Source organism: Geotrypetes seraphini, chromosome 12, assembly GCF_902459505.1.
Source record: "Geotrypetes seraphini chromosome 12, aGeoSer1.1, whole genome shotgun sequence".
NCBI lineage: Eukaryota > Metazoa > Chordata > Amphibia > Gymnophiona > Dermophiidae > Geotrypetes > Geotrypetes seraphini.
Window position 1 is genome coordinate 109,979,273 of NC_047095.1, and position 138,292 is coordinate 110,117,564.

The following is a 138,292-nucleotide window of genomic DNA, read 5'->3' on the forward strand; positions in this document are numbered from 1 at the left end:
AGCAGGGAGGAGAAGAGAAATTAAGCAGATATAATGCTGAAAAACAGTGAAAAGAGCAGAATATGAAATGCTGAGTAACTTAGCTTTTAGAATAATAGCCCGAGAGCTTGTCTCGACGGCGGCTCTAACGCGGAGCTGGAAGGCCTGCGGGGCCGCTTGTCGGGAAAGCAAGGGGGAGGGGGTGTTAAGTAAAGGGCAAGAGAGGAGATAGGGAGGAGGTCATTCCCGACGGGGGGGGGGGGGGTTCCTCCGATAGGTCGGGTCGCTGCTGCAGGGCGGGTAGGCTATAAATAAGAGGGCTCTCGGAGGACCCTAACGGTTTCCGGTCCTCCGAGGCAAATTCAGCGTCGGCTGGTTTGTGGGAACTTGCGCCCTGCCACATGTTCGGCGGTTTCGTTTCCTGGCGGTCCCTGCTTCCCTAGCGTGTTGGCAGTGGGGAGTTATGGCGCGTGCACCCTGTGACCCCCACTGATGCGGCTGAGCTGTCTCTCCTGGCCGGTGATTCCTTGGATGAGGCTGATCTGGAGCGAGTGAGTGCTTCTGCAGTGGGGGGTAGATCTTTGCCTCCTCGGCTCTCGCGTTCGGCCGCCCAAACTGCGATAGCACTGGAGATTGTAGGGGAGGTGCCAGCGGTTCATGGTGGTGCAGGATCGACCCGCAGGAGCCGGAGCATGCAGTCGGTAGTCCGTGGGAGGGGTCATGGCGTGTCCCGGCCTGGAAATGGGTCAGTGGGGTCTTCAGGGGGGCTCATAGTGGGTCAGATGAGTCGTTGGTTGCTGGGGTCCTTCCAGCGGCTGGTGTGCCTGTGGCTGCACTGGGTGTTGGGCAGCTAGTGCTGGGTTGGAGTCTGGCTGGTGGGGAGGGGCAGCTACTCCCTCGGTGGAGTGTGGTGCAGATGGGGGGGTCGTTGGAGATTTCTGTCCAGCCCTCGACATCTGGGATGTGTCGCAGGTTGCCAGCGGGCCCTCCTGGCTGGTGGTCTCCTTAGACGTTGGGGCCTTGGGGGCCTCCTTGGGGATCTGGCCCCTGGGCTGTAGTTCCGCCTCCGTTTCCCGATGTTTTTCCACCGCTGCCTTGGAGCTCGGGCACAGCGGTTGGGGGTGGACCTCGGGGGATTGAAGGGGTAAGGGACCAGCGGGTGGGGGCTTGGCACCTGGGCTAACTTACCCTCATGCTGTGCAGGTTGCTGGCCCCTGTCTGGATTTTTTCCCCCATGATATCGCTGCTGGACGTGAGCGCAGTGCCGGGCCATCTGCTGCGGGAGGATTGTGCGGAGGACGGGATGCAGCCCAGCAGATTGACATTGAGGAGCCAGTGCAGACGGCTTGCGGGAGTCCGGTTATGGTGGTTGCTGCGGAGGGTGCCACTCCTGGAACTGAAGATGCTGGACGCAGGACCAGAAGCGACCGGACTACGGGTACCATGGCCCTAATGACTGGGACTGGTGGAAAGGGTAGAAAGGGAAAGGGGAAGGGGAAGGGTAAGAAAGGCTATCGGAGTAGGGCTTCACCTTCGTCCTCTTTGTCTTCTTTAACCTCTTCTTCCTCTTCGACGTTGTCTTCCTCATCAGGGTCACCTCGACGATGGGAGGGTGAGAGGACGGTGCAGGAGGGCGATGGTCGGGGGCTCCTGCCCTTGTGGCGCTGTCGGAGTTGTGGGAGAAGGTTCCGCGATCGCTTCACCACAAGATTAAGAAGCGTGCGTGTATTGACATTTTTCGGCTTCTGGAGGGCCGGGTGCATGGGCGTAAGAAGAAAAGCAAGAAGGAGAGGGGAAGTCGAAAGTGGCGTTGGTGTCTCGCAATGTCTTGAACTGGACGCGCGCGTTTTTGAGGTTGGCCAGTGTCTGGGGTCGGGAGCATCCCCAGGACTATGGTCTTTTGCTGTCTTATGCGGACTCCATCCTGGATGCGTATCAGCGGTTCGGTGGGTGGGTGTGGCTCAACTATGATGAAGCGTTCCGCGACAAAATGGAGGAGAACGGGCACATGTCCAGGGGTACGCAAGACATCAATCTGTGGTTGACCTATATGGCGAAACTTGGGGGGTCCGATATGGGTGCTTCGGGTAAGTCGGGTTCCTGGTCCTGGGGGGGGTGCGTTCCTTTCGTCCCTCGGGAGGCCCGAGTGCCAGGGGGGCCCAGGTCTCTGCTGGTTGTTTAATAAATCTTCCTGTTCCTTTCCTGACTGTCGGTTCCGTCACGCCTGTTCCTTGTGTGGTCAAGGGCACTCAGCGCTCAAATGCCCCAAGAAGGGAGCTGGGGCGCCTCCCGCCCCAGCCAAGTGAGGTGGAGGTTCAGCGGTTGCCCACTCCGGTCCGGGTGGGTGCCATGCGGCCTTGGTTGGACCAATATAGGGATACGCGGGCGGCTGCGGTTCTGGATAGGGGATTTAGCGAGGGTTTTGTGATTCCATGTTTGCTGCCTCAGACTAATGTGCACGCTTCTAATGCTTCTTCCGTATCCCAGCTGCGAATGGAAGTGAGGCGGAAGTTGCATGAGGAGCTCGACAGGGGGCGGGTTTCAGGTCCCTTTCGGGAGCATCCATTCCCGGTCATGGTGTTGTCTCCTTGGGCGATTATTCCTAAGGAGCCTGGTAAATATCGTTTAATCCATAATTTGTCCAGGCCCGTGAGGCGCTCCGTGAATGATGGCATTCCTCGTGATCTCTGTTCTGTTTGCTATGCTTCCTTTGATAGTGCCTTGCGCCTGGTGCGCATTGCGGGTGTTGGGGCCTTGTTGGCCAAAGTGGACATCGAGTCGGCGTTTCGGTTGTTGCCGGTCCATCCTTCCTCGTATCCGTTGCTTGGATTTCGGTTTCAGGGGGCAATTTATTTTGATAGATGCCTGCCGATGGGTTGTTCGGTCTCCTGTGCGTTTTTCGAATTATTCAGCTCATTTCTCCATTGGGTTACTGTTCGGCGCAAAAGGAGCGAGTCGGTAGTTCACTATCTCAATGATTTTCTTTTCGTAGGGGGGGGGGGGTTCTGGTGAATGTAGCCTGTTGAAGTCTACTTTCGAAAGCATGGCGGCGGAATTTGGAGTGCCGTTATCAGCTGATAAATATGAGGGGCCTACTTCTTGTCTCACCTTCTTGGGTATTGAGATCGACTCGGTCGCTATGGTGACTCGGCTCACACAAGGTAAAGTGTGTCAGTTGTTGTCCTTGATCTCGTTGGTTCGGGGTACCCGGAAACCTACTCTGTGGGTTTTTCAGTCTTTGTTAGGGTCCCTTAACTTTGCTTGTCGGGTACTGCCTATGGGACATGCTTTTTCCCGTCATCTGGCGGTGGCGACATCGGGCATTCATGATCGCCGTCACTTTGTCCGGATTACGGCTGGGATTCGGGCGGATTTGCAGATTGTGGTCGCTGTTCTTATCTCACTTTAATGGGTCGCTCCCGATCCAGCATCCTGATGTCTCTAGTTTGGATCTGGATCTGCAATCGGATGCTGCTGGTGGTGGGCTTCGGCCTTTATTGTCAAGGGGACTGGTGCGCTGCTGAGTGGCCGGAGAATTGGCGGCGGGCTGGTGTTACTCAAAATGTGACCTTACTGGAGCTTTTCCCCTTGCTGGTAGCGTGCGAGTTGTGGCCGGAAAAGTTACGGAATCGGTGAGTCATTTTCTTGTGCGACAACATGAGTGTGGTGGAGGTCATGATCCATCAAGCTGCCAGATGTTTGCAGGTGAATGCGGTGATGTGGGAACTTGTTTTTTGTTGTTTGCGTCTTAATTTATACATTAGGGCTCGCCACATCCCTGGGGTTCAGAACAGGCTTGCTGATGCTCTTTCTCATTCTCAATTCTTGCAGTTTCGGGAGCTGGCGCCAGTGAAGACGAATGGGTTGCCGATGCCAGAGCGTTTGTGGAGCCTGGTGGTGAGCGGATCTGGTGCTTGTTACAGCGGTCTGTAGCTCCTTCCACTTGGACTCGGTACAATCGGGGTTTCTCGACCATGTGCGACTTTCTGCATACGTGGGGATGGGTCCCCGGACTGGTATCGGAGGTCTTGTTGGCTGACTTCTTGGCCGGTTCTCAGCTTGCGGGCTGTTCCCGTAGCGCAGTGGTGGGCCACTTGGCGGGCTTTGTTTCTTTTGTAGGGCCTTTGGTTGGTCTTGCCCGGCGTCGGGATTTTTGCCCCACAGGATGTTGGCAGCCTGGGGCCGGGTAGCTCCACGGCTACCCGATTCCCGGCTGCCGATCACACATGCCTTGTTGTCCTGTCTCATCGGGGTGTTGCCGGTAGTGGCGAGTTCAGACTTTGAAGCTTGTCTGTTCCGAGCGGCCTTTTCCTTGGCCTTCTTTGGGGCTTTGCGGGTGGGCGAGTTGCTTGTGCACCCGTCCGACGTCCAGGGTCTGCGGGGTCTCCTGTGTAACCAGGTTCGTGTGGAGCAGGATTCGGTGCATTTATTCATCGCTTGATCTAAGTCGGACCAGCTGGGCAGGGAGCACATGTTGGTTTCGCACCAAGTGACGGGCTGTGCTTCATGCCCCGTCCACTCCCTGGCTGCCTATATGGCGGTTCGTCCTAGTTCTGACATTGCGTTGTTGCTACAAGCAGATGGTGTTCGGCTCACCCGTTATCAGTTTTTTACGGTCTTGCGGCGGGCCCTGAGTCGGTGCGGCGAGGAGTCGGTGCACTTTGACACGCACTCCTTCCGCATAGGGGCTGCTACTAGTGCCTTTGAGGCTGGGGTGCCTGCTGTGGCTATTCAACGGCTGGGCCGTTGGTCGTCCGGGGCCTATCGTGGTTACATTCGTCCGTCGGGTTCTGGACAGGATGGTTCTCGGTCTGGTGGGCTGGGTTAGAGAGGGTGCCCTTCAGCTGGTAGGGGTTGGGTGGTGTATGTGGGAGGGTGCATTGGGGTGGCTGCGCTGCTTCACTCCATGGCTTTCTTTTACTAACCTCTTGGTTTCGGGGACGTTGGCGGGACTGCTGGGTTTTGCCTTACAGATGCTGTACAGCATGTCCTGCCGGTTTGGATCATTGGACATTCCTTCGTCCATTGGGCTGGGGAGCGTGCAGTTGTCCGACCGTGTGGTCAGCACTTGGGCCTTCGTCATCGCAGAGTCTACGTCTCTTGGTGGGGTCAGCGGGGCATGCGTTGGCATCAGCTACTGCCTCTTCTGGATGATCTTCGGCATCACGTCCGATGCCCAATTCTTTTGCTTCTTTATCTCGGGGGCAATGATGTCGATTCGCTTAGCGGCAAATGTTTAATTGATAGTCATTAGTGATCTCGGGGTGGTTCAGGGTTGGTTTCCTGGTGCCCGGCTTGTTTGGTCTGACATTATACCGCGCCCGAAGTGGCTGGTGTCTCGCAGGTGGACCAGAGGGCTCATTAAGGTAAATTGTCAGGTAGGCCGGTGGGTAGAAGCGCGGGGTGAGATTCAGATTAGGCATGCCTGGGTTGATGTTCCTTGTTCTGGGTTGTTTTCCCGGGATCGGGTGCACCTTTCGGACATTGGGTGGGATCTCTTGCTCGATGATTTTGCTTCTTGTTGTGAGCATGTGTTGGATCCTTAGCCGCAGCTCTGTTCATTCGGGGGGCCTGTAACGAGTTACAGGCCTGTGGCGGTATGCCGAGCTACTGGCGGTTGGGCTTATCATGGGATGAGTGGTGGGCCGGCTGGGATCCGTGCCTGGTGGGTCGGACGACCCTGGACAATGGGGCATGTGGGGACATGCCACCCCTCGGACCCTTGCTTAGATGGCAGGGTCGGGGGCCATTTACATCTAAACTGGTAGCTCGGGATCAGGGTCACAATGGCGATACCATTGTGCTGGTTTAATTGGATAAGCTGTTATTAATGCTGTTTGTATATGTTATTTATAATATGTTAAAAGTTATTTAAAATGTTTATTTTCAATAAACAGGGCTGCGGCCAGGATTTTTCCACACCGGTTTATGTATCTTCTTGGGGTTGTACAGGGGTAAGAAAGAGAGGTATAAATGTAAGTTTAGAAGAAGCGGGCCGCTCCAGGTTCCGCTGTTAGCTTACAGGGCAGCCTTGTTCACAGCACTGTCCCAAAGATAATGTAGTTAACCTTAGTAGTAAATCAGAGCCCCTCCCTTCTCTACCTAATCAGCAGACACAATGGCTAAAAACTAGTAAGTCAGAAATACAGGCTCTATACCACCCTAAAACACAGTATTTTAAACAAAAATGCAAGCTCTATAACAAATCAGTGGCTACCCTAAAACACAGGATTTATAACAGGATTTTACCTACTTCAGTCACCCTGTGCCACAGGCACCAGGATTTAATTAGAGTTAATAAAGTCTTACCCTTATTCCTATGAAGAGGAAATAAGATTTAACAGAGGAATGAGAAGGGTTTATTTTTGTGCTTTTTTGGTTTTTTTAAAGTAAGAAACAGGGAGGAGAAGAGAAATTAAGCAGACATAATGCTGAAAAACAGTGAAAAGAGCAGAATATGAAATACTGAGTAACTTAGCTTTCAGAAGTTCACAGGGCAGCCTTGTTCACAGCAATGTCCCAAAGATATGGTTTCTTCATTGCCACAGTTGGAAGAGCAGGTAATTTTAGGTATACGGTCTGCTTCCCTCTGCTCTGGGGAGCTATCAGCACCTCCCCTCCATTAAGCTTTGTAGGAAGAGTAGAGACACCCTCCAAGGTTGAGGATGTAACCTCCTCCTTACAACTGTCTGACAATTTAGTATGGTGGGAAAAAAAGGTTTGACTCCTGTACAAATGGTTGTGGAGCCAAGCCTGAATATTCTCCCTAAAGATAAAGTAGTCACTGTTAATAGAATTGAGTCTTCATTGCAAAATACAGTTTTGAAATTGTGCCAGTTCTCCTCTGATACAGCAGTTAAAATAAATGACCATGAAACTCGACTAACAGAGCTAGGAAATAAATTGGATAAATTGGATAATTTACAGAGTACTGCCTCTGCTTAAATTAAAGATAGTATAACGGTTCATGCCAAGATGGAAAAAATAGAGAATTATATGAGAGCTAAAAATCTTCGTTTTTTAAAAATTTCCCATCACTCATTACCTATCTCCATTGGAGCTATTACGAATGTATATGAGGGAGATTTTGCAGTACTCTAATGTGGATAAGGTTGAGCCTGATAACCTCTTTTACATTCCAAGGGCTTCTAGGGAGGTGGTAGATCAGGAGGAAATAGATAAATTAGTATCACCAGACAGTTTGGATCCGTCGAAACCTTCAAGATAATGAAGGGAATAGACTTAGTAGATAAAGACAGGTTGTTCACCCTCTCCAAGGTAGGGAGAACGAGAGGGCACTCTCTAAAGTTAAAAGGGGATAGATTCTGTACAAACGTAAGGAAGTTCTTTTTCACCCAGAGTGGTGGAAAACTGGAACGCTCTTCCGGAGGCTGTCATAGGGGAAAACACCATCCAGGGATGCAAGACAAAGTTAGACAAGTTCCTGTGGAACTAGAATGTACGCAGGTAGGGCTGGTCTCGGTTAGGGCGTTGGTCTTTGGCCTGGGGGCCACCACGGGAGAGGACTGCTGGGCACGATGGACCACTGGTCTGACCCAACAGTGGCAGTTCTTATGTCTCATTTTCTTGAGTACTCTAAGGACACAATTTCAAAACGTGCTTCACTCATGGTAACTTTCAAAACAGAACTAGAGAAACAGGTTAGTTGAAGTTGTACAAACAAGCTCTGTATTATGGCCAAGTGTAAATATTTCCTGATGTTTCTAAGCAGACTCAGATAAAGAGGAAGCAGTTTCAATTGCTTAGGCCTAAGGCCTTAGCAGTGGGCACGACTTTCTTCTTAAAATCTCCATATAAATGCCTTATTTCATTTGCAAGTGACAAATATGTGTTTCTGGAACCAGTCCAGTTAGAAGATTTTCTTAGACATAAACGTTTCCAGATAGTTTCTTAAATTATTATTTCTTTGCTGGAGAGTGTAATTGATGATTTAAAGAATGTGCCACATCCCTTAGCCTGCCAAGATGTTAAACTTTTTTACTCTACATTTTTCTTTTAAGCTTTGGCACTCTCGGCCATTTAAGGGGACTTGATCATTGATAAACTATTGCCTTTGACTTTATTTGATGAGCATTTATATGCTATGTTTGAACTAGATATACCTGTGTTTTTGCTATGTAAATGTAACAAATCAATAAATTTTTTAAAAAACTTCAAATTTCACCAAACGACACAGTAAACAACACAAAAACATTTTCTGACCATAAATATTCCAATCCATGGCAAACTATTCTAATATTGCTGCCTTGTAATAATGAGTAATTTATTTTCAGCATTTCACTGCCAACCTAGAACTTTCAGATTGGAGGTAAAGTAATATTTCAAGCTGAACGTCCACATCTTAAGATCTCTCTAACACAGCAGTCTCAAACTCAAACTCTTTGTAATGTAATGTAATGTAATTTATTTCTTATATACCGCTACATCCGTTAGGTTCTAAGCGGTTTACAGAAAATATACATTAAAATTATAAGTAAGAAAGGTACTTAGAAATTCCCTTACTGTCCCGAAGGCTCACAATCTAACTAAAGTACCTAGAGAGTAATAAAGAAGTGAAAAGTAGAGATAGAGGAAAAATAAGAAAATAAACATTCTAACAAGACTGTATTGCAGGGCCACATTTTAGATTTGTAGGTACTTGGAGAGCTGCAGAAAAAATAGTTAATGTCTTATTAAAGAAATGACTACTTTACATGAAGTAAAACTCGTTATAGTTTATAAATCTTTCCTTAATTGCTTCTGATAATTTCAGCTATACACAGCTGAAAGCAGTGCAACATGCAGAAAATGAAGTTTAGTTTTTCACCTTCTGCATGTTGCACTACTTTCAGATGTGTGTAGCTGAAATTATCAGAAGCAATTAAGGAAAGATTTATAAACTATAAAGAGTTTTACCTCATGCAATATTGTGATTTAACTGCAAGAGACAAGATTTTGGTGTAGACTTCTAGGCTTTTTTGTAGAGGGGAGAATCAATACCGAACTTGTGCCTGGAAAACTTGTGCCTTAAGTGTCTGGTGGTCGTGTCCGCAACTGCCTTCAGCTCTCACCTCCTCCAGCACCGGGACACAACCGCCATCTTAAATCAAGCACTCACCACTAGAAGAGGTGCCGAATTTCGTGAGAATTCACAAGTTTATGAACACATGCACAAGCTGCACTGACTCCAATGGTTACCTTATGTTCAGGAACGTTGCTGCTTCACTGCTGTAACCTCATTCAAGTGCTTTCCTGCGTTTGTACTTGATTGTCCTCTCGACTCCACCTCACAATCGCGTACAGATGCAGGAAAGTGATTGTGTGATGTTACAGCAGTGAGGCGAGCAATGTTCCAGAACAATGGTAACATACCGAGGGCCTCAAAATAGGACCTGGTGAGCTGCATGTGGCCCCCGAGTCGTGAGTTTGAGACCACTGCTCTAACATGTGTTTGGTATATCTTCAGGGCAGGAAGTAACCATTTAAGATAAAAGCCAAAAGCATATTTCATATAAGGAGTTAAAGCCATTATGCTACTTACAAGCCAAATCCTTCAAATGAGGGAGGAGTGGTGAAGGAGGCACCGACATGTGGATAAAAATTTGTCACAGTTACAAGTCCCCCAATCACAATGTCCCCATCTCTATGGTATCCTGGTAGAGGTTGTATTGGTGGGTAGTTTCTAAGTGTACACTGACAGTCAGTTGTATAGCACAGGATGTCACAGAGCATCAATAAAGTCAGAACCAGACGAGCTTCCATCTTTAATTAATTAAGGCTGTGAAAGTTTCTTCTGTGATGACGCTGTCTCTTACCACTCCAGTTGTTACACTTGATCATTGAGGCAGGATGATATAGAGTTCTTGATGGTGTTATTAAATTGAATAATTGAATGATGGGAAGAAATGATTAAGTGTTAAACTGGACTGAAGAAGACCTGTGCTTTTACACAGAAGGTGAATGAGGAAAGACCATGATATTGAGGCGATCGCTCTATTTCTAGATTAACAACACCTGTGAGGATACCATGTGGGCTAAGTTGGCTCCTGCCGCCTAGCCTTAAGGGATATCTGCTCCTGACATCTGCATTTCTTTGAAATATAGGTTGTTTCTTTTAAATATAACCTTATGGATCATCTGCATTCATTAAAATAGAATCAAATTGTAATTTACTTGCAATGCTTGTGTGGGATATAGTTTAATAACATGACAGTGTAATATGGTTGATAATAACAGGAAAGTCCATTTGGTCTGCACAGTTATTGTGGCCATTCTGCCTTGGATACTTTCTCAGATTCCAATCAGTGTGATCCATACAAATTATCTCTCCAGAACAGTCTACTGTGACCCTTTCTACATAATCTATCACCCAATATAACAAAACACATGTAATAAAGCCTTTGTACTAGCCTGCAGCCCACCTTCATTATCTCCAACCACTGCTACTTCTAGTATTTATCATTTCTAAAGCGATGAAAGGCATATGCAGTGCTGTATATGTATATTTCACATGTAACCACAACACGTTATAATAAAAAGTAAAATAAATCTGCTTGATATAGAGTTATTTAGTAGATCTAAGCTAAACAGATAAAGTCAGTGAGATTCTATGCCCTAGCCTGGAAGGATAATAGTGTTAACTCTATAGATTAGTTTGACATCAGTGCAGAGTTTTAACTTAATCCAGTTATTATGCTGAATGAATACTGACCTCCTGTAAGTTTTGGAAGACAGAATGTATAACTTATGGGCAGAATGGATGGTCATTTACTATGTTACTATGATGGAACTCTGCCTCCATCAGGTACTTGACCTCTCTGATTCTCCTCCTTTCTCCTTCACTCTCTTTATCACCCTTAATCAATTTCATGTTTCCTCCACTCATTAGCACCTCTTACTACTTCTGTATGCAGGGGCGGATATGTGGTCAGAAGCTGTGTCTGGTTGGCAGTCCAAAGATTTAGTGTTGAAGAGGCATTTCAAGCATGAGGCAATGATTCTTTTCTTTTCCAGCTACTGTAAATGGCTGAAGTAGGCTACAGCACAGGTCCAGCACAGGTCACAATAAGTAAGGCTGTTACAGCCTGTGAGGTGAATCAGGGGAAGCCTGAAATACAGGTTCTGAGGGAGTTTCTGCATGTTTTCCCTGAATCCCTCCAGCTGAAAAATTCTAATTGTGTCATTTTTGTATTTAGTAAGTGTGTTTTATTAGTGTTTATAGGCTCAAATTTCTTGACAGCTTCGACCTCATGATGACAACAAGAAACAAGAAAGCAGACCAATTCTTCAGTCGAAGATTCAAACCTGGAAGTGAAGGTCAAGATGCTTTAGTCCAATCATGGCCCCAAGACCTTCTGTTGTCTGTCTTTCATCCCTGGACCATGATAGATCGAGTCATTCAACGTATTGTGGCTCATCAGGGATGAATCATATAATAATTGTCTCGATATTACACTATCGTACCAAAGGCTAGCTGTTCAATATCTCATATATTTTCTACTTCATCTTCATTATTAATATTTTTCTTTTGCAAGTAATTTTCTTTTACAAATAATTTTTGTATGGACCTTCAGGTAGCAATCAGGCAAACAGAAAATTACTTGCAACGTGGATCTAAACTCGTACGGCCTTAAAAATCTGAGGTCCGTGTCGGTCCGTGTCCCTGCCGCTTTTAGTTTCTATCGCTGACAGACCTTGATGAGATTTTAGCGCTGACGGATCCGTCTCAGCATAGGGAGGGAAAAGTGTTCGAATCCGTCAGCGCTAAAAATCTCTTTGAGGTCTGTCAGAGCCAGAGACTAGTGCTGGAGTTTGGAGACTTCTTTTCCATAACGCAAGAGAGCGGTTTTGGACGTGCATTATGGAGATGGAACAACCCATTGGCAGACAGCGGTCAAAATAAAAAGCACCCTCAAACCGAAAGCCCAGCAATGGATAGGAAGAAGGATGAACCGGCAATAACCGAAAGGCCGACTCAATGTCCACCTTGGCCAACAAAGCCCCACAGCCCACGATTCGCACCAGACGCAAAGCACTGTCGAAGGATGTGTAGCGAACCGAACAGAGATCACGAGGAATACCATCATTCACTGAACGACCCACGGGCCTGGACAAGTTATGAATCAGGCGAAATTTCCCAGGTTCCTTTTTAGGAATAATCGCCAGAGGGGACAACACCATTACCGGGAACAGGCATTCCAGAAAAGGGCCCGCAACCTGAGCAAGAGCAAGTTCCTCACGCAACTTACGCCGCACCTCCCCCCACAACTGAGAAACCGAGGAAGCATTGGAAGCCTGCACAGTAGCCAAGGGAAGTGAACAGGGAATAACAAAACCATCGCTAAATCCACCCGCCAGAATCGCAGCCGACCGCCTATCCCCGTAAAGGTCCAACCAAGGTCTCATGGCACCCACCCGGACCGGAGTGGGCAACCCCATCACCCCGACCTTACTTGGCCTGTGCAAGGGGCGCTCCAGCTCCTTTCTTGGGGCACCTGAGAGCTGAGTGACCCTGGCCACACAAGGAGCAGGCATGACGGAAGCGACAGTCCATAAAGGAACAGGAGGATTTATTGAACTGCCAGCCGAGACTGGGACCCCCCCCGGCCCCCGTACCCCCTATGGGATGAAAGGAACGAACCCCCCAGCAACCAGAAGCCCCGGCTTACCCGCAACACTCGGGCCGGACCCCCCAGGTTTTGCCATATGGGTGAGCCACAGATTAATGTCCTGAGTACCCCAAGACATGTGCCTGTTCTCCTCCATCTTTTCATGGAACGCTTCATCGTAGTTGAGACAGGCCCAACCTCCGAATCGCTGATAACCATCGAGAATGGAATCCGTGTATGCCAACAACAGGCCATAGTCTTGGGGGCACTCCCGTCCCCAAACACTGGCTAAATGCAAAATCGCCCGCGACCAATTTACAACATTGCGGGACACCAGACCCACTTTAGGCTTCCCCCCCTCCTTCTTACTCTTCTTCTTCCGACCCCGCACTCGGCCCTCCAAAAGCCGAAAAATGTCAACACGCGAACGCTTCCTAATCTTGCGTCGAAGAGACCGCAGAACTTTCTCCCACAGCTCCGATAGCGCCACAAGAGCCAGGGCCCCCCGATCAGCCCCTTCCTGCACTGATCTCTCACCCGTCCTCCGCCGAAGTGACCCTGACGAGGAAGACGACGTCGAAGAGGAAGAAGAGGTTAAAGAAGACGAAGAGGACGAAGAAGAATCCCTACTCCGGTGGCCTTTCCTACTTTTTCCCTTACCCTTCCTCCTCCTACTCTTACCAACAACCCCAGCCTCTAAGGCCATGTTACCCGAGGTCAGGTCTCCAGCCGGTCTGTCTCTACCACCTGCCGCTCCAGGAGTGGCGCCCTCCACAGCAACCACCGTAGCAGGACTCCGACGGGCCACCCGTGCGTGCTCCTCAACTCCCATCCGCGGGGCAGCATCCAGTCCTTCGACACACACTCCAGTCGCAGAAGTCCCAGCGACACACTCTCGTCCAGCAGCGGAAGTCTGGGGGAAAATCAAGACAGGGGCCAGCAACCTGCACAGTAGAAGGATAAGTTAGCCCTGAGGGCCAAGTCCCCACCCACTGGTCCTCCATCCCCTCAAACCCCCGAGGGCCACCCTCAATGGAAACGCCCGAGCCCCAAGGCGGCGGCGGGACAGCACCGGGGAATGGAGGCGGAACCACAGTCCATGGATCAGGACCCCAAAGAGTCCCCCTTGGGACCCGGTGCCCAAGGCGCCCACCAGCTGGCCGCGCTTCCAGACAACCCGTGACCCGACCCGGACGTTGAGGGATGTACTGGGATCTCCCCCCAACCCCCCCGCTCACTAGAGGAGGAGACGTCGTCCCACCTCCCTGTCCAAATTCCAACCCTGCACTCACCCCCCTTACACCAGCTGGGTCAGATACAAGCACATCAGCTGCAGGCACAACCCCTGCATCAGATGTCCTAACAGCCCTACCAGGAGCAGCCGCTGAAGGCCCTTCGGATGCACCGTCCACCCGAGGTGAGCCACAACTTCTCCCCCGTCCTCCCTGCAGCCTGATTCTGCCCCTGCGGGCCGACCCCGTGCTGACACCAGCAGCCAGCATCTCCCCTCCCACCTCCAGCGCTATCGCAGTTCGAGCAACCGAACGCGAGCGCCTAGGAGGCAAAGATCTACCCCCCTCACAGCTGAACTCACCGGCTCCGGATCGGCTTCGTCGAAGGAATCGCCGGCAAGGAGGGACAACTCCGCATCCACAGCGGGGATACCGGAGGGGGCACGAGCCATATCCCGACGCAACGCTCTGCACCGAAATGCTCCGGTAAGCATGGACCGCCGGGAATGAAAGAGCAGGACATGTGGCAGGCCGCAAACCCGCAGAACCCCACCGACACCGTCCAAAGTTGTCTCGGAAGACCGGAAACCGTTAAGGTCCTCCGAGTGCCCTTCTTATATGCACCTCCTACCCCACCCTATGGCTGTGACTTTTGCCCTATCAGAGGCCAATCCCCCGGCGGGAAGGCCTCTACCCCCCCGGATTCAAACTTTTCCTTCCTTCCTTAACCCCCCCCTTCCCTAATCCCTACCCGACGGACGGCCCCGCGGGCCTCCCAGCTCTGCGTTAGAGCCGTCCGTCGAGACAAGCTCTCGGACTTTTTATTTCCAGAAATACAAAGATGAGGGAGCATACAACGAAGCTGCTAAGTAGTAAATTTCATACAAATCAGATACAATATTTCTTCAATCAAATTCTTTGCCAGAGGTGGTTAAAGCAGTTAGTTTAGCAGGGTTTAAAAAAGGTTTAATGGAAGGTAAATTTAATATGGGAAGGCATCAAATGTAGCTTTGTGAGAGAAGACAACAAATTTCTAAGCCTGGTTTTCTGCTGTAAATTGCAATAGGTTTTTATCACTTGAATAGGGAAAAGCTTGTTTTATATAATAGTAATTTCCAACAGGAGGACCTCTGTGTATATCAGTGTCCCATACTCTACACTGTAGATAGAGTAAATGGTAATGTAAACTATTTTTTCTATTTTTAAAGGGCACATACTATATTCTACTGGGTTAATGTTTCCAATGAATGCACCTCTTTAATAGGGATAATTGCCAAGTCCATGCTTTATTAAAGCCTAAGAGAATGTGAAAAATTTTGTCCCATTATACTCCTCTTTACAGAGATTCCAATTCCATGTCTACCTCAGTTAAAAACAAAGTTGATATATACAGGGTGGGCCACGGACAAGTAGCCCGCCTCAGGGCGAGATGAACGAGCCATTTCCAAACCAGACTCTGAATACAACGCTTAGCTGGTGGTTTTGTTCCTGGTACATAGCCTTCCATTATCACTATTTGCTGTTCCAGGGAGAACACCATCTTTCTGGCGCCGGTATTGGAGGCGGACTACTTTTCCATGGCTCACCCTGTATAACTTTACCAGTTGAACAAATAGCAGTAAAATAAGCCACAGCACATTAAAGTGTCATTAAACATTTTAACATTTTCTTTCTTATTCTGTGTAAAACTGTCAACATATGCAGACCAGCACAAATTATGGCTTTAAAATATACCCCGCCCCCTTTTTTACAAAACCGTGAAAGTGGAAATAGCGGGAATGTCTTTCCCGCTATCACCTGATACTGGATGAAGAGGGGGGGGTTCTTTCGAGGGGACTCATTGATGCCCCCGATATGGGAGATGTCATATCCAATAAAGTTTGTGGAGGATTATTTGTAGAAAATATCAAATGCCTGTCCATGGGACCAGATAAAGCAGGTGTTGAACTTTTAGGTTTAATCTTTCTTTTCCTCATGACCTGGCAAATTTGTTATACGACCTGAGTTCCTGCTCCTCAACTCCTCAGCTCCTCGTTGCTCCAGGCATCCCAGTAAGGCAAGGTGTCAGCTCCCAAAGAACCGTGACAGCGGTATGCAATTTAAGAAATTAGTGTAGAGACGGACCCAATGACATCAGAGGGTCCGTCTCTCCAAGTGCCTGCCCGACTCTGCCGAGTCAAGTCCAACCGCCGCTGCAGGAGCTTCGGGGCAGCAAGAAAAAGTCTCCTCCAGGCATCCCAGTAAGGCAAAGTGTCAGCTCCCCATTATTCTATTGTTTAACGGTTTCTCATTCCATTCTATTCATATTCCTTCCTTTACCTTTCTTTTTACATTTCTATATTTTATTTAATTCTTAAAATTATATTTTTATTTAATTTAGGTTTTTTTTCCATTATATTATTATTTAGAATGTACATTTTGCTTTAAAAGTGTGGCATTGAGAGTTCAATGTATTCTTGTTAGGATGCTTCATATATCATTTTATTTCCTCTATCTTTATTTACCTCTCTATTATTTGCTAATTTGTTTGTTCTCAGGTACTTTAGTTAGATTGTGAGCCTTTGGGACAGTAAGGGAATTTCAAAGTGCCTATCTTTACCTATCTTATCTTATTGTATCCTTAATGTATATCTTTCTGTAAACCGCTTCGAACCTAACGGATTAGCGGTATATAAGAAATAAAATTACATTACATTACCATTACTAGAACTTTAAATATATATCATTTGACAATCAGCAGCCAGTGGGTAGAACACAATGGCAGGGCGATTGGGTCTCATTTGCGGAGATTCTTTAGGAGTTGGATGGCAGCATTTTGCAATCATTGTAGTTCATGGAGGATTTTGTAGTGAGCCCATTTAGGAGTGCATTGCAGAAGTCCATAAAGGAGAGGATGAAGGCATAGAGTAGCTGAGAGAAGTCAGGTTTTGAGAAGTATCATCTGATATTTTCCATAGCTTGCAGAGGTAGTACAATGAAGCAGATATTATTTGGGAGATATGGTCAGATAGTGAAAGATTGCCATCAAGGATCACCCCTAGGCTACATACTTTGTCCTTGGTCATCAAGGTGGCCAATTTCTAAGAGATTAATGGGCAGATGAGTTTGAAGTTCCTCTCCATATCCAGAGGAACTTATTTTTTTGCCACATTTAGTTGCATCTTGTTTTGGATCATCCAGTCTTTTATTTCTGAGAGGCAGTCATGCAGTTTGGAGACTTGAACATCTTGGTTTGAGACTAGCAATAGGAACAGTTATATGTCAATCGCAATTGAGTGGATCTTTATTTGGTATTTTAAGGTGATGTTTATCATTGGTTTGATATAGAGGTTGAATAGGAGAGGGGAAAGGAGGGTGCTCTGCGGTACTCCATATTTTATTGCTTAGATTGTGATAGAGTATATGTTAGTAGCACACTTTGGGTACTATGGCTCAGGAATGATGAGAACCTTTGGAGTGCTCAATTGTTGATTCCAATATTTGCAAGTCTGGTGAGGGACGTGTAACCCATCATCTCCTTTGTCTAATATGTTTTATCAATAATGTCTGCTAGGAATGTTTCTGTGCTATGGAATTTTTTGAACCCAGCTTGGTAATGGGAGAGGGCATTCTGTCTGTGTTTGCCATTCCTTGTCTTCCATGCTTCCTTTCATTATGCACATTTGCTCTACCATTTTTTCCAAGTTGTATCATACTATATTAGCCATGCTTTGTAATACTGTGTTTACCGTACTATGTTTTGCTGAACTATGCTCACCATGCTGTCTCACCATACCATGTTTTGTCATATTATGTCTCTACCATGCTTTGTAAACTAGGTTTTGCTATTTTGTCAGACAACGTTTTACATACCATGTCTGAAAGTGTGGTGTAGTAGTTGCAGCTTCAGCTTTGGCACCTTGACTTTGTGGGTTCAAACCTACACTGCTCCTTGTGACACTGGATGTGTCACCTGATCCCCCATTGCTTCAGGTACATTAGATAGATTGTGAGCCCACCAGGACAGACAGGGAAAAATGCTTGAGTTCCTGAATAAATTCATGTAAGCCATTCAGAGCTCTCCTGGGAGAACAGTATAGAAAATTGAATAAATAAAATAAAGACAGTACTGGGTGGACTTCTAAAGTCAAATATCATAGAAAAATGCAATTTGATTTAATCATGAATTTATAATGCTTTTAACTAATGGGCAAACTGGATGGACTGTTCAGGTCTTTATCTGCTGTCATTTACAATGTATGAATGCTTTCCAAAGATTGCATATATCTTACACAGTAGGAGTGTGATTAGTTTTGCTAATGATATCCAGTTCATATTTTTAGATTAGTCATGCAAAAACCCATTTTACATAGACCACTGAGATTGCAAGTTAGATATTCAGATCAGGACCTTCTCAATTCTGATGAAGTTTTCTGAAAACCAAAGAAGTAGCAGAATGAGCCTGGTCTTCAATCAAACCACACTTTAATAGCAACCAATGTAGCATATACAGAATGTCATCTAAACATGCAGTGGACTCAACATGGGCTATTAAAGTGTAATTTATATGAAGACCAGGCTCACTCTGCTTCTTCTTTGGATTCCCTGGGACTTTTGATGTAGAATTTCTCTATTGCTTGGTTCAGTTTTTGAAAAAGCAGGAGTGCATATCTATTTGCTGGCCTATGTTAAATCTTCAATAAAGACTGAATATAAGCCTGAAAGTAAATAAAAAGTGCCCAAGATCATGACACATTATAACATGAAATCTCTCACCAGTGTGGATGGAGACTTCTCCCTCTGGACAGGGGATACAGTCATAGCAGCAGATGGGCTCTCCTTCCCTGGATGATTTCCTGAACCCAGGAAGGCAACTCAGGCTACATCTGGACTGTGGCGGTATCTAATGATTGAGAAAAAAAAGTAATACTTGAGACATAAGAATAGCCTTACTGGGTCAGACCAATGGTCCATCAAGCTCATTAGCCCATAATCATGGTGGCCAATCAAGGTCACTAGTACCTATCCAAAACACAAGGTGTAGCAATATTCCATGCTACCAATACAGGGCTTCCCCCATGTCTTTCTCAATAACAGACTATGGACGTTTCCTCCAGGAACTTGTCCAAACCTTTCTTAAAACCAGCAACCCTGAGTTATGACTCTTCAAGTAGAATGTTACTTTTCTGTCTAAAACTGAGTCAGTTTTGCCCAATAAATTTTCTTCTCATTAAAAAGCTACTCAGTAGAATATGGCAGTGAATATGAACTATTTTTGATTTGAAATAAAGATATGATAGAAGTTTGACTTGAAATTAGTCATTCAGGCATATTGGATAATGTCTTGAGTAATGTTCCAATGCAGGTCATCTTTAATAGTTTGAATTGGTTACTGCTCTCCAGACAAGAGGACAGTGATAAGTCGGGTTATGTTGAAGTGGAGACAAAGTTGAAACTGGTTATAGTCTTAGTTATAAATAAATATATACAAGCAGAATATCACGAAGTTATTATATAGCTATCAAAAGATATTCATATATCAAACCCAAAACCCAGAGATTTTGTTAAAGCAAGTTTCCAAATTAATAGAGAAAAAAAGACCTCAGTGTTTCCCAGGAGCATACACGGGAAACTTCTATGACAAGTATATAGTTGCCCTAGAGAAACACGTCCTTGGTCTAAGAAAAACTCCGTTCAAAATTAAATAAGCAACAATACAAAAAACTAATTGGTTCAAATGTACTTGTACAAAATAGGAAACCAGCACTTATCTTTTTAGTATCTTTGTATCCTCTGGTATTGGAAAAATCTCCACAGTTCGAACTAAGTACTCAGTGCTGTTTAACTTAACAATGCACGGGAAAAAAGCTTAGAATTCCTAACAGGCCTGTTTCTCTTTAGTGCTTCATCAGGGGAATTTCTAAAAAACAAAAATATAAAAGAATAGTCTAATACTTCACCAATGAAAACGTTGCATATTGCAAAAAAACAATAATCACATTTCATTTACTTTGAAAAAAAGCTCCGCTTCAAAGATCTTCTTCGAGAAAATGGTGATTCGGCATCTGACTCAGCTTTAAAGAATACATGCTAGCATCATTGATAGCCAATCAGAAAAAAGTAATGGAAAATCAGCCAATCATATTTTACAGCACATCTTGTGGTGGTGATTTAGGATCGCCACTAGTATGTGTCTAGGATTGTGCATCAACTAGCAGATAGGTATCTCTATTCCCCTTTGGAGGAAGCTCTGTTTTCAAAGTAAATAAAATATGATTATTGTTTTTTGCTATAAGCAACGTTTTCATTGGTGAAGTATTAGACTAATCTTTTGTATTTTTGTTTTTTAGAAATTCCCCTGATGATGCACTAAAGCGAAACAGGCCTATTGGGAATTCTAAGCTTATCTCCCATGTATTTTTAAGTTAAACAGCACTGGGTGCCTAGTTCGAACTGCTGTGATTTTTCCAATACCAGAGGATACAAAGATAAAAGATAAGTGCTGGTTTCCTACTTTGTACAAGTACATTTGAAGCAATTAGTTTTTTGTATTGTTGCTTATTTAATTTTGAACGGAGTTTTTCTTAGACCAAGGATGGCAACTATATACTTGTCGTAGAAGTTTTCCGGGTATGCTCCTGGGAAACACTGAGGTCTTTTCTTCGTATTAATATGGAAACCTGCTTTAACAAAATCTCTGGGTTTTGGGTTTATTATATGAATATCTTGTGGTGGCTATATATTTCAGTTCTCAGTTAACTGTATATATATATATATATATCTAGAAGATCAGACTTTTAGTCACCCAATTGACTGTTCACTGGATTGGTAACATCTTTAGAGAAGTCAGCTTGTCTGGCCTTAAAACTGAAGAATTTCCACACATTTGACATTTGTACATTAGTTCTCAAAGATATTCAAGCCCGGATTCTGTATAAGATGCCGTTACCGGGTATCCTATACAGAATCGGGCCTACACCTGCCCATAGTTAACCCGATCCTGTAACCGACATCCATGTTGCAGACGCCGGTTACAGAATTGGGTTTAACATGCCCAACCCCCCTCCCCAGACCACCCCAACAGCCCCCCCATAGATCGCTGGCAGGAGGGTACCCAACTCCTCTTTCCAGACCCCCAACGCACCCCTAAAATCACCAGCAGGAAGGTGCTCAATCCTTCTTGCCGACAGAACCCGCTCCCCCTACGATCGTGGCAGAAGGGTACCCAACCCCTCCTGCCAGACACCCCAATGGCCCTCCTGAAGATTGTGGCAGGAGGGTACCCAACCCCTCCTGCTGACTACCCAATGGCCCTCCTGAAGATCGTGGCAGGAGGGTACCCAAACCCTCCTGCCGGACCCCCCAACAGCCCCCCTAAGATCACCGGCAGGAGGGTGCCCAACCCCTCCTGCCGGTCCCCCAATGAACTCCCCCACTCCGGAACCCCCATTGGGCTTACCTGCAAATTGGATCAGATGGCTCCTCACACGTCCGGCTAGCAGGCCCACCTAAGTCCACCCCCCTGCCCAACCTGCAGGATCCTAGGGCCTGATTGGCTCAAGCGCATAAGGCCCCTCCTATAGCATAGCCATAGACGAGCTTAGGAAGGGCTTGTGGGCCTCTCTAGGCTCCCTGGAGGCACCCTCAATATAGGCGGCCTGCCAAGGGAGCATTTTATTTAGAAAAAGTGCCTCCCGATTGGCTGATTAGAAAGCTGTAGGATGCCTACAGCTGCCTACAATTGGGAGCATTTTGCATAATGAGGGCCTCAGAGTATACTGTATAGTCAGATGAAGAACTGCTAGAACAACAGACAATGATTCCACATTTGTGAAACCCTTCTCTGCAATTGGACAGCACGATGATGAAAATGAAGAGGAAGATGCAAGAGATGAATTAGACCATCACTGCTTCAAATATAAATCATAATGAAAATGATGACGGTGACAGAGATTCCCTTGATCAACATCTGCAAACCCTGTTAAAAGACACCGGTAACATTGCAGCCTGGTCTGATTTGAAGGAACCTTTTACTCAGTTCTTGAACATCTTTTAGCCATCGTGGGTTAATAATGATTCACAAGCACACTAATATGAGTAAAAGTCCTTTACAAAATTTACCCCTCTTTCACTAAGGTGTACTAATCGAATTAGCTAAACGCTAATGCGTCCATAGACTAACATGCAAGTGCTAATGTTTAGCGCATCTAAGTAAAAGAGTGCCATAGTAATTGTCTAATATAATACTTTTTGAGTTAAAAGTAAATGCACTGCAAGTACAATGAATGCAATGTTTTTATCCTAAACTTTTATCACTCTACCATCCATTTTACTTTAGTAAAACTAAGGCCTTCTTTTACTAAGGTGCGCTAACCAATTAGCGTGTGCTAAATGCTAATGGGCGCATATTAGGACCTCTTTTACAAAGGCGCACTAAGCGTTTTAGCGCAGACTTAGTGCGTGCTGAATCAACTTGTGCGCTAACCGCTAACACGCTCATAGGATATCATGCACGAGTTAGTGTTTAGCACATGATTACCACACGTTAATATTTAGTGCGTGCTAAAAAGCTTAGTGCACCTTTGTAACAGAGGGGGTTACCCCCTCTTTTACTAAGGTGCGCTAACCAATTTGATTGCACTAATCGAATTAGCGCGCGCTAAACTCTAACATGTCCGTAGACTAACATGCACGTGTTAGCATTTAGCGCGCGCTAAAAGGTTAGCGCACCTTAGTAAAAGAAGGGGTATGTTTTTACTGTACTTTTATTCAAGCATTAAAAAATACATTTATTTTTACTTTTAAGTATGAGCGTGAATCAGAAATTAAAGGCAATTGTTAATGTGATAACCGGAACAGAGCTATTGAAATGCAACATATGTACTTTCATTTCCTGGGACAAAGCCATGGTGGCAGAACATGTGCTTAGAGCACTTCAAATCTCTAATAGCTAAGTAATCCTGAAATGTAGAGCCTTGATTTTGATTCAAGCATAGAATCTAATCCTTTCGTTTCCCTACTTTCAGCTAGTAACAAAATAATAATGTTTTTTTTTTTCAAATCCTCTCTTCCTTTACTTTCTTGGGAAGTTTGGTTCTTAACTGCTTGATTCTCTGCTGAATTAAGGACTTTAGTCTGATCCACCCTCCTCATACCCTCTCGAAAGTTTTCTACTGATATATAGAAATTAAGAATACTTCACAGCCAATTCCCATATCAACCAAATCAGAATGGCTTTTATTCAGTGCAATCATAGTTGGCCTACAGTTGCAAGGCACACACCATCTGGAGATTTAGGGCCTGCCCCATCTGTCTTCAACTTTCTAATATTAGTGTGGTGCAGTGGTTAGAGCTACAGCTTCAGCACTCTGAGGTTGTGGTTTCAAATTCCGCACTGCTTCTTGTGACCCTAGGCAAGTCACTTAATCCCCTTTGCCCAAGGTACAGAATGGGAGCCCACTGGGAAAGTTAGGGAAAATGCTTGAGTACCTGAATAATTTGTAATCCACATAGAACTATAGGATATGCAGAATATAAATTGTTTACAAAAAAAATTTACTCTCCTACTAGAACAAAGTATTTTGAACAACACTGACAAGGTATCAAAATATGACTTTTAGGTGATGTCATTGTGGCTTAGTTTTCTAATTCCAAAAATGAACATGTGCATGATGGATATGGCATGATGACTCATTTTAATGGAGTCAAATTTCTTTTGCCCTCGCCATTGGTTGCTTACTATATAAGGACTTTTGTTTCTTTCATCATTAAGCTAATACCTTTTCCCTATGAAAATTTCATTCATGTACACTTGGTATTTTTTGGTTAAAACTGCTTGCCTTGCCAAATGAATATATTTTGGCCATTTATGTAATCATCTAATGCAAATTTATCTTGATATCTGAAAGATTCACATGGAACCTAATCAATTAACACTTAATTGGCAATAATTATGAGTTATAGCTGCCCTTATGCCCTATTATATAAAATGGGCCCTTAACTTTTATAATTTGAAACTCAAAAGAAGCCAAATCCATGGGCATGAGTAGATCAGGGCATTCCCAAAATGTAGGCACTACGTTATATAATACTTAAATTTATGCACCTTTATTAGCTGCAAGGATTTGGCACAGGTTTTGGCAGACATAAGTCCTCACACCCAAAATCTTCTCAAAAAACTATTTTATTAAGGGTGCAAATATGCTGGTTTAGGCTGGATCTTTCTAGTGTCTAATGTTGGGAGTCATTTACGGAATCTCTTTCAATGTGTGCATGGTTCAGGGTTTTCCATCTTGATTTTGTATCATTTAAATCTGACCTCGGTGAGTGTGCTCTCCCACATGATCACCTCCTCATAGATCATAAATTCCTTCCCAGGTGGAGCATAAGGGTTATAATTTCCAATAATTTCATTACTCCTTGTACCATCAGGTAGGTAGATTGTGTTTATAATATTATATCCAATGGCAAGATTACCATTCTCATCCAAAAAAATTTCCTCATCTAGAATGTTCTTAAAGTGGAGGGTCTTCAGGTAATAATTAAGCTAATAAAGAAACAATTTTTATAGTGAAGCTAACTGCAGAGTTACATCTCTACCTTCAAAAACACATATGATCTGCTCTGGTTTTAGTAATATGCTTTCATTTTCAATCAGCATTAGTAGGGTGGAGCTTATTTTTGAAGTTTGTAAAGATCACGTTTCAAGTTTATTAAAATATTTGTTTGACCGCTTAATCTAATTTCTAAGCGGTTAACATAATAAAATTACATAAAAACAAGTTAAACAGTTACATTGAGATGTATATTAAAACAGGGAAAACAAGACATACGGCACCAAAAGGACGGATGGGGAAGAACTACAATTGATATAGAACAGGCAGAACATAAATGGCTAAAACAATAGGTTAGGTAAAAAATTATTAAGAAAGATTAAGATTTGATTATAAACTTGGCCCTTAAAAGGGCATTTTAACAAAAAGCATCTCAGAATTAAAATGTCTTTAATCCTGTTTTAAATTGTTTTATATCTGATTCGTTACGAAGATATATATAGGCAATAAATTCCAGAGAGTAGGAGCAGTAACAGCAAAGTTGGTGCGTAAAGTATTAATTGATATTAATGAAGGTATAACTAAAAGATTTTGAAAAGTTGAACGGAGGGATTTTGACGTAACATACGAGATTAAAAGGCTATTAAAATCGGGTTGGTTATTCATTCTGGTTGTAAATGTTAAAAGTAAAATTTTATAATTAATCCTGTGTTCGATTGGCAACCAATGAGCGTTGATTAGAAGGGGGGAGACGTGATCATATTTCTTTGCCCCGCTAATGATCTTAATAGCGGTATTTTGGATGATCTGTAGTCGTTTGATCTCCTTTTTTGTAATGCCCTTATAAAGGGCATTACAGTAATCTAAACAGGAAATTACCAATGAATGAATTAAAGTTTTCAGTGCAGCAGGTTCCAGTAACTTAGAAAGAGAATGAATCATTCTCAATCGATGGAAACATTTCTGGACGACTGCGCTGATATGATGACTTTTTTACCCCATAATTTTGTTTGCATATATGAAAAACATTTCAGGTAAACATCAGTTAAATTGGTGAATATGTACCAGCAGCTCAACAAAACTGAAGGCCTGAAGGCATCAAAAAATCACAAATGATAATGATTTCAAATGTAGATCTATCTTTATGGAACACATTGCCAGAGGTTTTGAGATTGCGCAGAGAGAAAATGTCATTTATAAAACAGTTGAAGCCTCATTTCTCTATTAAAGCTTTTTATTAGTTTTGAAGAAGAATGTAATTTTATAGTTTGTATTGTGCAAACTTTTTATTAGCATTATGCTAGCTTTCATTGTATGTGTTTCAGATTTTGAACAAGATAGGATGTGGTGTAGTCTTATATCATGTCTGAATATGTTTTGACTGTGTTCGTTTTCATTGTAAGGAAAAAAAAGTAGGAGAAAATGATTAAACCATAAAAAAATGAAAGCATACAGAAATAAATATTATTTTTGGTTTTAATGTAAGTTTTGTTTAATTTTGAATTTTCTATAAATACAATTTTATTTTATGGTTTATTATTGTTTTAATATTTTGAATTACAAGTGTAAGGGAGAACCAAAATTAGTTGGTGCTTAGGTCATCTAATGTTGTTAATCTAGCCCTGTGCATGGCCTTGCATTTCTTAGCATTACATTTTAGCTGCCAAAACTCAGACCATTCTTCAAGCTTCGCCAGGTCTTTCTTCATGTTATTCACACCATCCAGCGTGTCTTCTCTATTGCAGATATTAGTATCATCAAATTTCAGCAAATAATAATAAATTACTAATGATTATGACAGGAGTTGCCATTCAGAATATAACTAGAAATTGGAAAGATTATACAAGACTTAACTATACTTTTTGGTGGAATTCTATATGTTATATTTATAAAATGGAACGAATTCTTGCTATGCAAAAAGGAAATTATAACAAGTTTAAAAAAATTTGGGGGCCATTGATTGAATATTCGAATGATTAGACACTTTTTTTTTTTTATAAAATAATAATATGATATGGGATTGGGAGGGTATAATATGTGAGATTCAAATACAATGTTGATATGTGTGGAAGGGAAGGGGGGAGGGGGATAATATAAGATTTAATATTATATGAAGTATACAAGTGAATTGTATGAATATTGAATGATTATTGTATACTTGTTATGAGATATGAAAATGAATAAAGAATTGGAAAAAAAAAAAAAAAAAGAGACAAATCTTACCCGACAGACCTTCAGCAATATCATTTATCATTAATGAGGCTCTTGATATAAAACAAACCAAACAAACTGGAAGCTCAGGCTTCTGATATAAAGAACACAAGGCTTAATATATAGAAATTATAAAAGATTTATTATTTATATGGCATTTTGTAATGGTAGGAGCTTAATCTGCTCTAAATGTCAATGCACAATAATATACAATCACTCCTTTCTGAAAATAACATTCTTCTAACATAGGATATTACCTTCCATGGGAAAAAATCTAAAAATCTCTCACTTTCTCCACCCCACTTGGTGTTATCTGATGTAGAAGTGACCATGTCATGCAGTGCGTGTGCCAGGGCATACACAGCATTGTATACATTATAACTGTCCCCAGATTTTATGACATCACAGTGTATGAGGTAAGTAGATGTTTCATTATTACTGCAGGTTCTTTGGATGCTCTCAGGGCACTGGTCATTACATAGGTCCTTCCACCACATCTCTAAGAAAGAATTAATTGGAAACACAACAGGATTCACCTCACGGACAAATTTGTGAAAACTTGGAATATTCTTTTTTGCCACAGAGAAAGCAAAGGCATTTCTTCTATCATTATGGTATGAGGGAAAGTAAAACAATGGTTCAGTTGCGAAGATCCAGACCTTTCCAGATACTTCCCAAATAATTGTATGTTTTAGAAAATCAGTGAAGTGTCTATTACAATACAAAATAATCACTTTAGCTGAAGATGTATGGATGGTATGGTAAATTTCACTCAAATTTTGATGCACAAAAGAATGTTTGTATGTATCTATGAATTCAATACAACCTCCATTCTTCTCAATCCCTTCTCTCAGGATCTGCACAGCCCTCTGACTGTTTTCATCCATGCATGCAATGATTCCGACCCAGGTCCAGCCAAAATGCTTCAATAATTTGATTATCACAGCACAGAGATGCAGCTCACTGGGGACAGTACGGTAGAAACAAGGAAATTTAACTCTGTCACTCATGACAAGATTTCCTGAAGTGTAACTGATCTGCTGAAAATAACAGGTTGAATTCATCACCACCTTAGTTATGAAAAGATCACAATTCATTCACATACCAAATATTAAGTGCATATTTCTATTGTAAAGAGAAAAACAGAAAAAGCATGAGAGGTTAAAGCCAAATTGCATATGGTAGCAGAACTGTATTGAGATTTCAGGGAAAGAGACCAGAATAAGATGAAACTTTCCCCTTTCCATGTGAAAAATTGAAACATAGAAACATGATGACAGATAAAGACCAAATGGCCCATCCAGTCTGCACATCCACAGCAACCATTATCTCTTCCTCTCTCTAAGAGATCCCACATGTCTATCCCAGACTTTTTTAAATTCAGACACAGTCTCTGTCTCCACCACCTCTTCCGAGAGACTGTTCCACACATCTACCACACTTTCTGTAAAAAAGTATTTCCTTAGATTACTCCTGTCACCTCTTAACTTCATCGTATGCCATCTTATTCCAGAGCTTCCTTTCAAATGAAAAAGACTCGAGTCATGCGCATTTATATCATGTAGGTGTTTAAATGTCTCAATCATATCGCCCCTCTCCTGTCTTTCCTCCAAAGTATACAGATTGAGATCTTTAAGTCTGTCCCCATACGCCTTATCATGAAGACCACACACCATTTTAGTAGTCTTCCTCTGGACTTCATCCTTTTTATATCTTTTTGAAAGTGTAGCCTCCAGAATTGTATACAATATTCTAAATGAGATCTCACCAGTCTTAAAAAGGGGCATCTATACCTCCTTTTTCCTACTGGCCGTACCTCTCCCTAAACATCCTAGCATCCTTCTAGCTTTCGGGTCACCTTTTCAACCTGTTTGGCCAACTTGAGATCATCCCATATAATCACACCCAAAGCCTGCTCTTCTGTCATGCATATAAGTTCTTCACCCCCTAAACTGTACCCTTATTTCAGGATTTTGCAGATCAAATGCTTGATTTTTGTATCATCCCCAAAGAGGCATATCTTACCCGAAAGCCCTTCAGCAATATCGTTTATATAAATGTTAAAAAGAACTGGTCCAAGAACAGAACCTTGAGGCACACCACTGGAAACATCCCTTTTCTCAGAGCGATCTCCATGATCAATATCCTATGTCGCCTTCCACTCAACCAGTTCTTAACCCAGCCCTTCACTCTGGGACCCATCCCGAGGTAACTCAGTTTAATTATTACCCATCTATGTGGAACACTGTCAAAGGCTTTGCTTAAATCTAAATAGACCACATATAGCGCATTCCCTCATAGAAACATAGAAACATAGAAATAGACGGCAGATAAGGGCCACGGCCCATCCAGTCTGCCCACCCTAATGACCCTCCCCTACCTTTACCTTGTGAATAGATCCCACGTGTCGATCCCATTTGGCCTTAAAATCAGGCACGCAGCTGGCCTCAATCACCTGAAGTGGAAGACTATTCCAGCGATCAACTACCCTTTCAGTAAAAAAGAACTTCCTGGTGTCACCTCGCAGTTTCCCGCCTCTGATTTTCCACGGATGCCCTCTTGTTGCCGTGGGACCCTTGAAAAAGAAGATATCTTCCTCTGTCTTGACGCGGCCCGTGAGATATTTGAACGTCTCGATCATGTCTCCCCTCTCTCTGCGCTCCTCGAGCGAGTACAGCTGCAACTTTTCCAACCGTTCCTCGTACGGGAGATCCTTGAGTCCCGAGACCATCCGAGTGGCCATTCTCTGGACCGACTCCAACCTCAGCACGTCCTTGCGATAATGCGGCCTCTAGAATTGCACACAGTACTCCAGGTGGGGCCTCACCATGGATCTATACAATGGCATAATGACCTCCGGCTTACGGCTGACGAAACCCCTGCGTATGCAACCCATGATTTGTCTTGCCTTAGATGAAGCTTTCTCCACTTGATTGGCAGCCTTCATGTCCTCACCGACAATCACCCCTAAGTCCCGCTCTGCTACCGTTCTTGTTAGGATCTCACCATTAAGGGTATAAGTCCTGCATGGGTTTTGGCTACCCAAGTGCATAACTTTGCATTTTTTGGCATTGAAACTGAGTTGCCAGGTCCAAGACCAGCGCTCCAGTAGGAGTAGATCGTGCATCATGTTATCGGGCATTGAGTTTTTGTCCGTTGTGTTTTTGCCCACTACATTGCTTAGCTTGGCGTCATCGGCGAATAATGTTATTTTACCTCGGAGCCCTTCTGTCAAGTCACTTATGAAGATATTGAACAGGATCGGGCCCAAGACCGAGCCTTGGGGCACTCCACTGATCACCTCCGTCATTTCAGAGGGGGTGCCGTTTACCATTACCCTTTGAAGCCTACCTCCAAGCCAGTTCCCAACCCATCTTGTCAATGTCTCGCCCAATCCTATAGAACTCATTTTACTTAGCAACCTGCGGTGTGGTACACTATCGAATGCTTTGCTAAAGTCCAGGTACACGATGTCCAGGGACTCCCCAACATCTAGCTTCCTCGTCACCCAGTCAAAGAAGCCGATCAGGTTGGATTGGCAGGATCTCCCCTTAGTAAATCCATGTTGACGGGGATCCCGCAGGTTCCTCTCATCAAGGATTGTGTCTAATTGGTGTTTGATTAAGGTTTCCATTAGTTTGCTCAATACTGATGTGAGACTCACCGGTCTATAGTTTGCTGCCTCAATTTTTGAGCCTTTCTTGTGAAGTGGAATGACGTTAGCCGTCCTCCAGTCCAATGGGACGCTGCCTGTACTAAGGGAGAGGTTGAAGAGCACGGACAGCGGTTCCGCCAAGACATCACTCAACTCCCTGAGCACCCTGGGGTGTAGGTTGTCAGGCCCCATAGCCTTGTTAACCTTGAGCCTTGACAGTTCATCGTAGACACTGCTGGGTGTAAACTTGAAATTACTAAATGGGTCAGCCGAGCTAACCCTTGTCTGTAGCTGGGGGCCTTGCCCCGGCGCTTCTCGGGTGAAGACTGAGCAGAAATATTCATTTAATAGTTGTGCCTTTTCCGAGTCTTTTTCTACATATTCTCCTCTATCCATTTCTCTGGTCATCCAGTCAAAGAAATTGATCAGATTTGTCGAACAAGACCTACCTGTAGTAAATCCATGTTGCCTTCAGTCCTGTAATCCACAGGATTCTAGAAACTTTACCATTCTCTGACCAAAGATGTTGCTGCCAATGAAATTCTAAAATAAAAGCCCAACACTGGCACTTTTACCAGCCTCTCGAATTCCATAGCCCCTTTATTTAATGATTTCCCCCACAAGACAGGACAATCCTCTTTTAGTTTCTCCTGCAACTTCTGTAACTCAATATTGCCACATAACCTGAGGGTAGTGGTGGTTTTATATACAGTACAATAGGTTGGCTAACTCCTGAGATGTGTATTTTATAAATGGTGCAGTAGGTGGCACATTATAAAAACACACCTATCTCTGTCAATCCTCAATCTATGCCTGAGTAGACAAATAAAAACCTTATACATTTAGGAACACATTTTTTGAATATGCTGAAATTTCCAGTTTCCAGATGTTAATATCTCCCTATGGTTTCTAATGCCTCTCTGAATATAGGAATGTGTGAATCCCTCTAAGAAAGATGATCAGTTGACAGTTTTTCTGGAGGACTCCTAGATTATCATTTCTTCACATGCAACATTGCTACTAACCTTCCTTTCTGATCTGGATAAATTGAAGATCTTGAAATTACATATGTTAAGGCTAAGCAGGAGCTGTTTTGAGGGCATATAATATTTACTTTACCTCACCACGCACTCGGGGGCCCACTGCCCTGTTTGCTGACCCCTATCGCTGGTCTTGGAAGGGAAAGTGGAAGAGATGCCTGGACAGCCTGTTTGCCTTCCCCTAACACCAGTGGGCCCCCCTGATGTTTTCGGGCAGGCAGTCAGGGGCCCAGGAGGAAGAAAAGAATTTGTGTGCTGCCAACAGGTGTATGAGAGGGAGAGGGAAGGGGTGGGGGAGAGAAATGCTGCTGCACCCAATTGGTGAGATAGAGGAAAGGAGGGAGAAGGAAGACCAGGGAAGGGAGTGGAGGAGAAGAGAGATGCCAAGACCATGGGTGGGAGGGAAATGAAGGAAGGAAAGGAGATACCAGATTATGGAGGGGGAGGCAGAGATAGAAGGAGAGGAGAGATGTTAGGGCATGGGGGGACGGAAGGAAAGGAGATAGAGATGCCAGACCAGAAAAATAGAGAGGGGGTAAAGCTGAGATGAATCATATACAAAGGAGAGAAGGGGCATAGGATAGACAGTTTGTTGAAGGGAAATAGAAAAAGGGAAGATGCCATATGGGAGAGAGGGCGGACAATGGATGGAAGTAAGTGAATGATGAGAAAATGAGGAAAGCAGAAACCAGACAAAAAAAGGTAGAAAAATAATTCCATTTGTTTTATTTATTTATTTTTCTCTAGGATAAAGTATTATTGTAGCTAGGTTGATAATCATTTATTAATAGAAAATGGAAATAAGGTGATACTGTTTATTGGACTAATTTTAATACATTTTTTTACTAATTCAAAGACCATAACTCCTTTCCTCAAGTCAAGGCATGGATACTATAACAGTAGTATAAGAACATAAGAACATAAGAACATAAGAAGTTGCCTCCACTGGGTCAGACCAGAGGTCCATCTCGCCCAGCGGTCCGCTCCCGCGGCGGCCCATCAGGTCCGCGACCTGTGAAGTGGTTTCTGACCACTTCTATAACCTACCTCAAGTTCTATCTGTACCCCTCTATCCCCTTTTCCTCCAGGAACCTATCCAAACCCTCCTTGAACCCCTGTACAAATTTCTGGCCTATCACATCCTCCGGAAGCGCGTTCCATGTGTCCACCACCCTCTGGGTAAAAAAGAACTTCCTAGCATTTGTTCTAAACCTGTCCCCCTTCAATTTCTCCGAGTGACCCCTAGTGTTTGTGGCTCCCCTCAGTTTGAAGAATCTGTCCTTATTCACTTTCTCTATGCCCTTTAGGATTTTGAAGGTTTCTATCATGTCCCCTCTAAGTCTTCTTTTCTCCAGGGAGAACAGCCCTAGCATTTTTAACCTGTCAGCGTATGAAAAATTTTCCATACCTTTTATCAGTTTAGTCGCCCTCCTCTGCACTCCCTCTAGTACCGCCATGTCCTTCTTGAGGTACGGCGACCAGTATTGAACACAGTACTCCAGGTGCGGGCGCACCATTGCGCGATACAGCGGCATGATGACTTCTTTCGTCCTGGTTGTGATACCTTTTTTGATGATGCCCAGCATTCTGTTTGCTTTCTTTGAGGCTGTCGCACACTGCGCCGATGGTTTCAGTGATGTGTCGACCATCACCCCCAGGTCCCTCTCAAGATTACTCACCCCTAGCAGTGTTCCCCCCATTTTGTAGCTGAACATCGGGTTCTTTTTCCCTACATGCATGACCTTGCATTTCTCTACGTTAAAACTCATTTGCCACTTTTTTGCCCAGTCTTCCAGTCTCGTTAGGTCCCTTTGCAGGTCTTCACAATCTTCTGTGTTTCTAACCCTGCTGCAGAGTTTGGTGTCATCAGCAAATTTGATAACCTCATATTTTGTCCCCGTCTCCAGATCGTTAATAAATATATTGAACAGTAGAGGTCCCAGCATTGACCCCTGTGGAACTCCGCTCGTGACCCATTGCCAGTCTGAGTATTGGCCCTTTACTCCAACCCTCTGTTTCCTGACCTGAAGAAAGAAGTTTTAACTTCTGAAAGCTAATTGAGAAATGTATTAGTCCAATAAAATGGCAGGCACTAAATTTTCTTCCTGCCATGCCTCATGCCTCCTACCCAAATGCAAAATATAAATTGGTGGGCTTCCCAAAGACCTACCAGCTGAAGATCTCTTCCTCTAGGAAGTAAGGGGGGATTTGGTCAGAGATGTTTGGAGGTTGCACAGAAAAGAAACTGCACTGGCACTGGTATGGTAATCTTTGTTTGTTTTGAATTTTTTAATAAAAGAAATAAAGTAGAAATAAAGAAGTAAAAAAAGGGTAAATAAATGGGGGTAGGGCAGGGGTGTGTGGAAGGGGGCGGGGCATTGTGGGTGGGGTGGGGCAGGGGACTTGTGTGCCTAGGGGACCTTGATGAATTAATCCTGCCCTGCCGAGGACCCATGTTGTTGGGGACTATGGACCCAACACGGTCTGTGTTTTGACAAAAACTGTCTTCCTCAAGGGTCCCTGATGGTCCTAATGCAAAAAACACGTGGGTCAAATACTAAAACCAGTCCTGGACGAAAACTTTGCGCAGGAACCCCTGAGGAAGACAGTTTCCAACAACTTGGGTCCTAGGTATGTTGTCATGTGGATTATCTGACTGAACTTTCAATAAAGCTTGCTTCTTGAACATCACCTTCTCCACAGTGTTTTTGTTTTCGTTAGTCTTTTGATTCTGTGGAACATCAAGGGTCAATATTTTGCTTTTGCAATTATTGCAGAACTACAGTGAACTCATAAGCCTGTCTAGTCCCACCCAAGACATGCCTCTAACACACCCCCTTGAGATTTAGGTGCATTGCAGACAAACAGCAATTTGGAAGGTTTGGTGAGAAAAGCATCTGTCTGCAACTTTGTCACTTTTCGGATGCTTTTCTTTTTTGAAAATGAGCTTCTTAATGGAATAAGATCAAGGCTCAGAAGTTAAGGGGTAGGTTTAGCTCTTAAAATTTATTGTATATTTTCTTAAATTGATGAGTGTTTTCACTTCTCTCCATACTTGGACTTGAGACTTACACCCCCTTTTACAAAGGTGCGCTAAGCTTATTAGTGCACGTTAAACGCTAATGCGTGCATGTTATCCTATGGACGTGTTAGTGGTTAGCGCATGTGTTGATTTAGCGTGTGCTAAATCTGCGCTAAAACCCTAGCGCCTTTGTAAAAGAGGGCCTTAATTTTGACAATAATTTTTTTTTTTTCTTGTTCTGAGTTAGATTACCCTTTGGAATGGTCTTTTCTATGCTGCATTATTTCATGTAAAACTTTTGCTTCTAAATCAGAATCTCAATTCTGCAGTTTCTCATTGTTAAGTGTGAGTGGTTAATAATTTGTTTTGAAGTTGCTGATAACTAATTTCTTTGAGAAGGGGATGTAGAAGAGGATATGGAATAAAATTAAGATCTTCCCTGACCTGTGGGTACTGGTATATCCTGGAAAGACTTGAAAACTCGCTCGAATGCTCAGCTGGAAGACCTTCAATGACAGCAGCCAATGGTCCAGATGTTTTGAAGCTGTAGTTTGGGATCCCGCTTTCTATTCCTGAAAATATATTTACAGCAGCTCTATACATTAATAATAAATTGTTGTAAGGTTCATAAATGTGGAATCCCAGGGTGAGGTTGGGTAAGAGCTCTGAGCTGTTGTTAATCTCTTCCACCGCAGACACAAAAGCCAGGAAGTTGTAATAGTTCAAGGATACAGGACTGTAAGGACAATGAATGACAGATAATATGAAATTAGTATCAATGAATAGAACAAGCGCCCCTCCGAATAGGAGGGTGGCGAAGACAAAAGAGACGAGGCCGTTGCCCAGGGGCGGGAAAGAAAAGGGTGGGAGGGGAAGGGGGAAAATATGAGGCAGAAGGAAACAAGGCCTAGAGGGGCCAATTAGGGATAGGACACACAGGGGGCGGGGGAATAAGGGTGAGGTGACCTGAACTGAAGCAGAAGCTTCAGTCCGGCCCTCACCATAAGAGCATCATGGCATTGTGCTCAGCGCTCTTCCACCTGCCTGGTCTTCCCATGCACTCACCTGTGGATGTTGGCTCCTCAATTGGCGTTAGTTTCGGCCCGAGATGGCTGTAGAGGGATGTGGGGAAGTCCGAGCGGGTAGCGGAGAAGGAGAGGGAGGATTGTGTATGCCGCCGTATTCTGCAGCAGAATGGGAGCACGCTTCCCTGCCAGCCCCTGCTGTCTGACGGGTGCGAGTGTCGGCAGTGATGGGGGAGCCATGCAGTCACCGGAGGAACATGAGGAAGAAATTTGTTCGTGCTATCCAGCAGCCGGTGGTGCGACTACTGCTTCCTTCTGGATGCCAGGAGGGGGGCCGGTTGTGCTGGGGCAGTTGGGCAGCCATAGAAGCGTGCTCGCATTCACCGCAAAGCCTCCCCAAATACCTCCTGTGGCTGGGCCGGAGCAGCATGTAGCCAGAGCATGGATACGCCAGGACACGTCATAGCAGCGCGAATGGTGGGCTGAGGATATATAGGCCCTTACAGGGTCCGTGGGGTCCGGACGGAGTTGTGCCACTTGTCTGTTTGTAGAGGCAGTGGGGACTCCAGCAGCGCTGGCACGGGGGACCTGAAGGAGAGGGAAGCGGGGTTTGGGAAGCCGCTCCGCTCTTCCTTGGAGGGTGCCCCTGTGGGAAGGAAGTGGGATGTAGGTGTGGCAGCCCATCTGAACTATAACCGTGCTGATGGCTCCTGTAGGGCCGCTGTCGCCGAGAGTACAGGCAGCAGTCGTTGAGCAGGCTCAGTGTACGTGTTGGGGCGATGCTGGGATTTTTGCACTAGTTTTGGCGTTAATTGGTTCCCCTTGGGTTGGGTCTTGCTGTCGACCGAGGTGCACATATAGAGAGCCGGTTTCGATGACGCTTGGAAATGGGGCAGGGCCTGCAACGGCCATAAGGCAGAAATCTAACCATTTGCTTCTCTTGTGTTGCCAGCCGGCCATGAAGGGGCCTTGGCAGTGGAGCAGGCATGGCAGGGAGCAAGGTGGTGAAAGGAGCATGGCGGTGCAGCAGGCAACTTCTGTGCATTGTCTTTCCTTGTAACTCCACTAATCAGCCCTTAATTGTTGAGAATTATGAAATAAATAAATTCTATTGGTCGCATGCGGTTTCAGTGCCATTCCTTTGTTAGGATGGTCACATTCAGTTTCGTGGAGGCCCTTTGAGGTTGTTCACTTGGCATTGATCGCTAGGGACATAGATGCATGAGGAAGACCAATTCTGAGGGCACAGAATTTGAAGGAATGGATTGGGTTTATTCCCAGGGTGTGGAGCGCCCGTGGTCCTCTGTTTGGGATCTCGGCCTTAAGGTGTGCAATGTTCACATTACAGTAGAGTATCAAGGCAGCTGTGGAGGTATTTTGGAGATACATAAAGGTTGAAATGGGGTCAGATAAATTGGTCTTGGCATATCTTCCGATGTCATGCATAGCACGGGTTGTTTATGTTGCGATACCAATTTGTACCCAAGTTATCTTCTTCCTACCTTGCTTCGCTGGCTTCATTACATTACATTATATTACATCGATGACTGCTATCCTGCCAATGCCTTTCGGTTCTGGGCGGTTGGCAAAGCCCGGGCATTCCCAGGGAGAATACAGGGTTGATAGCTATAGTATGCATCGGGATTTGGAATGGCACATGCAAGACTGCACATGCAAGGTGAACGGAGGCAACCTTGCTGGATGTGTGAATGGAACATGTAAGATGGCGCCATCCTTGCCGGACGTACAGGCCAAAGTCACACCGCAGAATCATTGCTTTAGCATTTCCTCTTAGCCTTCTCCAAAGGACAACGAGGGTGCAACCAGAGTGTAGTCCACTAACTCCATTGGTCATTTCTTAGGAGTTTACCTCCCTGATGCTCAGCTTGAAAGAGAGCCATCTAGCTGATGGAGTCATTGCAGAAGTATTCCCGGTCCATCCATCACCTTGTTTTAGATCACTTCAACTCCTCAGTCTCAAGCCCTGGCGGGGACTATGGCTTCTGCAAGATGGGGATGATGCAGGTTCCGTGGTGCTTTGTACTACTTTATTTGTTTGCCACAGTGGATGGCATGTTGGCCTGGGCTTTACCAAATCACAGGCTCAGCATTTGGAAGTATCCAACTCCCGGTATGGGGCACATCAGTCCCAAAGAAAGGGACCATTTCTACTTTGTGCCACTTTTCTGATGGACTCTGACCACTCTACAGATGGCCGTTTCATCTATCTTTATATTGCACACCTATGGAGGACCATTTTGGATTTTCTCAAGCTGGAGATAGTCAGAACCATTAGGGTGATGACCACCATGAGTCCTCTCTCCCTCAGACTAGTTCCCTATTACACTTCCAAAACTCATAGCCAGAGGTGGCATGGTCAGGCTCGGTACTCCCCCTGGTGACACAGGTATCATGTTATCATCAACCTCATTATTGGCCTTGTTGTGGGTATGTACATTTTACAGTTGACTTTCCCCCAAACAACCTGACCTATGCATTCCAGTTGTCTATCATTCCAAGGTATTCTGAGTTTATGCGTCATTCCAAACATGATCCTTTTTCATAAGACTTCAAAGGAAATGTGGATAGAAGGAACCTCCCATGTTTGTCATTTTCTTTGTTGTCAAGGTTATTTAATGTCATCCAGGGGTATTCAATGTACAACCTTCCCAGGCGAGTTCAATTTAGCTTGGTCCAGATTGAGACCGTACGAATTCCAACTCTGAGGGATTTTAGTCAGGGGGAGAGTTCGAGGCTCACTCTCATTTTAGAATGCATCCTTGGGTCTTTGGCCTCGCTACAAATCTCAACCATTTTTCATCTGACTCATCTTGCTGGGGTGCGTGCTTTGCTATAGCTATAGGTACTGATTCACCCAATTTCCTTCTTCCATGAACACGAACGTATGAATGGCAACTTCAAGGGCTCCTAGCCTTCGGGTGTGGGGGATTTGAGGCTCACTCTCATCTTGATATAATGCATCTTTGGGTCTTTGGCCTCGCTATGGGTCTCAACCATTTTCTCATATGACTCATCTTGCGGAGTGAACTAATTTGCTCACTTTCCTTCCCCCTTTGTTAACATCAAATGCATTTGTAGGTTGAATGGGTTTAGTTCACCCACAACAGAGTGTGATATGACTACCTGGATTGACAGCTGATGATGGTTGGCCAAGGAATATCACTTGCAGCATACGTCATGTCTTAACTGTTCTTCTTTTGCCTCGAATGGTTTTTATTTCATCATCAGCTACATTGCCATGATACCATCATTTACCACCTGTAGTTGCTTGATACCTGAGACCATTAGACTTGATGCTTGTACCAGCTAACTCTGTTAGTTTCACCCAATAGGAGCCCGAGAAAAAGGTAAGAGGTTGGGTCCATTACTCAGGAGCGTCTAGCATCTCTGAGGTGAGGGGTTCAGGTGATTGGGGATGCCTTTAGATGCCCTCATTTGGAGGCAGTGTGGGGACAAAGGGTAGACACCAAAGGGCATAGATGTGAGTGTGGATATGCTACGGTTCTCTGTGTGGTGGGGCTGCAGCCGTATGCCTGGTGGGGACCCGCGATAAGCAAGGTTTCGCTATCTCGGGTTGTAGCGGAAAAAATGCATAGGGGGTCATAGGCACAGCATACAAATAAGAAAGAAAACTGCGTTACAGTAGTTGATAGCAAAACATGTGGCGACATATATGTGGCGACATATATGTGGCGACATATAGCCTTGCAGAAGCAAGTGAGGTAAGCACTCAGAGGCTTGCTTGTCTCCCTGCTTGGATGGTAGGGAGGCCGTGTGGCATGACTTCATCAACCGACAGGAGGATGGCCCCTCCTTGAACAGGATGGGGAGAAGGCGGGACAGCTTGAATGGATCTCCCACGAGATCAGCGGTGGCCCAGCCAGAGACGCTGGGTAGGACACGATCAGCTGATGGTTGTAAGAACTGAGATGCAGCAATATGACATGCCTATGGTATAGCGAATATGATGATATGCATTGGTATCTAAATTGTGCATGGTGAAAGTTTGGGTATGTTGGTATTTGCAATTTTGTAGATGAGGTTTGTAGTAGGGCATTTACGGCTGCGGCCATTAATAAATCCACATATTGTCTAAGAACAGCGTATCTGTTTAGTACTTACAGGGTATTAAGAGTGGTGTGGGGGGCAACAAGTGCCAAGTGCCAATTTTGAAGATACAGAAAAGATAGAATAAGATAGAGAAAAGTGAAATAGGATTAGGATAAGGGTTAGAAATAATATTAGTCACAAGCTTTATACTTGTTTGATATATGATAGAAAAGTGTGTGTCAGATTTCTTTAACCTCCTATTCCACCATGGATTTTTTTTCTAATCTTCAGCTCATACCTGCCATATTCTCAGGCCATAGCAGGTAAATGCATATCCTACCCATATAGCATTTATCATAGCATATAGCATATCATATAGCATATAGCATATCATATAGCATATAGCATATAGCATATCATAGCATATCCTACCCATATAGCATTTATCATAGTTGAAAATGCATCTCAGACAATAAGAAGACAGAAAAGGCAAAAAGGGAGCAGAAAGAAGAGGAGAAGAAGGCAGAGAGGAGAAAAAAAGAAGAGATAAAAAAGAGAAGTGAGAACAAAAGAATCAATGAGGGGGTGTGGTAGGAGAAAAGAAGGAAATTAAAGAGTAGGAGAAGGGAGAAAGTAAAGAGGAAAAGTTAGAAAATGAGGTTGGAGAAGAGAGGGGAGTTAGTACCAGAAGTGGGAGAAGAGGAAAGGGAATAAGAGAGAAAGAAAGCAGAAAGGGATAGACTGGCAGCCCTAAACGCATTTGCAGTAGTCCCCCTAAATATCACTCCTTCCTTTACTCACATTACTCCATATTCAGTTTTCTCACAGAAGGATTAGCATCCAAAAATTTACAACTACAGAACCATCAGCATTTTTGACCTTAGTAAACTTTTGCAAATACATTCATAAAAGTTAGCCAGCCTCTGCAGAAAGCTTTGCATTCTCTACCTCAACTGAAAGGTGATTTAAATTCAGAATTAATTATGTGATGCAGAAAGTTAGAAAATGGAATTTTCTTTGTCTGTCCCATCTAGAAAAATAACAACTGAGAGAAAAGGAGACATACACTCCTGATGATACAATCGGTAGTGTAGACTGTTTTTCTTTCATTGCACACTTTTAATACAATTGTAGTTTTCATACCATTAATTTATGGCATGGGAAGTTCTTTTCTATTCATGCACTAGCTGATGACTCGGCGTTGCACGGGTATTTAATTATAGCAATAACACAGTAAATGGATTCAAATAAAGATACTTTATAGTGGTGAACGAAATTATAAAAAGTACAATAACCAAATTATAATGCGAAATATTTGACAAAATGAATACAATACAACAAACACAAAACTTGATTATAAACAGCATTTTTAGTTTCACCTCCATGAGCAAGAACATATAAATTCTTGGGTGAAGAGACCCCCAGAACATATCACCCCAGGTCGTGAGGGATCTGCATACCAAGTTTCGTTCAAATCAGTCCCACAGCTTTTTACATTTTTTCCATTGACTTGAATGGGTGAAATCTGATTTTATGTTTGTAGCTCCGCCCACGTGTGCAGGTGGGTTGCGAGACCCCCAGAACGTATCACCCCAGGTAGTGAGGGATCAGCATACCAAGTTTCGTTCAAATCGGTCAAGCCGTTTTTGCGTGATCGCGGCACATACACACATACACACATACATACCTCCGATTTTATATATATAGATTTATGAACCAATCCACATATATGCAAACTAGTATATATTTGTAAGCTTAGAAAAAAGCTTGCCTTCTTTATGTTATAATGAGCCATTTTTCCACATTTTCCAAATGCGCTCTGTTATCAGAAATTAACAGCATAAACAGAAAAAAAAACCCAGTATAAAACTTAAATTCCATCAAACAACACAGTAAACAACACAAAAATAATTTCTGAGCATAAATATTCCAATCCATGGCAAACTATTGCTGCCTTGTAATAACGATTAATTTATTTGCAGCATTTCACTGCCAACCTAGAACTGTTAAATTGTGATTCACTTCATAGTTTCTCATATTATACAGTGGTTGGAGGTAAACTAATATTTCAAGCTGAACGTCCACATCTTAAGATCCCTCTAACACAGCAGTCTCAAACTCAAACTCAAACTCTGCAGGGCCACATTTTAGATTTGCAGGTACTTGGAGAGCTGCAGAAAAAATAGTTAATGTCTTATTAAAGAAATGGGGTCTTTTCCAGATAAGCCCCGCCACTAATGCAAAAAGTGCACGGGCGAAAATTTAAGCCACGCCACCTTATAAATTATTAAACTATTGATGCCCTCCGAGGAATTTATTCACATGATTTGAATAACGACTCGGGGGGCTCAAGGGGGGGCTCCGCCCCCCCTTGTATATCACTTTCCCCAAGTATTCACTTAGCATGGTGTTAGCTAAAACTGTGGCGGGGGTTAACTTTTTGGCGGGGCTTATCTGGAAAAGATCCAAGAAATGATAACTTTGCATGAAGTAAAACTCGTTATAGTTTATAAATCTTTCCTTAATTACTTTTGATAATTTCACAGCTGAAAGCACTGCATCATGCAGAAAGTGAAGTTTAATTTTTCACCTTCTGCATGTTGCACTACTTTCAGCTGTGAATAGCTAAAATTATCAGAAGCAATTAAGGAAAGATTTATAAACTATAAAGAGTTTTACCTCATGCAATATTGTGATTTAACTGCAAGAGACAAGATTTTGGTGTAGACTTCTAGGCTTTTTTGTAGAGGGGAGAATCAATATCAAACTTGTGCCTGGAAAACTTGTGCCTTAAGTGTCCGGTGGTCGTGTCCGCAACTGCCTTCAGCTCTCACCTCCTCCAGCACCGGGACACAACCGCCATCTTACATCAAGCACTCACCACTAGAAGAAGTGCCGAATTTCGTGAGAGTTCACAAGATTACATACACATGCACAAGCTGCACTGACTCCAGTGGTTACCTCACGTTCTGGAACATTGCTGCCTCACTGCTGTAACCTCACACAAACACTTTCCTGCATCTGTACGTGAGTGTCCTCTCCACTCCACCTCACAATCACGTATAGATGCAGAAAAGTGTTTGTGTGAGGTTATAGCAGTGAGGCGAGCAATGTTCCAGAACAATGGTAACAAACCAAGGGCCTCAAAATAGGACCTGGTGAGCTGCATGTGAACCCCGAGTCGTGAGTTTGAGACCACTGCTCTAACATGTGTTTGTTATATCTGCAGGTCAGGAAGTAACCATCTAATGTAAAAGCCCAAAGCATATCTCAGATAAGGAGTTAAGCCATGATGCTACTTACAAGCCAGTTCCTTCAAATGAGGGAGGAGTGGTGAAGGAGGCACCAACATCTGGATAAAAATTTGTCACAGTTACAAGTCCCCCAATCATGATGTCCCCATCTCTAATGTATCCTGGTAGAGGTTGTATTGGTGGGTAGTTTCTAAGTGTACACTGACAGTCAATTGTATAGCACAGGATGTCACAGAGCATCAATAAAGTCAGAACCAGATGAGCTTCCATCATTAATTAATTAAAGCTGTGAAAGTTTCTTCTGTGATAAAGTTGTCTCTTACCACTCCAGTTGTTTCACGTGATCATTGAGGCAGGATGTTGTAGAGTTCTTGATGGTGCTATCGAATTGAATATTTGAATGATAGGAAGAAATGATTACCTGTTAAACAGGACTGAAGAAGACCTGTGCTTTTACACAGAAGGTGAATAAAGAAAGACCATGATATTGAGGTGATCGCTCTATTTCTAGATTATCAACACCTGTGAGGATACCATATGGTCTCTGTTGGTTCCTGCTGCTCTGCCTTAAGGGATACCTGCTCCTGGCATCTGCATTTCTTTGAAATATAGGTTGTTTCTTTTAAATATAACCTTGGGGATCATGTATATTCATTAAAAAGAATCAAATTTTAATTTACTTGCAATGCTTGTGTGGGATAACATCTATAATAATAAAACGCTAAGCGCGCATGCGCACTCTTAACTGTAGTTCCGTGGCCGGCAGAGTGCGCATGCGTGCTTACCACGTATCTCTCTGTCTCACAGCGGGCCAGACAAAGTTCAGTTTTTTGTTCAAAGCCCCCGCCGTGGCTCCTCTTTCGAACCTCACCAGAGTCAGAAAAGACTTCCAACTCTGGCGGGGATCCTGACTTTCCACAAATTTGGTGCGAAGTAAATCACCTTGGACATTCTTGGATTCATATGTTCATTCTGTTCCATAGACACTCCTGTCTTCTTTTTCTTCTTCTCCTCTCCTCTTCTTTACCTCGATCTTCTTCCCTCTCTTTATCTTCTCTTTTCTATCTTTTATTCTTCACAAGCAGTTCCAGAATTCTGGACCTTTTAGAATGATTTGGTTCTTTATTGTTGATTGCAGTTATGTATCTCTACTATACCAAGTGTTCTGCTCTGATTTTGTGTATTCGGACTGCTTCTTGTATTTCTCACAATATTCAATAAAAATTATTGATCTAAAAAAAAAAAAAAAAGAAAGAGACAGGCTATTTGCTTGCTGATGATCCAATTTTTGATTATGAAATCTTTGTTCCTTACCGATCTAGTGTTGAGGTAAGCGCAGGGAACAGAAGTGGATGTGATGAGTTTGGTGAGTGTGGTGGTTTTAATAGGTTTTACTTCCCTTGTCCTTTTTTTGAGGGTACGATGTTGTCTTCCTTTGCTTGTGATTACTTTAATATGATTTACTATTTCTTCCTGTTGGGTGCATCAGGGTATGTACTGAGTAAAGTTGTGGATGGAGTGAGTTAACGTCCTTAATGTTATTAACAGCGGAAGCTGGAGCGGCCCGCTTCCCTAATGCTTACACTTTTCCTTACCTTTAAACCCCTAGCCAACCCCAAGAAGACACATAAACCTGTGTGGAGAAACATGTCCGCAGCCCTGTTTATTGTAAAATAAACATATTTAAATAACATTTAACATATTATAAATAACATATTACAAACAGCATTAACTGACAGTTATCCAATTAAACCAGCACAATGGTATCACCATTGTGACCCTGATCCCGAGCTACCGGCACAGATTTAAATGGCCCCTGACCCTGCCGTCTAAGCAAGGGTCAGAGGGGTGGCATGTCCATACATGCCCCATTGTCCAGGGTCATCTGACCCACCAGGCCCGTCTCCCAGCCGGCCCACCGCTCATCCCATGATGAGCCCAGCAGCCAGTAGCTCGGAATACCGCCAACCTAAAACCTAATACTTCACCCCCTTTTATACAATGTTTTGTTTCATTTCATTTCATTTCCTTATTAAAGAGCCAATGCTTTTCTTAAAATAAATCTTATAAATATGTTCATAAATTTATAAATTCTTGTGAAAACTGAGACTTAGCTTTTGAATCATTGCTGTTTTATTCCCCACCGATGCGTTTCATTCTTCCTCAGGGTCGGGGAAAGTACTGAAAAAAATAATACCATCTAAGCCTACAGTCACAAATTATTATAAATTATGGGTCTAGATAGGTTCCTGAAAGAAAAGGGGATTGAGGGGTACAGATAGAAGTGGATGTAGGTTATAGAAATAGTCATAAACCACTTCACAGTTCATGGACTTGAAGGGCCGCCGCGGGAGCGGACCGCTGGGCACGATGGACCTGTGGTCTGACCCAGTGGAGGCAACTTCTTATGTTCTTATGTACTGGTTTACCAGAAATGTTCAGGCTATCAGCGTTTAACTTATGCCAACCAAAATCATGCTGGGATTACTAACATGGCCGCGGCGTTCTAAACAGAATTAAAGAACCCTAGACCTAACTCATGTGGAGGCCCATCTACCAATCAGGGGCTATAAAAAAATCACCCAATCAGGAGCTAAAAAATTCAACCAATCAGAAGCTAGAAAAATTGTAACTCTTACTAAGACCTTCCCACAGACAACTATGCAGCTAATATCATCCATTCACTTGTTTCATTTAATCCCTGAGGAACCATGGAGGATATTGGATAAGATCACTGTTGGGTGGGAGGGAGGAAACATCGAATGTACTTTAAATCTGAGGGAATTGCGCTGGATGTTTCAGCTGCAAACCATGGCCCCATCCGGGCTAAATGAAGCCTCGGATTGGATGGCCCAAGTAGACTTTTGATTTAAACAGGGGCCTTTTGTTTTGAATGTATGACTCTTTGGGTTGCTAGGAGACTTGACGTGACGGTGGGGGAGGGATCTATATAACGCTCTGAACAAACGTTGCGGCCATCTTTCTTGATGCCAGCGGCAGTAATAATATGGTCTAGGATTACCCTTATCTTATGGTGAGTGTAGTATTAAGAATACTCGTCTGTTTTAAAGATATTGTATGTAGTTATGAAAACTGAGTAGAATAACCTATTGTGTGTGTTACTTTCTAGTTCCCCCGACCTTGTAAAAGAGTTCCGAAACGCGTCGGGAAGGGGAACCGATAAGGATTTAAGATAAGTGATGCACTTTTAAATCTATACTTAAATTATAAATAAGCTATAATTAAGCTATAAATTATTAATAAGGTATAAATAAAGGGAAAAGAAAATAAGAAAAATCAAAAATACAAATTTAGTACTTTCCAATTGTGGGGAATGATGAAGAATCCCAACACCGCTGACTCGTTTTGAGGAGGTGGAATCAGAATTCCCATTGGATTGTCTATATTGTTCTCATTTAAATAAGCCTATTGGAATTGAACTACAATCGCTCCACCCTTGTCAGCCCTAGAAATGAGCAAAGATTCATTCCTTCTCAATTCTCTCAAGGCTGATCTTTTCTCACCAGTCAAGTTGTCAATTAAATCAATCCTAATTCTTTCCATCTCTTCAATGTCCTGGAGCACCAAATCCTTAAACGTACTTAAATTAGGATGAATAGGCAAAGGGGGACACCAACCCAATCTTCTTGATATTAAGGACTGATCTTCCACTAGAATCATCTCTAAAAAATGAACTTTTATGTGTAGAGAACGTAAAAATTAACGGCCAGTCGAGTTTCAAATGCATCGTAGGACATCGCTGGAACAAATCCCAATAAAGACTGCTGATTTGCTGTTAACCTGACACCTGAGATATTTACTACGGTTAAAGATACCTCTGTTGGGATCATGTCTGCGGACCTTCATAACTCTTGCCTTGAGGTTGAAAACCCACTCTGTGGCCTCGATTGCCGCGATATCGTTGCCAATCTCGCTGGCCCTGGGGAAAATAAATGTTCAGGCTAGCAGCATTTAGTTTATGCCAACCAAAATCATGCTGGGATTACTAATGTGGCCGCAGCATTCTAAACAGAATTAAAGAACCCTAGAGTTAAACCACATGGGGGGCCCATCCACCAATCAGGGGCTGTAAAAAAATCACTCAAATCAGGAGCTAAAAAATTCAATCATTCAGAAGCTAGAAAAATCGTAACTCTTACTAAGACCTTCCCACAGACAACTATGCAGCTAATGTCATCCATTCACTTGTTTCATTTAAATCCTGATGAACCATAGTATTTAATTTGAACATCCAACGGAGCTCTTTAAGGTTTAAAGGGTTCTTTAATTCTGTTTAGAACACCGCGGCCATGTTAGTAATCCCGGCATGATTTTGGTTGGCATAAGTTAAATGCTGATAGCCTGAACATTTCTGATAAGCCAGTACATAATTTATAGTAATTTGTGACTGTAGGCTTAGATGGTAATGTGAACCTAATAGGTATTATTTTTTTTCAGCACTTTCTCCGACCCTGAAGAAGAATGAAATGCGTCGGTGGGGAATGAAACAGCAATGATTCAAAAGCTAAGTCTCAGTTTTCACAAGAATTTATAAACTTATGAACATATTGTCACAATCCTACCCCTGATGCTCTGACTGTACCGGGTTTGGCTCTCGCTAAAGCTAGCCCGACCATACAGAGAGCTAATCATGGGGATAGGGTTGTGACCAGGAGGAGGGAAATAGCTGCATTCCCCTTTAATCCTGAAAATGCTGATTGTCAGGGAGCAGAAGAAGGTGAGGAGAATAGCCTTGAACAGCCTCAAAGGGATCTCCCTCCCTCTATAAACTCCCAGCTGAAGGAGATAATCAGGAAGCTGAGAAGATCTAAGCAAACTTTGCAGGCAGCTCCTCCCCCTCAGAGAGCAGGGTGTGTTCGGCTGAATACTTTAGAGGCTGCTCTGAGGAGGAAAAGGGCAGTTCACTCTGGGCCAGCCCAGGAAGAGGTCTCTCTAGGCTGTTCTCCTGGGGCCCAGGACATTGAAATGCAGGAGACAGACACTGACCCTCTTGCCAGCCAGCCAGCACAGCCAGAACCTATGGACTATTTGGAAACTCCCAGTCTGCCTGAAGACATCCTGATGCAGGAAAGCTAAGTGGCAGGGCTGGGTAGTTTGGGGAGTTATAGTATACTCTGCCTGATTGTCTGTTGCTAAAGGAAAGGTTCTTTAGGTTGAAAGTTTAATGTGACTTGTGCTGCCCTGCTTATGTAAAAGCAGGAAGAAGGGGAAAAAAACACTTTTTTTTTATTGTTTGAACTTCTAGGATCCAGCCTAGTTAAGCTGGCTTTGTTTTCTACTGGGTTATTGTGAACCCGGGGGAGTAATTGTGGGGAGAATCCACTTGCTATTCAGGTTGGGTTAGTGGGGCCATTAGTGGCATTCTGAAATTCAGAAAAGTAAATTGGTGGATTCGCTTACTCCCCTCCCCCCACCAACTCCATCTGAGCTGGTTGGGGCCAAGCCTTCATAACTTAAAGGCTTGTGCACGGAAGTATCTGAGGTGCTAACAGTAGTGTTGGTTGTTGGTCTGAATGTTAAGACAGCAACGCTTTTGTTTTATTTTACTTACCTGAACTGTCTGGATGTAGATGAGAGCTGAAACCTAGACCGGTTGGTCAGCTCTATATTTTTGTTTTGTATGATTATTTTCGCTGCTTGGGAATTTGGACTGACTATAAGTTTACTCCCAGCAATATACCACAGAATAAAGTGGTCAGCGCATGAACAAGTAAATTGACTGGTTTTTTTTTGCCTTTTTATATTCATGCCTTTTGAGTGAATGTCATACAGCAGGACTTCCTTCCTTTAAGGGAAGCACGCCGGGGTAGCTCTAAGGTGAACGTGGACCGGCCCCGTTGAAGCACAGGTACCGGCCACGCCACAATATTTATAAGATTGATTTTAAGAAAAGCACTGGCATTTTAATAAGGAAATGAAACAAAACATCATATAAAATAAACTAGAATTCACAAAATTATAATTAGATATAGATGAATTAACAAACACCGGTTTTTAAGTTCTGATGAGGACAGTCACCACACAGGCTCTCTTGTTGAGAGTTCACTCTGAGGAACTCTGAGGAACAAGAATTTATTATTTAAGTTTTTTGAGTAAGATGGTGGTGTACTGCTATTATTCTTAGGTTAATGCTATATCCACCTTTCCCTTCCCCTCACCAGCTCTCTGACTGGGAAAATTAATAGCATACACAGAAGACTGAAAGCATAATATAGGTTTATTCATACAATTTTATAATAATGAAATCATGGAGTAAGGAATCAATAATTTGTTACCATATATTACATCATCACTCTGTTATCGGGGGACCAGCGAAACAGCAGAGGCAGTGCATTTATCTCATCTCAGCATCACACGGCTCGTCAGCAGTGGAGAAGTCCCGATTCCACTGAGTTCTGCCTGTCTTTTTATGCTCAAATTATGGTCAGAATCCGGTTTGTGTTCGCTCAAACATGAGCATGTCACAAACAAGTTAGGCACTTTTTTGCTCAAATTATTATGGTCAGAATCCGGTTTGTGTATTGTGCTCAAACATGAGCATATCACAAACCAGTTATGCACATCCCCCTTCTCTCGATTAAGTCATCCATATCCTGTTTTGACTAAATCTGGCTCGCCAGGTGCAAGTTATCTTTCTGAACTCTAGTTCCCCTTTTAAAAAAACAAGTTGTTATTTGGTATTAGGATCCCCTTTTAGTAGAAGATGGTTTCTTAAACAGCCATTGTTACTAAAAACAACTCTCAATTCTCCAGGTATATCCCATCCGTATCACATTCGGTCCTTAACAATGAGTGTTGTATGTAACCATCATCACTTTTTGTTGTTTACAACAAATGCCATATGCCACATAACAATTCCAGATAGATAAAATTATTACCAGAATAACAACTATTAACAGAGGATGGATGATCCAATCCAGAGTCGTTTTGGCTGAAGGTGAATATCCTAAAAATATATCCCACCAATGATGTGAAGTAGCATCAGCTATTCCTGACCCTATTGTCACTATCGAGTCTGCTGCAATAGTGGTGGTAAGCTGATGAGCCATAATACTTTGATTTAGGTATCGGATGGCACTCTGTATTTTGGTTGATTGAATTAATATTTGCTTAAATCTGGTCAAATTTAAATCCCAATTTGGAACATCCCATTTAGTGCTATTCCAAATGATAGCCACATTCTTATCCACATCGGAAGTTAATATGAATGTGTCATTTTCCCAGTGTAATACTGAAATGTTATGAATACATCCCGAAAAAGGCACTGCCATTCCTGGTATCACTGGTTGATCAGTTACTACACATACCACTTGTGGTGCTATTTCGACCATATACCTATAGGTTATTGGCATAATAGTCCATTCACATTTGTTTACAGTATTTTGCAATAAACATGGTTCATATACAGCAGATTGTAATTTACAAACTTTTCCACTTAAAGTGTTATCACAAAAAGTTAAATCATGGGTACGATTATACATATCTATCACCTGTCCATAAAAGGTGGGGGTCCAAAAGTGTTGATTAGGAGCTGACCCAATTAGTAAAGGCATCACTATGTATTTACACATTATACTCTGTTTGGTTACATTGTAAATGGTAAAATATCCCTGACATAGGGTTTCCTCACACCTTATCCCCGAACTAGGTATTTGTAGCCAATGGCCTGCACGGATTACATCAGAAAAGACGGTCCTCCACACTTGTTCATTTGCTGTCAAAAGTTGTGTTTGAAAGACATTTTTCTGTTGTTGCTGCTGTAATGTTTGCAAAGAACATATAGTCCAATTGATTATGTGAGTAATATTAGTATCTACAAGGAAGGTTAGAGAATTACTAACATTAAAAAGATCTAACATATCGTTATCCACGCCAGCCGCTAGTGTCATTGGGTACCAAATAGTAGGCATCCAATTAGCTTGTATAGTTAAAGCATCATTAATTTTACTTCCAGCGTTATGCAGCCTATTTGCTAAAGATTCTATATCATAACTGTTTATTGTCCCGGTAATAGTTCCAAATCCTCCCAAAATAGTATCATACCAGGCTCTCCTATATCTACATCGACTAGAGGGAGGAAAGGTAATTTTAAATTGTACACGTGTTTGTTCCGCATGCTGACCCACCATTTCACATGTTGACGGTAATCATTTAACCTGCCCTGGATCAATTTTTACAGAATCTATATTTACAAAGATAATAAAATCTGACCATGTAGTACGATTCTTAATAAGAGATGCATTAGTACATACAAAATATTTGGGGTCTTCTAATGTCAGATGCAACACAGTTCCATTCCAGGTGCTACAATTTTGTATTGCCTGCCATTTCTGTTTCGTATTTAATTCTGGGAACACAGTCTTTAAGCAACATAGAATTGACACATGGGCAGTGACATTTACCACTACTTGACTCTGATATAGGGCATAAAAGATATACCCTCTTCTGTCATTGTGAGGGCCTTTCCATATGTCCACATTAGTTGTGATGTTAGCTATTGTACATCTCTGTCCTTTTTCACAACTAAACTTTTCCTGTTGTCGTCTGCTGGTAGCACTTCTCCATCCCCATTGAAATCGAGCATTGTCATCCAAAACCAGACGCCTAGCCGGAGTCCATCCTTCTACGTGACCCAAAGATACGATACCAAGGACTGTGAATACGCATAGGACGATTAGGGTTTCCTGTAAAATTAAACACAGTATTACTCCCGTAGGTAACATTTCTCCTGTGGGACATATTCCCATTTTTCTACACCGGGCCTCATTATCAATAGCGTACGGTCTTGTCCCACTGCTATCACCTCAGCGGGAGAGGGGGGGACCATTTCGGTTGCTAATCCATATTTTGGCCCCAACATTTACAGTATTTGTGGATCTAAACCCTTTTGCCCCCCTAACCGTCAATTCTGTAGGGGCTGTGGTTTCTCTCACCGGAGCTATATATATAGGAATTAGCAACAGTTGTGCAATTCTTTCTCCCTGTGCTATTATTACATCCTCCGCACCTAAGTTAATTAGTATTACCCTAACCTCCCCTTGATAGTCAGCATCAATTACCCCCTCCCAAGACAGTTATTCCTTTTGAGGCATAACTGGATCTGGTTGCCAATTGCCCATAATGTTCTTTCGGAATTTTTCTCTGTGTTCTCCACAGCTCTAGTGGTGGAATGTGGTACTGCGGGTCAGTGTAAATCCTGGAAGGAAAGCACATGGTCATTAACAAAAAGAACAAAGAAAAGAAACACATGAAACATTTTCCCCTCTGTTAAACATGACTAGTTCTTGTATCGCAGAGTCACTGTCTCTGTGTTGAATTGTTGAAAAGATTCCTGAAACACAAAACACACAGATTAAATAGACTTATTTCAGGGTCCTGTGGTACCAAATATGGCCACAGGAAAATTTAAACAGGCAGACACATTCTCTACATGGTAAAATTAGACTGTCTTTTTCCTAACATCAGGGAATTATTCTCAATCCATATTCTTTATTAGGTTCCTATCCTGAAGAGCTTACTTGTAAAAAGTAAGCAAAATTTCAATTCCGAATTCATCCACTTACATAAAAGTTTATTATAATTATTCTTTTCCGGTAACAAGGTTAACAAGCCTTTTGTTTCACATTTATTTTAAACTTCCCAATTTAATTTTAAAATCCATTTAAATTTAATTACTCCCTAATCATACATTTCGGGCAATGCACACTTTTAAACCATGCAGGGGCACAAAAATTCATATTCAAAACTAATTTGAACCATAAGATACAAAGGCAAGGAAACTTTTTTCCTTAACATATTTCACAAACCTTTCTCCCACATTCCAATTCCAATATAACAATTCAGTGTTAAAACCCATCTAGCTGTTCAAACTTCTTTTATCCATTCACTTATGGCAAAATCCACCTCATTTAATATCACATCCTGATTTCTTCTGACCCTGCATTACCTTTCTTTCAACATTCTGATAACCTTTTTAAAATATAAAGAAACAAGGGAAAAGTTCAGGCTACATTAACATATTTGGTTTTTTTTCTTGTTCTCGTACAGAACTTTCAGACAAACAGCTCCTAAACTACTAAAATACCTTAATTATTCTTAACAGCACAGATCTACACTGCAAAAACTCTTTTGAACTTAAATCAACATACGCAAACTTTCTTTGTTTCTTGAACATCAAAAACAACAAGAACTTTTCCCCACGGCTGATCGGAACTCCAAACAGCATACATTTCCCTGTGTATGCTCGTAAAGTTTTCATTCTAAAAATCTAAAAAATCCTCCTGCTGCTAACAAGGTAATTGCAAGTAACTACATTTGAAATCCCTCTGCTAGCTAATATTTACAACAGCATAAATCGATACCTGTGTTTGACAAATATCTCAGCAGTTCAGACAAAGAAAATCTCCATACTGTCTCTTTCCTCTTGTAATGGGCTGCATTCTTTTTATTACAGATGGCGGGTCTATTTCAGGGTCCGGACAGTGGGGTCCCCCGGGGCAATCATCCCAATCCCTTCTAATCCTCCCTTTCCTTTTTTTATACTTATTTTGTGCCACTTTTACAGCTGCTCTTTCTGCTACATCCTGATAATGTTCCAGTTTATCCTTTAATAATTTACTATTACATTCCAGCACCAGACACCGTCCCTCTAATTCTAACTTACTCTGTTCTACTCTCCCTTTCTCATTAAGTGCCGTCTGCAACCGCTTGTGCACCCCACGGTATGCAGAGGCCAACACCCAACTCCTTCGAGCCAGGGTAACTGCTTCACCTGTTTTCACAGGGATCGTTTCAAGTACTTGTACAAAATTCTTTGGTTCACATTCCCTTAACTCCTTATTCCATGATTCCACCAATCCATGATTGGCCATTTCTGCCGCTATTATTTCATACGGGTCCCCGGTCCAGCCAGGTATCCCAGCAGGTTCTTTTTTAGATTTCTCCTTACGCCGGAACATTGTTCGGTCTTATTTAGGGAGATCCTGCCGACTACGCCAATTAATGTACTGCTATTATTCTTAGGTTAATGCTATATCCACCTTTCCCTTCCCCTCACCAGCTCTCTGGCTGGGAAAATTAATAGCATACACAGAAGACTGAAAGCATAATATAGGTTTATTCATACAATTTTATAATAATGAAATCATGGAGTAAGGAATCAATAATTTGTTACCATATATTACATCATCACTCTGTTATCGGGGGACCAGTGAAACAGCAGAGGCAGCGCATTTATCTCATCTCAGCATCACACGGCTCGTCAGCAGTGGAGAAGTCCCGATTCCACTGAGTTCTGCCTGTCTTTTTATGCTCAAATTATGGTCAGAATCCGGTTTGTGTTCGCTCAAACATGAGCATGTCACAAACAAGTTAGGCACTTTTTTGCTCAAATTATTATGGTCAGAATCCGGTTTGTGTATTGTGCTCAAACATGAGCATATCACAAACCAGTTATGCACATCCCCCTTCTCTCGATTAAGTCATCCATATCCTGTTTTGACTAAATCTGGCTCGCCAGGTGCAAGTTATCTTTCTGAACTCTAGTTCCCCTTTTAAAAAAACAAGTTGTTATTTGGTATTAGGATCCCCTTTTAGTAGAAGATGGTTTCTTAAACAGCCATTGTTACTAAAAACAACTCTCAATTCTCCAGGTTTATCCCATCCGTATCACAGGTGGACATAATGGCTCTGGGGGATCCTTGATAAAGCAAATTGTTGCAAAACATGTCGGATCATGTAACCCAGTAGCATGATAAGCTAAGTATACAACTTATTTGAACATTTTTAAATAGAATAATCTCAAGGAAACTTCTAAAAAGAGCACAGTGGATAGAAAAGTTAAAAAGTTAAAAAAGTTTACTTAAATAATTGCAAAAAAAGAGTGTGATCCAATGAGGAATGAAAACACCAGTATTCCCACCGATACTTACACTACTAAGAGTGGAGGAGGTGTACCTGAGGCCACATTTGTTACATTTGAAATATATGAGAGTATGTTTAAAAATTTGTAATTCTACGGAGGGGAACGCTGGATATTTTGGATGCTTTTGGGAAAGCATTGGAGAGTTGTGTTAAATGATTCCCAACCATAAATGAAATAGATTTAAATAGTGCCATCTTTAGTGTGATATTAAATTAAGCCATCCTTTGCTCAAATATTAATAATTTAATTTTTTTCATATGTGTTTTCTACTGTTCCTTTCAGGTCTCAGCAGAATCACATAGCACTTAGGGAAAAAGATACAGCCCAAAAGTCCAGCACTGGAGGCCAGGATAGCAAATACTTCCACCGCTACCATATATTTGCCCTTAGTGCTCAGATATGTTGGGATGAAAGAGATCCAGACATTGCAAAACACCAGCATGCTGAAAGTGATGTACTTGGCCTCATTGAACCTGTCAGGTAGATTCCTTGCTAGGAAAGCTACGATGAAGCTGATGCCAGCCAAAAATCCCAGATAACCCAATACACAGTAAAATGCAACTATTGAACCTTCATTACATTCACTCAATATTGTTCCAATTTCTGATCCCATGTTAAGATATGGGAATGGGGGAGCAGTGCTCAACCAGACAAGACACACAGCAGTTTGAATAAGGGTACAGGAAAGGACTATAGAAACTGAGATCCTGGAACCCATCCACTTTCGGAGCTTGCTTCCAGGCTTGGTGGCATGAAAGGCCATGACTACAGTGATGGTCTTTGCCAATATGGAGGAGAGAGCGATGGAGAACATGATGCCAAAGGTAGTCTGTCGGAGAATACAAGTCAATTTGTCAGGATGACCAATGAATACCAAGGAGCAGAGGAAGCAGAGCATGAGGGAGATGAGGAGAATGTAACTGAGTTCCCGGTTGTTGGCTTTCACTATCGGGGTGTCTTTGTAATGAATGAAGAGCCCCAAAATAACAACATTAATGAGAAATAAGAAAAGACAGATGAAAGTCAACGTTAACCCCAAAGGTTCTTCATAAGATAGAAAAATTATCACTTTTGGGATGCAGGCATCTCTCTTCTGATTGGGCCATTGGTCCTCTGGGCATTTTGTACAGGTGTCCATATCTGAGAATGAAAAAATATTGCCCAATCTCATAAATAACGTCAGTTATATGACAGCAAATAAACACTTCTTTATTATAAGGCATGTTTCAGAATGACAGACTGCAGAAACATTAAACATGTAATAGAGAATCAGCTTATTGCTTATGCAATCATGTACAGTATCTCTCTAAGAGGTACTTGAAATGTATTGAAAAAAAGCACCCCAGTGCACAAATAAAAATCTCAAATCAGGAAATTATTCCTGCTAGGGGATTCCATCATTAGAGGCATTAACTTTGGAACAAAGTTGAAGGAGCCCAAAATTGTATTTATTTGAAGGATTTATATTCAACACAATCAGTAAGTTTCCAGGTATATTACAGTACTACATAAATAATTTAAGATGCGAAATAACAAAATTTTCAGGGGTAGCAAGTATAGGGTGGGATGAGATGTATAAGGATATAATCATGTTAGAGACAAGACAAGGTACAATTAGCTAAGTAATTTCAACTCTCAGGTTAAGGTTCTAGCTTTATAGCCTAACCCTTCAATTTCTGCTTAGTGATTTTCCATCACCAATTAATAGGTGGTATAGGCATCTTTAAACAGATCTGTTTTTACTGAGGTTCTAAGTGCCTTAAGGTTAGATATCAACTGAATTTGTTCTGAGAGCAGGTTCTACCTCTGGGGACTCTTAATGTAAAAAAAGAGTTCCTAGATCCTTCAAGGTGGATTTTTTTCAGTGGAGGGTATGTCAAGGAGGATAGTGGTTGAGTAGGTTGATGGATATGTAGTGTGGATGCCAGTAATGGAGATAACATACCCATTATGCTTTGACAACCAGAATCACGGCTTTACTGTATGTCAGATGCAATACTCTGTTGGCAGCCAGTTGAATACATCAATGTTGGTGTGATATGCTCATGCCTTGGGATATTATGAATCAACCCAGCTACAGTAATTTGTACAGATTGCAGAGTTGTTGGCTGTTTTGGGGAAACTCCCATTAGTAAAGCATTGCATTAGTCAAAGAGTAGTATGATGGTGCTTTGGACAACAAGTCTAAAATTCTCAACAGATAATACTCTCTTCAGGGGTTTGATAATTTTCAGTTCAAAAAGATTTTCTTCAGTACATGAGAGAGATGGTTTTTCATTTTAGAACAGGGTCAAGGATTACTCTGAGAAATTCTAAGTGTTTAGTCAATTGGATCTCAATATTTCTAGTGAAATGCCTTCCAGAATCCTCAACTACCAGGAGTGCCAAGAAAATACTATAATTCTGATGGTGTTATCCACCTAGGAACAAATTATGGGACCACTATCCCACTTACAGTGCAGAAAGCTTTTTGGGAGATGGAAGAGATGTTAAAACCTTTTGTTCTGTGTTCACAGAAGAAAATCCTGGAGAAAGACCACTATTGGTTGGCAAAGTTATACATGAGAATGAAGTGGATACTGCACTATTCATGGAAGGAAGTGTTTATGAACAACTTGAAATATTGAAGTTAAACAAAGACATGGAACCAGATGGGATCCATCCCAGGATATTAAAGGAACTTAGAGAGGTTCAAGTGAGTTTTCAAAGATTTGTTCAACAAATACTTGAAGTTGAGAGTGGGATTGGAGAAAAGTGAATGAAATCTCTCTTCACAAAAGTGGTCACAAAAATGATGCGGGAAACTACAAGTAAATAAACCTCACTTCAGTTACTGGAAAAATCATGGAAGTGTTGCTGAAGGAAAAATATAGTGAATTTCTAGAATATACTTCAAAAACCAAGGGATTTACCAATAAAAAATATAACTCAAATACAAAATAATTGTTAAATTTTTTTTCTTCGTTAAACCACCACCGGATAGTATGTTACACTTAAGGCTCGATCAATAAATACACTCAAAAATTAAATAAGGGGTTTCAGTACAGGCTCAATCATCCCCACGAGTAACCTAAAGCCCCGGGCAGGTATTCATAAGTGACTAGCACTTAGACAGAAGTCTAAATAAATCCTGCACCATACATCATAATCTCCTCAATTTTATGCACGTGAACCTTTATGAATAAATATAAAGTGCAAACGTGCATCCGGTGTGGGAACAAAGAAAATGTAAAGATGTTTCAAAAAAAAACCCAAAAACAATAATAATAAGGGAAACAAAATATCAATAACATCCCCACATCCATGTGCAGCGGAGTGGGGTTTACTGCATAACGATATCGTGTTTTTTGCCCCTAGACCAGAGAATTTACTGCTGTTTTCAATTCTCCCTCCTGACAAAGAAAATCGAAACAGGGCCTGTCGAGCGGAGATACAGTGTTCATATGAATTGTGCACAGGACACGGAGATTCCAGCTGCTCGAGCTAAGTTATTTATTTGATTATGAATGGAGATTTAATACTGACTTGAACTGCAATATATGAACTGATAAATCTAGCTAACCCAGCTGGACAAATCATTTATTTATTTATTTACTTATTTATTCACCAAATTGGAAACACATTATAGTATTTTAAGATGGACTTTAATATGAATTGCTGAAACAGTCCGTTGCATTTTCATATGATTTTTGGAATTTTTGAACGTATGTGGTTTTGAATGTGGGGATGTTATTGATATTTTGTTTCCCTAATTATCATTATTTTTGGGGGGTTTTTTTAAACACCTTTACATTTTCTTTGTTCCCACACTGGATGCACATTTGCACTTTATATTTATTCTTCAAGGTTAAGCCCATAAAATTGAGGATATTATGATGTACGGGGCAGGATTTATTTAGACTTCTGTCTAAGTGCTAGTCACTTATGAATACCTGCCCAGGGCTTTTGGTTATTCGTGGGGATTATTGAGCCCGTACTGAAACCCCTTATTTAATTTTTGAGTGTATTTATTGATCGAGCCTTAAGTGCAACTTACTATCCGGTGGTGGTTTAATGAAGAAAACAATTTACCAATTATTTTGTATTTGACTAGAATATACTTGACAGGTGAGGAGTAGTGGCTCATGGCCAGTAGGGGGTGATGTTTATGGGACGGTAATGGAATGGACATGATAGTGCAGTATTTTTGTGGAATTTTTCTACAAAAGTGCCTGTTTTTCGTATGATTCTGGGTAATTCTAGTTAGATACAAACATATGTGTTAGTTAAGGACACGCCCAATAGAAGCGTATGACAAACTGGTGAATAAAAATTTAAATATAAATGTAGCTAAAGCCAGAGAAACACACTACAGATTAATATAAGGGAAAGAATGGTGTTCTTTTTATGTACTTTGCTGTTGGGCCTGATCATGGAGGAAATCATAAGGGTTACATGGAATCCATCTTGGTTCTCTGTCTTTATCTATATCTTCTCAGTCTTGGAATCCATTTTGTGTTCCAAGTCTTTGTTCTCAGCAGCGTGTAGTTAATTAATACCACATGTGCTTTAGACGGGTAAAGGAAGATAACGTGTCCCAAACTAAGATATAACAGGAATTAAATATAATTTTGAATGAAAATTATGTATGGAAGGCTTGGCCAAGCAAGTATAAATGAAGCAAATGAAGTATTTGAGTGTATGACTGTGTATTGAACAAAAGAATGGGTTTTGAAAAAAACATATTATATATCTTTGCAACCTAAAGAAATCCTAAAGCAACATCTGGAAGTAATTAAGTCAGAGACTCCTGCTCTAACATAGGAAGGCTTGTGTGTGAGACTATCAGCTCAGGGGGAGGCCAGCCCCTCCTCCTCCTCCAGGCTAAGGCTATGTAATTTGAACCTGTCAATTTAGGGAGAGGTTTTTTTCCTCTAAGGCTGACAACCTTTCAGCACTGTATGTGGAGAAAACTTAGCTGACAAGCAAGCTGACCAATTTTCAGAACCCTGTTAATAATTGTAGATTCTCTTGAATATGTTATAATGTTAATTCAGAAATCAAAAGTAATTTTCTAAAACTTTGTCTAACTTTGAAACGTAGATGAATTTTCTTTGTCTAACTTTTAAGACCACCTCCTTTGTTAATTGTTATTGGTTGAGATACTGATGATGTCACAATAAGCCAAAAGTATATAATAGAGCGACTGGAGATATTGAGGTGAGCTCGTTATTAGAAGGCCAGCATTTGGCAACTATAACGATCTCCCATTAGCGCAACTGTTAATGCAAATTCTTTTGAATTTCATAATGGAAAAATAGAAACAATAATTCAATAAATCTTAATTATAATTTTTAAAATCTTGCGCTGGTGTCATTTTGCATGTTTTATTATTTTTCAAACCGTGAGCTTTCAAGAGGCGTCGATGTCCCTTGCTCAATTGGTGTCCCTGGGTGGGCTGAGATTTGGTGCTTCAAAGCTCATTGGTCATTCATAGAAACTCTAGTGAATAGAGATTTTGCATGGTTGTGAAACAAAAGTGAAAAAAGTCTTGTTATCATAGAATAATATTGACTTGCTTATGCGCATGGAGAAATGGCGGCAATCAGAAAAAGAAAAACCGTGAATATACGCCTGTTTTAACTATTAAGATGCATCTTTAAGATATAAGCAGGAGAGGAAAACCGGAGAAAAAAAACGGAACAGTAAGTAGTTGTAAATATGTAAATTAATTGTATAAATATGTGTGTAGAGGGGTGTGAAGTTAGTGGAAATTAAGTTATGTTAATGGAAAAAAAAAATTATGTTAATGAAAAAAATTTAGGAAAAAAAGTAAAACAGAACACAATGTAAAAGCCCAGTGGAATGGCACATGTGGCTTGTAGCTTTTTCAGCTGGTGGTCCACATTGCTTTTCCTCTGTGAAAATGAGAAAGGAAAAAACCCTTGCAGTACTGGCATCTTTCCATCTGGCTTTTGAACTGAGCAGTGCCGTCTGAAGTAAAGAAAAACTTGTTCTTCTCTGCTTTCTAAACTCTAGTTCTGTCTCTCTCTGTTTCTCTGAACTCACCCTATTTTTTTTTGGAAAGTAAAGTTCTCTGTGAAGCTAAAAGCTGCCGTTATAATCTGAATTTGTTTGAGTAAAAAGTTCCCCCGCTGTTCAGTCTTCTTTGTGTGAAAGAGACCCCCACCTTTTTCCTCCCTCAATGGCTTCCACAGAGCTATCACGTGAGCTGGAGGGCGGGGTTTTTGAACTTCTCCTTTGTTCTCTACGAGGTAGAGAGGGGAGGAAAGAGGGGAAGGGGAGAAATTCCACAGCATGGAGATTTCTTTGTCTGAAATTTTGGGACTTTTCAAACACAGGTATATATTAGCTAGCAGAAGAATTTAAAATATAATAGCTTGCAATTAAATTAAAAATGTGAGCATATCAGAGGGGCTTTAGCATAAAACTTTACTAGAATACACAGGGAAATGCATGTTTATTTGAGTTACGAGATTAGCCTGTTTGTTAATGAAAAGTTTGAATTTCTAATTTAGTTTAGCAAGGCACGAGAATGTAATTCAATTTGTTTTGATGTCGGGAAAACAAGAAGTTGAATATGTTGATTTAAGTTCAAAAGGGCTTTTGCAGTGTATTGGAAGTGCAGAGTTTATATAGCTAAATGATCTGTGGTGTTAAGAACAATGGAGGTACTTAGGAAGTTTCAGCCAAGGGCTCTGTACAAGATGCATCCTAGAAAAAAAAAGAGACGTTATGTAGCTTGAATTTTGTTCCTTTATTTTTAAAAGGGTTATAAGAGTGTTGAAAGAAAAGAAATGTAGGGTCAGAAGGAATTAGAATGTGATATTTAAATGAGGTTTGAATAGGAAAAGGAAGTTTGAACAGCTAGATGGGTTTTAACACTGAATTGTTATATTGGAATTGTATTGCAATATAGAAAGGAGCTGTTTCAAAGCAGGCAATTGAATGCAAGGCATGTTAGAGAAAGGTTTGTGAAATATGTGAAGGAAGAGTGATGGAATATTTGTAGTAGTGAAAGAATACGTTTGTGCAGAGAGAAAGATTTATTCTAACAATAGATGCCATGCTTAAAAGAAATATTGTTTTTGTGACCGTGTGCATAAAGAAAAAAGTTTTCCCTGCCTTTGTATTTTTATCTCAGGGTTCAAATTAGTCCTGAATATGTATTTTTGTTCCCCTGCATGATTTATAAGGTATTTTTAGGAAGTGATCAATATTAATATATTTTAAAATTAAATTGGGAAGTTCAAAAATAAAAAGATTAAGAAAGATAGAGGTTAATTACCTATATTTGTCTGAAAATTGAAATATATGTGGAACAAAGGGTTTACTAACCTTGATAACGGTAATGAACAACTATAATAACCTTTTATGTAAATGGATGAATTCGGAATTGAATATTTGCTTAATTTTTACTAGTAAGCTCTTCAGGATAGGAACATAATAAAGAATATGGATTGAGAATAATTCCCTGGTGTTAGGAAAAAGAAGAAAGTCTAATTTTACCATGTAGAGAATGGGTCTACATGTTTAAATTTTCCTGCACCCATATTTGGTATCACAGGACCCTGAAAAAAGTTATTGAAACTATGCTTTGTCTTCTAGCAAATACAGAATACAAGTCTCGACAGAATACCGATTAGTCCTGGTTGCAGAGGAGAAAACGTTCCATGTGTTTCTTTGTTCTCTTGTTAATGACCATGTGCTTCCCTTGCAGGACCTACACTGACCAGCAGTACCACATTCCACCACTAGAGCTGTGGAGAACACAGAGAAAATTCAGAAGCTGAATTTTCGGTGGGAATTTCAGTGTTCCTTTGTCTTTGTTCAACTAATTAGATGTGCTTACTTTTCAGTTGTAACAGTACGGGTGTGTTTTTCCCTTGGGCAAAAGAAAAAAAGAAAGAAAAAGCAGTTCCATATTTGCAGAACAGACGAGCTTGAATTCTGAAAAGCTGCAGCATGAACTTTTAAAGCCAGTATTTCAATTTCACTGAAATTAATTTAGAGACTCTGACCGTACAAGTTGCTAAAATATTTGCAAATACATTTTTGGACTCCTAAAAATTTGAAAGAAAAAAAAAAAGACTTTATCTTAAACCACTTTATTTTAAATCACTCCATTTGAATTAGGCTTCTGAACTTTAATTATGCTTTTGCATAATTCAATAGGCTTATTATGATATTGTGTTAACTGTATTTTCTTTATCATTGTCCTCATGCATCGTTCTCAGAAAATATTTTGTTTATCTGTACTTTAAATTTTATTTCATATGACTGTATTCTTTGTACAGTGACAGCTTCTAAGCTGTCACACAGTGCCACAGTGTCTCTTAATTGGGTGTAACTGCTGATATCATCAGTCTTTTAATGATTTTAATTTAAATTTGAGAAATGAGTTATGCAACACACACAGAAAAAGAAAAATTATATCTGGTATGCATTTACTGAGTGCATTATCTACACATGGGTTACATTTTCATATTAAGCATTATTTTACACTTTATTGATTTAATTCCAGGTACTATAAAAAATAACACATTTGAGCATAGGGACCAATTAAGTTAGGTAATACTGAGATTCTCTTTATTTTAAGGAAATCTAGGGATTTAGATATGTTTAATATATATCTAGGATTCTATTTTTCTTTAGCTATACTTTCTTTACATTTTCTGACCTTTTAACTTCAAAAGTACTGGAGTTTCATGAATACCTCTATGAATAAAAGAACAGACGCTAGTTTAGTCTCTGCTCTGGGACTATTATTGCACCTAGAACAGACACTGTCTGTATACCTACCACGGGAATGGTAAGTTTCCTGTATGGTATAGCTTAGGCAGCAACTTACATAAATGTACACTTGAATGGGTTTTATCTAGGATAGCGGATGGGATGTGCTTGCATTCTCACTAGAGAATTCAAGTAAGTTTTGGGTAAGATCTTCTAGGCACCTGCCTTTGAAGGCCTAGGTAGTACATTTTTCTGGCTTTTGCTATCTGATTGGCATTAAAAGAATGTACTTGCACAGACACACACTGATCCATAAGAAGAACCGTACCCAGAGTAATTCCCCCAGCCACAGATAAGATCACTAGCTCAGTTATGAATATTACTTCATAAATTTAGTAATATTCAAGAGGGGATTGAGGAGTAGTGGCTCGTGGCCAGTAGGGGCTGATGTTTATAAGACGGTAATGGAATAGACATGATAGTGCAGTATTTTTGTGGAGTTTTTCTACAAAAGTGCCTGCTTTTCATATGATTCTGGGTAATTCTAGTTAGATACAAACATATGTGTTAGTTAAGGACATGCCCAATAGAAGCGTATGACAAACTGGTGAATAAAAATTTAAATATAAATGTAGCTAAAGCCAGAAAAACACAATACAGATTAATATAAGGAAAGAATGGGTTTTTATGTACTTTGCTGTTGGGCAGATCATGGAGGAAATCATAAGGGTTACATGGAGTCCATCTTGGTTCTCTGTCTTTATCTATATCTTCTCAGTCTTGGAATCCATTTTGTGTTCCAAGTCTTTGTTCTCAGCAGCGTGGTGTTAATTAATACCACATGTGCTTTAGACGGGTAAAGGAAGATAACGTGTCCCAAACTAAGATATAACAGGAATTAAATATAGTTTTGAATAAAAATTATGTATGGAAGGCTTGGCCAAGCAAGTATAAATAAAGCAAATGAAATATGTGAGTGTATGACTGTGTATTGAACAAAAGAATGGGTTTTGAAAAAACATATTATATATCTTTGCAACCTAAAGAAATCCTAAAGCAACATCTGGAAGTAATTAAGTCAGAGACTCCTGCTCTAACATAGGAAGGCTTGTGTGTGAGACTGTCAGCTCAGGAGGAGGCCAGACCCTCCTCCTCCTCCAGGCTACGGCTATTAATTTGAACCTGTCAATTTAGGGAGAGTTTTTTTCCTCTAAGGCTTACAACTTTTCAGCACTGTGTGTGGATGAAACTTAGCTGACAAGCATGCTGACCAATTTTCAGCACCCTGTTAATAATTGTAGATTCTCTTGAATATGTTATAATGTTATAATGTTAATTCAGAAATCAAAAGTAATTTTCTAAAACTTTGTCTAACTTTGAAACGTAAAGGAATTTTCTTTGTCTAACTTTTAAGACTACCTCCTTTGTTAATTGTTATTGGTTGAGATACTGATGATGTCACAATAAGCCAAAAGTATATAATAGAGCGACTGGAGATATTGAGGTGAGCTCGTTATTAGAAGGCCAGCATTTGGCAACTATAACGATCTCCCATTAGCGCAACTGTTAATGCAAATTCTTTTGAATTTCATAATGGAAAAATAGAAACAATAATTCAATAAATCTTAATTATAATTTTTAAAATCTTGCGCTGGTGTCATTTTGCATGTTTTATTATTTTTCAAACCGTGAGCTTTCAAGAGGCGTCGATGTCCCTTGCTCACAGGCTAAAGCTAGGATCCAAAGTGGTGAATTAGATTAGAAACTGGTTCATACATAGATGCCAGAGGATGGTGGTATATTGGCATTCATGTGGAGGAAGGAAAGGATCGGTACTGGGGCTGATTCTATTCAATATGTTAATGAGCACCTTTATGAAAGGGTTAGAAGGTAAGGTTTGCCTTTTTGCAGATGATACCAACATTTGTAACAGAGTGGACACCTCAGAGGGAGTGTAAAACATGAAAAAAAGACCTGTAAAAGTTAGAAGAATGGTTTAATATTTGGTAATTAAAATTCAATGCAAAGAAGTGTTGAGTGATACATTTGGGGAATAGAAATTTGAGGTGGTGTATGTGCTAAGAATAAAAAGGCTGATATGCTCATATGTGGAGAGGGACCATAGAGTGATAAAAACATAGTGCATAGTAGATGACGGCAGATAAAGACCCGAATGGTCCATCCAGTCTGCCCAACCTGATTCAATTTAATTTTTTTTTATTTTTTCTTCTTAGCTATTTCTGGGCAAGAATCCAAAGCTTTACCCGGTACTGTGCTTGGGTTCCAACTGCCGAAATCTCTGTTAAGACTTAATCCAGCCCATCTACACCCTCCAGCCATTGAAGCCCTCCCCAGCCCATTCTCCACCAAACGGCCATATACAGACACAGACCGTGCAAGTCTGCCCAGTACTGGCCTTAGTTCAATATTTAATCTTATTTTCTGATTCTAGACCCTTTGTGTTCAACCCACGCTTCTTTGAACTCAGTCACAGTTTTACTCTCCACCACCTCTCTCGGGAGCGCATTTCAGGCATCCACCACCCTCTTCGTAAAGTAGAATTTCCTAACATTGTTCTTGAATCTACCACCCCTCAACCTCAAATTATGTCCTCTGGTTTTACCATTTTCCTTTCTCTGAAAAAGTTCTACGTTAATACCCTTCAAGTATTTGAACATCTGAATCATATCTCCCCTGTCTCTCCTTTCCTCTAGGGTATACATATTCAGGACTTCCAGTCTCTCCTAATACGTCTTCTGGCGCAAGCCTCCTATCATTTTCGTCTCCCTCCTTTGGATCACCTCAAGTCTTCTTACGTCCTTCACCAGATATGGTCTCCAAAATTGAACGCAATACTCCAAGTGGGGTCTTATCAATGACCTGTACAGGGGCATCAACACCTTCTTCTTTCTACTGACTACCCCTCTCTTTATACAGCCCAGCATCCTTCTGGCAGCAGCCACTGCCTTGTCACACTGTTTTTTTCACCTTTAGATCGTCGGACACTATCACCCCAAGGTCCCTCTCCCCGTCCGTGCATATCAGCTTCTCTCCTCCTAGAATATACAGTTCCTTCCTATTATTAAACCCCAAATGCATTACTCTGCATTTCTTTGCATTGAATTTTAGTTGCCAGGCATTAGACCATTCCTCTAACTTTTGCAGATCCTTTTTCATATTTTCCACTCCCTCTTCGGTGTCTACTCTGTTACAAATCTTGGTATCATCTGCAAAAAGGCACACTTTTCCTTCTATCCCTTCAGCAATGTCACTCACAAACATATTGAACAGGATTGGCCCCAGCACTGATCCCTGAGGGACTCCACTACTCACCTTTCCTTCCTTCGAACGACTTCCATTAACCACCACCCTCTGGCATCTGTCCGACAGCCAGTTTCTGACCCAGTTCACCATTTTGGGTCCTAACTTCAGCCCTTCAAGTTTGTTCAACAGCCTCCTATGAGGAACTGTATCAAAGGCTTTGCTGAAATCCAAGTAAATTACATCTAGCATATGTCCTCAATCCAGCTCTCTGGTCACACAATCAAAAAATTTCAATCAGGTTCGTTTGGCACGATTTACCTTTTGTAAAGCCATGTTGCCTCGGATCCTGTAACCCATTAGATTCAAGGAAGTACACAATCCTTTTTTTAACAAAACTTCCATTATTTTTCCAACAACTGAAGTGAGGCTCACAGGCCTGTAGTTTCCTGCTTCATCCCTGTGACCACTTTTATGAATAGGGACCACATCCACTCTTTTCCAATCCCCAGGAATCACTCCCGTCTCCAGAGATTTGTTGAACAAGTCTTTAATAGGACTCGCCAGAACCTCTCTGAGCTCCCTTAGTATCCTGGGATGGATCCCATCTGGTCCCATCGCTTTGTCCACCTTCAGTTTTTCAAGTTGCTCATAAACACCCTCCTCTGTGTACCGCGCAGAATTTACTCCATTTTCTCGTGTAACTTTGCTAGACAATCTCGGTCCTTCCCAAGGATTTTCTTCTATGAACACAGAATAGAAGTATTTGGTTAGCACATTCGCTTTCTCCTCATCACTTTCCACATATTGGTTCCCAGCATCTTTTAGCCTAGCAATTCCTTTTTTCATCTTCCTGCTTTCACTAATATATCAGAAAAAAATTTTTGTCTCCCTTTTTTACATTTTTAGCTATATGTTCTTCCGCCTGTGCTTTCGCCAGACGTATCTCTCTCTTGGCTTCTTTCAGTTTCACCCTGTAGTCCTTTTCTGCTCTCCTCTTCTTGTTTTTTTTTATATTTCACGAACGCCAACTCTTTCGCCTTTATTTTCTCAGTCACTAGGTTGGAGAACCATATCGGCTTCCTTTTTCTCTTGTTTTTATTGATTTTCTTCACATAAAGGTCCTTAGCCATTTTTATCACTCCTTTCAGCTTAGACCACTGTCTTTCCACTTCTCTTATGTCCTCCCATCCTAACTGCTCTTTCTTCAGGTACTCTCCCATAGCATTAAAGTCCGTACGTTTGAAATCTAGGACTTTAAGTATCGTGCGGCCGCTCTCCACTTTTGCCGTTATATCAAACCAAACCGTTTGATGATCGCTACTTCCCAGGTGAGCACCCACTCGAACATTAGAGATACTCTCTTCATTTGTGAGGACCAGATCCAATATTGCTTTTTCCCTTGAGGGTTCCGTCACCATTTGTCTGAGCAGAGCATCTTGAAAGGCATCCACAATCTCCCTACTTCTTTCCGATTCTGCAGACGAAACATTCCAGTCTGCATCCGGCAGGTTGAAATCTCCCAACAGCAGAACCTCCTCTTTCCTTCCAAACTTTTGGATATCCACAATCAGATCCTTATCAATTTGCTGCGATTGAGTCGGAGGTCTGTAGACTACACCCACATAGATAGAAGTTCCATCTTCTCTTTTCAGAGCAATCCATATCGCTTCTTCCTCTCCCCAGGTCTCTTGCATTTCGGTCGCTTGGATATTGATCTTTACATAGAGAGCTACTCCTCCACCTTTTTGACCATCTCTGTCCTTCCTAAAAAGATTATATCCCGGTATGTTTGCATCCCATCCATGTGATTCACTGAACCATGTCTCTGTGATAGCAACAATATCTAGATCTGCCTCTAACATCAGGGCTTGCAGATCATGAACTTTGTTGCTTAGACTGCGAGCATTTGTGATCATCTTTTTCCAGCTATTTCTCAGCGATAATCTCCTTTTTCGTATGGATTTCTGTTTCGTTTCACTTTCCGTTGCAATACTAAGAAATGAGTTGCTTATATTGCTTATGTTACAATCTTTACTAATATCACATCTTTTCTTTTGCCGGGGGTGGTCTCTATAATTGTCCTTCGTACATACACCACACCCACCTTCTAGTTTAAATGCCTAGAAAAATATTGTCTAAATTTCTCTGCAAGTTTTCTTTTTCCTGCTGTAGTAATATGTAGCCCATCAGTGCAATATAGCTTCTTGTCCTTCCATGTATTTCCCCATCCTCCTATGTACCTGAAGCCTTCTTGATGACACCAGGCTTTGAGCCATCTATTAAAGTCCTCTGTGTTTTTCACTCTTTGCTCCCCCTTTCCATATGCAGGCAGTATTTCAGAAAAAGCTAAAGTGTTTACAAAAGGTTTCACGCCCTCACCAAGCTCCCGAAAAGCTTTCTGTGCTGCAAGTGTGGAGTTATTGGCCAGGTCATTTGTTCCCAGATGGATGACAACATCAGTGTTAAAATCCTTAGTTTCTTCCTTAATTATAGTCTGTATTTGCCTGGAACTCCTGGTATCTGAGGATCCTGGAAGACATTTCACTATTTTGGTCTCCTCGCCTTATGTTCCAAGGTTAATGCCTCTGATGATAGAATCCCTCAACAGTAATAGTTTTCTGTTTTTGGCCTTTTTATTTGTGCTTAGGGTGTGCTTGCTCTCTTGAGTTACCTTCATTGGTTCCAGTCCCTCCTCCCTTCTGTTTTCTTGAGCTTCGCAGTGCACTAGTTGAGCGAAGGAATTCTGTAGAGGTAATATTAGTGAAGGTGGATGTTTCTGTGTTACATGTCGCAGTCTTCCTGAGCCTACTGTGACTCATTTATTCCTGGGCTGTTTTATTCTATGCGGTAGAGGTGGTAAGTTGGTATGATTTTGTGGAGTGATGAAAGCTGCTTTAATTGTATTCAATTCCTGTTTAAGTTTGCTGAGCTCCTCCTTAATACTAGCAAGTTGAAGACAGATGGGGCAAGCCTTAAGCCTCCAAATAGTATGTCTTGGAATTAAAGCGCCACAGTGATTGCATAGAATAAAGGTCATCTTGATTGGTTGTGAAGTGATTTCATTTGAGTAGTCCTGATTATATGGGTCTCTATATATGGTGGGACTATAAGTCTTACCCTTATTCCTATGAAGAGGAAGAGGAACTAAGATTTAACAGAGGAAAGAGAAGGGTTTATTTTTTTTGTGAGCAGATATAATGCTGAAAACCCATGAAAAGAGCAGAATATGAAATGTTGAGCAACTTATCTTATTGAAGTTCACAGACAGCCTTGTTCACAGCAATGTCCCAAAGATAATGCAATTAACCTTAGAAGTAAAAACAGAGCCCTTCCCTTCTCCACCTAATTAGACACAATGGCTAAAAACTAGTGAGTCAGAAATATAGGCTTTATACCACCTAAAACACAGTATTTTAAACAGAAATGCAGTGGCTACCCTATAACAAATCAGTGGCTACCCTAAAACACAGGATTTATAACAGGATTTCCCCTACTTTAGTCACCCTGAGCCACAAAGTCTTACCCTTATTCCTATGAAGAGGAAGAGGAAATAAGATTTAACAGAGGAAAGAGAAGGATTTATTTTTTTGTGCTTTTTTGTTTTTTTTAAAGTAAGAAACAGGTAGGAGAAGAGAAATTAAGCAGATATAATGCTGAAAACCAGTGAAAGGAGCAGAATATGAAATGTTGAGCAACTTATCTTATTGAAGTTCACAGACAGCCTTGTTCACAGCAATGTCCCAAAGATAATGCAATAGTGTTTAAGGATCTGAAGGTGACAAAATGGTGTGACAAGGCAGTGGCTGTAGCCAGAAGGATGCTAGGCTGTATAGAGACAGGGGTATAACAAGCAGAAGAAAAGAGGTGTTCATGCCCCTGTTCATTTTTGGAGGCCGTATCTGGCTAAGGATATAAGACAACTTAAAGCAGTCTGGAGGAAGGTAAAAAAGTCATATGAGAAGAAACTGGAAGATCTGAATATGTATACTATAAAGGAGAGGAAAGACAGGGAAGATATGATAAATGGTTTAAATATGTTCTTGAAAGTTATTAATATAGAACCAAATGTTTTCTAGAGAATGGTGGTAGACTTACAGTAGGTGTAAAGTTAGGAAATTATTTTTCATGGAGAGGGTAGTTGATGAATGGAATGCCCTCCAGAGAGAGGTAGTAGAGAAGAAAACATTGGCAAAATTCAAAAAAGCATGGGATGAACACAGAGGCTCTCTGTTTTTTAAAATGAATGTATAAATTGAAGAACTAAGGTAAGTACTGGGCAGATTTGCACAGCCAATTTGGTTGAAGATAGGTTGGGGAGGGCTTCATCAGGAACTCCAATAATTTGGAAAATGAGGACAGTGCTAGCAGACGTTTAAGATCTATATCCTGATAACTGAAAGCTGGCTTAAAGATAATGATGCAGTCACATTAGTCATGACATGCCTCTCAGGCTATCAAGCATTAGCATGCTCTCATACATACAAAAAAGGATGAGGAGTAGCAGTCATTTTAAAATCAAACTTCATACCAAGAATGATAGACCTTATCACACTAAATTGCATTGAATGCCTCACCTTCTCCACTGGTCATACCGGAAGCCACACTTTTACCCTGATCTACAGAGCCCCAAGCTTCCCCATGAATGCTCTAGATGTCCTCATAACAGTCGTAAGAACATAAGAATAGCCTTACTGGGTCTGTTCAATGGTCCAGCAAGCCCAGTAGTCCGTTCTCACTGTGGCCAATCCTGGACCCTAGTACCTGGCCTAAACGCAAGGAATAGCATTCCATGCCACCAATCCAAGGCAAGCAGTAGCAATAGATTCCCCCATGTCTTTCTCAATAACAGTCATCACCAAGCTAGTTATCTCCCACCAATGAATCACCATCCTTGATGACTTCGACTTTACAAACTATCACAACCTTACAAACTATCCCAAGACAACCAGGACACCAGCAAATTTCATAACAACAAGACCATACTATCAGAACTCCAGGCCTTTGTTGACAGACAGAGTACCCTCTCCCCTTACCAAGTTGGGTTCAGAAAATTCCATAGCACAGAAACAGTCCTAGCGGACATTATTGATGACTGATGGAACATACTAGACAAAGGAAATGATGGGCTACTGATCTTACTAGACCTCAGTACCATCGATCACTCCACCTCGATACCATCAATCACCCCTGCCTCCTCACCAGACTTGCAAATATTGGAATCAACAATTGAGCACTCCTATGGTTCTCATCATTCCTGAACCATAGGACCCAAAGTGTACTACTAACATATACTCTATCATAACCTAAACCAATAAAATATGGAGTACCACAGAATGCCCTCCTTTCCCCTCTGCTATTCAACCTCTAAGAACATAAGAACATAAGCAGTGCCTCCGCCGGGTCAGACCATAGGTCCATCCCGCCCGGCAGTCCGCTCGCGCGGCGGCCCAAACAGGTCACGACCTGTCTGCATCACCAGAAGGGGCTCACTTGCCACCTTGTTTTCTCATTTAAGTCCTATCTTCCCATCGTAGTCCTAACCCTCCGGTCTTGCACATGCACGACCTATTGGGTTACTATACTTATTACCTGGTTAGCTTTCTATACCTGTGTTACATCCCAGCATCTCTCTCAGTATCCCACGATCCCTTTATCCCTCAGGAATCCGTCCAATCCCTGTTTGAATCCCTGTACCGTACTCTGCCTGATCACTTCTTCCGGTAGCGCATTCCATGTGTCCACGACCCTTTGGGTGAAAAAAAACTTCCTTGCATTTGTTTTGAACCTATCTCCCTTCAGTTTCTCTGAATGCCCCCTCGTACTTGTTGTCCCCTTCAGTCTGAAGAATCTGTCCCTATCCACCCTCTCTATGCCCCTCATGATCTTGAAGGTCTCTATCATATCTCCCCTGAGTCTCCTTTTTTCCAGAGAGAAGAGCCCCAGCCTATCTAATCTCTCGGTGTATGGGCAGTGTTCCAGCCCCTTTACCAGTTTCGTTGCTCTCCTTTGGACTCTCTCAAGTACCGCCATGTCCTTCTTGAGGTGCGGCGACCAATACTGAACGCAGTATTCCAGATGTGGACGCACCATCGCTCGATACAATGGCATGATGACTTCCCGCGTCCTGGTTGTTATGCCCCTCTTTATGATGCCCAGCATCCTGTTGGCTTTTTTCGAGGCTGCTGCGCACTGTGCAGATGGCTTCAGTGATGCATCCACCAGCACACCCAAGTCTCTCTCAAGTCTGCTGTCTCCCAACAATGCCCCCCCCAATTTGTAGTTGAACAACGGGTTCTTTTTCCCTATATGCATGACCTTGCATTTTTCCACATTAAAGCGCATTTGCCATTTGTTTGCCCAGTCTTCCAGCTTGTCCAGGTCCCTTTGCAGGTCCTCACACTCCTCCCTGGACCTAACTCTACCGCACAGTTTGGTATCGTCTGCAAATTTTATAACCTCGCACTTTGCCTCCTTTTCCAGGTCATTGATAAATATGTTGAAGAGTAACGGCCCCAGCACCGATCCCTGTGGCACACCGCTCGTGACTCCCTGCCAGTCAGAATATTGGCCCTTCACTCCGACCCTTTGCAGTCTACCCGACAACCAGTGCTTGATCCATCTGTGCACATCCCCTCCCACCCCGTGGTTCCACAGCTTCCTAAGCAGCCTTTCGTGTGGCACCTTGTCGAAAGCCTTTTGAAAATCGAGGTAAATGATGTCTATAGGTTCCCCATTGTCCACCCGACTGCTTATTCCCTCGAAGAAGTACAGAAGGTTCGTTAAGCACGACCTTCCCTTACAAAATCCATGCTGGCTTGTTCTCAGTAGGCCATTTCTCTCGATGTGCTCGCAAATACTGTCCTTGATCATAGCTTCCACCATCTTCCCTGTAATTGAAGTCAGGCTCACCGGCCTGTAGTTCCCGGGGTCACCCCTCGATCCCTTCTTGAAGATAGGTGTGACATTCGCCAATTTCCAGTCCTCTGGTACCTCTCCAGTTTTCAAGGATAGGTTGCAAACATGCTGGATTGTGCCCGCTATTTCTTGTCTTAGTTCCTTCAGAACCCTTGGGTGGATCCCGTCCGGGCCCGGCGATTTGCCGCATTTTAACCTGTCTATCTGTTTGAGGACATCCTCCTTACTTACCTCTATGTGTTCCAATTTTTCAGCCTGTTCCCCGCTCATGAGTTCCTCTGAGTCCGGTATATTAGATGTGTCTTCTCTCGTGAAAACCGACGAGAAGAATGTGTTCAACCTCTCAGCTACCTGTTTATCCTCCTTAATCACTCCCTTCCTATCCCCATCATCCAACGGCCCCACCTCCTCTCTTGCTGGTCGCTTCCCCTTTACGTAACTGAAGAATGCCTTGAAGTTTTTCGCCTCCCTGGCCAGCCCCTCTTCATATTTCCCTTTTGCTTTTCTAACCTCTCGGTGGCATTCCTTTTGGCATTTCCTGTGCGCCTGGTGATTTTCCTCCGTTGGGTCCTTTTTCCATCGCCGTAAGGATACTTTTTTGTCATTTATTGCCCTCTTTAGTTCTGTTGAGATCCAAACCGGGTCCTTTGACCGCTTGTTCTTACCGCCTTTTCTGAAACTGGGGACGTACTTTCTTTGTGCTTCCTGCAGGGTGTCCCTGAATAGGGTCCAGGCGCTTCCTACAGTCTCCATCCTAAGGATGTTTCTGAGCTTCCTCCCCACCATTTCCCTCATAGCAACATAGTTCCCTTTCCTGAAATTGAGCGCAGTCGTTGCGGTCCTCCTTCCTGTGGGTGTCCCCCTTTCTAATGTGAATCTGATCGTGTTGTGGTCACTGTTGCCTAGTGGTCCTCCCACTTCTACCCCTCTTGCAGGCCCCCCTAATCCGTTTAGGATGAGGTCAAGAGTAGCACTCCCTCGCGTCGGTTCCCTGACTAGTTGCTCCATGAAGCAGTCCCTCACAGCTTCTACAAATCCTGTTTCCCTAGTGCAGTTGGAGTGACCCATACTCCAGTCAATCCCCGGGTAGTTGAAGTCCCCCATCACTGTTACACTTCCAGTCCTGCATTCTTGTCTCAGTTCAGCTTCCAAGTCGTGTCCGACTCCTTCCGGCGTACCAGGTGGGCGATAGTATAGCCCTAGTTTTATGACTGCACCCTTGTTTCCCGGCAATTTGACCCATAGCGATTCCAGCCCCTCTGCCTTTTTTGCCATATCCATCCCGACCGAGTAGATAGAGTCCTTTATATATATTGCTATGCCTCCCCCCTTCTTGTGTGTCCTGTCCCTCCTGTAGTGCTTGTACCCCGGCAGTGCCACATCCCATTGATTCTCCTCTGTCCACCATGTTTCTGTAATTCCAATTATATCCAGGTCTTCCCCCTTGGCCACGACCTCTAGTTCACCCATCTTGGCCATGAGGCTTCTTGCATTTGCGTACAAGCACCGCAGGTCCCGTCGTTTTTCCTCCACCTCTGTATTTACCTGGGCCGCCTCCCCTTGAACTTCGGTCAGTTCTCCTGTTCCCTGTGCTTCTGCTTTGCTCTCAGCCTTTACCCTCGTAGCTTTGCCCTCAGCCTTTACCCTCGTAGCTTTCGGTTTCCCCACATTCCCTCCACCCCACTTCCCCGCTTTTCCTCTGAGTTTTCTAGCCCTATCGGCCCCCTCCTGGGCTATCATCCCTTGAGCCTCCGTCTGATCCCCTTCGCCTTGTGGCACCCCTATATTGCCCTCAGCTTCAGCCCTCGTGCCACCCAGTCCCCTTGTGTCTCCATGCCCCTTAGTCTCCTCCCAGCAAGCTCCCTTTACCTGATGTTTCCCTCGCTGTCTGATCATAAGATCCGCCGGTCTCTTTACTTCCTCCTTGCAGTCAGCCCGTTCAGCATCTGTTCTGGATACTGTTGTCCGAAGCGTCAACCTCAGATCAGCTGTCGGCTTTCCCCCTCTCCTCAGTTTAAAGCCCTCTCGATCTCCTTCCTCACATTGGCTGCCAGTAGCCTAGTTCCTGCTGTGCTCAGGTGCAGGTCGTCCCGCCGGTAGAGCTTACTCTTTCCCCAGAACGACGTCCAGTTCCTCACAAAGTGAAAGCCCTCCTCCTGGCACCATCTCCTCAACCATGCATTCACAGCCTGGAGGTCTGCCTGCCTCTTTGCATCTGCTCTCGGTACAGGCAGGATCTCTGAGAATGCTATCCTCCGGGTACTCCGCTTCAGCTTTCATCCCAGGACCCTGAACTGGTCAGTCAGTGTGGCCATGCTGAAGTTCCTCCGACTTACATCATTTGTTCCGACATGGATTATCACCGCAGTCTCCTCTGTCTCTGCTCCGTCCAGGATCCTTTCGATCCTATCAGTGACGTCTCGTGTCTTGGCCCCTGGGAGACAAGTCACCAGCCGGTCCTCCCTTCCTCCAGCTACGTGACTGTCAACCTCTCTCAAGATCGAGTCTCCCACTACAATAGCAGACTTCCCTTTCCTCAGCAACCTCCTCTGTCTCAGGTCCGTGTCCTCGGTGTAGTGCGGTGTCTCTCCCTCGGGGTCCCGGTGAGTAACGGTCTCCTCCTCTTGCGCGGTTCCTCCGCTAGGTCCTTCCCCGGTGTCGCCTTGTGGATCCTGGGTCTCGTCTGCCGACATCCGTCTGTGCAGCTGCTGGTCCTGTTCCTCCACCTTCCTCCTATAGGCCTCCTCGATGAATCTCTCGAGGTCCTTCACCTGGTCCACAATGGGGCCTTCTCCGTCTGTGTCCTTGGTTGACCAGCTCGTTTCCTCCGTGTTGCGCAGTTCCTCCAGTCCCTCCAGTTCAAAACAGTGATAAACATCACCTTAAAATACCAAATAAAGATCCATTCATTTACCATTGACAACTGTTCCTACTATTAGGCTCAAACCAAGATGTTCAAGTCTCCAAACTGCACAACTGCCTCTCAGAAATAAAAGACTGGATGATCCAAAACAAGATGCAACTAAATGTGGCAATAAAATAAGTTCCTCTGGATATGGAGAGGAATTCCAAACTCACCTGCCCGTTAATCTCTTGGAAATTGGCCACTTTGATGACCAAGGGCAAAGTATGTAGCCCAGGGGTGATCCTTGATGGCAATCTTTTGCTCTTTGACCATATCTCCCAAATAGTATCTGCTTCATTCTACTACATCTGGCAGCTGCGGAAAATATCAGACGATACTTCTCAGAACCAGACTTCTCTCAGCTACTCTATGCCTTCATACTGTCCCTTATGGACTACTGCAATGCACTCCTAAATGGGCTCACTACAAAATACTCCATCAACTACAATGATTGCAAAATACTGACATCCAAGTCCTAAAGAATCTCCACAAATGAGACCCAATCACCCTGGCATTGCGTTCTGCCCACTGGCAAACCATATGTATTTAAAGTCCTAGTATTGGTCTACAAAATCTTCTATAATATGGTATCAGCCTATATGGCCTCCAAAATTCTGCCCAATGTCCTAAACTAACTACTTCACTCGCAAGAAGAAAAGCAATTATATAGAAACATAGAAACCTGATGGCAGATAGCAGCCAAATGGCCCATCTACTCTGCTCATCCAAATGGCCCATCTAGACTGCCCATTATCACTTTCTCTCTCTCTGAGATATCCCACCTGCCTATTCCAGGCCCTTTTTAATTCAGACAGTCTCTGTCTCCACCACCTCTTCTGGGTGACTGTTTCATGCATCTACCACTCTTTCCATAAAATAGTATTTCTTCAGATTACTCCGGAGCCTATCACCTCTTAAGTTCATCCTAAACCCTCTGATTGCAGAGTTTCCTTTCAAATGAAAGAGACTCGACTCATGCACATTTACATTACATAGGTATTTAAACATCTCTATCATATCACCCCTCTCCCACCTTTCCTCCAAAGTATACAGATTGAGATCTTTAAGTCTGTTGCCATATGCCTTATAATGAAGACCACATACCATTTTAGTAGCCTTCCTCTGGACCGACTGTACCCTTCACTTTGAGAATGCCCAGAAATGATCTTACTGCACCTCTAGAAAAAACTACCTATACACATAAGATTACTAGAAGGTCTATGGATCTTCAGGAAGGCAATAAAAGCTCAACTCTTCCCCTGGCCCTTTAAGAGAGTGCATCTATCCAACTTCACAGATCATCTAATCTAATCTAATCTAAACCTTAAGTTTATATACCGCCTCATCTCCATGAGAATGGAGCTCGACACGGTTTACAAGAACTTAAAATAGTGGGTAGAGAAGAAGGAAAAGGATTACATGAACTTATGTGTAGAAGGGGAGAGAGAAAGGGGGGAAGGATAGAGCTACAATTTGCTGAAAAGCCAGGTTTTCAGTTGTTTGCGGAATAACTGAAGGGAGCTCAGGTTCCGCAGCGGGGTGGTGAGGTCGTTCCAAAGACCTGTGATTTTGAAGAGAAGGGATTTTCCCAGTTTGCCTGAATAGTGGATGCCACGTGGAGAGGGGAAGGCTAGTTTAAGCCTTTGGGCAGTTTTGGAGGAGTTGGGACTGGAGGAGTTGAAAGACAGTGGGATAAGAGGAGGCAGGATTCCGTGAATGATTTTGAAAGCCAGGCAGGAACATTTGAAATGGATTCTGGAGATTATTGGGAGCCAATGAAGTTTGGCAAGGAGTGGGGAGGCATGGTCAGACTTGTGTTTTGAGAAGATCAGTTTGGCTGCAGTATTCTGGATTAGCTGGAGTCTTAGAATACTTTTTTGATAGATTTAAGTAGATGGCGTTGCAGTAATCTAGTTTGAAGAGGATGATGGATTGGACAAGGATGGCAAAGTGTTGTTGGCTGAAGTAGGATCTAGCTTTCCTCAGCATGTGAAGGCTGAAAAAGCATGATTTTGCCAAGGAGTTGAGGTGGTCATTGAGGGAGAGAGAGGAATCGATAGTGATACCAAGGACCTTGCATGAGAACTCGAGCTGTAGTGTATCGCCTGTGGGTAGTGTGAAAAGTGTGGGCAGGTGTTTGAATTTTGGGCCGAGCCAGAGTAGTTTTGCTTTAGATTAGTTTAGTTTAATCTGTACCGAGAGGGACCAGGCACGGAGTCTCATTATGCAAGCTGTAATGTTTTCGTGGAGGTTGGTGAGGTTCTGGTCAGTCTCAAGGAGGACAAGGATGTCATCTGCATAAGTGTAGATTGTTTCCAGGGGGGATAGTTGAAAGAGTTTCAGGGAGGACATGTAGATGTTAAAGAGAATAGGGGAAAGGGGTGATCCTTGAGGGACACCGCAAGATGGAGTCCAAGGAGTGGACATGGTGCCATTTGTGTTGACGGTGTAGGAACGGGAGCGTAAGAAGTTTGAGAACCACATTAGGACGGTGGAGTCGATTCCAATCTCGGAAAGTTGGTAAAGTAGTATGTCGTGATGGACGACATCAAAAGCAGCGGAAAGATCGAATTGTAGTAGGACAGCGAATTTATTACGTGAGTGTAGTTGTTGTACCTTTGAAATTAGGGAAACTAGGAGGGATTCAGTGCTAAAGCAGGGTCTGAAGCCATGTTGGTAGGGGTGAAGAATGGAGAATCTCTCGAGATAGGAGGAGAGCTGGGTAGCAACTATGGTTTCTAGAAGTTTGGTAAGTAGAGGGATATTTACTATGGGACGGTAGTTTGATGGTAGGGAGGGGTCGAGATCGGCTTTTTTCAGAATAGGTGACAAGGCAATGTGGCCCATTTTTGTGGAGAACAAGCCTGATAGTAGAACAGAGTTAATGAGTCTCGTAAGGGAGGAGATGGCCTGTGCAGGAATGTTTTCATAAAGGTGGGATGGGAAAGGATCTAAGATGCATTTGCAGGATTTCAGTCTGAGGCAGAGTTTAGAGATCTGGGGTTCAGATATGGGTTCAAATGTCGTCCAGGATCTATCCACTGGGATAGGGTTTGAGGAGGAAGAGAATTGTAAGAGACTGCTGAGGGGAAAGAGCTCCTTATGGACCCTGACCTTCCTTTGTCTTGAATCTCCATGTTCTGTCTCAAATCTCCATGTTCTGTCATTTAATATTTGACCATACTATGCCATACTATGACCAATATATGACCATACTATTCGCCATCTTTGTCCTACTATACTATATGCCATATTTGCATTCAATGTTTGCCATTCCATGTCTTCCATGCTTCTTTTCATCATGTATACTTGCCCTACCATTTTCCAAGTTGTATCATACTATATTAGCCATGCTTTGTAATACTGTGTGTACTATGCTGTTTTGCTGAGCTATGCTCACCATACCATGTTTTGTCATATTATATTTCTACCATGCTTTGTTAACTATGTTTTGCTCTTTTGTCAGACAATGTTTACCATGTTATGAGAGTGTGGTGCAGTAGTTGCAATTGCAGCCTTGGCACCCTGACTTTGTGGGTTCAAACCTGCACTGCTCCTTGTGACAATGGATGTGTTACCTGATCCCCCATTGTCTCAGGTACATTAGATAGATTGTGAGCCCATCAGGACAGACAGGGAAAAATGCTTGAGTTCCTCAATAAATTCATGTAAGCCATTCGAAGCTCCCCTGGGAGAACAGTACAGAAAATTGTGTGGACTTCTACAGTCAAGGGTCCAGAAATATCAAAGAAAAATGCAATTTATTTTAATCATGAATTTATAATGCTTTTAACTATTAGGCAAACTGGGTGGACTGTTCAGGTCTTTATCTGCTGTCATTTACAATGTGTCACTCCTATTGTGTAAGATGCCATATATCTTATACAATAGGAGTGTGATTAGTTTTGCTAGTGATATCCAGTTCATATTTTTAGAGTAGACCTAGGGTATTCCAACTAGAGCATGCGAAAACCCATTTTACATAGACCACTGAGATTGCAAGTTAGATGTCCAGATCAGGACCTTCTCAATTCTGGTGAAGTTTTTGAAAACCAAAGAAGAAGCAGAATGAGGCTGGTCTTCAATCAAATCACACTTTAATAGCAACCAATGTAGCATATACAGAATGTCTTCTAAACATGCAGTGGACTCGACATAGGCTATTAAAGTGTGATTAATTTGAAGATCAGGCTCACTCTGCTTCTTCTCTGGATTCCCTGGGACTTGAGATGTAGAATTTCTCTGTTGCTTGGTTCAAAGTTTTTGAAAAAGCAGGAGTGTATATCTATTTGTTGACCTATGTTGGATCTTCAATAAAGACTGAATATAAGCCTGAAAGTAAGTAAAAAGTGCCCAAGATCATGACACATTATAACATGAAATCTCTCACCAGAGTGGATGGAGACCTCTCCCTCTGGACAGGGGATACAGTCATAGCAGCAGATGGGCTCTCCCTCTCTGGTTAATTTCCTGAACCCAGGAAGGCAACTCAGGCTACATCTGGACTGTGGTGGTATCTAATGATTGAGAAAAAAAAGTCTGAATTACTTGAGAAATAAGAGCACAAGAATAGCCTTACTGGGCAAGACCAATGTTCCATCAAGCCCAGTAGCCCATTCTCACGGTAGCCAATCAAGGTCCCTAGTACCTGGCCAAAACCCAAGGTGTAGCAACATTCCATGCTTCCGATCCAGGGCAAGCAGTGGCTTCCCCCATGTCTTTCTCAATAACAGACTATGGACGTTTTCTCCAGGAACTTGTCCAAACCTTTCTTAAAACCAGCAACCCTGGGGTATGACTTTTCAAGTAGAATGTTACTTTTCTGTCTAAAACTGAGTCAGTTTTGCCCAATAAATTTTCTTCTCATTAACAAGCTATTCAGTAGAATATGGCAATGAATATGAACTATGTTTTGATTTGAAATAAAGATAATATGAAATAAATTTGACTTGAAATTAGCCATTCAGGCTGATTGGATAATGTCTTGAGTAATGTTCCTATGCAGGTTATCCTTAATATTTTGAGCTGGTTACTGCTCTCCAGACAAAAGGACAGTGATAAGTTGGGTTATGTTGAAGTGGAGACAAAGCTGAAACTGATTATAGTCTGAGTTAAAAATAAACATATACAAGCAGAATATCACAAAGTTTTTATATAGCTACCAAAAGATATTCATATATTAAACCCAAAACCCAGAGATTTTGTTAAAGCAGGTTTCCAGATTAATACAAAGAAAAGACCTCAGTGTTTCCCAGGAGCATACACGGGAAACTTCTATGACAAGTATATAGTTGCCCTAGAGAAACACGTCCTTGGTCTAAGAAAAACTCCGTTCAAAATTAAATAAGCAACAATACAAAAAACTAATTGCTTCAAATGTACTTGTACAAAATAGGAAACCAGCACTTATCTTTTTAGTATCTTTGTATCCTCTGGTATTGGAAAAATCTCCGCAGTTCGAACTAAGCACTCAGTGCTGTTTAACTTAACAATGCTCAGGAGATAAGCTTAGAATTACTGACAAGCCCTGTTTCGCTTTAGTGCTTCATCAGGGGAATTTCTAAAAAACAAAAATACAAAAGATTAGTCTAATGCTTCACCAATGAAAACGTTGCTTATAGCAAAATAAACAATAATCACATTTCATTTACTTTGAAAAAAGAGCTACCGCTTCAAAAATCTTCGAGAATATGGTGACTCGGCATCTGACTCGGCTTTAAAGAATACGTGCTAGCGTCATCGATAGCCAATCAGAAAACAGTAAGGGAAAATTAGCCAATCATAGTTTACAGCTCATCTTGTGCACAGAATATTTTTTTTTTTAAAAAAAGGCATGCCATTTAACTCGGGCATTCAAGCCATTAGCGGTACAGGTTTGCAATTTAAAAAAACCATTTTTGTTTGCGCTGTCTAGAACGTTTTAAAATCCCGTCCCTTGCTTGATGGAAAAAGTCATTCTATAATCCAGCAACGCACCTCTGTAAATGAATGGTGTATGCCCAGGCAGTGCTGCATCATAGGTGCTTTAATCCTACAACATGTCGAGCAGGACCTATGGGGTCCTTTTACAAAGCCATGCCAGCACTTTTATCGCATGCACCGGATTAGCGTGCGCTAGCCGGAAATCTACCACCTGCTAAAAAGGAGGCAGTAGTGGCTAACGCATCCGGCAATCTAACACGCGCTATTCCACACGTTAAATCCCTAGCGCAGCTTTGTAAAAGGAGACCTATGTTTAATTATTCTAGTCTAGAAAGGTCTAGATGTCTGTCCAATGTATAAAAGATTACATGGGCAACGCATAGCATAAATCACTCCGCTGGTCTCACAGGTCATAGAGGATTTCAACATTTACTCTCTATTATCCATTGGATTGATAAATAAGTTGCATTCCAAGGTGATATAGCAGATCGAACAATGCCCGCACTTACGGTGTCCTATTGACTCACCCTGATTGTCTTGGGCATCCTCATATATCATAGCTCCTCTACTTGTTGGGCAAATAAGTTATTGTAAATTTTTATTTCTAGAATAAGCTTTAGTTATTTGCACATCTCTAAAACAAGAATGACTAGATAAGCAATTCAAATGTTTTTGTAGGATTTTTTCAAAAAATCGTGCCTGTTCTCTCTGGTTCAGATTCAGTATACTGAACTAGGAGATCCCTCTAATTTTGCAATGCTCATGTATACAATCTTTCAATACAAGTCTCGGGATGGCCCCGATCTAGGAGCTTATCTCCCAGAATTCTAGCTTGAGTTTTAAACTCTTTTTTCATAGAGCATAATCTACGATATCGAAGGAATTGTTAATTAGGTAAGTTTTCTTTAAGATGCTGTGGATGGGAACTAGAAAATTCTAGAAAGGTATTCTTATCTGTATCCTTACGAAAGACAGAAGTAGAGAAATCTTCACCATTAATTATAATGAGTACATCTAATAATGAAATCTGTTGAATATCAAGTGACACTTCAAAAGGAATTGTAGGTAGACAGCTATTCAAAAATGTAACAAAAGATTGTAGATTAGGCAGCAAATCTTCCCATAGCAGAAAGATGTCATCAATGCCCCATGTCATTGCCCCAGGTACATTAGATAGATTGTGATCCCACCAGGACAGACAGGAAAAAATGCTTGAGTACCTGAATAATCTCATGTAAACCATTCTGCACCACAAGGTCACTTTTGAACACCATGCAAAATTGTATGCAAATTTTTCTTCAAAATCTGCCATAAAAAGATTGGCTAAAGAAGGAGCACATGTGTCCCCCATAGCCATTCCAGATAACTGCTGATAAAATGTCTCTTGGAAAATAAAATAATTCCTCTTGTGAGAAACCGATAATGATTTTATCAGAAAATCTGAAGGTACTTGATAGGGGGCATATTCTTCTAGAATAGCCAGAGCTAAGTCTTGCGGGATGTTCGTATATAGTGACTGTACATGTAACGTCACTAGTATCGTATTATCAGTAGGATGATGTTGAGACAGTAAATGCAAAAATTGGGTTGTATCCTGAACAAAAGATTTTATTAATAGCACAAGTGGTTTCAAAAAAATGGCAACATATTGATTAACCTTTTCTAGCAGGAAGCCACATGATGATACTATTGGACGACCAAGTGGAGAAAAAAGACTCTTATGAATCTTAGGCAAAATGTAGAAAAAAGGAATATTAGGATACTGTGGACATAAAAACTGGAGCTCATTCTGCATCACAAATCCTTGTTTATTCCCCTGGGTCACTATTTCTGCTATTTCTTTCTTCAAATAGTCAATAGGATCTTCCTCCTAAGGGGAATAGACAGACCTATCTGCTAATTGACGCACAATCTTAGACACATACTAGTGGTGATCCTAATTCACCTCCACAAGATGAGCTGTAAACTATGATTGGCTGAGTTTCCCTTACTTTTTTCTGATTGGCTATCAATGACGCTAGCACGTATTCTTTAAATCAGAGTCAGATGCCGAATCGCCATTTTCTCGAAGAAGATCTTTGAAGCCGTAGCTCTTTTTTCAAAGTTAATGAAATGTGATTATTGTGATTAATGTGATTAACGTTTTCATTGGTGAAGTATTAGACTAATCTTTTGTATTTTTGTTTTTTAGAAATTCCCCTGATGATGCACTAAAGTGAAACATGGCCTGTTGGGAATTCAAAGCTTATCTCCCGTGCATTGTTAAGTTAAACAGCACTGGGTGCCTACATAAGAACATAAGCAGTGCCTCTGCTGGGTCAGACAAGAAATCCATCACGCCCAGCAGTCCGCTCACGCGGCAGCCTATCAGGTCCAGGACCTGTATAATAATCCTCTATCCCCTTTTTTTCAGGAAATCATCTAATCCCTTCTTGAACTCCAAAACCGTACTCTGTCCTATCAAACCCTCTGGAAGCGCATTCCAGGTGTCCGCCACCCTTTGGGTGAAGAAGAACTTCCTAGCATTGGTTCTGAATCTGTCCCCTCTTAATATTTCCGAATGCCCTCTCATTCTTGCAGTTTTCGAATGTTTGAAGAATCTGTCCCTCTCCACTGTCTCCATGCCCTTCATTGTAAGTCTCTATCATGTCCCCTCTAAGTCTCCGCTTCTCCAGGGAAAAGAACCCCAGTTTCTCTAATCTTTCAGCATATGAAAAGTTTTCCATACCTTTTATCAATCGTGTCGCTCTTTTCTGAACCCTATCGAGTATCGCCATATCCTTGTTAAGGTATGGTGACCAATATTGGATGCAGTACTCCAGATATGGGCGCACCATTGCCCGATACAATAGCAGGATAACTTATTTCATTCTGGTTGTAATTCCTTTCTTGATAGTACCCAGCATTCTATTTGCCTTCTTAGAGGCCGCTGCGCACTGTACCGACGGCTTCATTGTGTTGTCCACTATTACCCCAAGTCCTTTTCTTGGGTACTTTCACCCATTACCAGCCCTCCCATCGTATAGCTGTACTTCAAGTTACTGTTTCCTACATGCAAGACTTTAAATTTCTCTACATTAAACTTCATCTGCTATTTATTCGCCCACTCTTCTAGTTTATTCAGGCTCCTTTGTAAATCTTCACAGTCCTCTTTAGTCCCAACTCCACTAAATAGTTTGGTGTCCTCTGTGAATTTTATTACTTCGCACTTCATTTATAAATACATTGAACAGCAGCGGTCTGAGTACCTACCCCTCCGGAACACCACTTGTGACCCTCCTCCAGTCCGAGAAGTTGCCCTTCACTCCTACCCTTTGGTTCCTACCTGCCAACCAATTTTTGATCCATCTATTTAAGTCTCCTTCCACCCCATGATTTTTCAGTTTCCGTAGTAGGCGTTCATAGGGTACCTTGTCAAAGGCTTTTTGGAAATTTAAATATACGATGTCTAGGGGGTCCCCTCTGTCCATCCTTTGAAGAAGTGCAATAAGTTCGTTAGGCATGATCTTCCCTTGCAGAAGCCATGTAGACTTGTTTTCATCAGTTTATTCCTTTCTAGATGCTCGTCAATGCTGTCTTTTATCAGCGCTTCTGCCATCTTCCCCGGGTCACCTCTTGATCCTTTTTTAAAGATGGGCGTAACATTAGCTATCTTCCAATCCTCCAGGATCATGCCTGTTTTCAGGGATAGATTACAAACCTGATGTAGTAGTTCTGCTATTTCCTCCTTTAGTTCTTTCAATACCCTAGGGTGGATTCCGTCCGGGCCCGGAGATTTGTCAGTTTTTAATCTATCTATCTGCTTGTGTATGTCTTCAAGGCTTACCTCCATGGATGTTAATTTTTCTGCTTGATCTCCTTTGAAGATTTTTTAAGGTTCCGGCACGTTGGATGTGTCCTCTTTTGTAAATACAGATGAAAAGAACTTGTTTAGTCTATCTGCCACTTCTTTTTCCTCCTTCACCACTTCTTTCCTGTATCCAGTGGTCCCACCTCCTCCCTAGCCAGCTGCTTCCCTTTAACATATCTGAAGAATGGTTTGAAATTTCGTGCTTCCCTGGCTAGCCTCTCTTCATATTCTCTTTCTGCTCTTCTAACCATGAGGTGACATTCTTTTTGATGCTTCCTGTGCTCTTTCCAGTTTTCCTCGGTTTTGTCCTTTTTCCATTTCCAGAATGAATTCTTCTTATCTCCTATCACTTTCTTTACTTCTATAGTTATCCACGCTAGGTCTTTTGTTCGGCTCTTTTTGCATCCTTTTCTAAATCTGCAGAGATTTTTCCCAATACCAGATGATACAAAGATACTAAAAAGATAAGTGCTGGTTTCCTATTTTGTACAAGTACATTTGAAGCAATCAGTTTATTGTGTTGTTGCTTATTTAATTTTGAATGGAGTTTTTCTTAGACCAAGGATGTGTTTCTCTATGGTAACTATATACTTGCCATAGAAGTTTCCTGGGTATGCTCCTGGAAAACAGTGAGGGTCTTTTCTCTGTATTAATCTGGAAACCTGCTTTAACAAAATCTCTGTGTTTTAGGTTTATTATTTGAATAACTCGTGGTGGCTATATATTACAGTTCTTAGTTAACATACTGTATATATCTCTAGAAGATCAGACTTTTGGTCACCCAATGGACTGTTCACTGGATTGGTAGCATCTTTAGAGGAGAAGTCCGCTTGTCTGGCCTTAAAACTAAAGAATTTCTACACATTTGACATTTTTACTTCAGTTCTCAAAGTATACTGTATAGTCAAAGTATTTAATCAAAGGAAGAATTGCTAGAACAACAGACAATGAATCCATATTTGTGAAACCCTTCTCTGCAATTGGACAGCACAATGATGAAAATGAAGATAAGAACATAAGAATTGCTGCTGCTGGGTCCATGGTGCCCAGCAGTCTGCTCACGCGGTGGCGCTCTGGTCAAAGACCAGTGCCCTAACTGAGACTAGCCCTACCTGCGTACATTCCAGTTCAGCAGGAACTTGTCTATCTTGTCTTGAATCCCTGGAGGGTGTTTTCCCCTATGAAAGACTCCGGAAGAGCATTCCAGTTTTCTACCACTCTCAGAGTGAAGAAGAACTTCCTTATGTTTGTACGGAATCTATCCCCTTTCAATTTTCAATTTTAGAGAGTGCCCTCTTGTTTTTCCTACCTTGGAGAGGGTGAACAACCTGTTCTTATCTACTAAGTACCTTGAATGTTTTGATCATGTCCCCTCTCAATGTCCTCTGCTCATGGAAGAAGAAGCCCAGTTTTCCCTTCTTTATCATTCCTAGCATTCTGTTCACCCTTTTCGCCGCCGCCGCACATTGCATGGACGTTTCATCGACTTATCATCCGAACTCCCAAGTCTCTTTCCTGGGAGGTCTCTCCAAGTACTGCCCCAGACATCCTGTATTCATGCATGAGACTTTTGTTACCGACATGCATCACTTTACACTTATCCACGTTGAACCTCATCTGCCATGTTGATGCCTATTCCTTGAGCCTGATTATGTCACTTTGCAAATCTTCGCAATCCCCCTGCGTCTTCACTATTCTGAATAACTTTGTATCGTCCGCAAATTTAATCACCTCACTTGTACCAATGTCCGTTTATACAGATATTGAAGAGCACGGGTCCAAGCACCGAGCCCTGCGGCACCCCACTAGTGATGCTCTTCCAGTCCGAGTATTGTCCATTAACCCCCACTCTCTATGTCCTATGATCCAGCCACTTTTTAATCCACGTGAGTATTTCACCCTAGATTCCATGGCTCGCAATTTTCCGAAGTAGTCGTTCATGCAGAACCTTGTCAAACGCCTTCTGAAAATCCAGATATACAATGTCGACCGGGTCGCCCTTGTCTATCTGCTTGTTTACTCCCTCAAAGAAGTGCAGCAAGTATGTCAAACAAGATCTGCCTTTGCTGAAACCGTGCTGGCTGGTCCTCATCAGACCGCGTCCGTTAAGGTGATGTGGTCCTTTATCAGCGCCTCTACCATCTTTCCTGGTACTGATGTCAGACTCACCAGTCTGTAGTTTCGTGGGTCTCCCCTCAAACCTTTTTTGAAAATCGGCGTAACCTTCGCCACCTTCCAGTCCTCTGGAATCTTTCCCGATTTGATCAACAGATTGGCTATTAGCTGAAGTAGTTCAGCTATAGTCCCTTTCAGTTCCTCGGATGGATACCATCCTGTCCCGGGGATTTATCACTCTTAAGCCTATCAATCTGCCTGCATACCTCTTCAAGACTGACCATTAACCCTGCCAGTTTCCCATTTTCGTTTCCAGCATATAGCCTGATGGGTTCCGGTATGCTGTGTATATTCTCTTCAGTAAATACAGATGCAAAAAATGTGTTCAGTCTGTTGGCGATTGCTTTGTCCTCCTTTAGCGCTCCCTTTATTCTTGCTCATCCAACGGTCCCACCGCTTCCTTCGCAGGTCGTTTCCCCTTGATATATCGAAAGAACGGCTTGAAGTTTTTTGCCTCCTTGGCTATTTTTTCCTCATAGTCTCTTTTGGCCCCTTTTACCACCTTATGGCACCTGCATTGATGTTGTGTGTGCTTATTCCAGTTTTCGTCAGATTTTTACCTTTTCCATTCCTTAATTGAAGTTCTTATTGTCTCTGATCGCTTCCTTTACCTCTAAAGTGAGCCACGCCAGTTCTTTATTCATTTTTGAAGATGCAAGAGATGAATTAAACCATCACTGTTTAAAATATGGATCATAATGACTATGATGACGATGACAGAGATTCTCTTGATCAACATCTGTGCATACCCAGTTAAAGGACACGGTAACGTTGCAGACTGGCCTAATTAGAAGGAACCTTTTACTCAGACTGTGCAATCCACTTCCTGCCTGGTCTGTTCTTGAACATCTTTTAGCCATCATGGTTTAATAATGATTCACAAGCACACTTGTACGATCAAAAGTCTTTTACATAATTTACCCCTTCTTTTACTAAGGTGTGCTAACCAATTAGCGCGCAATAATCGAATTAGCGCATGCTAAATGCTGATGCGTCCATAGACTAACATGCATGTGTTAGCATTTAGCGCACGCTAAATTGATTAGCGTGCACTAATTGGTTAGCGCAACTAAGTAAAAGAGGGCCATAGTAATTGTCTAATATAATACTTTTTGAGTTAAAAGTTAAACAACTGCAACTACAATGAATGCAATTACTATTAATGTTTTTATCCTAAACTTTTATCGCTCTACCATCCATTTTACTTTAGTAAAACTAAGGCCCTCTTTTACTAAGGTGTGCTAACCGATTAGCGCGCGCTAAATACTATACAAAGGCGCACTAAGCGTTTTAGCATGGATTTAGCGCGTGCTGAATCAACACACGCGCTAACCGCTAACACGTCTATAGGATAACATGCACGAGTTAGTATTTAGTGCATGTTTAGCACATGCTAATACTTAGCGTGTGCTAAAAAACTTTGTGCACCTTTGTAACAGAGAGGGATACCACCTCTTTTACTAAGGTGCTCTAACTGATTTGCGCGCACTAATCGAATTACCACGTGTTAAACTCTAACATGTCAATAGAACTAATATGCACGTGTTAGCATTTAGCATGCGCTAATCGGTTAGCGCACCTTAGTAAAAGAAGGGGTATGTTTTTACTGTACTTTTATTTAAGCATTAAAAAATACATTTATTTTTACTTTTAAATATGAGCGTGAATCAGAAATTAAAGGCAATTATTAATGTGATAACCGGAACAGAGCTAGTGAAATGTATCATATGTACTTCCATTTCCTGGGAGAAAGCCTTGGTGGCAGCACATGTGCTTAGAGCACTTCAAATCTCCAATAGCTAAGTAATCCTGAAATGTAGAGCCTTGATTTTGATTCAAGCATACAATCCCTTTCCTTTCCCTACTTTCAGCTAGTAATAAAATAATAATATTTTTTTCAAACCCTCTCTTCCTTTGCTTTCTTGGGAAGTTTGGTTCTTAACTGCTTGGTTCTCTGCTGAATTAAGGACTTTAGTCCCATCCACCCTCCTCATACCCTCTCAAAAGTTTTCTAATGATATATAGAAAACCCCAAAATTAAGAATACTTCACGGCCAATTCCCAACTAAATCAGAATGGCTTTTATTCAGTGCAATCATAGTTGGCCTATAGTTGCAAATCACACACCATCTAGAGATTTAGGGCCTGCCCCATATGTCTTCAACTCAGTGGCGTACCTAGCATATGTGATACCCGGGGCCCATCATTTTTTTACACCCCCCTCCCCCGAATCTATATCAAAAATATGATTTTTAGTAACAATCCACTTATCGCACAACAAAGGAAAAGGCAGCATCTTAAACACTGCAGTGAGAACTAGAACGCCAACACATACATTGTAAAACTAAACAAGCCAGATCCCGCATAGTCAATAGATCCTGCAGTCAATGCCAACTGAAAACTATGTCATTTTCATACACACAGAACAGAGATACACCCTCGCCCAATATGGAATAATCACAAACTAAAAATAGAAATATGTAGACAAAAGTTAAACTGAACCGCCAAGAAACCAGACTCTGCATACAATGCAATACCACAACACCACAAAAACAGTGACACATGTCTCCTAATACTGTGCAAAATATAAAGACAGTAGATGTAAATTTGAAAAAACTGATACATAACAATCACCATTTTACAAATTAACAAATAAAAATAAAACAAATAATGATAAATAAGAAAATACCATTTTATTGGAATAATCCATTTTTTAATTAGCTTTCAGAGTCCAAATCAGGAAAGGGGTTTAGTCCAAAAAATTGCCTTATTTCCATTTCCTATTTATAAACTTTTATCAATACAGTTACAATACTACTTAATTCTAAGTAAAGCAACAAAAAAATCTTTCTACCTTTTGTCATTTCTGCTTTAATCATCTTTTCTTTGCTTTCTTCTTTCTATACAGCATTTGTCCTCTCTCCCTTCCATGCAACATCTGCCCTCTCTTTGCCCCTTCCACCCAGTTTCTGCCCTCTCTCTCTTCCCCTTCCATCTACTGCCCACAGTCTCTCTGCTCCTTCCTATTTTGTCCACCTTCTCTCTCTTCCATATGGCATCTTCCCTCTTTCTATGTCCTTTCAATAAACTGTATATCCTATGTCCCTTCTCTCCTTTGCACTTTATTCATTTCAGATTCACCCCCTCTCCATTTTTCTGTCTCCACCCCCTCCCCTATGCTTTGGCATCTTTATCTTTCTCTTCTCCTTTCCTTCCTTCCTTTTCACTCCATACCATGGTCTGGTATCTCTATCTCCTTCCCTTCCCTCCCCATGCCATGGCATCTCTTCCTCCCCCTCCATGGTCTGGTATCTCCTTTCCCTTTTTCCTTTCCCTCCCTTCCATGGACTTGGCATCTCTGGTTCCTCTCCCTTAATTTCCTTCTCCCTCCTTCCCTCTCTCTCCCCAATTTGGTGCTGCTGCAGTAGCATTTCTCTCCCACCCCGTCCTTGAGCAGCAGCAGAATTTCTCTCCCTCTTGCCTATGCAGCATTTCTACCCCCCTTGCCTGTTCAGCATTTCTCCACCCCCTTCCCTGTGCAGCAGCATGTCTCCCTCCTTGTCTGTGCAGCTTTTCTCCATCCGCTTTCCTGTGCAGCATTTTTCCTACCCCCCTTTCTTGTGCAGCAGAAGCATGTTTCCCCCTTGCCTATGCAACATTTCTCCACCCCCCCTGCCTGTGCAGCACTTTTCAACCCCCCCATTCCCTGTGCAGCAGCAGCATGTCTCCTCCCTTGTCTGTGCAGCATTTCTCCACCCCCCTTGCCTGTGCAGCATTTCTCCACCCCCCTTCCCTGTGCAGCAGCAGCATGTCTCCCCCCTTGCCTGTGCAGCATTTCTCCATCCCCCTTGCCTGTGCAGCATTTCTCCCCCTTCCCTGTGCAGCAACAATATTTCCCTGCCCAGCATTTCTGGCTGGTTCCCCTGCTCAAAGCTGCGGGCGTCTACACCTCACGTGATCCGCAGCTACGTCAGAAGCCTTCTCTATGATGTTGTGACATCAGAGGGAACGCTTCCGACACAGCCAAGATAACGTGAGGAGCCGACGCCCGCGGCTTTGAGTAGGGGAGCCAGCCAGAAGCTGAAGAGCTACCAGAGTGAGCACCCGCGGACACACCTGATTAAGGAAAGCTGCAGTGGCAGAGTAGGGAGGGTGGCCAGCTGTGCACCCCCTTGGGGTGTGCACCCGGTGCAGATCGTCCCCTCCCCCCTTGGTACACCACTGCTTCAACTTTCTAATATTAGTGTGGTACAGTGGTTAAAGCTACAGCCTCAACACTCTGAGATAGTTGGTTCAAATCCCGCACTGCTTTTTGTGACCCTAGGCAAGTCACTTAATCCACTTTGCCCCAGGTACAGAATGGGAGCCTACCGGGACAGTTCGGGAAATGCTTGAGTACCTGAATAATTTGTATTCCACATAGAATTGTAGGATATGCAGAATATAAATTGTTTTAAAAAAATGTACTCTCATACTTTGACAAAGTATTTTGAATAACACTGACAAGGTATCAAAATAGGACTTTTAGGTGATATCATTGTAGCCTACTTTTCTACCTCCAAAACTGAATATGTGCATAATGGATATGGCATGATGACTCATTTTATTGGAGCCAAATTTATTTTGCCCTCGTCATTGGTTACTTACTATATAAGGACCTATGTTTCATTCATCATTAAGCTAATACCTTTCCCAATGAGAATTACATTCATGTACACTTGGTATTTTTTGGTTAAAACTGCTTGCCTTACCAAATGAATATATTTTGGCCATTTATGTATTAATGTAACGCAAATTTATCTTGATATCTGAAAGATGCATAAGGAACCTAATCAATTAACACTTAATTGACAATAGTTATGAGTTATAGCTGCACTTATGCCCTATTCTATAAAATGGGCCCTTAACTTTCATAATTTGAAACTCAAAAGAAGACAAATCCATGGAAGGGGCATGAGTGGATCAGGGCATTCCCAAAATTTAGGCACTACGTTTTATAATACTTAAACTTTTGCACCATTAGTTAGCTGCAAGGATTTACCACAGGTTTTGGCAGACAGAAGTCCTCATACCCAAAGTTGGCCACGAGAATCTACTCAAAGCACTATTCTATATAGGGTGCAAATATACTGGTTTAGGCTGGATCTTTCTGGTGTCTAATGTTGGGTGTCATTTACGGAATCTCTTTCAATGTGTGCATGGTTCAGGGTTTTCCATCTTGATTTTGTATCATTTAAATCTGACCTCAGTGAGTGTGCTCTCCCACATGATCACCTCCTCATAGATCATAAATTCCTGCCCTGGTGGAGCATAAGGGTTATAATTTCCAATAATTTCATTACTCCTTGTACCATCAGGTAGGTAGATTGTGTTTATAATATTATATCCAATGGCAAGATCACCATTCTCATCCAAAAAGATATCCTCATCTAGAACATTCTTAAAGTGAAGGTTCTTCAGGTTACGATGAAGCTAATAAGAGAAACAATTTTATTAGTGAAGCTAACTGCAGAGTTACATCTCTACCTTCAAAAGCACATATGATCTGCTTTGGTTTTAGTAATATGCTTTCATTTTCAATCAACATTAGTAAACTAAACTAAACCTTAAGTTTATATACCGCATCCTCTTCATAAATTATAGAGCTTGGCACAGTTTATAAGAGCTTAATATAAGGAAGGAACAGCATACTAGGGTTGGAGGTTGAGTATAGAGGGAAAAAGCATTACATTTTTGTGAATAGCCTAGTTTTCAGGTGCTTTCAGAATAGTTGGAAGGAGCCCAGATTCCGTAGTGGGGCAGTAAGGTTATTACAAAGCCCTGTGATTCTGAAGAAGAGAGATTTCTCTAATTTTCCCACATAGAGGATACCTTTTAGCGAGGATAATTTAAGTTTTTGGGTGGACCTGGTGGTATTAGGACTCGAGGAGTTCCAAGATAGTGCAATTAGGTGAGGGAGGATGCTATGTGGGATCTTAGAAGCTAGGCAGGCACATTTAGAATGAACCCTGGAAATTACTGGAAGCCAGTGAAGTTTGAACAGAAGTGGGGAAACATGATCAAATTTGCTTTTTGCGAAGATCAACTTGGCCGCAGTGTTCTGAATAAACTGAAGTCTTTGAATACTTTTTTTTAGTTAGACTTAAATAGATGGAATTACAGTAGTCTAGTCTGGAGAGGATGATAGATTGTACAAGGATGGCAAAATGTTGTTGGTGGAAACAGGATCTCACTTTCCTCAGCATGTGGAGGCTAAAAACGCATGATTTTACCAAGGAGTTGAGATGGTCATTGAAGGAAAGAGAAGAGCCAATAATGATGCCTAGAACTTTGTTTGAGAATTTAAGCTGCAGTGTGTCTCCAGAAGGCAGTGAGATGAGGGTAGGTAGCTGTTCTAATTTTAGGCCGAGCCAGAGTAGTGTCGTTTTGGACTCGTTCAGTTTCATTTGTACTATGAGGGACCAGGATTGGCATTTCGTTATGCATGCTGTTATGTTTTCAGAGAGGTTGGTAAGGTTTGAGTCTATCTTGAGAAGGACAAGGATGTCATCAGCATATGCATAGAGTGTTTCAAGGGAAGATAGATGGAAGAGTTTCAGGGAAGACATATAGATGTTGAAGAGAATAGGGGATAGGGGTGATCCCTGCGGGACTCCGCAAGTTGGTTTCCAAGGAGATGACATGGTGCCATTTGTGTTAACATTGTAGGAGTGGGATAATAAGAAGTTTGAGAACCACTCTAGAACTGTGGAGTCAATGCCTATCTTGGAAAGTTGATAGATTAGAATATCAAGGTGGACAACATGAAAAGCTGCAGAAAGATTGAATTGTTATAGGACAGCAAACTTATTACAAGAATGTAGTTGTTGCACCTTTGAAATTAATGAGACCAGTAGGGATTCAGTGCTGAAGTTGGGTCTGAAGCCATATTGGTAAGGTAAGAGATTAGAGAATCTCTCTAGGTAGGATGAGAGTTGGTAGATATGATGACCTCTAGCATTTTAGTCAAGAGAGGGATATTTGCTATGGGACGAGGGTCAAGATCAGCTTTTTTCAGTAATTATTGTTATTATTATTATTATGTTCTTGTATACCGCCATACCCAGAGAGTTCTAGGCGGTTCACATCAATTAATTAGGATCCGATCTACACACGGATTTACAACATTTTGTCGGAGTTACAAGCAACGAGGAAGGAAATGTTGGTACATTTTAGCAGAAATTTATCTGAGTTACAGGCAGCAACAGGTTGGATTGGCCGGGAAGAGGGAGGGAGAGATAAGCACAGGGGGGGAGGGTGGAAGTTGGCTTATTGCAGAGGAGTGAGGGTTAAGGGTCCTGTTCGCGGAAAAGGTATGTTTTGAGGAGTTTTCTAAAGTCGAGGTAGGTCGAGGCCTCGAGAATCAATTGGGCTAACCAAGGGTTCAGCTTAGCAGCCTGGAAGGCGAAGGTTTTGTCGAGGAATCTTCCGAGCTGACATAGTTTTATGGAGGGGAAGGCAAACAGCTGAATTCTGCGGGATTTCCTATTGGTGCAAATCATAGCGAAGTGGGGAGAGAGGTATTTTGGTGATAATCCAAATACTGTTTTGTAACAGAAGCAGGCGAACTTGAAAAGGACTCTGGATTCAAACGGTAGCCAATGTAATTGGTGGTAGAAAGGAGTGATGTGTTTCCGTTTGTTCAGGCCGAAAATAAGACGGATGGCTGTGTTTTGAATCAATTTTAGTCTTCTGGTGGTTTTCTTTGTGGCGCTCAGGTAAATGATATTGCAATAATCCAGAATGCTAAGAATAGAGGATTGTACTAGTAGGCGGAAAGCGGTGTCATCAAAGTATTTTTTTATGGTGCGAAGTTTCCATAGCACCGAGAGACTTTTCTTGACTGTGAGATCGGTGTGATTTTCTAGGGAAAGGTGTTTGTCTAGCGTGACTCCCAGTATTTTTAGTGTTTGTTCGAAAGGGAAAACCAATCCTTTCACTTGGGTTGTGGTGTCTTTGATTTTATCTTTGGGGGTGGCCAGGAAGAATTTTGTTTTGTCTGGGTTTAGTTTTAGTCTAAAGGAAAGCATCCAGAGTTCTATCTGAATGAGTATGCTTGTGATGTAGGCAAGAAGATCCTGGGCCTATTCTGATTGGCCCACGCGCCTTAGGCCCCACCAGTAGGCGGAGCTTTAGGATGGATGGGCCAATCCGGCCTCATTCCTTCGTTGGCTGCCTGCCGGACAGGCGGGTTTGGCTCCCGTCTGTCCGGCCAACTACCAAAGGTATGGGGAAGGGGGGTGGGGGGGTCGTGGGGGTCGCCAGGGGGGTCGCGGGTCGGCTGGGGGAGCGGTTGGAGGTTCTTGGGGGGGGCGGTCGTTGGGGGGGAGGGGGGTTTGCGTCGAGGGCAGGAGGGCCTGGGATCCCTCCTGCCCGTAATGTAGTGCGGGGTGGGGTTAGGGGGTCGCCGTGGCCAGGAGGGTTTGGGCTCCCTTCTGGCCCAACTACCAAAGGTACGGGGAAGGGGGGTGGGGGGTCGTGGGGGTCGCCAGGGGGGTCGCGGGTCGGCTGGGGGAGCGGTCGGAGGTTCTTGGGGGGGGCAGTCGTTGGGGGGGAGGGGGGTTTGCGTCGTAATGTAGTGCGGGGTGGGGTTAGGGGGTCGCCGTGGCCAGGAGGATTTGGGCTCCCTCCTGGCCAGATATTGTTGGGGAGTCGGCGGTCCTTCGGGGGGAGGGATGTATCGGACGTCGGGGGGGGGCATCAGGCTTTCAGGATGGGGACAGACCTTCAAGGGGGGACAGTGCACGGAAGTCAGGGGGGGTGAACGGAGAGTCGGAAAGTCAGGGCGGGCGAAAGGAGCGTCGGGCAGCATGCGCGGTATACCCGTAAGCGTGGTATACCAAAGTTTTTGTACATATCATCGTGATTTCTGCGCGCTATACCCGTGTGCGCGTTTTATACGGGTGCGCGTTATTTGCGTGAAAATACGGTAGATGGCTTAGGACTTGTTTGTTCTCTGAATAGTGGCTTAAATCAGATGAAAACTTGGCACCTAATAGCATCTAGTAAGACAAAAACAGAGGTAAAACTTAAATCAGATGAAAACTTAGCACCCAATTGCTTCTAGTAAGAGATAAACATAGGTAAAACTTAACAGCTTTTAGTTTCATGTAAGAACTTGGAGAGAGGTACAACTTAGCATCTAATTAAGGTAAAATTAAACCCAATCGTTCCTACACAAGAGGTGTTGGCGGAGAAAGGAGGGACAAGATGGAGGGGGCTTCCTTCCTCTTCTACCTTCAAGAGTCACTGCGGGAAAACTTTCGGCGGCCCTCAAATGGGCTGAAAAGAAGCCGGAGATCTGAAAAGGGCAGAGTCAAGCCCGATCCTTCCTGTACGAGCGGTGTCAGGTGGAGCTTATTTTTGAAGTTTGTAAAGATGACTTTTTTACCCCATAATTTTGTTTCTATATATGAAAAACATTTCAGATAAACATCAGTTAAATTGGTGAATATGTACCTACAGCTCAACAACACCGAAGTCCTAAAGGCATCAAAAAATTGCAAATGACAGCGATTTCAATTGTAGGTCCATATTTATGGAATGCATTGCCAGAGGTTTTGAGATTGTGCAGAGAAAAAATGTCATTTAAAAAACAGTTGAAGACTCATTTGTTCATTAAAGCTTTTTATTAGTCTTGATGAAGAATGTAATTTTATAGTTTGTATTGTGCAAACTTTTTATTAACATTACGCTAGCTTTCATTGTATGTGTTTCAGATTTTGAACATAATAGGATGAGGTGTAGTCTTATAACATGTCTGAATATGTTTTGACTATACGTTTTCATTGTAAGGAAAAAAGTAGGAGAAAATGATTAAAAAACCATAAATAAATTGAAGCATACAGAAATAAATATTATTTTCCTTCTTACTTTAAGGTTTGTTTAATTTAGAATTTTCAATAAATACAATTTTATTACAGTGGAACCTTGGTTTACGAGCATAATTCATTCCAGAAGCATGCTCGTAAATCAAGTTACTCGTATATCAAAGTGAGTTTCCCCATAGGAATTAATGGAAACTCGCTTTGATTCGTTCCACCAAACCCCCCCCACCCGAGGCTACCGGCACTGCTCCATCACCCCCTCCCCCCGCTCTAACTGGCATCGCACCCCCGAACTGGCATCGCAACCCCCCCCGTGAACGCCCCCCCTGCGAGAAACACATCGCATACCCGTGCTGAAAGCGGCATCCGACCGCCCTTCCTCTCAAACACGCTCCTTACCCCTTCTGCTGGTTGTGAGAGTGAAAGCAAGCTCCCACCTCTTGCCTGGCTCGGGCCTTGAGCATCTGTGCATGCTCAAGAAGGCGCAATATCGTTTATCATTAATGAGGCTCTTGGTATAAAGCAAACCAAACAAACTGGAAAATCAGGCTACTGATATAAAGAACCCAAGGCTTAAAATATAGAAATTATAAAAAATTTATTGTTTATATGGCATTTCTCATTGTTGGATCTTAATCTGCTTTAAATGTCAATGCATAATAATATACCATTATTTTTTTCTGAAAATAACATTCTTCTAACATAGGATATTACCTTCCACGGGAAAAAATCTATAAATCTCTCACTTTCTTCACCCCACTTGGTGTTATCTGATGTAGAAGTGACCATGTCGTGCAGTGCGTGTGCCAGGGCATACACAGCATTGTATACATTATAACTGTCCCCAGAGTTTATGACGTCACAGTGTATGAGGTAGGTAGATGTTTCATTATTACTGCAGGTTCTTTGGATGCTCTCGGGGCACTGGTCATTACACAGGTCCTTCCACCACATCTCTAAGAAAGAATCATTTGGAAACACAACAGGATTCACTTCACGGACAAATTTGTGAAAACTTGGAATATTCTTTTTTGCCACAGAAAAAACAAAGGCACTTCTCCTATCATTATGGTATGAGGGAAAGTAAAACAATAGTTCAGCTGCGAAGATCCAGACCTTTCCAGATACTTCCCAAATAATTGTATGTTTTAGAAAATCTGTGTAGTGTCTATCACAATACAAAATAATCACTTTAGTTGAAGATGTATGGATAGTATGGTAAATTTCACTCATATTTTGAATCACAAAAGAATGTTTGTATGTATCTATGAATTCAATACAACCTCCATTCTTCTCAATCCCTTCTCTCAGGATCTGCACAGCCCTCTGACTGTTATCATCCATGCATGCAATGATTCCGACCCAGGTCCAGCCAAAATGCTTCAATAATTTGATTATCCCAGCACAGAGATGCAGCTCACTGGGAACAGTATGATAAAAATAAGGAAATTTAACTCTGTCACTCATGTAAAGATTTCCTGAGGTGTAACTGATCTGCTGAAAATAACAGGATGAATTCATCACCACCTTAGTTAGGAAAAGATCACAATTCATTCACATATCAAATTTTAAGTGCATAATTCTACTGTAAAGAGGAAAACAGAAAAAGCAGAACTGTACTGAGTTTTCAGGGAGAGAGACCAGAGGAAACTTTCCCCTTCCCATGTGAAAAATTGAAACATAGAAACATGATGGCAGATAAAGGCCAAATGGCCCATCCAGTCTGCACATTCACAGCATCCATTATCTCTTCCTCTCTCTAAGAGAACCCACATGCCTATCCCAGGCTTTCTTGAATTCAGACACAGTCTCTGTCTCTACCACCTCTTCCGGGAGACTGTTCCACACATCTACCACACTTTCTGTAAAAAAGTATTTCCTTAGATTACTCCTGAGCCTATCACCTCTTAACTTCAACCTATGCCATCTCATTCCAGAGCTTCCTTTCAAATGAAAAAGACTTGACTCATGCACATTTACATCATGTAGGTGTTTAAATGTCTCAATCATATCTCCCCTCTCCCGCCTTTCCTCCGAAGTATAGAGATTGAGATCTTTAAGTCTGTCTCCATACACATTATGACAAAGACCATACACCATTTTAGTAGCCTTCCTCTGGACCGACTCATAACATAACATAACATTGTGCTTATTGACCGCGTAACCAGAAGTTCAACGCGGTTTATAAAAAGTTATAAAAGTAAACATGCTACATGAAATAAGACGATTCGTTAAACAGTCAAATATTTAAAAAAAAGATAGGTCTTCAATTGTTTTCTATAATGGCCATAGGAATGGGTATTAAGCAACAATATTTGGAATTCGTTGTCATGAAGAGCTGCCTGAGATGCCAAAGTATGATTCAGAAATTTCTTACTCCTGCAACCCTGGACAGATGGAAAATTAAACAAAGGATGAGTTCTTCTACTATGTCTGTATGATGCTAAAGAAAATCCTTTTTATATCTTTTTGAAGGTGCAACCTCCAGAATTGTCTCACCAGAGTCTTAAAAAGAGGCCTCAATACCTCCTTTTTCCTACTGACCATACCTCTCCCTTTACACCCTAGAATCCTTCTTTTTTTTTTTTATAATTCTTTATTTAAATTTTCAAATAAACAACAATTGTGCTTAACAGGCAATATACGGTATTAATACATCCAATATTTCTTTTAGTAATCATAATAATTCAAAAAAAATAATACAGAAATAAATCGATTTTCATTATTGGATCAATATATTAACAAAAAGGAAATAACCCATACTTTTTTTAACATAGTCCTCAATAAAGGAGGAAGGAGACAAGAAGAGAGAAATTCTTCCAGGAAAGATCACATATTAAGCATTTAAAGGAAATTAAGTGAAAACCGATGGTTTAATATTAATGATAGACTTGAGTTACACCGAAAATCACTATGGTGCAAATGAAACTCCTTTTCCCTCTAGAAAGAAACGTAGCTGCTGCGAATCATAAAAAATATATCTATTGTTTTGAAATACAACAAAACATTTACAAGGAAATCTTAACTGAAAAGAAGCTCCTAATGATAGAACTTTTTCCCGATATGTAAGAAATTCTTTCCTTCTAGTCTGAGTCCATTTTGAAACATCTGGATATATGTATATTCTTTCTCCCAAAAAAGAAACTTGTTTTAAACCATAATAGAATTTCAGAATCATTTCTTTATCCTGATGAAATACCAGGGATACTATCAGTGTAGCTCGTCCGGACAATTCAAGATTTGATGATTCCAAGAAAGTTGTTAAATCTTGTTCAGTAGTTGTATCAGGCTCTTTTATTGTCCTTTTTAGATAATAAATCTTTTGCAAAGGTGGTATATTCATTTCCACAATTTTTAATATGGAAACCAAGAAATCCTTAAATAATTCCCTAGGAGTTTTAAATTTAGACATAGGAAAATTTAAAATCCTCAAATTTAAACTCCTATTTTGATTTTCCAAGTTTTCAATTTTACGAAGAAGAAAAACTTTATCCTTTGCATGCTGGTTATTTAAAGATTTAATCTTCGTTATAGATTTTTCAATATCTCCTACTTGTTTCACTTGATCACAAGAAACAGTTTCCAGTTTGTTAACTTTAGTAGAAACTTCAGCCATCAAGGAAATAAATCCAATACATACTGTTTGAAGATTTTCAATTGCTCCCCACAGTGAATCCAGTGTAACCACCGCTGGTTTCACAAGCGGCTTGAGATGAAGTAACCCGGGTTCCCGCTCTCCTTTCCAGGTTTCACCTCCCCCACTCTCATCACCGCTTTCCTGCAGTGCTCCTCCTCCTTCTCCGGTTCTTCTCTCCGAGTTTGCCTGCAACAGGGTTATCTCCTGAGTCGGCTGTTGCCGAAATCCCTCTACAGGAAATAGCAACTCCGTTGCGCTGCTCGGGGGAGGAGGGGGGTCAGGTCCCAGAGGGCTCAGCGACGCGTTGCCGTCCAAGCTGAGCTGCTCCTGGAGCTCAGCTGCGGATCCGCCCAAAGCCATCGGAACTGCGTATGATGTGATCGCAGTTTGACGCGGAGTTGAAGTCGCGGCCAAGGGAAGAGGGATATCCCTCTGCCGTCCCCTTCTTTTAGGCATCAAAACCAAACTGAAGAAAACGTTAGCAGGTAAAATTGTTAATGCTAGAGCGGGAGCTTACACTCATACGTCCACTCCCGTTGCCATCTTGTCTCGAGTCCCACACTAACATCCTTCTAGCTTTCGTGTAACCTTTTCAACCTGTTTGGTCACCTTGAGATCATCACATACAATCACACCCAAGTCCTGCTCTTCTGTCATGCAAATAAGTTCTTCACCTCCTAAAATGTACCATTACCTCAGGATATTGCAGCCCAAATGCATGACCTTTCATTTCTTAGCATTAAATTTTATCTGCAAAATTTCAGCCCATTTTTCAAAATTTGCCAGGTCTTTCATCATGTTATTAACACCATCCTAGGTGTCTACTCTATTGCAAATTTTGGTATCATTCCCAAAGAGGCAAATCTTATCCGACAGCCCTTCAGCAATATCATTCATAAAAATGTTAAAAAGAACAGGCCCAAGAACAGAACCTTGAGGCACACCACTGGAAACATCCCTTTTCTCCTTCCACTCAACCATTTCTTAACCCAGACCGTCACGTCTGGGACTCATCCTGAGGGAACTCAGTTTAATTATTAGACATCTGTATGGAACACTGTCAAAGGCTTTGCTTAAATCTAAATACACCACATATAGCACATTCCCTCTAGCCAATTCTCTGGTCACCCAGACAAAGAAATTGATCAGATTTGTCGAACAATACCTACCTCTAGTGAATCCATGTTGCCTTGGGTCATGTGATCTACAGGATTTCAGAAACTTTACTATTTTCTGACCAAAGATGTTGCTGCCAATGAAATTCTGAAATAAAAGCCCAAAACTGGAACCTTTTACCAGCCTCTCGAATTCCACAGACCCTTTATTTAATTATTTCCCCCACAAGACAGGACAATCCTCTTTTATTTTGTCCTGCAACTTCTGTAACTCAGTATTGCCACATAACCTGAGGGTGGGTGGTGGTTTTATATACAGTACAATAGGTTGGCTAACCCCTGAGATGTGTATTTTATAAATTGTGCAGCAAATGGCACATCATAAAAACACACCTATCTCTGTCAATCCTCAATCTATGCCTGAATAGACAAATAAAAACCTTATACATTTAGGAACACAGATTTTTGGACTATGGTGAAATTTTCCAGTTTCCAGGTGTTAATATCTCCCTATAGTTTCTAATGCCTCTCAGAATATAGGGATGTGGGAATCCCTCTATGAAAGATGGTCAGTTGACAGCTTTTCTGGAGGACTCCTAGATTATAATTTTTTCACATGCAAAATTGCTACTAACCTTCCTTTCTGATCTGGATAAATTAAAGATCCTGACATTACATATGTTGAAACTAAGCAGGAGCTGTTTTGTGGGCATATAATATAAATCTTTTCAGACAATGTATTTGTTACTCAGCAAAGGAGAAACATATTTCTTACTTTGAAACCCAAAGTTTTAGACTTGGAACAACTTTCTTTTCTTTGTTTCCCCTTTAGATGTGTTTTACAATATCAGAATATAATTTTTTTTAAATCTTTCTCATTTACAGTGTTATGTGGAAAGACATTTTCGATATGACATCTAAATCTGAGTTTAGATATTTTATGGAACATACACAAAAATCCAGAAGTGAACATGACCATTTTCAAAACAACAAAGCATCCATCTTTTTGTTTCAACAATGACCATTTCTCAGATGTACTTGTCCTCAGTGCATCTCTATAGTTCACTACTCAACCTGCCAGGATACTCCAGGAACTTTTAGGAGAGGTTGGGATCAATGATCACTAGGGGAGAAAGGTGGAGTCATGCCTTCATCCATTCAGTGGTCATCTGGTAATTGTGAGCACCTTTTTGGAGTGAAAAATCAATCCACTTGTACCTGTTCTGCTACACTCAGGATTTTGTAAATTTCAATCATATCTCCCCTCATCCATCTCTTTTCCAAGCTGAAGAGCCGTAGACGTTTTAGTCCTTCATCATACGAGAAGAGTTCCATCTCCTTTACCATCTTGATTGCTCTTCTTTGAACCTTTTCTAGCACTACTATATCTTTCTTGAGATAAGGAGACCAGAATTGAACACAATACTCCAAATGAGGTTGCACCATGGAGCGATACAGGGGCATTATGACATTTTTAGTCTTGTTAACCATCTCTTTTTTAATAATTCCCAGCATCCTGTTTGCTTTCTGGCCAGTGCAGCACATTAGGAGGAAGGTTTCATCATATTGTCTACAATGATACCCAGATCCTTTTCTTGGGCGCTAACCCCAAGGTGGACTCTAGCATCTGGTAACTATAATTCAGTTTATTCTTCCCAATGTGCATTTCTCCACATTAAATTTCATCTGCCACTTGGACGCCCAGTCTTCCAATTTTCTAAGGTCCGCCTGCAATTTTTCACAATCACATGCGTTTTAACAACTTTGAACAGTTTAATGTCATCTGAAAATTTAATCACCTCACTGGTCGTTCCAATTTCCCGATCATTTATAAATAAGTTAAATAACACTTGTCCTGGTACAGACCCCTTTGGAACTCCACTGTTTACTCTCCTCCATTGAGAAAAATTACCATTTAACCCTACCCTCTGTTTTCTATCCAACAACCAATTCCTAATCCACAACTGAACTTTGCCACCTATCCCATGACATTTTCTCAGGAGTCTCTCGTGAGAAACTTTTTCAAAAGCTTTCTGAAAATCTAGATACATTATATCAACCGGCTCACCTTTATCAACATGTTTATTCATACCTTCAAAGAAGTCAAGCAAATTTGTGAGGCAAGATCTCCCTCGGCTGAACCTATGCTGTCTCTGTCTCATTAAATCATTTTTGTTATGTGTTCCACAATTTTATTTGTTATAATTGTTTCTAACATTTTGTCTGGCACCGAAATGAGACTTACCAGTCTGTAATTTCATGGATCTCCCCTGGAGCCCTTTTTAAAAATCGGCATAACATTAGCCACTCTACAATCTTCAGGTACAACAGACAATTTTAGCGACAGGTTACAGATCACTAACAGCAGGTCAGCAATTTCATGTCTGAGTTCTTTTAGTACCCTGGGATGTAAACCATCAGGTCCTGGTGATTTATTACTTTTTAACTTGTCGATTTGGCTCTGTACATCTTCCAAATTCAATGAGATTTATTTCAGTTTCTCCACATCATCACCCTTGAAAATCATTTCTGGTTCAGGTAGATCTCTTACATCTTCTTCCGTAAAGACCGAAGCAAATAATTCATTCAGTCTTTCCGCTAAGGCCTTATCTTCCCTGAGCATCCCTTTCACTCCTTGGTCATCCATCTCCAACTTTGTCACTTTTTGAATGTTTTTCTTTTTTGAAAATGAGCTCCTTAATGGAATGAGATCAAGGCTCTGAAGATAAAGCTCAGAAGTTAAAGGGTAGGTTTACCTCTTAGAATGTATTGTATATTTTTTTTAAATTGATAATGACTGTTTTCACTTCTCTCCGTACTTGGACTTGATACTTTGTTTTGGGAATAATTTTATCTTTTCTTGTTCTGAGCTAGATTACCTTTTGAAATGGTCTTTTCTATGCTGCATTATTTCATGTAGTCTTTTTTACAACTTTTGTTTCTAAATCAGAATTTAAATTCTGCATTGTTAAGTGTGAGTGTTTTATAATTTGGTTTGGTGTTGCAGAACACTAATTTCTCTGAGAAGGGGATATAGAAGAGGATCTGGAGTAAAATTAAGATGTTCCCTGACCTGTGGGTACTGGTATATCCTGGAAAGACTGGAAAACTCACTCGAATGCTCAGCTGGAAGACCTTCAATGACAGCAGCCAATGGGCCAGATGTCTTGCAGCTGTAGTTTGGTATCCCGTTTTCCATTCTTGAAAATATATATATAGCAGCTCTATATGTTAATAATAAATTGTTGTAAGGTTCATAAATGTGGAATCCCAGTGTGAGGTTGGGTAAGAGCTCTGAGCTTTCGTTAATCTCTTCCACCGCAGACACAAAAGCCAGGAAGTTGTAATAATTCAAGGATACAGGACTGTAAGGACAATGAATGACAGATAATATGAAATTAGAATTAATGAATAAGATACAAAAAAGATAGAATAAGATATAGAAAAGTGAAATAGGATTAGGATTAGGATAAGGGTTTGAAATAGTACTAGTCACAAGCTTTATATTTGTTTGATAATATGATAGAAAAGTGTGTGGCAGATTTCTTTAACCTTCTATTCCAACATGGGGGGGTGTTTTTTTTCCTAATCTTCAGCTCATACCTGCTATATTCTCAGGCCAAGCAGGTAAATGCATAGCCTACCCATATGGATTTAGCCTTGCTCACTGGACTCTAGCACCTCTGTTCTCTACCCATCTATATGCAACTAACCCAAAAGAGAAACTAATTGCTGAGCACTAGGCAGGAGTCAGTAAAGTCTGAAAGTCCTGGTGGAGGTTTGTCAATACTATTAATAAATTGATCAAAACCAAAGTGGAACAGCTGGAAATGTTAGAGGAAGTTCACATTTATCATAGATGAAAATGCATCTCAGACAATAAGAAGACAGAAAAGGCAAAATGGGAGCAGAATGAAGTGGAGAAGAAGGCAGAGAGGAGAAAAAAAAGGGGTAAAAAAGAGAAGTGAGAACAAAGGAATCAAAGAGGGGGTGTGGTAGGAGAAAAGAGGGAAATTAAAGAGTAGGAGAAGGGAGAAGGTAAGGAGGAAAAGTTAGAAGATGAGGTTGGAGAAGAGAGGGGAGGAAGTACCAAAAGTGGGAGAAGAGGAAAGGGAATAAGAGAGAAAGAAAGCAGAAAGGGATAGACTGGCAGCCGTAAACTCATTTGCAGTAGTCCCCCTAAATATCATTCCTTCCTCTACTCACATATCTCCATATTCAGGGTTCTCACAGAAGGATTAGCATCCAAAAATTTACAACTACAGAACTATCAGCATTTTTGAGCTTTGTAAACTTTTGCAAATACATTCATAAAAGTAAGCCAGCCTCTGCAGAAAGTGTTCTTCACCTCGACTGAAAGGTGATTTAAATTCAGAATTAATTATGTGATGCAGAAAGATGGAAAATGGAATTTTCTTTGTCTGCCCCATCTAGAAAAATAACAACTGAGAGAAAGGGAGACATACACTCCTGATGCTACAATCGGTAGTGTACACTGTTTTTCTTTCATTGCACACTTTTAATACAATTGTAGTTTTCATACCATTAATTTATTGCATGGGAAGCTTTTTTCTATTCATGCATTAGAATGTTGTATGCTGGAGCTCAGTGTGTCACTGTAACACTTAACAGTGAAGGGTATGCCTGGATAGCCAGTGAAATCTAAAATCACAAAATTTCCCTAGTCCTATAATTTTAACAGCTAAATGTAAGCACCATTTGCATGAAAAAAAATCACTCAGAGTGATTTAAATGGACACAAGAAGCTCATGCCCACTTAGGCCTCCTTTTATTAAACTGTGTTTGCAGTTTTTAGCACGGGCTACCGACGCTCATAGGAACTCTGTGAGCGTCAGGAGCAGCGCGGAACATTCAACGCGGCTCCCTGCGCTAAAAACTGTTAACAGAGTATAATAAAAGGGGGTATTAAATTGTTTAGGGTCACTCATACACCGACATTTTTCAGTACTTATCTGGACAATGCCACTAAATATCAGCTTTTACCAACCATCACAAAAGCAGGCAGGTCAGGGAAGTACAAGGAGTGTGAACAACCTATTCGATGTCATTACATGTAACTACCAAATGAAAGTCGGCAGAACTCAAACCTCTCCCCCCACCACCATCCACCCACACACACAAAATGCAATGTTTTGTCATTCACTGAGAAAGATATGATTGAAATCTACATTGAAATCTCCTGTCACAGCAAGGAGAGGTGCCTAATTTTGCGAGAGTTCACGAGATTACGTACACACGCACAAGCTGCACTGATTCCAATGGTTACCTTATGCTCTGGAATGATACCCGCCTCACTGCTATAACCTCATGCAAGCGCTTTCCTGCATCTGTACGTGATTGTCCTCTCCACTCCATCTCACAATCACGTACAGATACAGGAAAGCGCTTGTGTGAGGTTACAGCAGTAAGACAGGCAATGTTCCAGAACAATGGTAACAGACCAAGGGCCTCAAAATAGTACCTGGTGAGCTGCATGTGGCCCCCCTGGTTACGAGTTTGAGACCACTGCTCTAACATGTGTTTGTTATATCTGCAGGTCAGGAAAAAAGCATCCAAGATAAGAGCCAAAAGCATATCTCAGTTAAGGAGTTAAAGCCATTATGGTACTTACAAGCCCATTCCTTCAAATGAGGGAGGAGTGGTGAAGGAGGCACCGACATATGGATAAAAATTTGTCACAGTTACAAGTCCCCCAATCACGATGTCCCCATCTCTATGGTACCCTGGTAGAGGTTGTATTGGTGGGTAGTTTCTAAGTGTACACTGACAGTCAGTTGTATAGCACAGGATGTCACAGAGCATCAATAAAGTCAGAACCAGATGAGCTTCCATCATTAATTAATTGAGGCTGTGAAAGTTTCTTCTGTGATAAAGTTGTCTCTTACCACTCTAGTTGTTACATTTGATCATTGAGGCAGGATGATGTAGAGTTCTTGATGGTACTATCGAATTGAATATTTGAATGATGGGAAGAAATGATTAAGTGTTAAACTGGACTGAAGAAGACCTGTGCTTTTACACAGAAGGTGAATGAGGAAAGACCATGATATTGAGGTGATTTCTCTATTTCTAGATTATCAACACCTGTGAGGATACCATGTGGTCTCTGTTGGTTCTTGCTGCTCATCCTTAAGGGATATCTGCTCCTGACATCTACATTTATTTTGAAATATAGGTTATTTCTTTTAAATATAACCTTATGGATCATCTGCATTCATTAAAATAGAATCAAATTTTAATTTACTTGCAATCCTTGTGTGGGATATTGTTTAATAACATATCAATATAATATGGTTGATAATAATAGGAAAGTCCATTTGGGCTGTACAGTTATTTTGTCCATGCTGCCTTGGATACTTTCTCAAATTTCAATCAGAGCCTAATCCTTTCAAGGATCTCTCCAGAACAGTTTACTCTGCCCCCTTTCTAGGTAATCTATCACTGAATATAACAAAACACATGTAATAAAGCCTTTGCACTAGCCTACAGCCCACCTTCATTATCACCAACCACTGCTACTTCTAGTATTTATCATTTCTAAAGTGCTGAAAGGCGTATGCAGTGCTATATATGTGTATTTAACACGTAACCACAACACGTTATAATAAAAAGTAAAATAAATCTGCTTGATATAGAGTTATTTAGTAGATCTGGGACGAGGATGCTGGCACGCAACATCCAGAGCGTCATAGATTTGGCTTTAAACTGAGGAAGAGGGGAAAGCCGACAGTCGATCTGACACATCGGACAAAAGTATCAAGTAAGGATACTGAGCAGGGACATTGTAAAAGAGGGCTGGAGACTGAGTGGGAACTTTTGGGAAAAGGACCTAAGGATACAACACAGGGGCCCAGGGCCATGGACATAGAGCAAGGACATTGTAAAAAAGGGATCGGGACTGAGAGGGAACTTTTGGAAAAAGAACCTAAGGACGCAATGCAGGGGACCCGGGCCAAAGATATTGAGCAAGGACACTGTGAAAGAGAGCTCAGGTCTGAGTGGGAACTTTTTGAAAAAGGACCTAAGGGAGAATTGCAGGGGTCTAGTGCACGAACAAAACTGGCAAGCAGCACTAATAGAGAACAACGGAATCCAGAGGGACAACCAAAAACAGGGGAACAGGCTGAGGATGAAACAGACACACTACAGGAGGAGGACGAGGCTTGGGGTCTGGCAACTCACGAGGGGGCCAGGAGCGCCAAACCACAAGGAAAAACAGCAAGAAAGGCGAACAAACGTGACTTACTTTGCCTATACACTAATGCTAGGAGCCTAAGGGCTAAAATGGGAGAGCTGGAAATCCTAGCCAGCAAAAAGGGCCTAGACATAATTGGAGTCAAAGAAACGTGGTGGACTGATGACAATGAATGGGATGTGGCTTTACCAGGATTCAAACTCTACAGGAGAGATAGGTCACACAAAAAGGGTGGAGGAATAGCGCTATATATAAAAGATTCCATACCTTCAACCAGGATGGAAACAACAGTAAGGGCGGACGACTTGGAATCACTATGGGTTAAGCTACCAGGAGGAACTGGAGCAGACATAAAATTGGGTCTGTACTATTGCCCACCTGGACTAATGGAAGAAATCGACCAGGATCTGGAGGCTGAACTAAGGCAGGTATGCAAAAACGGAAGTGTGGTGGTGATGGGAGACTTCAACTATCCGGGAATAAACTGGAGTATTGGGCACTCGAACTGAATGAGGGAGATCAAATTCCTGGAGGTCACGAAGGATTGTTTCATGGAACAGCTGGTCATGGAACCAACACGGGGTGATGCCACTCTTGACCTAATCCTCAACGGACTAGGGGGACCCGCTAAGGAGGTGGCGGTACTAGCCCCACTATGAAACAGCGATCACAACACGATCCAGTACAGGCTAGAAATTGGATCATCAAAGGTGAAAAGAACTACAACGACTGCACTTAACTTCAAAAAAGAGAATTATGATGCCATGAGGAAAATGGTGGGAAAGAAACTCAACGACAGCGCAAGGAAGATGGAGTCCGTAGAAAATGCCTGGACCATACTCAAGGGCACAGTGCACAAAGCACAGAACCTGTGCATCCCCAAGTACAGGAAAGGGTGCAAAAAAAAAAATAGAACAAAAAACCCAGTGTGGATAACAAATACAGTGAAAAAGGCGATAAGTGACAAGAAAGCATCATTCAAAAAATGGAAAAAGGACAAAACAGAGGAGAACCAAAAGGAACACAAAAAACACCAAAAGGAGTGTCATCGAGTGGTTAGGAAAGCAAAAAAAGAATATGAAGAGAGACTGGCAGGGGAAGCAACAAACTTCAAATCATTCTTCAGGTACATTAAGGGGAAGCAACCAGCAAGGGAGGAAGTAGGACACTTGGATGATGGGGACAGAAAGGGAGTGGTAAAAGAGGAAAAGGAGATAGCTGACAGGCTAAATAAGTTCTTCACATCAGTTTTCACGAGGGAGGACACAACCAACATTCCGGAGCCCGAGGAGATTGTAAAAGGAGAGCAGGATGAAAATCTGGTCCAGCTAGAAGTGAGCAAGGTAGATGTCCTCAGGCAGATAGACAGGCTAAAGAGTGACAAATCGCCAGGTCCAGATGGCATTCACCCAAGGGTACTCAAGGAACTAAGGAATGAAATAGCTGAACCACTTCGACAAATATGCAACCTATCCCTAAAAACAGGAGAGATTCCGGAAGACTGGAAAATAGCAAATGTCACACCAATCTTCAAGAAAGGCTCAAGGGGAGACCCAGGAAACTACAGGCTGGTGAGCTTGACCTCGGTCCCGGGAAAGATGATGGAAGCACTGATTAAAGACAGCATCTAGGAACACATCGACAACTATGGGCAGCTAAAGTCGAGCCAGCATGGCTTCTGCAAGGGCAGGTCATGCCTCACAAACTTATTATACTTCTTTGAGGGGGTAACCAGCCAGGTGGATAAAAGGGAATCCATAGATATCATTTACCTTGACTTCCAAAAATCCTTCGACAAGGTGCCACACGAAAGACTACTAAGGAAGCTATGGAACCATGGGGTGCAAGGGGAGGTCCACCGATGGATCAAAAACTGGCTGGCAGACAGGAAACAGAGGGTTGGAGTAAAGGGACATTACTCAGACTGGCAATGGGTCACGAGCGGAGTTCCACAGGGGTCGGTGCTGGGTCCGCTCCTATTCAATATATTCATTAACGACCTGGAGGCAGGAACAAAATGTGAGGTTATTAAATTTGCGGATGACACCAAACTATATCGCAAGGTCAATAACATGGAGGACTGCGAAGATCTCCAAAAAGATCTGACAACATTGGAAAAATGGGCCAAAAAGTGGCAAATGAGTTTCAACATAGGGAAATGCAAGGTCATGCACATAGGGAAAAAAACCCCGATGTTCACTTACAAAATGGGGGGATCAGCGCTAGGGGTGAGCGACCTTGAAAGAGACCTGGGAGTGATGATAGACACAACATTGAAGGCGTCGGCGCAGTGTGCCACGGCCTCAAGGAAAGCAAACAGAATGTTGGGTATCATTAAGAAGGGTATCACGACCAGGGCAAAGGAAGTCATCCTGCCACTGTATCGTGCTATGGTGCGCCCGCACCTGAAGTACTGTGTTCAGTTCTGGTCGCCGTACCTCAAGAAGGACATGGAGGTACTTGAGAGGGTCCAGAGAACATCAACTAAGCTAATAAAGGGCATGGAAGACCTCTCATATACTGACAGACTGAAAAAGCTAGGGCTTTTCTCCCTGAAAAAGTGGAGACTTAGAGGAGACATGATAGAAACCTTCAAGATCATGAAGGGCATAGAAAAAATAGACAGGGACAGATTTTTCAAATTAAGGGGATCAATAAGTACAAGGGGGCACTCAGAGAAATTGAAAGGGGAGAGGTTTAGAACAAACGCCAGGAAGTTCTTTTTCACACAGAGGGTGGTGGATACATGGAACGCGCTACCAGAGGATGTGATAAACAGGAGCACGCTACAGGGCTTCAAAGAAGCTTTTGATAGGTACTTGGAAGACAAAGGGATTGAGGGGTACAGATAAGAGTAGAGGTAGATTATAGGGATGGGATTAGAGGTAAGTTACAAAATTAATCAGGGACTACTGTTCAGGCATTAGGTCTGATGGGCCCCCGCAGGAGCGGACCGCTGGGCAAGATGGACCTCTGGTCTGACTCAGCGGGGGCAACTTCTTATGTTCTTATGTTCTTATCTAAGCTTACAACAAAGGGGAGAAATCCAACACAATCTTCAGTAAATAGAGCAAAAGCCAAAAGAAAGAGAACTGCAGACAAATGTTCAAAGATACAGGCTAAATTTATTAAACCAAAATCATGAATGCGGTTAATGTTACCACCTTGTACCAAACCAAAGGACCCGACATGGTCCGTGTTTTGCTAAACACACCTTCATCAGGGGTCCCAGGTGGATAAGGTTTCAAATAAAACCGCAAAACAAGAACTTAGCCTGATAAAATAGCAGCAACAGCAATTAAAGCAATCTCTTGGAAACTCCGCCGTCGCTGCTATTTTATCAGGCTAAGTTGTGGTTTTATTAATTATTTAAGACATCATTAATAACAACCAAAGAAAATAATAAAGTACCAAATATAGAGATCCAAGATGCAATCACGAGTGAGAAAACAAAATAAATAGAAAAAAGACAATATCGAATTACCAATTAGGCGGTTAGCTGAGAATGATACAAGAGTAAACTAGTATATTAAGTTGTTACTATCTCCCCTTCAAGGCGTTTCCTGGAGAGAAATCCCATCAACTGAGAAGGTTCAAAGAAAATATAGTTACAGGACTTATACTTTACAATACATTTGCAAGGGTATCATAATAGGAATAATGCCCCCTTTGCAATGACCCCTGGCTTAAGAAGCAAAAATTATTTCCTTCGTTTCTGAGATTCTTTTGTCAGATCATGAAATATTTGAACTTTGAGTCCAAGAAATTCTTTATATCTATTCTTGAAGTACAACTTTAATATCCAATTCTTATCCGGTCATAAAACTACCGTAGCTAATAAGGTAGCTGGAGTAGCTACCTCTTTCATAGAAGATTCCAACATCGTTGTTAAGTCCATCAGTTCACCCTGTCCTTGTTGTTCTGATGGATATTGTTCTTCCAATCTTTTTGTTGATAAATAATATATTTTTGAGGAAGGGGGGAAGGTATCATGTGGAACATTAAGAACTTCAAGAAAATATTTTTTAGGACTTCTTTTGCTGATAGTGAAGGTATTTTTGAGAAGTTCAAAAATCTAAGATTATTTAGACACACATTATTTTCCATCATTTCCACCTTTCTCCTTAGATTAAGATTATCTCTAATCAATGTAGTTTGCACTTGATTTACTTCAATTATCTTTTTTTCAATTTTTTCCATATTAGTTTTTACCAAAATATTTTCCTGTTTAAGTCCCTTTAATTCATCTCTTTGTTCTAAGACTTTCTTTTCTAAGTCCTTAATTTGTGGTGACAATGTCTGCCCCAGAGTAACTATGAAATCCCATATGGTGACATTAATAGGTTTAGGAACAGAGAATATACTTGCAGGTATTGTTCCAACTTCCACAGGTTTAGCAATCCTCTCTCCCTGTAAGCCATGCTCCAGTTCATTTGCCTTCATTGTTTCCACCGCAGATTTGTTCTCCTCGAGTGCTTCACCCACTTCAGCCTCCCGAGAAACGGAGTCTGCCTGTTCGGACTGTCTACTTGCCCATGGAGAGCTAGCACACTGCGGTTGAGGGGGCGGGGTCCTGGCATCAGGGCTCAGCGTTGACTCTAGCCCAAGGAAACTCGCTGCAGCCTCACTCATTGCTAGCGGTTCCAGTGGGCGATTCCCCGACAAAACCGACTCTTGCCTTAGACACTGCAAAAAGTCCTCCATGGTCGTCTGGAGAGGAGTCTCCAGGTGCCTTGAGGCTCCAGAGGCGCCTTTCCCTCTCCTCTTCGGCATCGGAAAAAGTTAGCAAGTAATTATTGCCGAGTTTTTGCTGGTGTCTCACACACCCTCAGCAACCCACAGCCATCAGGCTAAGTTGTGGTTTTATTTGAAACCTTACCCAACTGGGACCCATGATGAAGGCATGTTTACCGAAACACAGACCGTGTTGAGTCCTATGGTTTGGTACCTGGTGGTAACATTAACTGCATTCATGATTTTGGTTTAATAAATTTAGCCTGCATCTTTGTACATTTGTCTGCAGTTCTCTTTGTTTTGGCTTGTAGATCTAACCTAAACAGATAAAGTCAGTGAGATTCTATGCTGATGCCTATATGGATATTGGTATTAACTGTATGGATTAGATTGAACATCAGTGCAATGTTTTAACTTAATCCAGTTATCTTACTATGTTACTATGTATGTTACTATAATGGAACTCTGCCTCCATCAGGTAGTTGACCTCTCTCATTCTCCTCCTTTCTCCCTCACTCTCTTTATCTTTCTTAATCAATTTCATGTTTCCTCTGCTCATTAGTACCTCTTACTACTTCTGTATGCATGTTTGTTGGTCCACAGGGGTGGAGATGTGGTCAGAAGCTGTGTCTGACTGGCAGTCCAAAGATTCAGTGTTGAGGCATTTCCAGCATAAGGCAGCGATTCTTCTCTTTTCCAGCTAATGTAAATGGCTGAAGCAGGCTACAACACATGTCCAGCACAGGTCTCAGTGAGTAAGGCTGTTACAGCCTGTGAGGTGAATCGGGGGAGGCCTGAAATACAGGTTCTGGGGGAGTTTCTGCATGTTTCCCTGTATCCCTCCACCTGAAAAATTCTAATTTTGCCATTTTTTTGTATTTAGTAAGTGTGTTTTATTAGTGTTTATAGGCTCAAATTTCTTGACAGCTTCGACCTCATGATGACAACAAGAAACAAGAAAGCAGACCAATTCTTCAGTCGAAGATTCAAGTCTGGAAGTGAAGGTCTAGATGCTTTAGTCTAATCATGGCCCCAAGACCTTCTGTTTTCTGTCTTTCATCCCTGGACCATGATAGATCGAGTCATTCGACGTATTGTGGCTCATCAGGGATGAGTCATTCAGGTGGCTTCAGGTTGGCCTCCTAGGCCTTGGTATGCAGATCTGATGCATCTTCATACAGGCCATGATGTCAGATTGCAGGTGAATCTAGATCTGCTTTCTCAGGGTCTAGTATGCATGGAGAATCTGGATTGCTTTGCTCCTATGGTACAGCTATTGAACGTAAAACGTTTAAGCACAAAGGATATTCACACAAGGTCATTGTTACCATTCTCCAGTCTCAGTTGTCACCTACAGTCTCTGCATATGTTAAGGCATGGAGGACTTTCTAACAGTGGTGCGCCCAGGAATGTATGGAGCCATTCTCATCTCTATTTTCAGTGGGCCTTGACAAGGGTCTCACCATGTCTTCACTTTACATCTAAGTCACTGGGCTCTCTTGTTTCAGACCTATGATAGTATCTTTCCAGACGTCGGAAGATTTCTAAAGGGTGTTCTCTGAATCTGATCACCGATCAAACACCCTTTCACTTTATGGGTCTTCAATATGGTTCTCAAGGACCTTGCCAAACCTCTGTTTTAGACTTTGGAAGATACGTCCCCCATGGACTTGACTCTTCAGCAGTGGCGTACCTAGCATATGTGACACCCGGGGCCCATCATTTTTTGACACCCCCCCCATCTGTACGAAAAACATGATTTTTAGTAACAAGCCACATATCACACATGAGGACCTAGGAAAAGGCAGCATCTTACATACTGCAGTGAGCAGTACAACATCAATACACCCATTGTAAAACTAAACAAGCCAGACTAGTACAGATCAATCCTGCAGTCAATCCTAACAAAAAACACGTCTTTCGAACACACAGAACATAGAAAACACCTTCGCCTAGTATGGAATATGTAATCACAAACTAACCCCTCCCCCTTTTACAAAACTGTAGTGTGGATTTTAGCCACGGTGATAACAGCTCTGACGCTCATAGAATTCTGAACATCAGAGCTGCTACCACCAGGGCTGGCGCTAAAAAACGCTCCACAGTTTTGTAAAAGGGGGGATAAAATAGAAATACAGAGACAAAGGTTAAATTGAACCAGTAAGAAGCTGGACTCGGCATACAGTGCACCACAGAAACAGTGACACATATCTCCTAAAGCAATAAATAAATACAACATTTTTTCCTACCTTTGTCTTCTGTGGTTTCTGCTTTCCTCATCTTCTTGTAACTCTCTGCCTCTCCCTTAAGATTTAGGGCTCCTTTGACTAAGGTGCGCAATGCTTTTTAGCACACGCTAACCACGCACTAAACGCTAATGTGTGCATGGTAGTCTATGGACGCATTGGCAGCTAGCACATGCTAATATTTAGCGTGCGCTAAACGCGTGCTAAAACGTTTAGCACACCATAGTAAAACAGGGAGTTAGATGCATTGGAGACAAAACAACCAGAAAGACATCCAATAACTCTTGAAAATGACCACTTGGACATTTTGACTAGTAAAACATCCAAGTGCCGGTTTATGGCATCTTTTGGACATTATATCGAAACTTGACTACTGTAATGCACTGTACAAGTGTATATGTCAAAAATGATTCAAAACACTACCATAAAAATTATTGCAAATAAGAAAAAATTTAATCACGTCACCCCTCTGTTAAAATCTGCTCACTGGCTATCAATTCCATATCGTATTACTTATAAAATAGCACTTCTTTCCTTTAAATCTCTAGATTCCAAAGAACCAGCCTTTAGTCAAAAATTTCTTATCCCGCTTGAACCAACTCAGTCTTAAGATCCTCATCACAACACCTTCTTCATATACCATCATTAAAAATGATTGGCTCACGTCGGGCCACTTCTTTCGCAGTTCTTGCTCCTACAATATGGAACTCTTTACCACAGTATATTAGGGCAGAAAATAATTTATCCAAGTTTAAGGGAAATTTAAAGACTTATCTGTTTCAAGATGCATCTGACTCTTAATCTGACTTTAATCATAGCTAGAACAGCTCGCTACTGCTAACTACCTTCCCCTCATATTGTGTTCTCCCTTTTTATGTATTCTTTACTTTTAAATTGTAATTCTCCCAACTGTTCTTGTTAGTCATGTATTGTAAGTGGATATTTGTCAATCTCGTCTCCCTATTTTTAATCAATTTTGTAAAACGCTTAGAAATCTTGATTTGCATTTAATCAGAAAACTTAAACTCGAAACTTGACATTATCTTTTTTAAATGAGCCCCAAAGTCTCACTGCATAAAATGGGACCTGAGTTAAAATAGCATAAATTAGAGCTAAATTTGTTTATTCCAGAATCTTCTAAATCCAAAAATGACAAAACTAGGATGCACACATCTAAAACTGTAGTTTAAGAAATATACATAAATTCCATATTTCAGAAAGGGAATGAATACTGGCTACTCGAGGTCACATTCAGGGCAGGATTAATTCGTCGAAGGCCCCTAGGCATACAAGTACATTGGGCTCCCCTACTCCGCCCCACCCCATCATGCGCCCAGGCAGAAACAGGAAGCTGCGTCAGAGGGAAGCTTTGGGCAAGCAGCACCGCTTGTACAATTACAATTCCCGTTGCCTTTCTTACCCGTGTTGCTTGCCTGTCTTACTTTCCATCGATGGGGGGGGGGGCCTCGTTGCTGATCGATGCTGGAGGGGTCCATCGCCGTTTCAAAAAAAAAAAAAATGTTGATGCCCTCCTTCATCGGGCCCCCATGACCATTTTGGGCCCTAGGTACGTGCCTACTTGGCCTATAGGTTAATCCTGCCCTAGTCACGTTACTTAGTGATTTCTGTCTTTCCTAATTGTCCAACTGAAAAGGGATATCAGACTCTGTGACAACATGGTGCAATAAAAGTACAATAATCACTTCATGCTAAACAGGAGTGGAGTGGAACAGGTAGAAGCAAATCACTTGTTCATTGTTTCCAGAAATACAAAGATGAGGGAGCATACAACGAAACTGCTAAGTAGTAAATTTCATACAAATCAGAAACAATATTTCTTCAATCAAAGTCTAATTATACTCTGATATTCTTTGCCAGAGGTAGTTAAAGCAGTTAGTTTAGCAGGGTTTAAAAAAGGTTTGGAGGAAGGTAAATTTGATATGGGAAGGCATCAAATGTAGCTCTGTGAGAGATGACCACAAATTTTACATAATAGTAATTTCCATCAGAAGGACCTCTGTGTATATCAGTGTCCCAAACTCTACACTGTAGATAGAGTAAATGGTAATGTAAACTATTTTCTCTATTTTGAAAGTGCACATACTATATACTACTGGGTTAATGTTTCCAATGACTGCACCTCTTTAATAGGGATAATTGACAAGTCCATGCTTTATTAAAGGCTAAGAGAATTTTGTCACATTATACTTCTCTTTATAGAGTTTCCAATTCCATGTCTACCTCAGTTCAAAACAAAGTTGATATATACAGGGTGGGCCACGGACAAGTAGCCCGCCTCCAGGGATAGTATAGCGAGATGAACGAGCCATTTCCAAACCAGACTCTGAATATAACATTTAGCTGGTGGTTTTGTTCCTGGCACATAGCCTTCCACAATCACTATTTGCTGTTCCAGGGAGAACACCATCTTTTCTGGCGCCGGTATTGGAGGCAGGCTACTTTTCCATGGCTCACCCTGTATAACTTTACCAGTTGAACAAATAGCAGTAAAATAAGCCACAGAACATTAAAATGTCATTAAACATTTAACATTTCCTTTCTTACTCTATGTAAAACTGTCAACATATGCAGACCAGAACAAAGTATGGCTTTAAAATATACCCCGCCCCCTTTTTTTACAAAACCGTGAAAGTGGTTATTAGTGCCAGCTGCATGCCGAATGCTGTGCGCTGGTCTGATTCTCATGGCTTTCGCAGTTTTGTAAAAGGGGGGTTAATGTTATGTTGCAAGTATTTGCTTCAGAAATGTCCAAGTGCTTTGAGATGAACAGAACACACTTTTTCTCTCTTTAATCCATCAAAAAACACCTTTGTAAAAGAGGGCCTTAATGGTTTAAGAATCTTATTGTAGAACACATTGAATCCTTGTTGAAATTTGCAGGATTTAGGAAACTGTCTGGTATAGTTTGGGACTGTGTTTTCTTGGAAAAGCAGCATAAAATCTGTTTCTCTTTTGGGATCTTCCCAGGTATTTGTGACCCAAATTGGCCACTCTTGGAAACATGATACTGGGTTTAACAGATGTTCAGTCGGTCCGAATATGGCAGCGCTTTTGTTCTTATGTTCATAAATTTATGCACCTTTTGTGTATGTAAATTTAAATAATAATGCGATCCATGTGTACATAAGTAAATTTATTCCAATAAAAAGTATCACCAACAACTTTATCAATAACCATAATAATTACTTAAATTTTATATTGCAATTGTGTATAATATAATAAACGACAAAGTTCATTCAATTCCATGGCAGTATCACGGCCTTAGTTATAATAAAATAATGAAATTTAGAATGACCTCAACCAATAATAAAGGTTCTAGGTATAAAAAGGACATTTACCTTTGGCATGTCCAATCACTGATGCCTGATAACAATATTAAGGGGTCCTTTTATCAAGCTGCAGTAGGGGGTTAAACGGGTGTAATACCGCACGTTAAACTGCCTGCCGCGCTAGCCACTAACGCAGGGACTAGCGCGTGATGAAATGTCCGATGCTCTAACCCCGCTAGCAAGGCTTGATAAAAGGACCCTAAATTAAGCCATCCTTTGCTCAAATATTAATAATTTAATTTTTTCATTATCGTTTTCTGCTGTTCCTTTCAGGTCTCAGCAGAATAACATAGCACTTAGGGAAAAATATACAGCCCAAAAGTCCAGCACTGGAGGCCAGGATAGCAAATACTTCCACCGCTACCATATATTTGCCCTTAGTGCTCAGATATGTTGGGATGAAAGAGATCCAGACATTGCAAAACACCAGCTTGCTGAAAGTGATGTATTTGGCCTCATTGAACCTGTCAGTTGGTTCCTTGCTAGGAAAGCTACGATGAAGCTGATGCCAGCCAAAAAGCCCAGGTAACCCAGAACACAGTAAAATGCAACTATTGAACCTTCATTACATTCACTTACTATTTTTCCAATTTCTGATCTCATATTAAGATATGGGAATGGAGGAGCAGTGCTCAACCAGACAAGACACACAGCAGTTTGAATAAGGGAACAGGAAAGGACTATAGAAACTGAAATCCTGGTACCCATCCACTTTCGGAGCTTGCTTCCAGGCTTGGTGGCATAAAAGGCTAGGACTACAGTGATGGTCTTTGCCAATATGGAGGAGAGAGCGATGGAGAACATGATCCCAAAGGCAGTCTGTCGGAGAATACAAGTCAATTTGTCAGGATGGCCAATGAATACCAAGGAGCAGAGGAAGCAGAGCATGAGGGAGATGAGTAGAATGTAACTGAGTTCCCGGTTGTTGGCTTTCACTATCGGAGTGTCTTTGTAATGAATGAAGAGCCCCAAGATAACAACATTAATGAGAAATAAGAAAAGACAGATGAAAGTCAACGTTAACCCCACAGGTTCATCATAAGATAGGAAAACTATCACTTTTGGGATACAGGCATCTCTCTTCTGATTGGGCCATTGGTCCTCTGGGCATTTTGTACAGGTGTCCATATCTGAGAATGAAAAAATATTCTCCTATTATGTCATAAATAGCATCAGTTATATGACAGCAAATGAACACTTTTCATTATTATAAGGCATGTTTCAGAATGACAGACTGCAGAAACATTAAACATGTAATAGAGAATCAGCTTATTGTTTATGCAATCATGTACTGTACCTCTCTAAGAGGTACTTGAAATGTATTTAAAAAGCACCCCAGTGCACAAATAAAAATCTCAAATCAGGAAATTATTCCTGCTAGGGGATTCCATCATTAGAGGCATTATCCTTGGAACAAAGGTGAACGAGCCCAAAATTGTATTTATTTGAAGGATTTATATTCCACACAATCAGTAAGTTTCTAGGTAGATTACAGTACTACATACATTATTTAATATGGGATATAAAATTTTCAGGGGTAACAACTATATGGCGGGATGAGATGTATAAGGATATAATTACGTTAAAGACAAGACAAGGTACAATTAGCTAAGTAATTTCAACTCTCAGGTAAGGTTCTGGATCTATAGCCTAACCCTTTATTTCTGCTTAGTGATTTTTCACCACCAATGAATAGGTGGTATAGGCATCATTAAACAGATATGTTTTTACTGAGGTTCTAAATGCCTTAAGGTTAGATATCAACTGAATTTGTTCTGAGAGCAGGTTCTACCTCTGGGGACCCTTAATGTAAAAAATAGAGTTCCTGCATCCTTCAAGGTGGATTTTTTTCAGTGGTGGGTATGTCAAGGAGGTTAGTTTTTGAAGATTTTTGTGGTCGAGTAGGTTGATGGATATGTAGTGTGAATGCCAGTAATGGAGATAACATACCCATCATGCTTTGACAACCAAAATCACGGTTTTACTGTATATCACATGCAATACTCTATTGGCAACCGGTATAAATACATCAATGTTGACGTGATATGCTCATGTCTTGATCTATTATGAATCAACCCAGCTACAGTAATTTGTACAGATTGCAGAGTTTTAGGTATGTGGGAGGAACTCCCATTAGTAAAGCATTGCATTAGTCAAAGAGTAGAATGATGGTGCTTTGGACAAGTCTAAAATTCTCATCAGATAATGTTCTCTTCAGGGGTTTGATAATTTTCAGTTCAAAAAGATTTTCTTCAGTACATGAGAGAGATGGTTTTTCATATTAGAGCAGGGTCAAGGATTACTCTGAGAAATTCCAAGTGTTTAGTCAGTTGGATTTCAATATTTCTAGTGAAATGCCTTCTAGAATCCTCAACTACCAAGAGTGCCAAGAAAATACTATAATTCTGATGGCATTATCCACCTGGGAACAAATTATGTGATCAATACCCCACTTACAGTGCAGAATTTTATTGGAAGATGGGAGAGGTGTTAAAACCTTTTATTCTGTGTTCACAGAAGAAAATCCTGGAGAAGGACTACTATTGGCTGGTAAAGTTACACATGAGAATGAAGGGGATACTGCACCATTCATGGAAAGAAGTGTTTATGAACAACTTGAAATATTGAAGGTAAACAAAGACATGGAACCAGATGGGATCCAACCCAGGATATTAAAGGAACTTAGAGAAGTTCAAGTGTGTCCTCAAATATTTGTTCAAGAATTTGGAGAAAAGTGAATGCAATCTCTCTTCACAAAAGTGGTCACAAAGATGATGCAGGAAACTACAAGTAAATAAGCCTCACTTCAGTTACTGGAAAAATAATGGAAGTGTTGCTCAAGGAAAAATATAATGAATTTCCTAGGCTCTAGTGGGTTACAAGATCCAAGGCAATATGGTTTTAATAAAGGTAAATCAGACAAAACAAATCTAAATGAATTCTTTGAGCAACCAGAGAATTGGATTGAGGACCTGTTTTTAGCAAAACGTTTGACATGGCTCCTTATATGTTGTTTTGAATATACTTGACAGGCTAAAGCTAGGATCCAAAGTGGTGAATTGGATTAGAAAGTGGTTCATGGACAGATGCCAGAGGATGGTGGTATATTGGCATTCATGTGAAGGAAGGAAAGGATCATTACTGGAGCTGATTCTATTCAATATGTTACCATTATGAAAGAGTTAGAAGGTAAAGTTTTCCTTTTTTAAATTGATAACATTTGTAGTAGAGTGGACACCTCACAGGGAGTAGAAAACATGAAAAAAGTATCTGTAAAAGTTAGAAGAATGGTTTAATGTTTGGCAACTAAAATTTAATGCAAAGAAGGGTAGAGTGATACATATGGGGAGTAGAAGCTAAGAAGCAAAAGGCTGATATACGCATTTGCTAAGAAGCGAAAGGCTGATATACACATATGGGGAGGGGGACCATAGGATGATAGTGTTTAAGGATCTGAAGGTGACAAAATGGTGTGAGAAGGCAGTGTCTGTAGCCAGAAGGATGCTAGGCTGTATATAGAGAGAGGTATAACAAGCAGAAGAAAAGAGGTGATGATGCCCCTGTTCATTTTTGAAGGCCGTATCTGGCTAAGGATATAAGACAACTTGAAGCAGTCTGGAGGAAGGTAAAAACACATATGAGAAGAACCTGGAAGACCTGAATATGTATACTCTAAAGGAGAGGAAGAACAGGAAAGATATGATACATGGTTTAAATATGTTCTTGAAAATTATTAATATAGAACCAAATGTTTTACAGAGAAGGCTGGTAGACTTACAGTACATGTAAAGTTAGGAAATTCTTTTTCATGGAGAAGGTGTTTGATGTCTGTATTGCCCTCCAGAGAGAGGTAGTACAGATGAAAAAAGTGGCAGAATTCAAAACAGCATGAGATGAACACAGGATCTCTATTTAGAAAATAAATATATAAATTGAAGAACTAAGGTAAGTACTGGGAAGATTTGCACAGACAATTTGGTTAAAGATATGTTGGTGAGGGCTTCATGAGGAACTCCAATAATTTGGAAAATGAGGACAGTGCTAGCAGATGTTTAAGGTCTATATCCTGATAACTGAAACCTGGCTTAAAGATAATGATGGAGTCACATTAGGCATGACATGCCTTCCAGGCTAACAAGTCTTAGTATGATGTTTGATTTTAAAATGACTGCTACTCCTCATCCTTTTTTGCCTGTAAGAGAACATGATAACACTGATAGACCTTATCACACTGAATTGCATTGAATGCCTTACCTTCTCCACTGGTAATACCACACCTTTACCCTGACCTACAGAACCCCAAGCTTCCCCATAAATGCCCTAGATGACCTCATAACAGTCATAGGAACATAAAAATAGCCTTACTGGGTCAGTTCAATGGTCCATTAAGCCCAGTAGCCCGTTATTATGATGGCCAATCCAGGACCCTAGTACCTGTCCAAAACCCAAGGAGTAGCAACATTCCATGCTACCAAGCCAAGGCAAGCAGTAGCTTCCCACATGTCTTTCTCAATAGCAGTCATCTTCAAGCTAGTTATCTCCCACCAATGAATAACTATCCTTGATGACTTCAACTTTACAAACTATCACAACTTTATAAACTATCACAACTGTACAAACTACCACAAGACAACCAGGACACCAGTGAACTTCATGACAACAAGACCATACTATCTGAACTCCAAGCCTTTGTTGACAGACAGAATGCCCTTGCCCCTTACCAAGCTGGGTTCAAAAAATTCCATAGCACAGAAACAGTCCTAGTAGACATTATTGATGACTGATGAAACATACTAGACAAAGGAGATGATGGGTTACACGTCCCTCACCAGACTTGCAAATATTGGAATCAACAATTGAGCACTCTAATGGTTCTCATCATTCCTGAGCCATAGGACCCAAAGTGTGCTATTGACATATACCATATCACAATCTAACGAATAAAATATGGAGTACCACAGAGCACCTTCCATGGATGGGATGCAAACATACCGGGATATAATCTTTTTAGGAAGGACAGAGATGGTCATAAAGGTGGAGGAGTAGCTCTCTATGTAAAGATCAATATCCAAGCGACCAAATGCAAGGGATCTGGGGAGAGGAAGAAGCGATATGGATTGCTCTGAAAAGAGAAGATGGAACTTATATCTACGTGGGTGTAGTCTACAGACCTCCGACTCAACCGCAGCAAATTGATAAGGATCTGATTGTGGATATCCAAAAGTTTGGAAGGAAAGAGGAGGTTCTGCTGTTGGGAGATTTCAACCTGCTGGATGCAGACTGGAATGTTCCGTCTGCGGAATCGGAAAGAAGTAGGGAGATTGTGGATGCCTTTCAAGAGGCTCTGCTCAGACAAATGGTGACGGAACCCACAATGGAAAAAGCGATATTGGATCTGGTCCTCACAAATGGAGAGAGTATCTCTAATGTTCGAGTGGGTGCTCACCTGGGAAGTAGCGATCATCAAATGGTTTGGTTTGATATAACGTCTAAAGTGGAGAGCGGCTGCACGATACTTAAAGTCCTAGATTTCAAACGTACGGACTTTAATGCAATGGGAAGGTACATAAGTACATAAGTACATAAGTAGTCGCCTCCGCCGGGGCAGACCAGAGGTCCATCCAGCCCAGCGGTCCGCTCACGCGGCGGCCCATCAGGCATATTGCCTGGTCAGCGGTCCCTGACTAATTTTATGCCTACCTCTTCACTTATCTCTAAACCTTCCACTGCTCTTATCTGTACCCCTCAATCCCTTTGTCTTCCAGGAACCTATCCAGGTCAACTTTGAAACCCCGTACTGTGCTATTTCTTATCACGGCCTCCGGAAGGGTGTTCCATGTGTCCACCACCCTCTGTGTGAAAAAGAACTTCCTTGCGTTTGTTTTAAACCTGTCCCCCTTCAATTTCATCGATTGTCCCCTTGTTCTTGTGGTTTCTTTCAAATTGAAAAATCTGTCTTTGTCAACCTTTTCGATGCCCCTCAGGATCTTGAAGGTCTCTATCATATCTCCTCTGAGTCTCCGCTTTTCCAGGGAGAACAGCCCCAGCTTCTTCAGTCTGTCAGTGTATGTAAGGTTTTCCATACCCTTAATCAGTTTAGTTGCTCTTCTCTGGACTCCCTCAAGCATTGCCATGTCCTTTTTGAGGTACGGTGACCAGTACTGTACACAGTATTCCAGATGCGGGCGCACCATAGCCCGGTACAGTGGCAGGATGACTTCCTTCGTTCTGGTCGAGATACCCTTCTTAATGATACCAAACATTTGGTTTGCTTTCCTCGAGGCTGTGGCGCATTGTGCCGACGCCTTCAATGTCGTGTCTACCATCACTCCCAAGTCTCTTTCCAGATTACTGACCCCTAGCATTGATCCCCCCCATTTTGTAAGTGAACATCGGGTTCCTTCTCCCTATATGCATGACCTTGCATTTCCCTACATTGAAGCTCATTTGCCACTTTTTCGCCCATTCTTCCAATGTCGTAAGATCTCTTTGGAGATTCTCGCAGTCAACCGTGGTTTCAACCTTGCTGAATAGTTTGGTGTCATCTGCGAATTTGATGACCTCGCATTTTGTTCCCGCCTCCAGGTCGTCAATGAATATGTTAAACAGGAGCGGTCCCAGCACCGATCCTTGAGGAACCCCGCTCGTGACCTCTTGCCAGTCCGAGTAATGGCCCTTTACACCAACCCTCTGCTTCCTGTCTGCCAGCCAGTTTTTGATCCATCGGTGGACCTCCCCGTGCACCCCATGATTCCATAGCTTCCTGAGCAACCGCTCATGTGGTACCTTATCGAAGGCTTTCTGGAAGTCTAGGTAAATTATGTCTATGGGTTCTCCTTTGTCCACCTGGTTATTTACCCCCTCAAAGAAGTACAACAAGTTTGTGAGGCACGACCTACCCTTGCAGAACCCATGCTGGCTCGACCTTAGCTGTCCATTTTTTTCAATATGGTCACAGATGCTGTCCTTAATCAGTGCCTCCATCATCTTTCCCGGGACCGATGTGAGGCTTACCGGCCTATAGTTTCCCGGGTCGCCCCTCGAACCCTTCTTGAAGATGGGCGTGACATTAGCTATTTTCCAGTCCTCCGGGATCTCTCCAGTTTTTAGGGATAGGTTGCATATTTGCTGAAGTGTCTCTGCTATTTCATTCCTTAATTCCTTGAGCACCCTTGGGTGAATGCCGTCCGGACCTGGCGACTTGTCGCTCTTTAGTTTGTCTATCTGCCTGAGGACATCCTCCTGGCTCACCTCTAATTGGACCAGCTTGCTATCTTGATCACCATTTTCTATTTCCTCTGGTTCCGGAATGTTGGATGTGTCCTCCCTCGTGAAGACCGACGTAAAGAAGTCATTTAACTTGTCAGCTATTTCTTTTTCCTCACTCACTACTCCCTTTCTATCCCCATCATCCAAGGGTCCCACTTCCTCCCTCGCTGGTTGCTTTCCCTTTACGTACCTGAAGAATGATTTGAAATTTTTTGCCTCTCCCGCTAGTCTCTCTTCATATTCCCTCTTTGCTCTCCTAACCACTCGGTGGCATTCCTTCTGGCTTTCCTTGTGTTCCTTTTGGTTGGCCTGCGTTTGGTCCTGTTTCCATTTTTTGAACGATGATTTCTTGTTACTGATCGCCTTTTTTACAGCTGCCGTTATCCATGCTGGGTTCTTTATTCGATTTTTCTTGCACTCTTTTCTGAACCTGGGGACGTACAGGTTCTGTGCTTCGTGCACCGTACGCTTGAGCAGGGTCCAGGCGCTTTCTACGGACTCTATCTTCCTTGTGCTGCCGTTGAGTTTCTTCCCCACCATTTTCCTCATTGCATCATAATTCCCTTTTCTGAAGTTGAGCGCTGTTGTTGTGGTTCTTTTCACCCTGGATGATCCCAGTTCTAGTCTGCACTGGATCATGTTGTGATCGCTGTTCCCCAGTGGGTCTAATACCGCTACTTCCTTTGCAGGTCCCCCCAGTCCACTGAAGATTAGATCAAGAGTAGCTTAGAAGAAGTACCTGAAGAAGTACCTGAAGAAAGAGCTGTTAGGATGGGAGGACATAAGAGAAGTGGAAAGACAGTGGTCTAAGCTGAAAGGAGCGATAAAAATGGCTACGGACCTTTATGTGAAGAAAATCAATAAAAACAAGAGAAAAAGGAAGCCAATATGGTTCTCCAACCTAGTGGCTGAGAAAATAAAGGCGAAAGAGTTGGCGTTCATGAAATATAAAAAACCCCAAGAAGAGGAGAGCAGAAAGGACTACAGGGTGAAACTGAAAGAAGCCAAGAGAGAGATACGTTTGGTGAAGGCACAGGCGGAAGAACAAATGGCTAAAAATGTAAAAAAGGGAGATAAAATTTTTTTCAAATATATTAGTGAAAGGAGGAAGATAAAAAATGGAATTGCTAGGCTAAAAGATGCTGGGAACAAATATGCGGAGAGTGATGAGGAGAAAGCAAATGTGCTAAACAAATACTTCTGTTCTGTGTTCACAGAAGAAAATCCTGGAGAAGGACCGAGATTGTCTGGCAAGGTTACACGAGAAAATGGAGTAGATTCTGCGCCATTCACGGAGGAGGGTGTTTAAGAGCAACTTGAAAAATTAAAAGTGGACAAAGCGATGGAACCAGACGGGATCCATCCCAGGATACTAAGGGAGCTCAGAGAGTTTCTGGCGAGTCCTATTAAAGACTTGTTCAACAAATCTCTGGAGACGGGAGTGATTCCTGGGGATTGGAGGAGGGCGGATGTGGTCCCTATTCATAAAAGTGGTCACAGGGATGAAGCAGGAAACTACAGGCTGGTGAGCCTCACTTCAGTTGTTGGAAAAATAATGGAAGTGTTGCTGAAAGAAAGAATAGTGTACTTACTTGAATCTAATGGGTTACAGGATCCGAGGCAACATGGCTTTACAAAAGGTAAATCGTGCCAAACGAACCTGATTGAATTTTTTTGATTGGGTGATCAGAGAGCTGGATCGAGGACATATGCTAGATGTAATTTACTTGGATTTCAGCAATGCCTTTGATACAGTTCCTCATAGGAGGCTGTTGAACAAACTTGAAGGGCTGAAGTTAGGACCCAAAGTGGTGAACTGGGTCAGAAACTGGCTGTCGGACAGACGCCAGAGGGTGGTGGTTAATGGAAGTCGCTCGAAGGAAGGAAAGGTGACTAGTGGAGTCCCTCTGGGTTCGGTGCTGGGGCCAATCCTGTTCAATATGTATGTGAGTGACATTGCTGAAGGGTTAGAAGGAAAAGTGTGCCTTTTTGCAGATGATACCAAGATTTGTAACAGAGTAGACACCGAAGAGGGAGTGGAAAATATGAAAAAGGATCTGCAAAAGTTAGAGGAATGGTCTAATGCCTGGCAACTAAAATTCAATGCAAAGAAATGCAGAGTAATGCATTTGGGGATTAATAATAGGAAGGAACCGTATATACTGGGAGGAGAGAAGCTGATATGCACGGACAGGGAGAGGGACCTTGGGGTTATAGTGTCCGAAGATCTAAATGTGAAAAAACAGTGTGACAAGGCAGTGGCTGCTGCCAGAAGGATGCTGGGCTGTATAAAGAGAGGCGTAGTCAGTAGAAGGAAGAAGGTGTTGATGCCCCTGTACAGGTCATTGGTGAGGCCCTACTTGGAGTATTGTGTTCAGTTTTGGAGACCGTATCTGGTGAAAGACGTAAGAAGACTTGAGGCGGTCCAGAGGAGGGCGACGAAAATGATAGGAGGCTTGCGCCAGAAGATGTATGAGGAGAGACTGGAAGCCCTGAATATGTATACCCTAGAGGAAAGGAGAGACAGGGGAGATATGATTAAGACGTTCAATTACTTGAAGGGTATTAACGTAGAACAAAATCTTTTCCAGAGAAAGGAAAATGGTAAAACCAGAGGACATAATTTAAGGTTGAGGGGTGGTAGATTCAGGGGCAATGTTAGGAAATTCTACTTTACGGAGAGGGTAGTGGATGCCTGGAATGCACTCCCGAGAGAGGTGGTGGAGAGTAAAACTGTGACTGAGTTCAAAGAAGCGTGGGATGAACACAGAAGATTTAGAATCAGAAAATAATATTAAATATTGAACTAGGCCCGTTACTGGGCAGACTTGCACGGTCTGTGTCTGTGTATGGCCGTTTGGTGGAGGATGGGCAGGGGAGGACTTCAATGGCTGGGAGGGTGTAGATGGGCTGGAGTAAGTCTTAATAGATTATTTTGCAGTTGGAAGTTTCAAGTTTCAAGTTTATTTAAATTTAATGGTTCGCTTAAGAATTCTAAGCGAATAACATTACAATAAATATAGGGGTAAAAACAATTAAGATCATTTTTGTGAATTAAAAAACATATACGTGACCACTTAACAAAACAGACACTACTGGAGTGGGTGGGAAAAACATGAGGGATAAAAAGTTACAATATTGTTGTGTCCTCATAGAATAGGCGAAGAGAATTGGATAGGGTAGGATAGAACATTGAGGTTGGGGTACCTGAAGGTAGAAAGTTTTCGAAATTTATGATATTTTTAATTGATGAAAGATGATTCATATTTAAGGGTTAAAGGAAGCTTTAAACAGGAATGTTTTTAGATTAGTTTTGAATAAAGTGAGATCTTTAATATTTCTGATGTATAAAGGAAGAGAATTCCAGATAAGCGGGGCTTTGACTGAAAAAATATCGTGTCGCCTAGTTCCTATTATTTTCAATGATGGAACCATAAGTAACTCCTGACCAAGCACAGTACCAGGTAAAGCTTTGGATTCTTGCCCAGAAATAGCTAAGAAGAAAAAATTAATAAAATAAAATTTAAAAAAAAATTTAAATTGAATCAGGTTGGGCAGACTGGATGGACCATTCGGGTCTTTATCTGCCGTCATCTACTATGTTACTATGTTACTATGTTACTATTCATTCATAGAAATTAAAGTCTAAATAAAACCAGTCACATAACAAAACATGATTTTACAAAAATAATTCCCTGCACAGTCAAGCCTGCAAGGATTACTAGATGTCTTTCAGCAGCTCCCCTCCCTCCTCGCTCTTACCTTTGTGGCCAAGTCAAAATGATCTACCAACAATAAAATTTTAAAAACACAAAGCACGCTGAACGCAGAGAAAATGTTAATTATCATTTATATTCCGCGGGTTTTGAAAGAGGTCAAGGCAGATGACTTTATGCAATGTCACCTCAGTAACAATTATACAAAAATAGACAAATATTCCCCCTCCCTTTTTACTAAAACACGATAGCAGTTTTTAGCGCAGGTAGCTGCACTGAATGCCCCACACTGCTCTCAACGCTCATAGGCTACCTGCGCTAAAAAACGCTATTGCGGTTTAGTAAAAGGGGGCCATAGTGCAAAATATAGACAGCATATATAAATTCTCAAAGCAGACACATTTTGATCACTAAATTGAAAATAAAATCATTTTTCCTACCTTTGGTAATTTCATCAGTCTCTGGTTGCACTTTATTCTTCTGACTGTGCATCCAATATTTCTTCCCTTCTTTCAGCCTCCTGTATGCTTCCTCTCCTCCAGATCTCATTCCCTCCCAAAACTTTTTCTTTGTTTCACCCTGCCCCTTCTTTCTTTTTCTCTCCACACCCTCTTTCATTCTATATGTCTGTCTTTCTCTCTCTTTCCGTGCCCCATTTTTCTTTGTTTCACCCTGCCCCTTTTCTTTCTTTCTGGCTTCCTGTCCCCCCTTTCTTTCTTTCTCCCTGCCCTCCCCTATGCCACCACCATTGGGAAAATGCTGCCACCGCCACTGGGGAATAGGCTGCCACTGCCGCCATCAGGAACAGGCCAGTGCCGAGTTCGCCCTGCTTCTCTTCCCTGCGGGGTCGACCAACTCTCGCCACCCGACGTCAATTCTAACGTCGGAGAGGATGTTCTAGGCCAGCCAGGCAGCGATTGGCTGGCCCAGAACGTCCTCTCCGACAATTGACGTGAGTGGTGAGAGTAGGTCGGCCCCACAGGGAAAAGCAAGGAGAACTTGGCGCCGGCCTGTTCCTGATTGCGGCAGTGGCACTCAAGTGGCTAAAGTGCCACAGTTTGCTGGCCCAGGAAGAACACTGGAGGGTGGCCAGCTGTGCACCCCCTTGAGACGTAAACCCGGGGTGGGGCGGACCGCCCCCCCCACTCTCCCCCACCTTGGTATGACACTATCTGTACCTCAATCCCTCCCTATGACCAAAAATTCTCCTTTCTTCTATTCCCCATGTACACAACCATCTCTTTCCCTCCCTTCTTCTCTCCCAAGTCCATGCCTTCTGTGTCCAAAAACCCATTCCATCCCCCACCTCAGCATCTCTTTCCCTCCCTTCCTCTCTCCCAAGTCCATGCCTTCTGTGTCCAAAAACCCATTCCATCCCCCACCTCAGCATCTCTTTCCCTCTCTACCAAGTTCATGCCTTCTGTGTCCAAAAACCCATTCCCTCCCCCACCTCAGCATCTCTTTCACTCCCTTCCTCTCTCCAAAGTTCATGCCTTCTGTGTCCAAAAACCCATTCCCTCCCCCACCTCAGCATCACTTTCCCTCCCTTCCTCTCTCCCAAGTTCATGCCTTGTGTCCAAAACACACTCCCTCCCCCCTTTTGTGTTCCGCGTTTGCCTCCCAGCCCATCTTTGCAACTTTCTCAGCAAAACGGAGCTCGAGCCGAGAGGCTTGTCTCCTGTTTCCTGCCTGCCCTGCTGCATACAAATAGCTGACCGGAAGTATTCTCTGACATCAGCGCTGACGTCGGAGGGCAGGCTTTGCTTAAGCCCTCCCTCCGAAGTCAGCGCTGAGATCGGGGAACACTTGTTATCGGCTATATGTGAGCAGCAGAGCAGGTAGGAACAGAGGACGAGCCTCGCGGCTCGAGATGTATTGAACTCAGTGGGTCCCCCGTCCAGCTCTCTCCTGTGCACCTGTGGGGGACCGCCCCCACCTAGGTACACCACTGGGACCGGCACCGGTCCGTGGACCGGCAGTTAAAGAACTGTGGCCTAGGACCCTGGGGGAGCCCGGGCCCCCTGTCAGCTCCGGGCCCCTGAATGCAGGACTGGTAGTACTGCCATGATGGTGGCCCTGAGTATATTGAACTAGGAGATCTCTCTGATTATGCAATGCTCATGTATACGATCTTTTAATACAAGCCTCGGGATAGCCCCAATGTAGGAGCTTATCTCCCAGAATTCTAGCTTGAGTTTTAAAATCTTTTTTCATAGAGCACAATCTACAATATTGAAGGTGTTGGGAATTAGGTAAGTTTTCTTTAAGATGCTGTGGAAGGGAACTAGAAAATTCTAGAAAGGTATTCTTATCTCTATCCTTACGAAAGACAGAGGTAGAGAAATCTTCACCATTGATTGTAATGAGTACATCTAAAAAAGAAATCTGTTGAACATCAAATAACACTTCAAAATGAATTGTAGGTAGACTGCTATTCAAAAATGTAACAAAAGATTGTAGATTAGGCAGCAAATCTTCCCATAGCAGAAAGATATCATCAATGCCACATGTCATTGCACCAGGTACATTAGATAGACTGTGAGCCCAACAAGACAGTCAGGGAAAATTGCTTGAGTACCTGAATAATCTCATGTAAACCGTTTTGTACCACAAGGTCACTTTTGAAAACAATGCAGAACTGTATACAAACTTTTCTTCAAAATCTGCCATAAAAAGATTGGCTAAAGAAGGAGCACATGTGGCCCCCATAGCCATTGCAGATAACTGCTGATAAAATGTCCCTTGAGAGAAACCGATAATAATTTTATCAGAAAATCTGAAGGTACTTGATGAGGGCGCATCCGATGATCTAAACATTCTTCTAGAATAGCCAGAGCTAAGTCTTCCAGGATGTTCGTATATAATGACTGTACATCTAACGTCACTATTATCGTTTCAAATTTTCAAGTTTCAAGTTTATTAAAAGATTTTTTAGACTGCTTAATCAAATATCTAAGTGGTTTACAATGTAGAATTACATAAAAAAAGAAAACGTACATCATTATAAAAACAAATAAAAACAAGGGGTACTGGAAAAATCCAAATATAAGAAAATACAATCGTATGGACCTATGCAAACAATAGGGAAGTGGGGAAGAACTACAATTTTTATAGAAAAGGTAAACAAAAGGAAAGTACGTGAGGCTAGGGTAAAATAGCAGTTTACTTTGTAATTTAAATTTTCAAAATTTTAAAAGTTTAAGATTTTTCAAACTAAATGCCCTACCTACCATAACCCCCCCTTATTGCTTACCCAACGGGCGGCCCCGCGGGCCTCCCAGCTCCACCCGTCGAGACAAGCTCTCGGGCTTTTAACTCTTATTAAATAGATCAGTAGGATCAAGAGGAGATTCATGTTTGCAGATTGTTATGATTCCTTCCTGTAGTAATTGTTATGTTGGTTTCCCATTGTTTCCAGTATTAAGTTTGGTACAAAGCTGCGGGGGGCATCGGGAGGTGGAGCTGGTCTCCTATGCCGACTCGGTCTCTCCTCCCTGCCGCAGGCTGCTGGGTTTTGGTTGGGGCAGCTCCCGATAGCAGTGGGGTTGCCCTGAAGCAGAAGACAGTTACCGTATTTTCACGCATATAACGCGCGCGTTATACGCGTTTTTACCTACCGCGCATACCCCTCGCGCGTTATATGCGTGAGCGCGGTATACAAAAGTTTTAAAACATAGTTCCCACCCCGCCCGACGCCCGATTCACCCCCCCCAGCAGGACCGCTCGCACCCCCACCCCGAACGACCGCTCGCACGCGCTCCCACCCGCACCCACGATCGGAGCAAGAGGGAGCCCAAGCCCTCTTGCCCGGCCGACTCCCCGACGTCCGATACATCCCCCCCCCCCGGCAGGACCACTCGCACCCCCACCCCGAACGACCGCTCGCACGCGCTCCCACCCGCACCCGCATCCACGATCGGAGCAAGAGGGAGCCCAAGCCCTCTTGCCCGGCCGACTCCCCGACGTCCGATACATCCCCCCCCCGGCAGGACCACTCGCACCCCCACCCCGAACGACCGCTCACACGCGCTCCCACCCGCACCCGCATCCACGATCGGAGCAAGAGGGAGCCCAAGCCCTCTTGCCCGGCCGACCCCCCGACGTCCGATACATCCCCCCCCCGGCAGGACCACTCGCACCCCCACCCCGAAGGACCGCCGACTTCCCGACAATATCGGGCCAGAAGGGAGCCCAAACCCTCCTGGCCACGGCGACCCCCTAACCCCACCCCGCACTACATTACGGGCAGGAGGGATCCCAGGCCCTCCTGCCCTCGACGCAAACCCCCCTCCCCCCAACGACCGCCCCCCCCAAGAACCTCCGACCGCCCCCCAGCCGACCCGCGATCCCCCTGGCGACCCCCACGACCCCCCCACCCCCCTTCCCCGTACCTTTGGTAGTTGGCCGGACAGACGGGAGCCAAACCCGCCTGTCCGGCAGGCAGCCAACGAAGGAATGAGACCGGATTGGCCCATCCATCCTAAAGCTCCGCCTACTGGTGGGGCCTAAGGCGCGTGGGCCAATCAGAATAGGCCCTGGAGCCTTAGGTCCCACCTGGGGGCGCGGCCTGAGGCACATGGGCCCAACCCGACCATGTGCCTCAGGCCGCGCCCCCAGGTGGGACCTAAGGCTCCAGGGCCTATTCTGATTGGCCCACGCGCCTTAGGCCCCACCAGTAGGCGGAGCTTTAGGATGGATGGGCCAATCCGGCCTCATTCCTTCGTTGGCTGCCTGCCGGACAGGCGGGTTTGGCTCCCGTCTGTCCGGCCAACTACCAAAGGTACGGGGAAGGGGGGTGGGGGGGTCGTGGGGGTCGCCAGGGGGGTCGCGGGTCGGCTGGGGGAGCGGTCGGAGGTTCTTGGGGGGGGCGGTCGTTGGGGGGGAGGGGGGTTTGCGTCGAGGGCAGGAGGGCCTGGGATCCCTCCTGCCCGTAATGTAGTGCGGGGTGGGGTTAGGGGGTCGCCGTGGCCAGGAGGATTTGGGCTCCCTCCTGGCCCGATATTGTTGGGGAGTCGGCGGTCCTTCGGGGGGAGGGATGTATCGGACGTCGGGGGGGGGGGGGGCATCAGGCTTTCAGGATGGGGACAGACCTTCAAGGGGGGACAGTGCACGGAAGTCAGGGGGGGTGAACGGAGAGTCGGAAAGTCAGGGCGGGCGAAAGGAGCGTCGGGCAGCATGCGCGGTATACCCGTGAGCGCGGTATACCAAAGTTTTTGTGCATATCATCGTGATTTCTGCGCGCTATACCCGTGTGCGCGTTTTATACGGGTGCGCGTTATTTGCGTGAAAATACGGTAGTTCAAGGCCACGGGGGGGGCTTCAGGAGGTGGAGTTGGTCTCCTACGCCAACCCATTCTCTCTCCCCTGCTGTGGGACTCTGGGTTTCGGTTTGGGCAGCTCCTGATAGCAGTGGAGCTGCCATGAAGAAGAAAAGAGTGAGTTTGAGGCCGCGGGAGGCTTTGGGAGGTGGAGTTGGTCTCCCACGCCGACCCGGTCTCTCTTCCCTGCCGTGGGATGCTGGGTTTCGGTTGGGGCAGCTCTCGATAGCAGTGGACTGCCCTGAAGCAGAAAACAGTGAGTTTGAAGCTGCAGGGTGGGCATCAGGAGGCGGAGTTGGTCTCCCATGCTGACCCGGTCTCTCTCCCCTGACACGGGATGTTGGGTTTCAGTTGGGACACCTCCCGATAGCAGTGGAGCTGCCCTGAAGCAGAAGACAGTGGGTGGGCCACGGAAAAGTATCTGCCTCTGACGATAGTATGGTGAGTTGTAGAGCCATTTCCGAACCAGACTCTGAATACAACGCTTAGCTGGTGGTTTTGTTCCTGGCACATAGCCTTCCACAATCACTATTTGCTGTTCCAGGGAGAAAACCATCTTTCTGGCGCCGGTATTGGAGGCAGGCTACTTTTCCATGGCTCACCCTGTATAACTTTACCAGTTGAACAAATAGCAGTAAAATAAGCCACGGGATATTAAAGTGTCATTAAACATTTTAACATTTCCTTTCTTACTCTGTGTAAAACTGTCAACATATGCAGACCAGCACAAAGTATGGCTTTAAAATATACCCCGCCCCCTTTTTTACAAAACCGTGAAAGTGGTTTTTACTGCCAGCGGTATGCCGAATGCTGTGCACTGCTCTGATGCTCATGGCTTTCGCAGTTTTGAAAAAGAGGGGTTAATGTTATGTTGCAAGTATTTGCTTCAGAAATGTCCAAGTGCTTTGAGATGAACAGAGCAAATAAAGTAGTGGCACCAATTAAATAAATACTTCCACTACCTGGTTCTTTAATTGCACCTCTTAAATAATTAGTTCTTAAATAATAAATTCTTAGATAATAAATTCTTAAATAATACAATCTTGTATAGTTACATGTTCCACCGAAGTTCCTCAGAGTGCCACACTTGAACTCTCAACAAGAGAGCCTGTGTGGTGACTGTCCTCATCAGTACTTAAAAACCGGTGTTTGTTAATTCATCTATATCTAATTATAATTTTGTGAATTCTAGTTTATTTTATACAATGTTTTGTTTCATTTCATTTCATTTCCTTATTAAAGTGCCAATGCTTTTCTTAAAATCAATCTTATAAAAATGTTCATAAATTTATAATTTCTTGTGAAAACTGAGACTTAGCTTTTGAATCGTTGCTGTTTTATTCCCCACCGACGCATTTCATTCTTCCTCAGGGTCGGGGAAAGTACTGAAAAAATAATACCTATTAGGTTCACATTACCATCTAAGCCTACAGTCACAAATTATTATAAATTATGTACTGGCTTACCAGAAATGTTCAGGCTATCAGC

At 42.3% G+C, this 138,292-nt stretch overlaps 1 protein-coding gene across 1 annotated transcript; it reads right to left on the reverse strand.

Annotated features, from left to right (window-relative positions):
* Window positions 1-54,826: 54,826 nt before the first annotated feature.
* Window positions 54,827-114,875, reverse strand: LOC117346291 (vomeronasal type-2 receptor 26-like). Its single transcript, XM_033915690.1, has 5 exons — window positions 114,384-114,875; window positions 98,918-99,730; window positions 93,582-93,809; window positions 80,781-80,907; window positions 54,827-55,713 (listed from the first exon to the last, which is right to left on the reverse strand). The coding sequence occupies exons 1-5, from the start codon at window positions 114,873-114,875 to the stop codon at window positions 54,827-54,829; spliced, it is 2,547 nt and encodes an 848-aa protein (XP_033771581.1).
* Window positions 114,876-138,292: the final 23,417 nt, after the last annotated feature.

What these genes read in the sequence shown, in the direction of transcription:
- LOC117346291 (XM_033915690.1), bottom strand. Translation starts at nt 114,875, where the DNA reads ATGGAGGACTTTTTGCAGTGTCTAAGGCAAGAGTCGGTTTTGTCGGGG. An exon ending in TAGATTTTTTCCCGTGGAAG is followed by an intron (nt 93,810 to 98,917) that starts GTAATATCCTAT and finishes TTCTCTTATTAG; the next exon opens with CTTCATCGTAACCTGAAGAA. An exon ending in AGAGGTCTCCATCCACTCTG is followed by an intron (nt 55,714 to 80,780) that starts GTGAGAGATTTC and finishes TTTCATTCTCAG; the next exon opens with ATATGGACACCTGTACAAAA.